The sequence below is a fragment of the Suncus etruscus genome, chromosome 13 (assembly GCF_024139225.1).
Source record: "Suncus etruscus isolate mSunEtr1 chromosome 13, mSunEtr1.pri.cur, whole genome shotgun sequence".
NCBI lineage: Eukaryota > Metazoa > Chordata > Mammalia > Eulipotyphla > Soricidae > Suncus > Suncus etruscus.
This window is the reverse complement of record NC_064860.1, coordinates 1197674-1341852: the sequence shown is the minus strand read 5'-3', so window position 1 is coordinate 1341852 and position 144179 is coordinate 1197674. Positions and strand designations below refer to the sequence as shown.

Sequence of the window (144179 nt, the reverse complement as noted above, 5' to 3'; positions counted from 1 at the left end):
GACCACTGTGTGTGGGTGAAAATGTGCTCTGGATTGTATCCCCACCCCAGACTATCTCAAAAGACTTAAAAGGGGATATCTGTATTTCCTTTATGTTTCTGTAGACATATTTCCTTAATAGTTATAATTCTTAGTGTTTATTTCCATATATAGAGGTAACTTTCTCCATCCTTTTTTTGGATCTGCTTAGAAAAGTCTTGCTTGGGATCTGAGCTCAGGTTAAAACCAGGTCAGCTTGTTATTTTTACCCCCAAATGCACCAGTAATATCACATGGCATTTTTTTTTGCATAGGCACACTAAAATGAGGAAATCGTACATATAGAAAGTTCTTATCTAATAACTCATAAATTTTATAGTGTAGGGGCACCATTCACCCTGAATATTTGTCATGGTGACTTGACATAGGCCTCAGTTGATTGGACTTCAACCATCCAGCTCTGTACCTCAGATCCCATCCTTGGAACTGGCCTGGTTTTCTGCACCAGCACCAGGAACCAAATTCCTCCAGGGGAGGCTTTAATAATGCCCTGGCAACAATTTGCTCTAGGATAGGTTCTTATGACACTGATAAGAAAACAGCAACAACTTGCTCTAAGGGCAGGTTTCCCTACATCACCACCTCATGGCAGAAGATACCCTGGTTTCGACCTAGGATTTATGCAAAAACAAAGACCTCTAATTACAGAAGACTGACTATGACAACACTACTGAGAACTCTTCCTGGGACCAGTAAGAACTTGGGGTTGGACAATTAACATGCCTAGAGCTTGTAGTTGGTCCTATGACATTGTGCTTCATGGGCAGACACCTGCTTCTTTTAGGCCAAGGTATTTCCTAATTTCCCCAACATTTACTGTGCCTATACAAAACAAACAAACAAACCAATAACCAAAAAACCCCATCACACCTGCCCTGCTTTCAATTTTATTTTTATTTCTAGATAAGGGCTCCCACCTTTTACATTGAACCCTGAAACATGAATCACTTAGTTTTACCTCATATTTCTATACCTTTCTACAAACTAAGAAAAGAATAAAGAAGTGGGACTAGGGCCAAGTGGCCCCAGGTGTATTGGGTGAAAAAAAAAATAATAAGGTCAGACCTAAATACCCAAGCAAAAGCCAACAATCGGATCAAGAGACCCAAACTATAACAAGCTAAATGCAAAATGGACCTGTTACATTGATAGACAGGGTGTAAAGGTGGAGGATGCATGCTGGGAACTCTGGTGGAGGGAATGGCCCTAAATCACTGTCTATACGCCTGAAATACAACTATGAAAGACTTGTAATTCACAATGGTTCCAATAAAAAATAAAAGTGTTTTCAGTGGAGCACTGCTGGTCTACACCAGGGTGAGGCGTGCCAAACATTTCATGAAAACAATATGAACTATGAAGAACCACACAGCAAGAAGGATAATGGACTCAGCATTGTGGAGACAGACCCTCACCTCACCCATGGCACTGTGAAGACGGACCCTCACCTCACAGCACTATTGAAATGGCCTGAGCTCCATCATGTGCAGACACACATTGGCAAAGGTAGGGTCAGAGCAGACAGGAACCCTATTCCCCCAGGAATGTAGCCAAAAGACAAAAATGCTTCACCTCAACTTTAGTAAAGGGTTTTTTAATGTGTCTTCCACAAAGGACAAACAATACAAAATATACAATCAAGAGTGGACATCATCAAAATGAAGAGCTTCTCTTTGAAAGTTACCATTTAAATAAGTAAGGCAAGTCATATACTGGATGTGATCTGAGAGGATCAGCCAGGGTACGAAAGAGCCCAGCAAACAGTCACTGTCCCAGACCACTAAGGTCAAGGGTTGGGGAGATGTGGGTGGTCACTGCCAGGAACGGGTACAGTACTCTACAAGTCTGTGGAGATACTTGAACCTATTCTACAGCAATTTGCTGCAAGAAGCACCTGCACAGGCACCCTCACCTGACCACCTCCTCACCCACTCTAGTTTCCAGTGACTGTGGGTGGACGTGTGTTTTCACACCCACCTGAGGGCGCAGAGACCGTATCAGGAAAACCAAAGGCACTGCTTGTTCTTCGGCCACCCATGCCCAGTTACTTTTCCATGATATCTCTCCACTTTGAGTCTTTGAGGTCGGAAAAAGAATGTCTTCAATATGTGGGTGTAAAATGATTTACCAGATGGACTCAGGCCTGTGGAACTGGTGCCACAAGGCTTGCCCAGTGCTCAGGTCTTCCCACCGCACCTGGTGCCAAAGTGCTGCTGGTTGCAAATGCGAACAAAGCACGAGTCTGGGAGCAAAAGAGAGCCTGTGGAGTAGACTATAATGTTCATCTGTAGGTCTGTCGGGTCAGTTCTGGATTTGGGGCTCAAACTTGGTTCTGCGGTTCTCCCAGATATGCTGAAGGCTGAGCTGGTATTGGTAGATGGGATGTAGCTCAGAGAGGCCCACATGAAGGCCTGGTCTCCCCTCTGCAGTCATTGCACAAATGCTACTGTTGACAGTGCCTACAACACTCCTGTTCCCACCTCACTGCAGGCCATGCAGAATAGGCGCAGAGAGGACAGAAACTCATCCCGTTAAAGAGGAACAAGCAAGAACCCAACAAGCTCTCCTCCCTATCACCCACGAGTGTCAGATAACATTTCCTAACAAACATGGAGAATGATCAGGAACACTTTTTCTAGTACTAATTTCATGTACCAATATTAAATTCAATCAAATGAGCTTGTCACATGACCAAATTTGGCTGAAATCATCAGAAACATCTTCCTGCCAAGTTTCCCCCTGAGCTCTTCAGCACAGGAAGGAGCCCATTTCTGTGCTGTCTTAGGGAAGCGCTGTCAAGTGGCTCTGGGGTCTCCATGAGGAGTTGAGGATAGAATGTCCATGAGGCAGTGGGCAGAGTTCCTCTGAAGCTGTAAGGTGGACTAGCCACCAAGGAGGCCCTGAAGAGGTTCTGAAAACAGTGCTTCCTGTGGCCTGCGCAGACAGCGAGGAACCTGAGGCCAGCCCCTGACAACGTTGCATTGTTCCTTGTTTGCAGGTCACACCACACACATAAGTCATACTTCCAAGAGGCAAGTCATTCAAAAGCGTCTTTCTTAGAACACTGAATTTCTTGATCGAATTTGGTTGATTCACCCCTCCATGGCTTAGGGCTCACTCCTGGCAGAGCTTTAGGATCCACATGGGGTTCTGGATATCAGGAGTTGGTCGCAAACAAGGCAAGTGTTTAAGCTCTGTACAATCACCTGCTTTGTCCAACACCTGAAGTTTTTTTTTTTTTTTTTTTTGGTTTTTGGGTCCTACCCAGCAACGCTCAAGGGTTACTCCTGGCTCTATGCTCAGAAATCACTCCTGGCAGGCTCGGGGGACCGTATGGATTGCCAGGATTCAAACCACTGTCCTTCTGCATGCAAGGCAAATGCATTACCTCCATGTTACTTCTCCGGCCCCACACTTGAAGTTCCTGACATTAAATATCTCACTTATATACACACTCAGCAAAAAGCCTTCCACTCACACCCCATCTCTATTACAAATTATTTTTAAAAGTACAAAAATACATGTTCATTTCATTTGTCTCTTCCTAACTAATCAAAAATTTTATCTTGACTAAGAATTCAAGAATTCTCTCAAAGTTCTTGATGACTGTTGGTAGAGAAACCTGAAACACAAAGAAAGTATCAGCTAGAACACTAAGAACAAGTGACTGGGTTACCAAAACATCCATTTTCACCAATAAATGTGGAGAGCTCTAGAGCAGATACACGCACAAGCTCAAAGTCCCAGGCTCATGCCCCGGGAACCGAGACATGGGGCAGGATGCTGAGGGGTAAGGTCACCAGCAAATGCAATGTAGAATCCCCAGAGCCATTTTGCTTTGGCAGCACATACACTAGAATCCTGGAAGCCACTGCTCCCCAGAGGAGAAAGTATCTAACTGGGAAGATGATAATACATGCTCCCAAAGCAATCCTTTCCTCGTGATTGATACCCAAAAGAGGGGACCACATGGCACACCTGAGAAGGGAACCACCACACTTGGGAGAAACCTTGCCACTCACCTCTCCAGGCTGTCCTCCTCCAGTGTGATCTCCATGAAAGTCTTCAGTTTCCTGTGAACTGTAGCTGCCGTGTCCAGTACTTTGGAGCTCTTGTGTCTACCTGCAGGGGCACAGTGGGACACAGAGGAGAGGCTTGGGTGGGACAGACCGCAGCTCTGAGTGCTGCCTGCTCTAGCACTCCCATCCCAGATGGGAAAGCAAGAGAAGCATGGGACATACTTTTCCAAAATACTGGCAGATGCACCCCCACAGGGAGCTATTTCCTGGCCCAACCCGAGTCTAAGCAGTCAGATGTTGAGAGCAGATTCACTCAGGCCCTGCCACTGGACAGGCCTCCTGGGAGAACACAAGACCAAAGACAGAAACAGAAGAGCTGTCCTAGTACAACCTCAGTGTTTCTCCCACTCATGCTAACTGGACTTTTGAACTTAGTCAAGTGAGGCAAAGTGAAGGCTTAGGAGAAAGGGTAGACCAAGCCCATATATAAGAACATTAGAACCTATTGTGTTTTTACATCTAATGAAACAACAGAGGAATAGGGCCCAGTGGAAAGTGGGGTGTATAGGGCTTCATGAGGGGGTGCCAGCAGCCTAGATGTCAGGCAGTCTAAGGGGGTCAAGGGGCGTGACAGCATGAAAGCTGGACAGCAGACGCCAAGCCCCCAAACACCCCACAAGTTCTATGTGACCCCGGGATACATGGAACACCAAAGCCCAACCAACCTTCTTTATTAAGAACTAGAATAATATGCAGAACTGCTGTGAGACAAACAATGCCTTCAATATCATCAGAAGTAACACATGCCTTCAATTCATCTAAAAATGACCTGCAAAGAGAAACAAATTGCTGAGTGACTTTACAGCATTAACTCGAGTACTTCAGAGAAACCCAAGGCTCGTCGCCCACCTGCATTATCCTTCCTGTACTTTCCACAGGGAACAGCAGCCCAGAGCACACAGGAATACTTTAAATTCTGCGCTTTCTATTGGAGGGGAAAAGCTACTCTGCAGCATAAGCAATGTGTATACACAAAAGCCCCTGTCATGAGAAATGACTTGGAGCTGCCAAAGGTTGAGCTTTCTTAAGCTGTCACTGAGATTTCCTGCTAGCAAAACCCACAGGGTGGACTTACAACCCCCACTCCACACTCTGTGCACCTGGGCCCTACAAGGTCAGTGAGGGGCCTCTGGGATGAAGAAACCATGCGCAAAGGAAGCCATGTGCAAAGAACCACTCTAGGGTTTTGTTACAAAGGTTCTATCTGCTCCCATCAGAGCTTCCAATGCACCCTTTCACCTGAAGTTTAGTTATCATCATCCTCAGCAGAAATTATTCAGATAGATATTGACAAAAATTTGAATTTACATTGGTACAAATAAATATACTCCCATTTTTGGGTGAGGAGTATTACTACCCAGCAGTACTCAGGGTCACACTTGGTAGTATGCAGAGGACCATATATGTACTGCCGGGATTCAATCATTATCATGGCCTGCAGCTACATATAAGGCAAGTGCTTTAAATCCTTTATCATCTCTCTGACCAAAAAAAAAAAAAGTGATCTTTTCACTGGAGGGCAAAGGGCAGACAGAGGGTGCTCAGGGCTTACTCCTGGCTCTGCACCGGGATCACCCCTGGTGGTATTTGGGGGACAATATGGGGATGAAATCAGGGTTGGCAGTGTATGAAACAAGCACCTTGACTCATGTACTCTTCTCTCAGCTCAAAGTAAATTTGTGCATTGCTGATAAAAATGAGGGAAAAAAGTATATTCCTCAAAATTTCTGAGTGAGAGGAATGAGGCAGAGGCTCACAAAAAGGGAATGTGAGGACAATGAGGAAGAAGTGGTTACCTGACCACATTTGGAGATTTTAGGATGATTTCTACTAAACACTTTGAAAATGGTGGCAGGTCTGTCAGACACTCCGGGGTCGTCAGCTCCTCCAGATCGGAAATCTAGAAACAAGGTTCCAGTCAGTCACTCACACATAAAAGCCCAGGCAGCCATGTCTAATGTGGCCTGGTATTCTTCCAACACTAGATGAGGATGGTCCCTGTGAGCTGCTGACCCTGCAGTAATCACAGACCCTGGGCTCTGTGTTGGGGTCTTGTCTATGCTGCTGCTGCCAGGGCCTCTTTTTGGACCCCACAGAGAGTACTCTCCTATTTCCCCAGCCACCATCACTGGCTATGGCGCTGAAACTCTTTCTCTGGAGCTCAGAGGGTTCACGAGGGTATCAGACAACTCCCAGGATACCCTCGGCAAACTATAAGGGCTCCCAAGCAGGCGAGCCTATCTCTGCCCATAATGGTCACATCAGGGAAATAGCCTGCTACCCTCTGCTGATCCTTGGGCATCTCAGGGAACTTCTCTGCCAACTTCTAATAAGTCCTCGCACATTTCCTTCACTGGGACTCAGCACTCGGCATCAAAATCAACCGCCGAATGATTGAAATAGCTGTTTCTCCTGAAAGAATTACCATCTGAGATGCTTAATAAAACATTTTTGAAATAACATCTGGAGTTTCAATCATACGCAGAAATAAAGTCTGTGGCAAGGAGCAGAGCAGGAGGGAGATATTGGTTCAGATTCACTGCATGTGTAGGACCTGGACAGGGAGGTCCCGAGGGATAACATGAAAGCTGAAGTCCCTGATAGCCATGAAGATGACAGAAAACACACATTTGAGTCATCAAACATGCAGGATAAGCCAGAGAATGGCCAAGCTGGGCACCCAGGACTATTGGCTTCTGGTTGATGTACTCACCTTCCGTAGCTGGTGACTAATCTCCACCACTGATACGGCAATCAAGGTGGATAGCACACCCCGGTGCACGGGCATGTCCAAGTGACAGGACTGAACTGTGGTGATGAATTCATGCAGAGGAGTCTGCACAGAGTAAAGGAGCTGCAAGAGAGCATGGCAGCTGCCATCAGCATTAAGCTTTCCCATGGTACCAGAGCAGCCCATTCCTCTGTCTGTGGCTCACTCAAAGCCCTTAAGTACTAGACTTAGTTGCGACCCACTGGAGATTCTCCTCATGACACTCTTCCCTCAAAGCAAAAAAAAAAAAAAAAAAAATCCTAATCATTGCAGTATCAGATACTTGGAAAGCAAAAAAGGAAGAAAAGAGAACGGAGAGTCATCACTGACACTGAAAGGCATCTTGCCATTGAGGTCAGGTGTTCTGGAGAAGGTATGTGGTTACTTCAGGACTGAGATGAGAAATGGTCAAAATAAAAATTATTAATAAAAAAAAAAAAAAGAGAGGGCCCGGAGAGATAGCACAGCGGCATTTGCCTTGCAAGCAGCCGATCCAGGACCAAAGGAGGTTGGTTTGAATCCCGGTGTCCCATATGGTCCCCCGTGCCTGCCAGGAGCTATTTCTGAGTAGACAGCCAGGAGTAACACCTGAGCACCGCTGGGTGTGGCCCAAAAACAAAACAAAACAAAACAAAACAAAAACAAAAAAAAAAGAGATGTTGATACGAACCACAGACAGACCAGAGTCAACGAAATGGTTACCAAGAGCAGAAGTGTTTCTAGTGAACTGGGTCAAAAAAAAAAAAAAAAAAAAAAAAACCAACTTCTTATGACCTCAGGAAGTGACCAACAGAAAAAAGCAAAGTTGTTAATAACCCAAAGAATATCCATGTTGGCACAACCATGCTTTCCCACTCAGCAGCTCATTCCCTAAGAAAGAGGCCCCTGCCCATCAGTGAGCCCATCCATCCATCACCACAACTCAGGCACACGGCCCACCCGGCTGCCCAGACCCGCCTAATGACAGCTCTGTGGAGAGGATGTACCCGCAGGCCTTCTTCCGGTTGCTTCCTGAAGCTGCGGGCCATGCATTCAAGCATCTTCTGGAACACTTTTTGGACCATGTCAAACAGTGTTGTCACTTCTTCATCAGATTTTATTTTCTGAATCCAGGACTGTCTAGTCACCTCTTTTAGAATGCCCAGAAGTAATGTGACATAAAAGAATCCCTTCACTGGAAGAAAAAAAATCAAGAGATGATTTAATCACAAAATTGGGCATTACACATTGCCACACAACACACGTTTTATTAGGGTAACTCAAAAGAGATGAGTACCGGAAGCCAATACACATTTGATGAGAGTCATCAACGTTTCAACATAAATAAACCCTAAACTGTGGTCTCTCCTAAACAGAAAAGCAGCCTTCAGAGACAGCAATGGGGAGTGACTTGGTACTGCACTCTGGAGACCCAGTCACAGACCCGCCTGCTCCCCGGCCCAGTCCCACAGATAAAAAGCCGAGTGGTTTGGTCAGAATGCAGGCTCGCACACAGGCAGGGCAGACCCAGCAACGCAGGGATCTTCTCACAGTGGAATGCTTTCGTCTGAGAGTCTAGTGCTGCACATGGGAACCCAGGTCCTTGGATTCCCTTCACACTTCCATCCAGTCTAGATTGAAGCTATGCAAACAGCTATGCAAAACAGAAGTGCCCTTCTGAGTGGGGCACTGAAGGAACAGGAGGGAAGAACAGAGGGAAATGTTTCCCGTGGAAATGCTCCTCCTTCCCTGGCATTATCTGGGTGACAGTGAGTTGCCCGCTTTGATTGCACATGGGTATCCCATGACTTGCTACAAGAAATGTGCCCAGAGCCCAAAATAGATGCAGGATAGTCCTGCAGGGTTGCACACAAGAGCAAAGGAATCATTAGCTGCCATGAGATTGTCCCAGCTTCAAGCCTTATTACTCCAGCTGACACCTCAGCACTGTCGCCTGTCAATGCAATGATCTGTTTCTGTATAAAACAGTTCGCACTGCATATGTGCCACTTCAAAACCAGTCCCAGGGAGATAGTACAGCAAGGAGGATGCTTTTCTTTCACGCAGTAATCCTGGTTCTGTCCCTGGTATCCACAAATGCTACCAGGAGTGAACCCAGATCATGGAGCCAGGTCTAAGTCCCACACCAAAAAAAGTCCTGGGCCATGCGAGCAGCCCAGGTTTGAGCCCTGGCATCACACAGTCCCCTGATTATACATAGGTTCGACTCCAAAACAAGAAACAGAACATGAAAATCAAGTCCTGGTCTACTACATGAGAGAGGTGGCTAGCATGGAAAGAGTACAGCAGAAAGTCTACCTGCTTGCATGATCCCCAGGCTCCGCTGTAAAAGTTGTGTCTGAAACTTGCAGTCCCCAAGGCCAACCATTACCACGTCTTTACACACTGCCAGATAGGTCTGTAAGACATGAGAAGGTGTCACCAGAAACCATAAATGTGCTTGCTATGTCGCGTTCTCCCCAGCAGATGCAGACAAAGACGCCTAAAGAAATTCCCAGAAAGGGGCCGGCGAGGTGGCGCTAGAAGTAAGGTGTCTGCCTTGCAAGTGCTAACCAAGGAAGGACAGCGGTTCAATCCCACAGTGTCCCATATGGTCCCCCCCAAGCCAGGGCAATTTTTGAGCGCTTAGCCAGGAGTAACCCTAGAGCATCAAATGAGTGTGACCCGAAAAACAAAAAAAAAAAAAGAAATTCCCAGAAGGACATGGATTTTCACTTGTTCCCATGAGCCATCTCAAAGCACGCCTCTCAACACTAGCACTGAAGAAGAGCAATAGTGATGTCTAAATTACAACTTGAGGATGAAAGAAAAGCTGTATCAGACGCTGGTGACAAGAAAGGTATCTAACCTGAATGATCTGCTGATAAACAACCCTGTGCAGCTTCAGATATTCTTCCTCTTGGTCTTGAATATAAGAGAAGACTTTACTTTCGAGCCAAAATCCCGTGTCTTCCAAAGTGGACAAGCACACTTTGCCTTCAGAGCAGAACTGCCCAAGGACAAGAGGGGAATCAGTTTGGGGCCCAGAGTTCAGGCCTGCCCGGGCCCAAGCCAGCCAGCCCGCAGCCCTCCATTACCTTGTGCTGGATGTGGATACTCAGCCGGCAGTGCAGGTTGAAAGCGCGCAGAGCAGTGGCCTCGCTGAAGTGTGGAGGCCTCCCCACAGGCAACTGCAGGATGGATTCCAGATCTGCCTGTGAAGAGTAAGCTGAGCTGTTCCCACAGCCACTCCAGCTGAGTTGGCAAAGTCCTATCTCCCCCATAATGCTCCTTCTGAGGAGTGTCTGAGTAGAGGGGCCAGGGCAGTTGCTCTCAGTGACTGGCCTGTGGCAGCAGGAAGCCACATGGATCCCTTCCCAGTAGACACATGGGAGGAGGGATTTGGCTGGGGGGGGGGGCACACTGGTGGAGGAGGGGGGGGGGGGTCCCGTCTTCAGCAGATCCTGCAGAATCACAGTCCCGGTTCTCAACACAGCTAGATCAGCTGTGTCCCCTCTGCTCCACAGACAGGGTAGGATTGGGTGGTTTGGCCCTTGGAAACACATTCGCACCTCTCACTTCTCATCCCTACCCTCAGTACCCCATGGGTTCTGTATGCCAGCACATCCTTACAGAGCAACTCCCCAACCATCCCCGACCATGATGAGGTCAGGTGGCCACATCACCACTACGAAGGTACCTTCGAGGTGTCAAGAGCCTTCAGGAGCTGGCTGAGCTTCTTCTGAGGAGCAGAGAGCAGACACTCCCGGTTCTTGGGGTGGGTGAGCAGGTACTCGAGGTACACCAAGGCCAGTCCTGGCTTTGCTGGGCGTGGGTCATGCATTTTCTGTTTAAGAGCTGAGCTGCTCTGAAGGAGCAACAGGGACAAGCAGGTATGAGGGGCCTGTGAGGACAGAACCCCTCTCCAGAACCTGAGGCACATGGCCTACCTTGCTGGGGGGCTGTCCTTGGGGCAGCCAGTCCAACAGCAGCTCCAGCACATGCCCGATGTGCCCCCAGGAGCAAAGGCAGTCCAGGAGCATGCAGTAGGTCTGACTGGTTGAGCCTTCCTCCTGGGTCCTCAGCATGGAGGTCACGTCACAACTGAGAGAGGCAGAGACAAGCTGTTTAAGGACCCCCAAGTGCCAGAGGACGAAGGTGTCAGAGATGGCTATCAAAGGGCCCTGAGAACCCCACATTCCAGAGAGCAAGGGAGTCAAGAGTCAGAGATGAGCCCGCAGGATCCCCATGTTTCAGCAGGTGAGGAAATCAGAGACAAGCTCACAACGACCAACCGCATGGAATGGGTAGTACCTGAACGTGGGCACGGCAGTGGCAGGCAGGAAGGCCATGAGCATGAACAGAGGGATCTGGCAGCGGTGGTCCTAGGGCACCAGAGAGAGAATAAGCCTGAGCCCTTCCAGGCTCCCAATGGCAAGCCCCGCCTGACATAGAGCCAATGGCGTTCTGCTGGCTCTGAGCAAGCTCAGTCACTGAGGGAAGCTGTGCTCCTCTGTACTTGGTCAGCATCGGCATTAGTTGGTGGCATCCCTGCCTCCAGGTCCCCAGTCAGCCCTGAGCTCGGTGACCCTGCGAGTGTCTGCCACTGAGTGTCACCCTCAGCCTGAAACAGTGGCCTGACAATCACCCACTCACCTACACACCACCACGCCTGTGTTGCAGAACCTAATGTTCGAGAACCCTTGTCCAGTGACCAAAAGTCGGGTTTAGAGAGAAAAGGGCATTCCTGTCTTCAGATTGAGAGACAGTACAGGGTCACGGTGCTTGCTCCGCTGCAGCCAACCCCAGTGCAATCCCTGGCACCCCTGGATCTGAGCACTATCAGGAGCAAAATGACCCAGGAGCACAACTGGGTCCCTGGGTCCAAGTCTGTTGTGTTAAATAAATAACGATGGGGCTGGATGGTGGAGGATGCCATCCAGCCCACATGGCTCTGCAACCTCCATGCAGCCGGCGAGTTCCAGGCCCGGGTGAAATTACTCACTCACACGCAGCCATCAGGAAGAATCATCTTTATTCATGCCCTAGCCACCACAGGTGTGTGGCCTATGTCAACCTTTCAAGCATTCAGCAATATTTTGCTAGCCCTGCATCTTATCTCCTGTTAGCCATCTTCCCTTTGGGCTCCATGCGGCCCAAAGATCCAAAAGCCAGGAAGCCAAGCCGGGCCAAGAGAGAAACGGCAAAAGGGCCGAATCCCCTGGCTCAGAGGTTTATCTATCCTTTTCCAGACCCCTCCCAGAAATGGGAGGTCTTGCAGGTAGTTACACCTATTATCCGGTTCCCAAAACTCCTCCCAGATATGGGTGGGTCTTGGGGTACACCACACAAGTCCAAATAACACCCTGCAAAAATCATGTGCTCTAGGTCTGATTTTTGTTTGCTTCTGAAATGAAGCATCTTGCAGGAGCAAGTCACAGAGAAACCCCAAGGCAAAGGCACATAGCCTTGCTCATATGGGTGAGAAGCACAAGAATATGCTGACAACAAGGCTCCTAGACCCTCACTCCTGGGTTACAATAAAGCTTGTAACAGATCAGGAGATGCGATTCGACAAGCCACTGGCCGATGGGGTCAGGCACTCACCTTGAACACGTTGAGGTACTTGGGGAGCACAGATGCAAACTTATTAATGGTGTAGACTTTGGCCTCTTTATTGTTTTCCAGACTACAGTGAATACTTTTCCAAAGGATCACAATGACTTCTAATAAACCCGCCATGACTGCAGTATCGTTGACTGACAGAGTTTTGTCCAGAACCTAAAATACAAGTCGCACCACTGTGAAGGAAATCAACCACCACTATGGTAACAGTCACCTGCCCTGCCTTTAAAGCACATCTCAGGGCAGAGTGTAGAGTCCTGGGTTCCACTCACAGCACCACAGTGTCCCCAAGCACACCAGGAATAACCCTCAGCCCCATCGGTGTGCCCCACAAAACAAAAACAAAAGGCAAAAAAAGGGAAGTGTCTGGGGCAACCAGACAGACACACCCTCAGACACTGGACAGTGACTGAGGAGGGAGAACACACTTTGCGTTCCCAGTAAATATACAGTATCTTCTCTTTCCAAGGGGGCTGAGAGTTTTCAAGTGCTGTTTTTTCTAATGGCATGAAAACTAAGTTACCTTGGTCTCATTATTCTTTGGCAGTAGCACGGATCAAACCCTAGGCTAATATATACATTCTGGGGGGCAGGGGGCCATCCCTGGTGATGCTCCTGGCTATGAGCTCAGAAATGGCTCCTGGCTTGGATGCTGGGGATCAAACCGAGGTCAGTTCTGGATCAGACAGCCACGTGCAAGGCAAACGTCCTACTGCTGTGCTATCACTCCAGCCTCTTTTTTTCTGGTCTTCCCCACCAGGCTAATATTGATGCTATAAGCCTGGCCCGTAATGGCACAAAAACTGATCTAGAATGCCATAAAATGCAACTTTCTGAATGCTGTTTCATCATGGGGTAAATAAACAAACAGAGATGATGCTCCTGGGCCAGAGGGAGAGTGGTTAGAATGCATGTTCTGTATGCACCCGGCCAGGGCTCAATTCTGGGCACCAACCCTCATGGCCCCTGGGCACTACTAGGTTTGGTGCCTAAACAACAGCAATAATGTTAATATTCTGGTCTCTTCAACAAATGATCTCAGAAAGCTACAGTCATATGCAAAAGAATGAAGCTTGGGCTTCTCTCTAACCCCGCATACAAAAATGAATTCAAACTGAATCATCACCTCCAAATGTGCTAACGTAGTCAGAATGGGCCCACTAGATGTGCTGGTGTGAGAGTGAACCCACTGCATTATCACTTCCAGATGTGCTGATGTGGTCAGTGAGCTCACTATTCTTCATCTCCTGGTGACCAGTTTAGCTCATTTCCCCTGATGGCTCTGTCCCTATCCATCACCCAAAAGGAGGAACTCAAATTTACGAAACGAAAAGCAGAAGTAAGTTCATCAGCTCTCCTGTGAGCCAGCCAGCTGCCTACAACAGAGAACTACTCACTGCTCTGCTCTTGCCTCTCTCTCTTCTGCATCTCACCCTTTCTGGGCCGAGAAAAGGCAGTGCTCACACAGAGGGTGATTCCGCCAGGCCGTGCGGGGCACAAGAGACCCAGGCCTGCATGAGGCTGGCGTGTGGGCATGAATTGCCTTCTCTGAACCCACACTGGAGGTGCAGACATGGGCCAGCCCATGGTCCTCACCTTATCTCAGCAGAAGCCTCATGTTGCTCACTTTCTTTAAAAAGGAAAATAAGTTTCCTGATCTTGCTGTCTACAATAGTCCTACTCCAGGTTGGACGTAAATAGGCAAGTGGCTTTAGAAGACAGGAGATGGTATCCAAGTATTTCTGGCTTAAACATTCTGTTCTCACAACATATATATTTAGTAGCTTCCCAATCTCCTGGGTAAAAGCTTTGATAAACAACTCTCTAAAACATGATTTGATGTCAAGTTCTTTCCTAGAAACGCCACTGCAGTGGTTTCAGGAGACCATACAGCCATGGTTAGGAATAAACGCCACAGATCAACAGGCAGCCCATGATATCAACAGGCAGCCCAGTCCATGATAGCTGTCAGCTCACACAACACTGAGGCCAAATCCAAACTGAAGAAAGCATATTGAAGGCAATCTGAGAGAGCTATTCAATTATAATCTCTCCTCTGTATTAAATCTTACCCAACTGCAAAATGAACCCAGGCAGTATTCTGTAATTCCTTCCCAAAATATGCACGACCTTCCAAAATACTAATACTAATATTTATAAAATATTTATAAAATATTAGTATTTTAAAAAAATCAATAAGAAATCAATAAGAAAGTATATTTCGGAGCTGGAGAGATAGCATGGAGGTAGGGCATTTGCCTTGCATGCAGAAGGACGGTGGTTCAAATCCCGGCATCCCATATGATCCCCCGAGCCTGCCAGGAACAATTTCTGAGCGTAGAGCCTGGAGTTAACCCTGAGCACTGCTGCATGTGACCAAAAAAAAAAAGTATATTTCAGTGGCAAGGGCTGGTGAGAGTCAGCTTAAGTAAACTCTAATCTAAAAGGCATTCATTTTGCTTGGTTAATCTCCACTGGGTCCCCCAGTACCATCAAGACACTCGAGCAGAGGCAAGAAGAGCCTCCACTATCCCAAGAACTAGAAGAGAAGGCGGAAGCGCCCTGTCTCTCCTTTAGGTGGTCAGCATGAGTACCCTGTCTTTCTCCTCAAGGGTGTCAATGTGACTTACGCTCATATTCTCCTCCTGTTCCTCGTCCTCCTGGCCCTCCTTTCGCAGAGCCCTCTGGATGCAGGCATTCAAGCAGTGGCGGATCGCATGCATCAGCTTCGCTACAATACCGAATACAATCATGATGCTTTATGTTTCTTCAACAAGAGACCCTGACGGTAAATTATGAGTCTAAACAATCGCAAGCATCATTTTAAGGAAGGTCATTAGAAATGTAGAGAAACTGAAAATGTTGTGAAAGGGCGCAGACTAAAGACAGCTGACAGTGAGGACTTGGGACCAGCAGGTACCTATGTTGGAGCAGGTTGTGTGCTTGTGGGCATATTGGTAGAACCTCCTGGCAGCTGCGTGGTTCATCTGTAGCAGTGTGACACAGCGCTCACACCAGACCTCCGTGGGTTGGTTCACAGGCAGGAATGAGGTAAAGATGAGGCTCACCAGACGCTGACACACAGGCCTGGAGTCCAGCCCCAGACGAGCCAAGATATGTTCCATGGGGCATATCATCCAAAACTGCACAAGAAACATGCAAGTTGTCAATGTTCTGAACTCCTGCAAACACTTAGAGACTTATTAGAGTAACTAGAGGAGCCAAGTTGGCAGTCCCAGAAAGGAAACACTACAAGGTGAAGTGAGACTGGTGGAGAGGAGTGAATCTAGTAGACCTAAAAACAGCAGTCTCCTGTCAGCTACCAGGATGCCTGACGAGGTTAACACAATGAGCATAGTCAGGACCATGCCCGAACCCAAATCAACTCAAGTGACACTATGACAATCATCTGGTCACTTACAAATTCCCAACTTTGGGCCCATCCAACTGGGAAATGAACCAAGTGTGTTCGGGAAGTCTCGGTGTTCACCCTAACAGGTTGGTGGAAATACCAACTCCCACCTCAGCCAAGCTGCATAGGTCAGTCACTCGGGGCACACACCACCTGATGCCAAACTTCAAAGAACAAAGTTCAAGACTCGAAGAAAATGCCACAAGAACAATTAAAGAATCTGCTTGGTGCCACATCTCACAGGCAGCTCTTGGGGACAACACAGGGAAGCGAAGAGGAGAACCCCATGCAGACGAAGCCAGCCCACAACTCCTGGGCTCAGGCTGCTGCTAAGCACAGGTTCTGGAGAAAAGTTAGTCTTGTGGGTGATTCACTGTTCTCTTGGACCAGGTGAGCACTGCTGGAAACACCCTGAATCCACGTGGTAGACTATGAACAGAATTTTGGTAATTGCATTTTCAGGAAACCAGGTTTCCTCCATGTTTCCCACAATGCCCAACAGCTTTAACATGTACTACTATTAGATCAGACATACCACAAAGTAAGCCACCATTTTCCAGGTCAAACTTAAGTACTTCCTATATGGCAAGCATTTGAATATTTCAACAAAGACTTTCAGGAATAGCATGAGGGCAAAAAATTAAGTCAGGCCTGCTTAACATTAGGGACTTTCAAAGGCACCTTTCTAAAATTTCCATAAAACAAACAGAAAATAAAATTCTGACACAGTAAGAAACCAGCAGAGCATGGTCATACTGCTAGTTGATCCTTAGAATGGGATCAAGCAGTCTGGCCATCTGGCTGAAGAACACAGGCTGAAACAGCCTAGCGTCCCTACCTTTGCAGCCCTCTCAGCTTTGATTTTCAGCAGCATGTCAACAAAAGCCACTCTTACTTTCTCAGAATTGTCATGGAGACTGTACTTCAGGGCCAGAAGAAGCTGCTCTAATAACGGATGGCTTAATTGGTTATCCAAAACTATGGTCAGGCACTATGAGAGAGAATAAAGAGAAACAGTTCATGATTAGAGCAGAAGCAATGAAAACTCCCTTAAGATTACTTCCAGCTTTTCTAGAAATGCTAAGAACATACATGTGAGAAATAACATGGTTCCAGATGTCTCATGTCAAAAGTTCAATTGCAAGGGGTCAATAGCGTTTCATGAGTAGTGGCCCCTCCTGGCTGGGCTGTCCTTATGACCAGGTGGTGGAGAGTGGACAATCTTACAGGCAGACAAGGCCCAGAGAGACACCAGCAGGCTAAATGGCTGAATCGGTATCTAGCTGTGGCCCTACCTGCTGATTCCAGAGCAGCAGCCTCCCCTCACCTTGAACACTGCACAGCGCACATCAGCAGAGCTCGTGTCCAAAGTCAGCTCCCCAGTCAGCTTTTTGAGGAGGTCAATGACAATGGTGGGGGGTATCATTTCCCAGTACTGAGCGGTGACTTTACACACACCCAAGACACCTCTGGAACGAACCATCGGAGAAGGGTCATCTAGAAGGCTCTGCAACGCGGAAGGAAAAAGAGACAGAGTCCACTCAGCCCATCTGTTGGCTGTTCACTGGAGGGCACCCTGCTACTTCTCATAGGTCTAAGAGGAGCGGAGACACCAACTGGTGCCCATAGCAGCTTCTCCCCTTTCTTGGGCCACAGTCCTTTTCTGACCTTGTTTCCCTCCAGTGGATCCCATTGATCTTATTTCACCTGTGGTCCCCTGGAACACTGTGGGGCTCTAAGAAATGCTGATCTATGATGGGACAGTCCCCAGTTTTGTTTTGACATTTTTGTGTGTGATGCTGTGGGCCACGCCTGATGATGACTATCAGGCGTGGCCCACGGGATCACACACAAAAATGTCAAAACAAAACTTCCCACCAGTGCTGGGTCCTCTGAGATAGAGAAGGTAGCATTCCCACTTCTCCACCTGCAGAGATGCAGAAGCTCAGGGAGGGGACTGCCAGCAAGGCCCTTCAGCTCCTGCTACCCTGTCTCTGCCTGAGCTGATGAGAGAAGGCAACCAAGGACCAGGTGTGCTGGAGTAGATCAAGAGGGGATAAGAACATGCAGCTGCTTTTGTAAAGGGACAGACTATACAGCAGCCATGTTGGGGACACATACGTAGAGCTCTTCAAACTGCTTCTGGATCTCGCACTCCATCTCAACAGCACTGAAGTTCGGGTCATGAATGGGAAAGGCTTCAATGAACAACAGGGCGGCATTTGACCGGACTTCAGAGTTTCTGGCCTGGAGGGACACACACACACACACAGGCAGACTCTTGAGCTTGCCATCAACAATGCTGACAAATCACTTGATCTACAGTGACCCCTCGGAAGACCCTGCTTGGAACTGAGCCCAACTCTCAGGCCGGTGTCCAGGACTCTAGGACCTGTTCCCAACAATCTAGCCCCTCTGGTGTTACTCAGGGACAGTCCACTCCCAACACAAGGTATCGCCACCTAGAGAGCTCAGGTGAGAGCTCCCCAGAGCAGTGGTAGCCTAATACCTGGCTCTTGCTGCTCCATAGACCCACCAGTTTCCTGCAGGACCCTGCATGCCACACACGCTCTTTCACTGTGTGGCAGCATCAAATGAATTCCAGTTCCTGGCTAGAGGAGCCAAGAAGGGCTTGACTGCAGAGAACTGACCCTCAAAGGTCAGTTCAGCTGTGGTCATCTCGTGGTTCTGAAGGAGAGCATGCTGATACTGAGGCATCCCCACTCCCCCACACGGGCACAGCACGAACACGTGAGGTACCTTCAGTCCTCTCCAGAGGATGGGCTTGTAGAGCCTATGAAGCATCTCATCCACGCCTTTCCGAACCTTCTTCTGACAGTGAAAATAACTCAGCACCTAAGAGGCAGGGGGAAAAGAAAAGCAGAATGACAAGACATTTTTTTCAAGATGCATTTGTGGGGCCGGAGTGGTGGTGCAAGTGGTAAAGAGTCTGCCTTGCATGTGCTAACCTAGGAAGGACCATGGTTCAATCCCCCGGCATCCCATATGGTCCCCCAAGCCAGGAGCGATTTCTGAGCGCATAGCCAGGAGTAACCCTTGAGTATCACTGGGTATGGCCCAAAAACCAAAAAATTGAAAATAAAATAAAATGCATTTGTTCTCCTACTGTGGAAAAAAATCCACAGAGAGGGTAGGCTGTCACTGGCACTTAAACAGGCCCCACTGTCTCAAGTCTGGACAATTCTTCCCTCAGAGCAGGGATATGCATAAGACAGCAGAGCCTAGCTCAATGCCAGGAAGGACTCATCGACGGGGACAGAGCCCAGATACCCGGCTCTTTTCTCCACCTGCATTCTGGCAGCCTGTGAGCTGCCACACAGCATGGTCACTGCGAGCTAGGCCTTGGGCACAGTAGGGAATGGAGGCCATGTGTTGCCTGGTGCTGTGACATGCAAGCAATACTTTCGTCTTGCCAAGAAGGCAAATATCCCAAAAGAGGTGTCAAGGCTTCGAGGACACCCCTCCTACATCTACACGCACGAGAGATTTTCTGGGAGTCCAGGATATGCCGGCCAAACAAGCACATGTGAGGTCCTGCAGTCGATCTCAGTAACACCCACATGGCACCCTCCACTACCATAACAAAGTCCATGACGTTCCCCCACAAACCACTAGTGACTTCTCAAGAATTTCAACACCACTGTAAACTATGATACATCCGTAAAACAACTTTTTGAAAAGGACTTCTGAAGCATTTCCTGAAAGACAACTCTGAACATATGTATAGAGTTATTTATCATTATTTATCTAAAAAGGACTTACAGAAGAAACATTGCACTAGAAGCAGTGGCAACAAGTAGCTCAAATTCATTTCACAGTTCATCTGATGCAGAACCCATCGAATTGCTTTTACGGGTTTTGGTCACAACTGGCTGTGCGGAGGGGCCCAGCAGCAGTCCTGGGCACATATGCCCCAGAAGCTGAGGGCAACCCTGCCCCCATTCACTTTTCCGAACAGAGAAGCCATGGCTGTTACCATATGTCAAGCAATCCATCTTTTTTTTTTTTTTTTTTTTACTATTTCATACACATCTCCATAGATTCGCCAGGGACCATTTAGGGTGCAGAGAATTACAGGGAGATGGTTGGAGGTCTGAGCTCATGCTCCACATGTGGCAGACTCTGTCCAACCCCAGCATGGCAGGGGGCAGTCTTGAGTGCCATGAACTATGCCCTGAACAAAAAAGACTGGGTTTCAGCTCCCTTTTTGGAGAAGCCTTGTTCTCTCCCAAGCATGCACCTTTATCCCGACCTCAGCTCTAAGTGAATTTCTTTCAATAACATGTTTTTCTTCATCAATAAAAAGAAGTTGTTTTCAGAAATAATTTATAACAGGGGGCTTGGTTGATAGCATAGCAGGAAGGGCATTTGCCTTTCACACAGCTATCTTGGATTTATGCCTGGCATTCCATACGATCCCCTAAGCCTGCCAGCAATGATCCGTAAACACAGAGTGAGAGTAAACCCTGAGCACCACCAGGTATGGTCCAAAAACAAATTAAAAAAAGAACTGGCAGTAGAATGAAGCTTCTCTGACCCAAAATGCCAGGCCTTACTACTCAAAAGAAGCTGCGAGAATCAATTACTTGTGACAATGCCCCACACTTCCCAAAGCTCTAGAATTCTTCAGGGGAGGTAGTGATTCATCTCTGCCATCTTCATCCCCGAATGATGCTGCGGGCTAGCTTTTGGGTCCCTCGAGATACCTCAAACTAAGTCATTAATAATAGGCTGGAGAGCAGGGGCAGTGGGTAGGACTTGCATGAGGGTAGCCCAGTTCAATCCCTGGCATCCCAAACATATGTTCCCCTGAGCCCACCAGAGCCAGGAGAAAACCCTGAGCACTGCTGGGTAAGCCTCCCACCCCTCAAAAATAAAATGCATGCACACTTAATACAATCTATACCATTACTGTCTACAAAGCACAAACTTGTCTATCCAAGAGTGAAGTGAGCTGAAGAGGGTGAGGAAGTGATGGGATAAGAGAGGCTGGATACCTGAGCCCCTATGTGGGAACCCTGGAGACAACTGACAGCTGAATGGTGCTGCCACTTAGACCCTTTGAGTAAAGGGACAGAAATCACATCTAAATTGGAATTACTTTCTAGAAACAAAATCTTACCATGCAAACTATCCAACATTTATGGTACTTGATTTATGAATACCAAAATATAAATTTAATGTAGGAAAATAAAATTAATCTTGACTATACCCTTAAGAGATTTTCTTTTGTGAATTGCCACTGAAATTGGGGTGGAGCTTTAGTCAGACCTGGTCACGCTGAGGGGCCTAGCAGCAGTCATGGGCACAGTGTCACAGCAACTGAGGGCTCCTTTGGCCCCGTTCGCTTTTCTAAACAGAGAGGCCATGGCCATTACCATTTGTCAAGCAATCTGGTGAATCACATCCCAATGGCCATAACAGTAGTCTTTGCTGTCCTTTTCCTGAAAGCTTGGGTGGCAGGAGGAGCCCTGAACACCAATACCGTGCTGAGAATCTGTGCCCAGTGAATGCACCCGCTCACCTCCCGCACTCTGGTGTGCACCGGAGATGTCCGTGGTAGGTGGATCCCGTGATACATGAAGTCCTGGATGCATGTGTTCTCGATCACCTGCAGTAACAAATGGAAAAAAGCTCCCACTAACACTGGTCGATCAGAGAGGTATCTGTAGTGCAAAAAGAGAGTCATCTCCTTCATAACAACATCAGTTAACTTTGCCCATTTGTGCCAATGCCACTGACGTCATGAAACTGAGCTGCTTCCGTCTAAATGGATAGGACATTCCCCATCAAAAGGCAGGTGGACCAAGAGGTCCTCAGACAGAGAAAGGGAAAGTCGCAAACCCTCAGGGACGACCGAGTTACCCCTGTGCCAGGACCCTGGAACTTCCATGAGTCAAGTTCAACCTCTTCTCTGTGATCTTTGAAAATGTGTCCACACAGCCTGGGGAAAGCAATACTGCCTTGGCATGAACTTGAGGTGCATGTCCCTGAAAGATTTCTTTCCAATTCCATAAAAGCATAAACATGGGGCCCGAAGAGATAGCACAGCGGCATTTGCCTTGCAAGCAGCCGATCCAGGACCAAAGGTGGTTGGTTCGAATCCCGGTGTCCCATATGGTCCCCCGTGCCTGCCAGGAGCTATTTCTGAGCAGACAGCCAGGAGTAACCCCTGAGCAATACCGGGTGTGGCCCAAAAAACAAAAACAAAAAACCATAAACATGAAATCCAAACAGACACATTTGAACATAGCCTGGTGTGATTTAAAATACCCAGGTCCACTATCTAGGGCAGGGGTCTCAAACTCGCAGCCTGAGGGCTGTTTGCGACCCTCTGTACAACATTTTGTGGCCCTGCCCTAGAGGAATCTTTTTTTGTTTTGTTTTGTTTTAGTTGTTTGGGTCACACACCCCCCCCCCAGTGTTCAAGGCTTACTACTGATTTTGCACTCAAGGATCACCCCGACTTTGCCTCCTGCGGCTCCCAGGCAAATTGAGCTTGAGACTCCTGGTCTAGGGGGAGACTAAGGTACTTTCTTAGCATTCTTCCTTTCCTTCAAATATTTCATTTCGATCAGATTATTTGTGGACATACCTTCAGGTTGTAAAATATGTCCAATGACTAGACCTTCATGTTCCAAGCCAATGTTGCAGTTCAAAGGCTGAGCACACGTTCTGCAGGCAAGCAGCCTGATTCAATTCCTGGCACTCCCAAGAGTAGCCCGAGTACTAAATAAGGAGAGGCTCTCAGCACCGCCAGCTGTAGACTTCCCTGTCTCTCAAAAAATCAGCACAGCTGGATGATAGCCTGAGGTCCCCAAGGATCCTTGTCCAATGAGAGGACACAAGCCACCTTTCTATTTCTTTATATAAATCAAGGTAACTAATAGTACTACCATTTCAACATGATTGTGTCTATTATTTAAAAACTGTTGCTGGAAAATTTATTCTGGGGATGTAGGATGGAATTCTGAATCACACCCGCAGTACTCGAGGCTATCTCCTTGAGCTCAGGGATCATTTCTGGTGGGCTCGGAAGACGATATGGGATGCCAAGGATTGAACCCAGGTTAGCCATGTGCAAGACATGCTGTACTATTGTTTCAACCCTGTGCCTGTGATGTTTTCCACCTCCTCATTCTGTGTTTGTCTGGCTTTTTGTTTTTGGTTTTTTGGGCCACATCCGTTTGATGCTCAGGGGTTACTCCTGGCTAAGCGCTCAGAAATTGCCCCTGGCTTGGGGGGACCATATGGGATGCTGGGGATCGAACTGCTGTCCTTCCTTGGCTAGTGCTTGCAAGGCAGACACCTTACATCTAGCGCCACCTCGCCGGCCCCCACCTCCTCATTCTAAGTCTTCAACACCAATGTCTTCCCTCCATCTTTTGAACATCTCAAATTTGGGACACGTCTGTCCACCTCTTCTGCGCAGTCCAGTTTGGGCAACCAGAATAAGGGAAAACCCGATTTTACTCCCGAGGCACAGAGCCACAAGGAAGATAAGTGTGTGTGTCCCTGTGTCTTTACACTGGTAGGTGTCACTTCTCCACACTATACTAAGTGTCATATACTCCTAAAATGAAAATACCTCTAGCATTTCTCCTGATGCCTTTTTCCAAGCTCTGAAGTAAATTTCTGCAATGTGCACCATCAAAGATCTGTGGAGAAGAAAGTACAAGTTCAAAGACTACACTGTCACAACTGTCATTTCTGGGCCCAACGTTCTGGGAGAAGCAGCTGTCACGTGACTGGAGCCCCAGCATCCTGCCTGGGCAGAAAGCAAGAAACACAAGGTCTGCAAAGGGCCTCCATGCTCTCCTCCTCAGCCTAGGTTTCCGCTGAACTTCAATGTGTCCTGAGAGACCGTAAGAACAGAGCCAAGAATCAAATTTTGGTGTTGCTGCTATTGTTGAGGCCATACCCAGTGGTGCTTGGGTGCTACATGCTCAGGGGTCCTTCCTGGTAATGCTCAGGACACCAAATAGAGCTGGAATCAAACTTGGGCCTCCTGCAAAGCACAACCTGTGTTCCATGCTCTAAGGCACATCCTCAGCCACAAAAGCCCAAATATAAAGTTTTCAGTCATTTTCTTCTCACACTACTAATTCAGTAGCTCAGAAAAAGGTCTCCCCAAGATGCTTGAGCTGACCTCAGAATCAAGTTACAAAATGTGCCAGGACCAAACAAAACAAAACAAAAAACAAGTAAAAAGGGGCCAGAGAGATAGCATGGAGGTAAGGTGTTTGCCTTTCATGCAGAAGGACGGTGGTTCGAATCCTGGCATCCCATATGGTCCCCTGTGCCTGCCAGGGGCAATTTCTGAGCATAGGAGCCAGGAGAAACCCGAGTGCTGCCAGGTGTGACCCAAAAAAAAAGACAAACAAACAAAAAAATCAACAACAACAACAAAAAAAAAAAACACAAAAAAAAAGTGCCAGGACCACAGCTGGCATCGCTCAGCAATTACTCCTGGCAGTGTTTGGGGGACTATATATGGGATGTCAGGGATCAAATCTGGGTTGGCCGCATGCAAGGCAAAGGCCCTACTCATGTGCTTTTGCTCTGGCCCTGAAATGTATCATTTTAATCCCAAACATTCTACACAAGGAAAAAAGTACACAGTTGAGGTTTTGCTTTGAGAGGGAGAGAGCACTGCCCTTAGTGCCTCATGGCTCATGGCTACCTGTGGGAAACGCAGCAGTCCTGTGCTTGGCTGGGAAGGTCCAAGACTCCTACTGTGCTGAGACTCGCCTGACAGAGGGGACTGACTCAGTTTGGTTGATCCTTGGGCAATAGAGCTAAGGAGAGCTTGACCCTGCCCCTCCAAATCCCTCAGTCCCAGAGTCCCCATTTTCCCACAGCATCAGAAGGGCCATCACTTGGCACAGCTGTGTGGGACTCTGTCATTTAATGGGAAGTAAAGGGATAGTCTGAAGAAAGCAACAATCAAACTCCTGGTTTCTATGGTTGCTACTGAAACAGAATGATTTCCAATAGAAGGAAATAAAGAGTGGCGGCATGACTCCATATGGGGTGAGTCCCTGGCTTCAGTGCCAGCCCTGCAAAAATGCTTAAACAGAAAAATGATGAGTATACAGCCATGCCAAGCAACCTGAGATCAATTCAAAAGCTTTGACTACATCAACATGGAACTTCAAAATCCCATGATCTTCAGTAAGAGTTTCCAGAGCTAAACATACTGTGTACGGGTTTTGAGAGTTAGAATCGGGGGTCGGAGAGATAGCATGGAGGTAAGCCTTTCGCCTTGCATGCAGAAGGACAGTGGTTCAAATCCTGGCATCCCATATGGTCCCCCGTGCCTGCCAGGAACGATATTTGAGCATAGAGCCAGGAGTAACCCCTGAGTGCTGCCGGGTGTGACCCAACCCCCCCTCAAAAGATTAAAGTATTCAAAATATTAATTACTTTTAATACTTACCTTTGCAATCCCTGTAACTGATTTTTAATGGTCTCATGAATCATTTTAATAAAATTTATATTCCAGCTGAAGAGAGAACTAAGAAATCTTCTTCCCTGTCAATTATAAGAGTTAAATTTAAATGTTAAATTTAACCAATTCAAACAGTCCCAATACCTAAAAAATGAACAATTCTTGGGAGGTTTCATCATGTTGAAATTTACCTAACACTGCATCAATACAATCTATTCAAGACATCACACTTTATTATTTTTTTTCAAGTATTTTGTCTGTTTATTTGTTTATTAGTTTTTGGATCACACCCGGCGGTGCTCAGGGGTTACTCCTGGCTCTGCGCTCAGAAATCGCTCCTGGCAGGTTTAGGGGACTGTATGGAATACTGGGAATCAAACGGGTTCATCTGGGGTTGGCCACATGCAAGGCAAACGCCCTATTGCTGTGCTATTGCTCTGGCCCCTAGACATCACACTTTAAATGTGTGTTACAAGACTGACACCTCTCTCACTCCACATCTCTAACAGACCCTGCTGCCTCTGCTCAGAAACACTGGGACAATGGCAAGAAGGGCAACAGTCATGAGTATGTGAGCTGTACAGAGAAGAAAGATGGACCAACCGTGCACAGTGTGAGGAACCACCAGTCACCTTGCGAAGTGACACTTGCACAGGCTGGCCAGGCCTTCCAGAGCTTCGCTTCCAATACGCTGTCAGAAAAGCAAGCCGGGCTCCCTGACACATTCTTAAACTCACAGCCTCCTGTTTCCTGTGACTTACGGATGAAGTAAGGATGATTTGGAAGCAATCTGCTTCCACAGCCCTACACTCATGTCACACATTGCAGGGGACCCATAAAAGATGAGAAAAGCACAAACTGCCTCTCAACAACTTCGAGAAAGTTGTTAAAAGGTAGTTAACAGCACACTGAATAGAAAAATAGATCATTTACCTCTTCTTTCTTGATCCAGTTCACATTTATGAAACACTCAAGAAGCATGTCTTCAATTTCCCTGCTTTCCTCCAAGTCATAATCAAAACAATACAAAGCTTGGTGGATACGCCAAAGCCGGTATATGTCTGCACCCTAGGAAAAGCACAAGAGAAATGTCAAAGGCTTTCTAGAAATAGCAGGCTCTCATGTTAATTCAAGACCTCTTTCTGCCAGAGATTGGGGAGACAGGATGACCCTGTTTGGAGTGGACCCCAGAACCAAGCCAGGTACAGATCCTGAGTACCAGGGTCTGTGCGCCCCCAGAAGACGACTAGGTAATCCAAGACAACAACTTGATTCATCAGAAGGAGAAAATAGTTTTGTTTTAGTTTGGTTTTGGGGGCCACAACTGGTGGTACACAGGTTTAGCTGTGGCTCTACATCAGGGATTACTCCTGGAGGGGCTCAGGGTCAGCCGCATGTCAGACAAGTGAGCACTTTCTGCCTTATACTATCTTTCCAGCCCATCATTTCCCTAACTTTATATAGGACCTAAGTTTGTATACTCCTATGTGGCCAGTGGCTTCTCTACTCCAGAACATTTGTGAGACACATGGAAAAAGGAATGCAAGGGATATAGGGTTTGAGGCCAAGTCCCTGGTGGAACACGAGAAACCACGCACATGAGGGCTTGCACTGATCCTGTACTGAAAAGAAAGGCCCCCAGCGGGGGTCAGTGAAAAGGGTTTTTGTGCCATGAAAAGACATTCCCGGGAAACCTTCCTAAAGAGTGTCAAAATGTGGCTACAGGTTAGAAACAAGAGCTTTCAAATGCAGCCTATTTCAAAGGTAAGACAGTTGTGGACTTTAAGAAAATTAAAAAGTATAAAAACTAAAAAAAAAATTTACACATACAGATAACCCAGGGGTCAAAGCAGGTAGGGCATTGACTTGCATATGGCCAACTAGGTTTGATCTCCAGCACTACATATGGGCCCCTGAGTACCACCAGGAATGATTTCTGAGTGCAGACAAGGAGTAAACTCTGAGCACCTCCTAGTATGACCTTAAATCAAAAACAACCTGAAGTTGCTAAGTGGACAAGATGTCTATTGTAGGTAGTTGTGAGTGACTTCGTTTTCCTTGGTGTCCCTTGTCTTTCCTAGCCATCTTTAGCTTTCCTTCTGCTTTGGGGCCACAGCTGGCAGTGCTCAAGACTACTCTCAGTTCAGTGTTCAGAGGTCGTAGTGGGCAATATTGAGGGACTGGGTGGGACACTGTCCTGAGCCATCTCCCAGTGCTCTATACTGAACAGCATCTGGATGAGGAAAGATGGTCCTTCCTTACTTAGAAGCAAGCATTAGAAACAGCAGGTCCAATTTCCCAACACTGACCTAGGGCTGCCAGTGGAGGGTCCCTCTGTTCTGGTCTCTGAGCACCCCTCAGAACTCTTTGCACTGTGTGCCTGGTCCTGGACTGTCTGGGCTCCTGTCCTCTTCCCATGTCTTAGGTCTACCCCAAGTATCACGCAACTTAGTCAACTCCAACTTCCCTGGTCTCGTGGCTCATCCTTTCATGCCTCTGAATAGATCCACTAGCTGCGAGGTTAAGTCCAAACTTCAAGGGGCCGGCGAGGTGGCGCTAGAGGTAAGGTGTCTGCCTTGCAAGCGCTAGCCAAGGATCAGGACCTCGATTCGATCCCCCGCGTCCCATATGGTCCCCCCAAGTCAGGGGCAATTTCTGAGCGCTTAGCCAGGAGTAACCCCTGAGCATCAAATGGGTATGGCCCGAAAAACAAACAAACAAAAAAAACAAACAAAAAAGAAAGAAAGAAAGAAAGAAAGAAAGAAAGAAAGAAAGAAAGAAAGAAAGAAAGAAAGAAAGAAAGAAAGAAAGAAAGAAAGAAAGAAAGAAAGAAAGAAAGAAAGTCCAGACTTTGATTACATGGAGACAAGGCCTGCTCACAGCTGGTGTCCACTGGTCCTTGATGCAGACAGTGGCACAGTCTGGTACAAACTCCCTACGTACCCCACTCAGTACTCTGCCTCTTTCTGATTGTGATCCTTCCAACCATGTTGCCTTCCTGTGATCTCCTGTCCTACCCGTCAGCCCCTTGGTCTAGTGTTGTGTCCTTTAAATCTTGGGCACAGCATTAGAGGAGGTTACCTTTGTGTGTTTTTGGAATATTTGCTTCCTGGTGAAAAAAATACTACTCCAGTGACTGGACACCAGCTGATCAGTCCAGAGAAGTGAGTCTGTCCTGTCTGGACTCACAATGAAAGTGAAGCAGCAATCACAAAACAACAAGAAGAACAAGGGTCATAAGAAGGAGACAGGGAAAGCCTGGATCTACCACAGTCTCTGACACTCCAAGTTAGTCACAGCCTCTATATGGTTAAAACAGGAGTGAGGGGAACAGATGCACTAGTTAAGAGAATATTTTGGGATTTTCTGTTTTGGGGCCTTTCAGTATTGCTCAGGGTTTACCCAGGGATCATCCTGGTGGGACTCAGGGGACTATACAAAGTGATAGACCCGGGTTTGCTGTGTGCAAGGCAAGAGCTGTTGCCACGGTGCTACTGCTGTGGCCCCAAGAATGTCTGAAGGAACACGTACAGTTTTTGTCTCCAGACTCCTCCTTAAGAGCATGACAAACGCCGTCTTCCCCATGTCCTCTTTGGCAAGTAGGCCCTTCTGCCACCACATGACGCACAGGTCCTGAATTGAGTTCCTGAGTGCCTGCATAGAGTCTGGTAATGCGTACAAGATACCTGCAGAGACACAGGAATCAGGAATGACCAACTAGTAAATGGCACCAGCCTTAGTGCATTGGCAGGATTTCATGCATGAAAGGCTTGTTAAGAAAATATGAGTTTGTGTTTATACAAGAAGACCTGACAAGAGTGATCACTAAGTGAATCCAGAACCCACTTCCTCTCCAAAGAAAGTCACAAAGATAAAGAAGTTTTCATCTTGCAAACAAAGATCCAATATCCCAAATGCCCACTAATTAGGTGGCAGAGATTACCAGTTTTGACTTGGTGCTGAGCCTGGGCCCCTCCCAAGAAGGCAGCCAACAGCAGCCCTTTGATACACACTGTTCTTATCTGAACTATTCCTCTGTGGTGGCTTCAGCTTGACTACTACTCAGGAAAGCCCAAGAGGGCAATCCCTTCACACCTCCTCACTCAGCTGCAGTTCAGAACTGACTGCCAAGTGCTGCTTCCGCCCATCTTCACTTTGAGCTGCTTTGCTCATTTCTGAGTGTCCTCAAGCCTGGGGTTTTCTCCCTCCCACAACTGTAGGTAGGTTCAGGCCTGCAGGTAGGGCTGAGACATGCTGGCTTTGATACAACCCTTCCAAGAGAGATGGGTCTCACCAACTCACCATTGAGTATGACAGCACACTCCAGCAAAGACTCATAGTTGTCATTTCCATTTATCACAGACAGCGAAGCAAGAACCACAGATGTGATTGCCTGAATTATTTCTACATTATGTTTCTATTAAGAAAAAGTACAAGTGATTGTAAACAACTCAAGTTTCTATTTACAAAAAGTTTAAAATGGATCAAGTTCATTTTTCAAATCAAACCTACACTTCTAACACCCGAACACTCTCAAAAGTCGATTAAAGTTGATTACAAGCCAATTGTTTATAAATAAAATCAACTCTGAATACTAAAGTAATACGGTAAATTAGAATTATGTAATATAAGACTGTAATAGGGGCCAGAGCGAGAGCACAGCAGGGAGGGTGCTTGCTTTGCAAATGGCTGACCCAGGTTCAATCCCTGGCATCCCAGATCCCAAGAACAGTCAGGAATGATTCCTGAGCGCAAAGCCAGGAGTAACCCCTGTGTGCTGCAGGATGTTGGCAAAACAAACAAAAAAACAAACAAAAACACTGTGATAAATACTTCTAATATAATTGCTAAGCCTCAAACATTTTCCTAACTTGCCGTTCTGTTACACACAATACATATAAGAGCTTTTAGCAGAGAAAAGGAACTGCAGTCCCAGAGACTGATACTAATACTACCATTTTTGAGTCATGCTTCGTGTCCACAGAATCTTCATCCTTGGGCTCCACATTCTGCCAGCTATGCACTGGGCTTTCCAACAGCACGTCTGTCAGCAGGCTCCGCAGTTGCTGCCAGAGCTCCTCCTTCTGCTTCCTGGATAATTCGTCTATTAACTCACTCAGGTTGAAGGGGTCTGAAGAGTCTCTCTGGAAAACAATGCCAAACATGACAACGACATCATAGGAAAAGTTAAGTACTGACTTTTTACCCTTTGGGACCGCTGTCCCAAGCAGGCTCATCAACAGCAAAAATCCAGAGGGAAGTGCAGGCTGCGGGTGGCTTTCTCCCTCCAACAAATGGGAAAGCAGGTTCAAGGAGGAGAAATCCACCCAATGGAGCCACTGACTAGGCAACTGCCCAGAAGGGGCCCAGGCCACACACTCTGTGGGTTCCTGCAGGATGCAATGAGGGCCAAGGATATTTGTGGCTGCAGCTGCCTGGAGATTCAGGGAATAGAGGAGTGAGGGAGCCAGTGGGGGCAGGAGGTGCAGCTACAATGGTGCCTCCATGTTCCCTCAATTAGACCCTGCAATGTGCTGCAGAGGCAAGTGAGGGATGGCAGTTAGCAAGGCTGCAGTATCTTGTTCTTCCCCTGCATACTTGGATGCTCTGTTTGTTGGGGAGAGGGCCACAGTTTCCAAGTTTCCATATCATCCCGTCCCTTGGTTTCTTTTTCTTTGGTTGAGGTCCTGCAGATTCAAGGCAAGCGTTTTACTCTGAGCCACCTCTCGGGTCCACTGTGTACTGCCTATAAAGTTGATCTGACACTGACAAGGCAGTGACTCTGGGTGGGAAGCAGCCATCTCTGAGGCTGTGTCTACCCTGCTCCCCCAACCTCTGTTCTTTGTAACCCCAAGTGTATCGTCCCTCCAAAACATAAGTGGCTGTACTGCACCAGCCAGAGGAACCAGATACACAATGCTGCAGATGTTGTGCTCATACCTACAACTGAAGGACTAATGAGTGTCCATGCGACATGCTAGGCATAAGCTACCATAGTGCTCGCTGAACCTGGACCAGCGAACTGTGTCCCAGTGGTCCTGGGCTCTGATGCCAGGACGCTGCCCTGACTCAATGTCACTGCAACACCAGCGTCACTCCATGCTTCAGGGTACCCTTCACTTTTGACTTTAAACTCACAGGACCTCAGCTGTTGCTTCCTGTAGGCTGCTGTGATCTGCCCAGCCCTCTCAGACTCACACAAGCCATCTACACTCTCGTCAGTAAAGCAGTGGATGTTCTCCTGAACGGTCCCGGATGAGAACCTACGGGTCTGGGCAAGACGGTTCTATTCATTCATACACCAGTAGGACTCAGGTCTTCGGGTTCTGCACTCAGAGGTCACTCTGGTCACCTTGGGGAACCACACGTAATGCCAGGGATTGAACCCAGGTGGCTGCATGCAAGGCAAGCACCTGACTATTGTGATGGCCCCTGGGGAAGGAATGTTTAAAGTTTGCAAGACACTAACCCACAGCATGAAGTCCTGCTAGATGCTCATCTCTCTCATTAGCAAAAAATAAACATTTCGGCCCAGACAGAAACATTTCAAGCTGATTCATCCCTTTAGCCCCCAGTCTTCGGTCCAGTTTGGATCTAACACACTGGGACAATCAGTAAGTGTTAAGTCAAGAGAAGCACACTGTGTTACATCACTCTGCATCTCCCAGCAGGGGCCTGAGAGAAAGGAAGGTGATTAAGGCATCAATCAGCCTTTCACATGGTCAAACCCTGGCTTGATCCTCAGCACCAAGGAATGACCCTTGAGCTCAGCAGGAGAAAGATTTGAACAATATAAAGTATGGTCCAAAAGGAAAAAGAGGAGATCTACACGCACAACAGAGAGACTAAGGTTATGGAACTTCCCTTGCATCCCCAAAACCCAGGGGTCTCAAACTCGCGGCCCTCCGTACAAGATTTTGTGGCCCTGCCCTAGGAATCTTTTTTTGTTTTGTTTTGTTTTAGTTGTTTGGGTCACAGCCCCCAATGTTCAAGGCTTACTACTGATTTTGCACTCAAGGGTCACCCCGACTTTGCCTCCTGTGGCCTGGCCTGCAGGTAAATTGAGTTTGAGACCCCTGCATCTGTCAACATATGTGATCCCCTAACCCAAGTAATACCAAAGGTCACTCCTGAGCAGAGACAGAAACAGCCTCTAGACAATACTGGGTGTGCCTTCTCCTAATGTAAGGGAAAAGAAAAAAAGAGAAAAAGAGACCACAGAGCCAGAGAGAGCTCACAGGGATTAATGAGTGCTGTGCAGGGAGATCAGGCTTTGACGCCCAGCATTGCATGATCTCCCCCACTGCCAGCACTGAGACAGAAGTTATCCCTAAGGTGTGGATAATTTCAAAACGATGTTTTTCTTTCTGCTGTGACTCCAGACAGATCCCAAGAGGAATCCCTGTTTTTTTCCTGGAACCCTCCCCTTCTGTGTCAGCCTCCTAAAACACTAAATCAACCCTCAAAAATGCACAGTAAAGGAAATACAACAATGTTTTTGGTTATTTTGGTTTTGTGTTCGGGGCCTCCTCTTAAGTCTTCACTCAGGTAAGACTTGAGGGATTGTAAGTGGTTCTGGTTGTGGAATCCTGGGTCAGCCACAAGCAAGCCAAGGACCTTACTAATACTGTACTACTGCTCCCACAGTGTTTTAAGTAAACAAACAAAGTCATAACTAAGCTAGGGGTGAAGCGCTTGCCTGGCACACAGCTATTTCCCACATGCCATAGGGCCCTCTGGGGCTAGAGAGATAGCATGGAGGTGGGGCGTTTGCCTTTCATGCAGAAGGACGGTGGTTCGAATCCTGGCATCCCATATGGTCTACTAAGTCTGCGAGGAGCGATTTCTGAGTGTAGAGCCAGGTGTGACCCCAACACCCCCCCCCAAAAAAAAAGCCATATATGATGACCCTCTTAACAAGGATGGGATAACGGCTGAGTGAAGAGCCAGGAGTGGCACAAAACCAAACACAGAGACAACTAAGTGAAACGCACAACTCACATCGAGTTGAATGAATTTCAGGAACTGTCCGATCAGCTCCTTGGACACGGACTGCACGAAGGTCTGGCGCTTGTCCATGGCAGAGGAGGCCATTCTTCACGCCGCATTCCTTCTCACGTCCCGGCGGGAGAGAGAGTCGCGAGGAGACGCGGCGCCTTCAAGGCAGCTGTGCTCCAAGTGTCAACTCGGTCGGCAGCAGGTGCCTCTGCAGCCCGGGCGACGCGGAGTCTCCCAGGACCTGTGGATGGAGGGACAGCGACTCAGCCAGGGCGGCTCCCCCAGGGGCAGCCGGGCGCCGGGCTCCTCGGCAGCCGATCGCCCGGGGACGCCGGGGGCCTGCGGGGAGCTGATCAGGGCGGCCCAGGAGGAGGCTGACGCGGGGAGCAGGAGGGGAGCGGCGGCGGAGGCTCTCTCGGGGTGCCAGGGCTCCACGCTGCAGCGGGGCCGCGCACAGCCGAGTCACCGGGCTGGACAACGGGTGGGACGAGCCGCGCGCCGCTCCCCGCATCCCCTGCAGCCCGCCGCGCGCCTCACCTCGGCTCCCCCGAGCCGCCGTTTCCCGCGCCCGCAGCACATTCGAACGCGCCGCCCGCGCCCAGAAGCGTCACCAAGGCAGTCTCGCGAGAGCCGGCTTCCGGGAGGGCGGGGCTTACTGCGGACACGCCCCCTTTCGGCTCCGTGCGCACGCGCACAGCGGTCACGCCCCGCGACGTAGCCACGCCCGGCGTGTCTCGCCCCGGGCGACGGCGACGGCGACGCCTCTTCCGGCTTCCGGTCCCGCCCCGGCTCCCTGGGGCTCTGACGACGTTGAGGACGGACGGAGGAGGGAAGCGCAAAACCTGTGTGGAGCTCGCGGGCCCGGGCGGGCTTTCCCTAGAAAATGGTCTCGTCTCCTCAGGGAGGAAATTCCCCCTGGACTGCGGACGTGGGCGCGTCCACGCGTCTCCCCGGCTGAGCGCTTCAAGCTCCCAACTTCAAACCTGCTGGGCACACTAGGGGCAGCAGGGCTGAGAAATGCAGAGGCCCACCCTCACTCCACACTCTTTTCTTTCATTCTATGGAAACCACTGTGATTGACAAAGTCCTTCCTACTTGGGGTTCTGATAGACAAGGAACCAGGCCCACCCCACCCCTGCCCAGTGTTGCCCTCCCTCCACCATGTTCCCACAGGGTACCAGCCACCATCCTTTGCCCCCAGCCTGCCAGTAGCGCAGGCCCATGCACAGTTCAGATCCGTAGAGTTTGGGTCTCTTGGTGCCATGCTTAGGATATGTCATCTTTATGTCTATACCTGATTAGGTATTTTTATTCCCAATCTTGGTTTTTACACCAATGTATCTGAGACGACTTGGCTCCCAGCAGGTCCCCATTCTTTCATAGTCGCCATCGCCACTCAGTTTCTTCCCTTCCCTTTCTACTCTGGAGCCACCAGAATGTTTGAAACCATCCCATTTGAGCCACTGCATTTCTTCAGGCAGTTATTCTTTTTTTATTATTATTATTTAAACACCTTGATTACATACATGATTGTGTTTGGATTTCAGTCATGTAAAGAACACCACCCTTGGGGCCGGTTGGCTTGGTGGCGCTAGAGGTAAGGTGCCTGCCTTGCTTGCACTAGCCTATGACGGACCACGGTTCAATCCCCCGGCGTCCCATATGGTCCCCCAAGCCAGGAGCGACTTCTGAGCGTATAGCCAGGAGTAACCCCTGAGCGTCACCGGGTGTGGCCCAAAAACCAAAAAAAACACCACCCATCACCAGTGCAACATTCCCATCACCAATGTCCCAAATCTCCCTCCTCCCCACCCAACCCCCACCTGTACTCTAGACAGGCTTTCCATTTCCCTCATGCATTCTCATTATTAGGACAGTTCAAAAGGTAGTTATTTCTCTAACTAAACTCATCACTCTTTGTGATGAGCTAGGCAGTTATTCTAAACACCACATATAAGTGCTATCATCCTGTATTTATCTTCTTATTCCGGCTTACTTCATTGAACATAGTATCTTCTAATTCCATCCCGGTTGCTGCAAATTGCACAGTGGCATCATTCCTTACAGCTATTCCATGATATGTCTCTTCATGATCCACTCACCTGTTCTTGGATCTCTAGGTTGATTTCAAGTCTTAGCTATTGTACAGGATGCTGCAATGAACAGCAAGCAGTATGCATACATTCTTCTTGAGGAATGTTTTTCTGTGCTGGGGAGAGATACCGAAAAGGGATTGCTGAGTCGTATGGCAGCTCAATTTTGACTTTACTAATGACCCTCCATACTGTTTTCCAAAGGGGTTGGAACAGGCAGCATTCCCTCCAGCAGTGGATGAGAGTTCCTAATTTATGACTACATCCCTACCAACAGAGATTGTTCCCATTATTTTTGATATGTGCCATCCTCACCAGTGTAAGATAACATCTCATTGTCTTGATTTGGATTTCCCTAATTATAAATGATAATGGATCTTTTTCTTATGTTTCTATTGGCCTTCCTCAGAGACATGTCTTCATTCCTCTCCCTGGTTTTTGTTTTGTTTTGTTTGTTTGTTTTTGGGTCACACCCGGTGACACTCAGGGATTACTCCTGGCTATGCACTCAGAAATCGCACCTGCCTTGGGGGACCATATAGGACGCCAGGGGATCGAACAGCAGTGTGTCCTAGGCTAGCGCGCACAAGGCAGACACCTTACCGCTTGCACCACCACTCTGTCCCCTCTCTCCCCAGTTTTTGATGAGGTTTTAGGTTTTGTAGAGTTGACAATTCTGAGTACTTTGTGAGTATATAACCTTTGTGATTATAACTGAAACCCAACTACGAACATGTTTGTAATGATGCTTAAATAAAGGTATTAATTTAAAAAAACCTTTGTGAGTATATCCCAGATATCAAACCTTTATCTGGTGTGTTAAGTTCAAAGATTTTCTTTCATTCAGTTAGCTGCTTCTAATTTTAGCCCATGTTTCTTTTGCTTTACAACATCTTTTTAGTTTAATATAGTCTCATTTATTGAGATTTGATGCTCTCGCTCTTGACATTGGCATCTCATCATCGAAGATTTCTTTGAGATCTAAGTCTTGGAGTGTTCTATGTTTTCCTCAGTGAACTTTATGGATTTCGGTCTAATCTCAGGGTGTTTAAGGTGTGAGATATGGATTGATCTTTAATTCCTTACACATGGTTATCCAATTGTTCCAACACCATTTGTTGAAGAGACTGTCTTTATTCCATTTTGAGTTCTTGGCTCAAAATGGCGAGTACCATATACCATGTCACTGGATATTTTATTTTATTCTTTTTGTTTTGTTTTGTTTTTGGGCCACACCTGGCAGCGTGCTCAGAAATAGCTTCTGGCAGGCTCGGGGTACCATGTGGGATGCCAGGATTCGAACCACCATCCTTCTGCATGCAAGGCAAACATCCTACCTCTGGCCCCATTTTATTCCTTTTCGGGGGGGGGGAGTCACACCCGGTGGCGCTCAGGGGTTACTCCTAGCTCTGAGCTCAGAAGTCACTTCTGGCAGGCACGGAAGACCATATGGGATGCTTGGATTTGAACCACCGTTCTTCCTGGATAGGCTGCATGCAAAGCAAATGCCCTATTGCTGTGCTAGCTCTCCGGCCCCTGGACATTTTATTCTGATCCATTGGTTTGAAAGTCTGTCTTTGCTCCAATACTATGCTGTTTTGATCTTTATGGTTCTGTAGTAGAGCTTCAGGTTAGGTAATAAGATAGCTCCCAGTTTCTTGTTTTCAATATCGATTTGTCTATCCTAGGTATTTTATGGCTGCACACAAACTTTATTATTAATTGTTCTAAGTCCATGAAGAATATTGTCTGAATTTGAATAGGGATTACACTGAATCTATATATCAGTTTAGGTAAGATGATCACTTTGATAATATTGATTCTTTCAATCCATGAGCGTGGAATGCTTTTCCATTTCCTTAGGTCCTCTTCAATTTCTTTTTCAAGTGTTTTGAAGTTTTAATGGTATAGTGCAAAGGCCCATGGTACTGCAAGGCTCAAAGGGGCCTGTGGGGCCCAGCTACTGGTTGGGGTCTTGTGCCCATCCAGGGATTTCAAGTTGTAGCATCTGCCTATCTGAGAGAGGGGGGGGGAAGAGGGGAGGGAGGGAGGGAGGGAGGGAGGGAGGGAGGGAGGGAGGAAGGAGTAGAAACCAAGTATACTTTTATTTCTCCTGGAGTATAAGGCCTGTTTTCGCTGCCAGGGTGTTTTTGAGAGAGAGGGAGAGATAGATGGAAATTCACCAGCCATATGTGGCCTAGGAGGCTATATTACAAAAATGAAAGAGAAAGGAATATACAAAGCAGGCAGCATCTCTCTGACGCTATATATCTGGCTCCCTGTGGACCAGCAGGCACTGCTCTGGTCACTATCCTAGACCCCCTGCAAAGGTCCTAGTTTTTTCTTTTATACCCATCATGAAAAAGGGGCATGTCCAAGTTCAATTGTCATTACTTTGGGGGTATCCAAGGGGTGTGTCCAAATTCATCTGCCAAGTGGGGGTATCTAAGGGATATCAAATCCAACTGCCATTACATCCACAGTATAGGTCTCTCATCTCTCTTATTAAGTTGATTTCTTGGTACTTGATTGTTTTGGACACTATTTTAAATGGGATAGACTCTGATCTCTTTCTCCTCTGAATCGTTTTTTGTCTAAAGTAATGCAACGGTCTTTTGTGTATTGACTTTGTAGCCAGCCACTTTACTGTATTGGTTCATTGTTTCTAGGAGCTTTTCTGTGAACTCTTTAGGGTCTTCAATGTAGATCTGCAAATAGAGATCGTTTGATTTCCTCTTTTCCTGTTTTTCAATTTGGATTTCTTTGATTTCCTTCTCGTTTCTTGTGTGATTGCTATTGCTAGGACATTTTTTTTGGTTTTGGGTCATACCCGGCAGCACTCAGGGGTTACTCCTGGCTCCATGCTCAGAAATCGCTCCTGGCAGGCTCAGGGGACCTTATGGGATGCCAGGATTTGAACCAATGACCTTCTGCATGAAAGGCAGACGCCTTACCTCCATGCTAATACTATGTTGAGTAAGAGTGGAGACAGTGGAATTCCTTGCCTATTGCCAGACCTTAATGGAAACACTTTCAGGTTTTCACCATTAAGAATCATGTTGGCTATGGGTTTTTTATACATAGCTGTTACTATCTTAAGGAAGATTCCTTTCACACCTATTGGCTGAGGGCTTTCATCATGAATGGGTGTTGGAATTTGTCAAATGCTTTCTCTGCATCGATTAATATCATGTGATTTTTATACTTCCTTTTACTTATATGGTGTATGAAGTTGACTGATTTGCATATATTGAACTATCTTTGTATCCTTGGGATGAAACTCACTTGCTCATGATGTATCATCTTTTTTTTTTTTTTTTTGGGTGGGGGGCCAACCCGGCAGTGCTCAGTTACTCCTGGCTATCTGCTCAGAAATCGCTCCTGGCAGGCACGGGGGACCATATGGGATGCCAGGATTCGAACCAACCACCTTAGGTGATCGGCAGCTTGTAAGGCAAATGCCGCTGTGCTATCTCTCCGGCCCCATGTATCATCTTTTTAATGAGTTGTTGGATTCGGTTCACTAAGATTTTGTTAAGGATTTTGCATCAGTGTTTATCAGTGAGACTGTTCTGTAGTGTTCTTTCATGGTATTTATGTCAGCGTTTGGAATGAGCTTTCAGAATGATGTTAGGGAGGATTCCCATCTTTTCAATATTTTGGAGGATTCTGAAGATCAATGGCAGCAATTCTCTGAATGTTTGATAAAACTCACATTTAAACCCATCTGGTCCTGGACTTTTATTCTTGGGGAGTTTCTTAATTACTGTTTCAATGTCTTTATTTGTGATTGGCTTGTTTAGATTTTCTACTTCCTCCTCATTAAGTTTTGGGAGATTATATATTTTCAGAAATCAGTTCATTTCTTCTAGGTTCTCTAGATTAATTGAGTCTAGATTAATTGAGTAAGATATTCATTGTAAGCTTTCATGATGTCTTAAATTTCTTGGTTTTTTTTTTTTTTTTTTTTTGTAAATGCTCCTGTTTTACTTCTGATCTGATTTATTCAAGCATTTTTCCTTTTCTCTGTGAGTCTTTCTGTGAGGCTCATCTAGCTTTTTTATTCTTTCAAAATACCAGTGCCTGGATTCATCAATTCTTTTCCCTGTTTTTATATTGTTGATTTATGCTCTGGTTATTATTATTTCCTTTATTCTGTTTGTGTTTGGGTTCCTTTGTTGTTAGTTTTTCATTAATTAAGATGTGCCTTTAGGTTGTTGATTTTTTGTATTTTTCTTCTTTCCTTATGTAGGCCTGTATTGCTATGAGTTTTCCCCTAACTACTGTTTTTGCTGTGTCCATAGATTTTGGTAATTAGTTTCTTCATTAACATTACTCTCAAGGAATCTCTTTATTTCTTCCTTGATTTCCTCATTGCTGTTGTTGAGTAGTAGTCTCCAAGAGTTATATTTTCTCCACATCTTCTTTTTACAATCAATCTTTACTTCTGTAGCATTGTGGTCTGATAGGGTGCTTGATATAAATTTTAATTTGTGAATTTTTGTAATTTAGATGTGTGTTCTAAAATGTGGTCTATTCCAGAGAATATGTTGTGTGCACTTCAGCTTTTTGAGGATCAAAGGTCCTATATAATTCATTAGTCCCAGCTCTTCTAGTTTCTCATTTAAGGCTCTTATGTCTTTGTTCTGTCTAGTGGATCTGCCCAGTGCTGTTAATAGCATATTGAAATCTCCCACTACGATCACATTTCTATCCATATATTTATTTAGGTAAATGAACAAAAGCTTTATATGCTTTGCTGACTCTACATTTGGTACATTTATATTGATCAGAGTAGTACTTCTTGGTTTACTGTTCCCCTGATCAATAAGTAGAGTCCATACTTGTCTCTAAGTGCTTTCTTGAGAATGAATGCCATTTGGTCTGATAAAAGTATGGCTATCCCAGCTTTTCCCCCCAGTAACTTGTATAATTGTTTTCCATCCTTTTTCTCTGAGCCAATGTCTATCCTGAGACTATAATTGTGTTTCCTGCAGGCTGCAGATATGTGTTTTTTTTGTTTTTGTTTGTTTGTTTGTGGGTCACACTTAGTACCGCTCAGGGTTTACTTCTGGCTCTGTACTTAGAAATCACTCTTGGAAGGCATGGGGGACCATTTGGGATGCTGAGATTTGAACCACCATTCGACTTGGATCAGTTGGGTGCAAGGCAAATGCCATTACTGCTGTGCGATTTCTCCAGTCTCAGATGCTTGGGTTTTGTTTCCTGATCCGACTCTGTGCCTTTTGATGTTAGTTTATTGTCCATTGACATTTATTGAAATGTTGACATTATGGAACTATTGACAGAAATGGCTGTCGTGTCATTAGGGTTGTTGTTACAATTGGACATTTGGTTTATATAATTGATCTTTGAGTTTAGAGTTGGGTTGGTTATCACAAATGTTGCAAGTACTTTTTTGTCTGAGAAATATTTTTATCCCTTCCTACCATATAAATGAGAGGTTTGTTGGGTAGTGGACTCTAGATTGGAAGTTTCTTTCATTCAATATTTTGAATATGTGATTCTATTATTTTCTTGCCTGAATTGTTACAAATGGGAGATCTGGTTTGATTCTTATATTTGTTTCTTTATACTTAAGTTTTTTCTTCTTACTACTTTAAAGAGTCCATCGCTCTCTTTTTTGCCATTTGGACTACTATATATGTTGGTGTTATTATGTTTAGTATCTTTATTGTTTTGATTCTTGGGCCACACCCAGTGATACTCAGGGTTTACTTGTGGCTATGCACTCAGAAATTGCTCCTGGCTTGGGGGACCATATAGGATGCTGGGGGACTGAACTGTGGTCCATCCTGAGTCAGCCATGTGCAAAGCAAATGCCCTACCACTGCATCATTGCTCTGGCCTCTGTTTAGCATATTTTTGCCTCTTGGATTTGTACAGCAGCCTCTTTCCAGAGAGTGGGAAAGTTCTTTACTATTTTTTCCCTCACTACTTTTTACTCCTATTTCCCTTTTCCCTCTCATTCTGTATTCTTATAATCTAAAGATTATTTCTATTGTCTTTGTTCATTAAGTACCTTACATTTTCTTCCATTATTTTGTCTTTCTTTTCTTTTCTGGCTTTATCGATGATGGCTTGCAATTTGTTTTCAGGTTCATCTATGCAGTTCTCCACCTGTGTAATTCTGCTACTATGGCTTGCTAAAATGTTTTTTTATTCTTTCAATTCAATTTGTATAAATTCTTTAATTTCCTGAAATAGTTTTTTTAAGTTGGTTGACTTGTTCATCTATTGATTGTTTAATTTCAAAGGCTAGCGACTCCTTGATTTCTAAATCAACTTGCTAAAACTTTAAATATTGATTACAGGTCCTCATATGGAAGGCTCAGGCATTCTGATGGGCTTGGAAGTTTGCCTGGGTTTCTTTCTATATCTCATTTGTAGTTGTCTTCCTTAGTGTACACATTGTTTTTTGTATTTAGTGGGTTGAAATGATGGTGTTTCAGGTTATTTAAGAAAGTAATCTATTGAATTGATTGTATAAAAGGTGGGAAGATGTATATTTGCACTAGAGGTTATTTTCCTAAGTATATGAGTTTATCTAAGTATGATATGAAATATCTAAATATGATCAAAATTGATCATTGGTTTGTTCGGCTGAGTTTTGATGCTGTATAAAAATATTTTTTTGGGGGGGAGTCACACCCAGCAGCGCTCAGTGGTTACTCCTGGCTCTATGCTCAGAAATCGCTCCTGGCAGGCACAGGGGCCATACGGGATACCGGGATTCGAACCACCGTCCTGCATGCAAGGCAAATGCCTTACCTCCATGTTATCTCTCTGGCCCCAAGGTTGCATATTTTCTTTTCTTTTCTTTTTATTTTTTAATTTTTTTTATTTTGAATTATGAGAGCAAAGATGCAAAGAAAGAGAACAAGGTAAAGTTACAGTGGAAGGACAATCACCCTTAACATAATTCTCGTAAGTCCCCTTGCTGATAACTTTGAACTTTCAGCCAAAGAACATTAAGATAAATAAAACAGAATCCATGTACAATTACTTTGTCCCTCAAGTCCCCAGATGATTGTAACACATTGTAATATTTCTTAACAGTACACAAGGCAATCTAAAGCCATAAAACTTATGTAACTCCTTAAACATTAGAGGCATAGTATTTTTTACATTTCCATGTACATGCATATTAGCTTAAATTAACCTCAAAATTTTTTTTTTTTTTTTGTTTTTGGGTCACACCCGGCGGTGCTCAGGGGTTACTCCTGGCTGTCTGCTCAGAAATAGCTCCTGGCAGGCACGGGAGACCATATGGGACACCGGGATTTGAACCAACCACCTTTGGTCCTGGATCGGCTGCTTGCAAGGCAAACACCGCTGTGCTATCTCTCCGGGCCCTAACCTTAAATTAAGTGATTTTTTTTTAAGGATTAGAGTCAAAGGAACACAGTAAAAACGGTGTTAGAGTGGCAATTGTTGTTTGCATAGGCCCACCAAAATATGAGAGGCATGGAAAGGAATAACCTTGGCCTAAATACAAAGAGATCCTACCCCTGAAGTTTCCTGGCATAAGACCAACTCTAGGCTCCAGGCAAGTTATCATCCAATCCAAGACATTGTCCGTAGTGCCAACACACTTTTCACACAGTCTCTGTTGTTGGTATCATGTTTCTGTATTAATGATCCTGGAATCTGCATATCCTACATTGAAGTCAGGATGTGAGCGTCCTCTCATTTCACCTCACCATTGAAGGACAATGCAGGAAGCCCTGTCCTGTAAGCAGGTCGTTGTTAAGTCTTCTCAGTGTTAAGGGAAGTCTCTTTTGAGCAGGTCGATGTCTGAGCAGTGTAGGGTCTTCCGTGGTAGAGGATTGCTTCCAGTGATGTTATAGACAAACCTGGATGTTTCATGGATGGCTTCCCTGGTTCAGGGGTGAATGGAAAATGCCCTTTCTTCTGAGGCCTGTGCCAGGTCATTATGTCAATGTTCAGGGTGTAAGGTCCCTTTGCACTACAAGATTTGTGTATTCGAATCTCTATTAGATAGGATCTTATTTGTATGTATAGTATTTTCTCATAAGAAATGCTAGCTCCAGTCTGCCTGGAAATATCTGATATATAAATATTAAAATGTCTTTATGTGGATGTATTAATGTCCACATGGTTTGGAAAGAGGAGGGTTGATATGAAGGACAAAAAAGTCACTCTCTTGGCAGACCTGAGATGGGGTGCGGACAGAATCAAGGTCAGGACAGGTGGCGGGATGTAGAAGCAATATCCCTTGATGTTCATCCCTTGGGGGAAGACTTTGGTGGCATCACTGACTGCTCTGGGGTTCCCTTTTTGCTCTGGGATGGAGTGGGAGAAAGAAGTGAGGTCACGACAGGTCCCAATCGATATTTTTATGGATCAACTGACAGGATCTGGGAACAGGGCAGATTAACAGGTTGAATATAATATATTAATATAATAATCAAGTTATTTCCTTAGTTCGCTACTGCTGTCTGAAAGCCTAGGGAATATTGCCCTTTAAGGATCCAGAGTTCAATACTTTGTTAATATTAGCAAGGGTCTAATGAGCCTTATGTGGAATTTACTGATAGATTAAAAGCCTGACTAAGATGAGACCCACTCCTGGAGTCTGAGACATGCTGCCATATATCACAGGTAAGCTAATGCAGATTTTCAGAGCTCTGAGAGTAGTGAAATCAGCAGGAGGAAAGTTGGAAGATTACAGTAAAGTTTGTACTAACATAGGGCCAGAGTCCTATAAAATGCAGATTTTGGGACTGAAGAGATAGCAGGGAGGTAAGGCATTTGCCTTGCATGGTTCAAACCCCGGCATCCCATATGGTCCCCCGATACTGCCAGGAGCAATTTCTGAGCATAGAGCCAGGAGTAACCACTGAGCGCTGCCAGGTGTGACCCCCCCAAAAACCAAAAACCAAAACAAAACAAAACAAAAAAACCCAAAAAATGCAGATGTTATCATTAAAATGGCAATACTCCTCAAAGCACTGTACAGACTTAATGCAATTTCTCTAAAGATACCCATGACATTCTTCAAAGAAGTGGATCAAACACTTCTGAATTTAATTTGGAATAATAAATACCCACGAATAGCTAGGCAACCCTTGGAAAAAGGAATATGGGAGGCATAAATTTCCCCAACTTTAAATTGTATTACAAAGCAATAGTCATTAAAACAACATGGTGTTGGAATAGAGACAGATCTTCAGATCAGTGGAATAGAGTTGAGTATTCAGAGAATGTTTCCCAGACATACATTCAATTAATCTTTGATAAAGGCGCAAGAAATGCAAAATGGAGCAAGGAAAGCCTCTTCAACAAGTGGTGTTGGAGCACCACATGTGGTCAGTGATATGCCCCAAAGCAAACTCAGACCTCCAGTTAATACCATGAATAAAGGTCAAATCCAAATGGATTAAAGACCTTGATATCAGACCCAGAACCATTAGGTATATAGAACAATATACTTTTTGACAATGAGACTAAAGGCATCTTTTTTTTGGGGGGGGGTTTTGGGCCACACCCGTTTGACGCTCAGGGGTTACTCCTGGCTATGTGCTCAGAAATCGCCTCTGGCTTGGGGGGACCATATGGACGCCGGGGGATCAAACCACTGTTCGTCCTATGCTAGCGCTTGCAAGGCAGACAACTTACCTCTAGCGCTACCTTCCCGGCCCCTAGACTAAAGGCATCTTAAAGGAGGAAATATCACTGTCCAATCAAGTGGAAGTGTAGATAAACAAATGGGAGCATATTAAGATGAGAAGCTTCTGCACCTCAAAGGAAATAGTTCCTAGGATACAAAAGCCACCCACAGAATGGGAGAAACTATCCCCACAATACTCATCAGATAAGGGGCTAATATCTATGATATACAAGGTACTGACTGAACTTACCAAGAAAAAAAAATCTAACCCCATAATAAAATGGGGATAAGAAATGAACAATTTCTCAAAGAAGAAATACAAATGGCCAAAGGGCACATGAAAAAATGTTCCACATCATTAATCATCTATAGACTTCTGTGATAAAAAACATTAGGATATTAAAAAAGAAGAGGTTTGGGGCTGGCGAGGTGGTGCTAGAAGTAAGGTGTCTGCCTTGCAAGTGCTAGCCAAGGAAGAACCGCGACCACGACTCGATCCCCTGGCATCCCATATGGTACCCCCAAGCCAGGGGCAATTTCTGAGCACTTAGCCAGGAGTAACCCCTGAGCATCAAACAGGTGTGGCCCGAAAAAAAAAAAAAGAAGAGGTTCTTTCCTCATTCTGAATTGAGGCACTAAGGGGCTTCAAGACAAGATTACTATTATTTAGGGGTGACAGAGGTGCAGGTGGTTCTGATAGCAGCTTCTCCTCTTTGGGTTAGTTCCCGCATATGACTTCATGTTGAAAGAGCTAGAGGCCTTTCTGTGCCTTAAAGAATTCTACTTTTTTTTTTTTTTTGGTGGGGGGGATCACACCTGGCAGCACTCAAGGGTTCCTCCTGGCTCTATGCTCAGAAATCGCTCCTGGCAGGCTCGAGGGATATATGGGATGCCGGGATTTGAACCACCGTCCTGCATGCAAGGCAAATGCCTTACCTCCATGCTATCTCTCCAACCCCAAGAATTCTACTTCTCATGACAAATAATGGGACCCAAACTTTCTTGGTGGGGCTTCCATCTTTAGAAGTATAAGTGTAGCTAATCACCTTAATCAAAATCCTGTTTTAACATCCAGAGCAGACACCCTGCATTCCTTAGTCCCCTTAATTGTCTTCCCTAAAAACAGAAACACACCCTGTTATAATCCCCTCACATCCTACCCAATTGACTGACACAGAGTCCATGCCTTATTCTCCCCTAATATAAATATCAATTTCCCACCTACAATAAACCGAGTTAATCTCTGACATGGCTGGTGGGTACTTTGTGAGTGCTCCACTCACCTGAGATCTGACCTCATCAGCGACTTCTACATCCAGCGACTCTGAACTCACCAGAAACTCTGGTCTCACTAGTGACTCCTACATCTTGGGATCTGACCTTACCAGCTTCATTTACAATAAGCATATCATAAATGAGGAGGTTATGCACTACCCTTTTATTTTTGGTCAATTTTCACCCAGATAAGTGAATTAACTTTTTTTTAAATTATCTTTATTTAAACACCGTGATTACAAATACAATTGTACTTGTATGATTACAGTCATGTAAAGAACACCCCCCTTCACCAGTGCAGGATTCCCACCACCAATTTCCCAGATCTACCTACTCCCAACCCCACCCACACCTGTACTTGAGACAGGCTTTCTTTTTCCCTCATTCATTCACATTGTTATGATAGTTTTCAGTGTAGTTATTTCTCTAACTGCACTTACATTCTATGTGGTGAGCTTCATGTCATTAGCTGCACCTACATGGGAGGATGGGGGGAAGTAAGGTAGGGCAGTATCAAGGTCCCAATACATGATGGATATTATGGATATATAGAATATATGCACACAATAATATCAATATGAAAAAAAAGAAAAAATTTCCACTGACTGTCCCAATATAAACCAGTGCTAGAACAGCCTGCCCTCCTCCCAGAGTGCATTCCCATTAGTGTAGGGAGAGATAGGGGGAAAGCCTGTTGGCCCCTATAGAGTCCACCTAGACCGGTGTCCAGGGAAAGACTGAAGTCCAGGGGAAAAAAACCCTAAACCTGGCAAGGGCTGGCTGGTCTCCAGAATCAAGGATGAAATCGGAAGCCAGATGTCTGCCCGCCCTCCTCCCCATGCACCTCCCCCCTGGAGTACGGAGGGAGGGGGGGGACCTGAGGACCACTAAGAGTCCACCTGAACCCACTTCTGGCCATCTGAGCTGGCACCCAGGGAAGGCCTGGAGTCAGGGGAAAAAGACAAGGACGGCTGGGGGCCTGCCAAGCCTCCCAGCACTCCCCAGGCTAGGGAGAAAGGTTCTTATATGGGGCCTCCCCAAACCCCATACCTGGCAAGGGCTGGTCTCCAGAATCAAAGAGGAAACTGGAACCCAGATGTCTGCCTGCCCTCCTCCCCATGCACCTCCCCCCTGGAGTACGGAGGGAGGGGAGACCTGAGGACCACTAAGAGTCCACCTGAACCCACTTCTGGCCATCTGGGCTGGCACCCAGGGAAGGCCTGGAGTCAGGGGAAAAAGACAAGGACGGCTGGGGGCCTGCCAAGCTTCCCAGCACTCCCCAGGCTAGGGAGAAAGGTTCTGGTATGGGGTCTCCCCAAACCCCATACCTGGCAAGGGCTGGTCTCCAGAATCAAAGAGGAAACTGGAACCCAGATGTCTGCCTGCCCTCCTCCCCATGCACCTCCCCCCTGGAGTACGGAGGGAGGGGGGGACCCTGAGGACCACTAAGAGTCCACCTGAACCCACTTCTGGCCATCTGAGCTGGCACCCAGGGAAGGCCTAGAGTCAGGGGAAGAAGACAAGGATGGCTGGGGGCCTGCCAAGCCTCCCAGCACTCCTCAGGCTGGGGAGAAAGGCTCTGGTATGGGGCAAATTAATGGTTTTTTGAACTTGCACATTTTCTTGAAAGTGTCATTCAGCAGCTATGTGGGGTTCTCCATGGTAAGTTCAAGAAATTTAATGAAAATAATTAGGAATAAGAAGTCAAACGGAGGGGCCGGGAAGGTGGCGCTAAAGGTAAGGTGTCTGCCTTGCAAGTGCTAGCTAGCCAAGGATGGACCGTGGTTCGATCCCCTGGCATCCCATATGGTCCCCCCATGCCAGGGGCGTTTTCTGAGCACATAGCCAGGAGTAATCCCTGAGCGTCAAACGGGTGTGGCCCCAAAACCAACCAACCAACCAAACAAACAAACAAAAAAAGAAGTCAAACGGAGGGCCCGGGGAGATAGCACAGCGGCGTTTGCCTTGCAAGCAGCCGATCCAGCACCAAAGGTGGTTGGTTCGAGCTATTTCTGAGCAGACAGCCAGGAGTAACCCCTGAGCACTGCCGGGTGTGGCCCAAAAACCAAAAAAAAAAAAAAAAAAAAAGTCAAACGGAGATGTACCCCCTTTTCTGATTTTAATAATTGATTTTTTGGTGGTTTTTGGGTCACACCCAGCAGTGCTCAGGGGTTATTCCTGGCTCCAGGCTCAGAAATTGCTCCTGGCAGGCACGGGGGACCATATGGGACGCTGGGATTCAAACCGATGACCTCCTGCATGAAAGGCAAACGCCTTACCTCCATGCTATCTCTCCGGCCCCTTAATAATTGATTTTGATGGTCCTATGGTCACGTTCAGTAATGCCTTGTTCCCAGGGATTATAGGAGATACCAGTGACATGTTTGGTTTGCCATTTGTTAGAGAATGATTGAAAGGTTTTAATATATAGGCTGGGTCATTATCAGTTTTGATGGTATGGGGAACTTTCCTGACAGAACAACATTGTAACAAAAAGGAACAAACAGCTTTAGCTCTTTTAGAAGTCATAAAGACAATCCATATAAAACCAGAATAATGGTCAACAACTACATAAAGAAAAGGTTTGTTTGGATAAAGGTTAACATGTAATATCCATTTGCCATATTTCATTTGTCTGCAGCTCTGGCCACATGGGGAGTATAATGTGAAGGAGCTCAGATAAGACATGTGTGAACAATTTGCCTGGCTTGTCTTAATGGGATGCAATAATGTACATGAAGACAGTGGGTGTTTGTATGTAGGTATGGTACTCCTCTACAGGTGATGTCAAAACAGAGACCACCCGGTGATCAGGAGTTTTATTTCCTTAAGCCAGGGGTGGCAAACACGCAGCTCTTGAGCTGCATGAAGCTCTCGAGCTGCATGTGGCTCCTGGACAAAATGAATGTGGTCTTTGCCTCTTATCATTATTTTGTATACTGTGGCTCTTTGCCAAGTTTGGATTGTGTTATGCTGCTCCTGAGGAGAGGTACCTCTGAGGAGAGATCTCTGAGTGTGTAGTCCTGCCCCAGGCTGCGTCATCCCATCTCCCATCCCTTGGAAACAACTGCACGGGCCAGCAAGCATGTTGTGTCACATCTTGCCGTTAGTTCTTAGTGTAGGGGACACAGCACACCCTCACCATCACTGCAGGATTTTTACCCTCACTCAAAATGGCAAAATGCAATATGTGTTTAACATATTATTGTTAAAATGAGATGCTTTTGTGTGAGTGTTTGCCTGTTTTGGCAGGTCACTGCATGGTGTGGCTCTCTGACTCTCACAGTTTAAAATTTTGGCTGTTTATCCGAGTCACGACACCAAAAAAAAAAAAAAAAGTAAATAAAATAAAATAAAATTTTGGCTCTTTGTGTCGAACTTGTTCGCCACCCCTGCCTTAAGCCACCAGCCCAGGGAGGCCAGAATGAGATCTTATGTGAATAATGAAAATGGATTTGAAGCACTTTCATAAAAGGGCTTGTAGTTGTTGAAGCAACACCTGAACCACATGGTTATGGACATTTAGGGAAGAAGTGGCAATGCCAGGGAAAAGGCCGGCCACATATACTGAGTCTCTCACTACATTATATATGGGCATGAAACATGAGAAAGTAAATAAATTAATGTGGCAAGTTTCATTTGTTGGGCAGACTTGTAATTTATAAACACTGTTGTGGTCACTGACGGTCCTTTGATACCACCATTTCCTGTTGAAGAGCCATCAGCATAATATCCAAGAGCATTAGAAATGAGAGAAGAATGAATCATGAAAGAAATTACAGGTGCTGGAGTGATAGCACAGCAGTAAGGTGTTTGCCTTGCATGTGGCCAACACAGAATGGACCCCGGTTTGAATCCCTGCATCCCATATGGTCCCCGAGCCTGCCAGGAGTGACTTCTGAGTGCAGAACCAGAAGTAACTCCCGAGTGCTGCCGAAAAAGAAAGAGAAAAAAAGGAAGGAAAAAAGAAAGAAAAATAAAGAATGAATGAAAGAAAAATAATGAAAGAAAGAAATGACAAAAGGTGTTCTTCTGAAGTCCTCCTAGGCTTTTCCAGCCAAATAATGGAAGGAAATTTCTCCTGAAAAATCAAATAAAAACTCTTTGGAGAGCATCCTAAGGGGCAAAATGGATTCAATTTCCTTTTTTGGACTAGGCAAGACAATGACATGAGGACCATAACCGAGTAAAGATGTGCTCACAGACTCCCTTTAATTATAAGGGCAGCTTAATTAACTCCAAACAGGTCACAAAGGTGCAAGGCTGTTTACTGTGTAAATAAAGCCATTCAAATGGTCTGATAACTGTGATATTGCCATGTTTAGTGATTGAGGTGTAGCAAATAACAATAACTATACTTTTCTCCAGGAGTAAACCTGGAAAGGTAGAAATTTTGGAGCTGGTCCATAAAACATTAACGTCATTTTGAGCTTCAGAGATTAATTCCTTTGGGCTATCCAGGGTGAAGTCCCCTTAAAAGGTAAGGAACAAGTTATTAAGTTATGAATTGGAAATTCCAATGGAAGGGTGGATTCAATTTATGTCTCCCAGAAGTTTTAAAAATCACTTAGGGCTTTGAGATCTTTCTGGTTGTTGTATCAAATAATTAACGATGGGGCTGGATGGCGGTGGATGGCGATGGATTTCTCTCTGCCATCCCAGGCCACGTGGCTCCGCAACCCCATCCAGCCGGCGAGTCCCAGACCCAGGTGAAAGGCGAAATCACCCACTCACAGGCAGGCTTCAGGAACCATCATCTTTATTCATGCCCTATTCACCACGTGTGTTGGCCTACCTCATAACCTTTCAAGCATTCAGCCATTCTAGGCTAGCCCTGCCTCTTAACCCTTTCAGCCATCTTCCCTTTGGCCTCCATCCTGGTCCAAGACCTAAAGAGGCAGAGACCCAAAAGCCAGAGGGACTAACAGGACAGAGAGAGCTCAGCAGGGCCGAAAAACCCTAGTCCCCTGGCTCAAAGGCTTATATACCTATTTCAAGACCCCTCCCAGGAATGGGCCGGGTCTAGCAGGTAAGGTCACACCTAATATTCAGTTCCCAAGACCCCTCCCAGAAATGGGTGGGTCTTAGGTAGCTACACCTAGATCCAGGGTCTAGCCTTTAGCCAAAGGTGGGTTAATATTTTCATACAACAACGTAATAAAGTGAAAATTAATATACCAGCCCTTTTCAAAAACATAACATTTTTGCAAAATATACTATACACCTGTAACTTAAAATTCTGTTAATGCTTTTTTACCAAGCACTATTTCGGAACTTTCATGTTCCTATACTTTTAAACTATATTGGGGGAACTTTCTGTTCCTATTAACCTTCCCTACACACAAGTACTACAGCATAAATACATAACATACATTTTAAAAACAGGCTAAGTACATTAAAATACACACAGTAAAACATTTTGCAGTTGAAAATATTAACTATGAAAGACAACAAAACACATTTAAATTATAAAGAAAATGACAAGACAAAGATGCAGGTGGTTAGAAATTAGATCTTTAAATGGGCTAAATGCTAATACTCCTATTTTTTTTTAAACCACTAACTAAAACTTATCCCATCACCAACTATGAGTAAAATATGACTATCCGCTTAGTCCCTACACCTAAATTCCAGTTGCTGGTTTGTCCCACACTGATCTCACCACGTGGCTTCCTTAAACTTTTTGCAGGCCGGTTCGCTCGCGCCATTTCACCTTTGTGATCTGGAGGGTGGATTCCAGGTTTGCCGCTTTTCCAGAGCAGAGCTGAGCCGAGCTGAGCTGAGGGCGTTGCCGCTTAGGCTGATTTTTTCGCTGCTTTTTTGCTACAGCAGCCTTTTTTCCCCTCTGGCGCACTCTGGAAGCAGCTTTTCGGCCACAGCTTCACAGGGAGCTTTTGGATGTTCAGAGTTGTAAAAGTCCAGTTCGAAATTTTTAAAGTTGAAATCCAAATTCAAGCCAAAGGTCATTTTCAGAAAATCAGTCCACTTTAAATACAGTCTTTTTTCTCCTCCGTTTCCAATTTAGACTTTTAATCAGTTTATGAGGAGGCCGAGGTTTTTGTTTCTTGTAACAAAGTTTCAGTCCTGGGCCTCGGCCTGGGATGGAGGTGATGCAAGCTTCCACCTCCCTTGTTTCAGTTGCCCTTATGCCCCCATAAGGGGTGTTGGCCATCTTTGAAAATGGCTTAATGTGGTAGCCCAAGGTTTTGGGCTCACTGCAACTGAAAAAAGCCAAAATGAAACTGAAAAGCAGAAATCTCACCATCATTGCTGTTTTCTTGGGTCCAGGATTCAAATCACAGTTCAAGCGCCATTATGTTGAATGAGTGGGTCTTAGGTAGCTACACCTAGATCCAGGGTCTCAAATAGGTACACTACACTGGTAAATGGAAATTTTAGGGAACACACTGTAGTGTACTCAAGAATATAACCCAAATATTCATATGGTAACAGTACCTAAATTTTCTCTGTAGCAGCTTATAAATCAGCCACTGGAATGCATGTCATCAAATCCTCACATAATCTCTGAAGTTCATTGTCATTAGAACATGCAGGTATGATATTATCCATATAGTAAATAATATAAGCATGGGGAAATCTTGCATAAGCAGGGCATAAAACCACATCAACAAAATATTAACACCTGGTACGTGAGCTAGTCATTTTCTGAGGCAAAAAAGTCACTGAAATATTTGCATGGGTGCCCTGTTGTTAAGAGAGGGAATGGGAAATGCAAAGTGTTTAGGTCATCTGGGTATGTAGGTATATTATAAAAGTCTTTTAAGTTTATAAGTCCATTACAACCAGCAGACAGTCTTTAGGAATTGCCATTGGGGTGAGGAGAATGAGTTGAAAGGTGACCCTGGGAACCATGGTCGAATTAATATTCCTTAGGTCAATTAACACTGCCATTTGCCAAACTTCTTTTGTATAAAAAGACAGTGAATTCCACTCTGAAAATGAAGTTTCAATATGTCCTAACAGGAACTGTTCCTCTACCAAATTTACCAAATCTACCTTAATTTTATGTTGTTGAGGGGCCACTGCGGTGTCCACACAGAACTGTGGGACTTACTGAATGCTGAGGTGTGGTGGGCACTGTGCTGCAGCAGCCCCAATTAAAAAGAATAGCCTCTGAATTAGGGAAGTAGGGGCCAGAGAAGAGGCTGGCGAAGGAATTATGAGCTGAGAATGCCACTGTTCATGTAGATCTCAACCCCAAAGATTCGGAGGCGGGGGTTACATTTTGTTGGAAGGTGGCACATGTGTTAATCATACCTTTAAATTTCTTTCCATAAATCTCAAGGGTTATAAAGTGGATGCTTGTTCTGTGTAAGATCAGAAGTAAAGCCACTGGTGAATCAGCAGAGGCTAACGTCCAATCTTAGAGCAATTAGAGTGACCAGGTATTATAAAGTGGAACAATAGAAATTGGGTGATATACTCTCCCTTTCCTAAAGTTCAAAGAATTGGCACTTAAGTGACAATTATTATTTCCCTAATATGAATAGAGTCTATCACCCCAACATGAATACTGATTTCTTTAAATTCAGACTGCTTCTATCTAGGAGTAAGCCTACAGTACCTGGAAGTATAGGCTCTTTTATTCCAGATTTTAATTTGTAGGGGCATCGGGCTGGTGCTATCGTAATGGAGTATATCCAAGGTAGCCCTCCCATGGTAGTGGATTGAAGTGAATCTATTGATTGTAGCCCTGTGGGCTCAGGATGGGGAAGGGGAGTGCAGACAGGAAAGTTACCTGATTCTGGGGAGCCTGGGGTTGGCCCCTTGCCCAGTTTCCTGAGAAAGGATCATTGGGTAACTCAAGAGGTCAGGTCCAGAATGAATTCTGTAGTCTAAGTAAAAATGCCCTAATTTACCATAATTAAAACATTTACCCTGAGCTTGTGAGGCCTGTGAGGCCCTAGCCCCTGCTCCAGTTTCTCAAATCCAGATTACCAGAGGCATAGTGACAATCTCTTTCCCAATGGTTTCCTCTGCCATCTTTGGACAAGGTCCAGTTGGTGCTCTTGAAAGGGTGGGGTTGTAGGGGTTTCTGATCTATAGAAATGGCCCAATCTACCCTCAATTATCCTAGGCTTGTCTCTATACTGCATATGCTTCAATAACAATGTGTACTTATGTATAATTGAGTCAATGTCTTAACATGATTTCTCTCTCTGATAGGATGCAAGGTTGCACGACAATCTTCATTAGCATTATCAAAAGCTACTTGTATTAATAGGTGTTGCTGAGTTCCTTTACTTATAACCTGTCTCTGAATTGTGTTAATTAATTTGCCCAGAAATTCCACACAAGACTCAGAAATTCTCTGGGAAATTTTGTATAGCTTTCTTTAAATTCAGTATCTGCATCAATTTTTTCCCAAGCCCATTGTTAGGGTCCTAACCACACATTTGAAACAAAGCAAAACAAAGCTTTATTCCATTTACCAGTATGTGCAAAGCTGACCAGGTAGGGACACCTCTGCAGAAAGCAAACCCCCGTGAGCTACAAGCAAGTTTATATAGAAGTATATATATATATATACTCCATCCTGTTATCTTTTAAACTGAATGGATAATATCTAGGGGACTTTCCACAGATCCTACTATCTTAGACCTAACAATACATCTGCTATGGCCATATGTCCTTCCTGTCCTAGGTGGTGTTTATAGTTTATTTTTATTCTGGTTTTTGGGTCATACCTGGCAGCACTCAGGAGTTACTCCTGGCTCTACGCTCAGAAATTACTTCTGGCAGGCCCGGGGGACCATATGGGATGCCAGGATTCGAACCACCATCCTTCTTCATGAAAGGCAAATTCCTTACCTCCATGCTATCTCTGCAGCCCGTTTTTTTAAAAAAAAAAACTTTATTTATTTATTTATTTATTTATTTATTTATTTATTTATTTATTTATTGGTTTTTGGGCTACATTCAGCAGCACTCAGGGGCCACTCCTGGCTCTACACTCAGCAATCGTCCTTGTCAGGCTGGAAACATATAGGATACACATATAGGATGCCGGGAATCGAACCAGGTCCCTTCCGGGTTGGCCACATACAAGGCAAATGCCCTACTGCTGTGCTATCTCTCTGTCCCTGAGTGTTTATGGTTTTTAAGTGCCTGAGCACTGTGAGATACCCACGAGATTTTTGCAAATGAAACTGCTGAGAAGCAGGAAATAGAACACTTTAACACTCAGTGATAAAATAGAATCCCTTCTGCTCTAGACTACAACGTTCCTCCTCTTCTTTTGGTCAAATCTTTCACTCTTCTTGAGGATTGTACTAGGCATGTTGGGTGCTCATCATCCCCTTTACAATGTTCTTTCCCCACATTGGGACATTCATAAGAACCATAGCTGGCAACTCTTCCCAATAGGTGAAGAACCAAAATGGTATGCATTCCCCGTCCGCTTCCCCACCAGTGCCAGCAGGTACACAGTCCCACCCATTTTAGTCCACTGGCTTCAGTATTAGCTTTCGGCCTTCCTCTGAAGTGGGTTGGGTGGTCCATTTCTGGTCCTCAAGAGTTTCCTTCTCTGGTGACTTCAAGTGGGACACATGTATCCAAGTCCAGATTATGTTTACCTTTACTGCAGTAGTAGTGGTGAGGATGACTACATACAGTTCTTTCCACCAGGGTCCAACCTGGTATCTGAGGACCCACATGCAATCTCCAGGTTTGAAGTTGTGGGGAAGAACTGGCGCATTTTCCTGTAGGTCCTCCATGCCTGTCTAGACTTTTGACTCAATTACCTATAGTACCTGTAAGTTTGATCAGAGATTTAAGCTAAAACATTTTCCTGTAATAGCAGGTGGATCTACCATCAAATCTCAAAAGGAGTGAATGCCTTTAAGTAGGAAGAATACTGTGCCCTTAAAAAGGAAAAAGAGAAGGAGATCTACCCACCCACTACCAGTCTCCAAGGCCAGTTTGAATAAGGTCTCTTTTAGGGTCTGATTCAATCTTTCCACTTGCTCTGAACTCTGGGGTCAACAGGCACAGTGCAGTGTAATTTCCAATTTGTGTTAATGGCCTTAGCTAGTCAATTTCTGGTGACCCCTCTTGACCTTACTCTCCTGGCAGCTTTCCTGCTGATCTTCCTGTTTCACATTTCCCCCGAGATTTAACCACTTTGAAATCACTAAAGGGGAGTATGGGCGAAGGTCCATCTGCTGTAACTTCTTCAGGCTGGCAATGGACTGCTGACTCTACTTGCAAAAAGAGGTGAACTCTCATACTACCTTAGCTTTTGATGAGGGTCCAGTAATTCACTGGTTTGGGTTTTCAGTTATAAATATTTGAAAAAGATCGGATTAATTAGACAGAGGAATCAGGCCCTCAAGCTGTAAATGGTCCTCTCTATCTTCGGGAGGGCAAAGAATAGAAGATGCTCTCTCTGGGATGACACAGAAGTAAACAACAGAAACCAAAGCATCATAGCATTATTCCTATTTCCCTGAGCATTTAGGCATCTGTGTGAGGTCACTCTGCCGGTCTTCCTTAGGATAAGCTCTCTAGTGTTATACAGGTGTTGCCTGGAGAGGAGGCCCAGGACTCCCACTAGGTTTAGTAACAGCACATAATGCATATATCTGAGTTACTTCTCCTACTGTCCTCTCAGCATAAGTTCTCCATGGTAAAGTTATGGCTTCCACTATCATGCAGATAGTGGAACTTTTAGTTCCTTCATGACCAGTTTATTATGAGCAAGTAATAGACTGATAAGTTAAGCCCACTAGACTACATTCAATTCAGTCAGCTACAGAAAAATAGTTTTCCTCTTCACCTTCACCTTGAGCCTTGCCAGATGGCTGAATAAACTTGGCTTATTTCCTTGCATAAACCCAGCAAGACCGGAGAAATCTCCATTTGGGGAATCCCATTATTTACAGATATTTTCGGAGGCTTGGTCTAGGACACAGCAGGTGGTTTATCAGTAAAGGCATTAATACTTTACCAGTCACATCAGGATGACCCAGGCCTGGCCCATGTAAAGATGCAAAGGTCAGGCCAGAATGATGAGCCAGAGGTGTCCCGGGGCTGCTCATTCTCTGTAGGAATATCCTCCTAGGAGAGAGTTTATGCCATCCCTCTCCAGGGCTGGGAGAAATTCTGATCTCCAGAACTTTTTGGTGAGAGCAGGGCCCAGGCTGTGGCCAGTCAGTGCAGATCTGCACATTCCCAGATGACTTCTGATTTTCCTAGGCCAGTCCAACTCTATGGGCTCCCTGAGGTGATTACCTGACCTGGTCCTGCCATTTAAACTCAACCCCTTTCAACTCTGTTTGCCTGGACTGGATCCCTTAGATGACTTTTAGGGTTTCCTGTCTGCATAAGGAGCAATCCCCATTACAGAGAGGAAAACTTCCTGCCTGTGTTTATGCAAACCAACACAGTGCCATTAAGCATAAAAATACTGAAAGTGCCAAGAAAAGAGAAAAAGCAAATGGTTTCCAATATACAGAACACACAGAGCAACTATTATGTATGTAATTTTAGAGTCCATTTTGGAAAATGTGACTTGCAATATCTAAAGGTCCAATTTTTTAAGAGCACTGTAACATGAGTCTAGAGCAACTAAAGCCCCCTTTCCATAGATTTCTCTATACAAAAACATTAGGTCATTTTTTTTTTTTTTGGTTTGGTTTTTGGGCCACACCCGGCGTTGCTCAGTGGTAACTCCTGGCTGTCTGCTCAGAAATAGCTCCTGGCAGGCACGGGGGACCATATGGGACACCGGGATTCGAACCAACCACCTTTGGTCCTGGATCGGCTGCTTGCAAGGCAAACACCACTGTGCTATCTCTCCGGGCCCAGGTCATTTATAATTTAGAGACATACTAATAAAAATCCAGTTTGATCATACGGTTTCTTTCCTTAGTACACATCCTCAAATCTTCTGCACTTTCCTTTACATTAATTCTGAATCTTCACTTCATTCCAATTTGAAACCACTCATTACACTTACATAGAATTCCCTTCCTTTCCCCCCAACATTCATAACTCCATCCATTATCTTTTTGCATAAAACACATTATGCTTCTTTCTCTAACCTCCTCTCTCTTTATCCTCTGATGAAAGTTTCTGCTGCCCTGGCCACTGCTTTGCTGGCTTTATGGTCTGGTCTCTTTCTGTGCCTTTTTCTGTATTCTCCTAAACACCAGTGGTGTGGCTCTTGGACAGAAACGTGAAAAAACTGCCCTCTTTCCATTTGGAAACAAATTGCTATACATTCTTTTTTTTTTTTTTTTTTTTTTGGTTTTTGGGCCACACCCGGTTGACGCTCAGGGGTTACTCCTGGCTATGTGCTCAGAAATCGCCCCTGGCTTGGGGGGGGACCATATGGGACGCCGGGGGATCGAACCACGGTCCTTCCTTGGCTAGCGCTTGCAAGGCAGACACCTTACCTCCAGCGCCACCTACCCGGCCCCGAATTGCTATACATTCTTACACCTAGCAGGACCAAATTATCCTTTATGGTACTTAGTAAAAACCTTTAAATCAGTTTCCCATCTTTTGGATATTCACAATCAAGTACCATTTAGATAGCCTTTACTAAGATGAACACGAGCCATTGAGATTTTCACACTTGAAGATATCTTAAGACCAACATTAAGTTCGACACCTGGTGACAAAACTGACATGAAATTGAGTTTCCTGGGGCCGGGCGGTGGCGCTAAAGGTAAGGTGCCTGCCTTGCCTGCGCTAGCCTTGGACGGACCGAGGTTCGATCCCCCGGTGTCCCATATGGTCCTCGAAGCCAGGAGCAACTTCTGAGCACATAGCCAGGAGTAACCCCTGAGCATTACCGGGTGTGGCCCAAAAACCAAAAAAAAAAAAAAAAAAGAAATTGAGTTTCCTTGACAATATCATGGACTAGGCAGACTAATTAACAGCATAGTATAGGATTAACAGTATATTAATTAACAAATTAAAAGTAATCAACTAATTAACAGTATAGTATAAAAACTAATCACAGTAATTTGAAATATTTTCTGCCTAATTCTTCATTGTTAGAAACCTCTAAAGTTAGAAAAGATTCTTCTCCATTTGAAAGTTAAGAACTAGGAACTACTTTCCACTTAAATCTGAAGGTTAGAGTCATACCACACAGAGAGACAAATTGACAACAAATAAAAGGGAGGCCACCCATGCAAGTATGTTCCATTGATAGATGAATGTTCTCTGACCTCTCTACGAGGGCAAGAGGACAAGCTGAGGTTGGTCAAGAAAGGTGGAGCATTTTCAGGGCAAATTGAGCTCTGTCGGCAGATTTAGACTGCCCAGTGTTTCCTGACCATCCATTCAATGCTGCATCTGGCTTGTTTCTGGGGGAGCAAAAAAGGAGCTCTTTTGGGACAAGACAAATTAACTTACACAAAAAGACAGACAGAAGACTCAACCACAGGCACAAAAGCACACACACCTGCTCTAGTTCTGGGAAAACCCAACACATCCAGAGGTCATATGGACATCTCTGGGCACCTTGTTCCATAGAAGTCACAATTGAGTCTGGCCTCTCCAGGGGGGACCTATAGGGTTTGATGATATCAAAAGCCTTAACCAAAATGAAAACACAAAAGACAAAGAGACAGTGACAGCTCACCCCACTAGTGACAAGAACACGCAGGGTACCCAAGACAACCACAGACTCTGCTGCACTTTTCTCAAGCCTGGAGTTCTTGCTGCTTTCCCCCTAAGAAGGAATGGAGTGTCCTCACACAACCTTCAGCCCTGGGCTCCAGTTTCTTTCCGTTGGGCTTCTTACCTAAGCTCTCTTCCCTTAGGCCTTCAACTACCTTCGGGGGCTTCCAGATCACATCTACACAACCTAGACAGATGTGCTAGTGACCTGGTCAATGTCATTTGATTCCAGATGAGCCCCCAAATGTTAGAGCCGTGGGATTTTTTGCAAATAAAAATAGCCTAGAAATAGGAAATAGAAGCTTTAACACTGGGTGACAAAATGGAGTCCCTTTTGCTTTAGGCTCCACATCCACAAAATTGCTTCTCGACCTATACTAAAATGAGGCAGGACAGCTTGTTTTCTTATGTTTGCTCACTGTCTTTCACCTATCAACATGTCATAGGTCAATCAAACCCCTGAAATAGTCCTTCCAGAATGACCTAGAGTGTGAATGATTTTTGGAGACGCATCACTAAACCACAATTTCCACTGCATATATTGAGAAGGGCTTTGGCAGGTTTTAGCAACCAAACAAAAATCCTGAGGAGTCCTAAGCACACCTTCATTGCATCCTATAAGGTATTCATTACAGTGTGGGGACATTGGTTTATCTGAGGCACAAGCCTTTTTAAACTTGCTGAGCAAGCCCATTTTCAAGCCCTGATAAGATGGAGGCTGTTTATCCTCCATATAGCTGGGGAAGGAATGCCAAAGCTAATGGGGCCTAGGTGCTAATTGTGAGCTTCACCTGAAACTATGAGGGTCCACAAAGGGGGGTGCGTTTGACCTCGCAAACACTGTCATAACAAGCTAAGCCCCGTGTTTATGTCTTTGTATGTCTCTGGAGCTGACAGTTGCTGTGTCCTGCTTCAAACCCTGCTTCGAAAAGCTATGCATTGCAAAACGTGCTCATTGTAGCCATTAAACCAGACATTACCTCTGATTAAAAATCAGCTCAAATTATTTTATATAGTTTTGTTTTGCATGTTAAAGGATTTTTTAATAAAGATACTATTTACAGTCACGCGGGGGGAGGGGCACAAAAAATGTTTTCTTCTTCCTAGGAGGGCATAACAGAAAATAATTGAGAAGCACTGGCCCATGCCCAGGGAAGTCACTTAAATGGGAAAGGATGTCTGATGGTGTAAATGAAACTTTTACAGTTTACTCTAATTACACTGTACAATGGAATATGGGTGAATTATATTCTAAGTGGGCCTCAGCATTTGGAACTACGGAGGCCACTGTGGCCTTACTGTCCATGAAAGGATGATGGATAGGGTAATACAAGAATCTCAAAGTTCAACTGGCTTCACAAAAAATGAGACTCATTTTATACAAATGTGTGTAAAAATACCTTGTTACCTTGGTAAGAAAGATAACTGATAAGGAGAAATATTTATCTTACCTTTTGCAGACAATATACTTGCTTGAATTAAGCATGTAAGTTAGCACTAGAAATTCCCTTTAAAGGGGTTCTATGGATGCCACTTAAACTTCCCATGGTATGTCAAACCTCCCCCTTAGTGTATATCATGGACAATTTGTTAGAATAGATACTGAAAAGATGCTTATTTTGTCTTTCAAACCCCAGAGCTACAGGTCTCCTCTGGCTTTCAAGTCTGTAAATTCTCTCTAGCTCAACCCCCACTCGATTTCAGGCGATGTATAGCAATAAAGGCAAAGTTATTTCTTTTTCTTTTTTTTTTTAATCAGGGGAGAGCGCGAACGCAGTCCCCCACTACCACAAATTATGCAGTCGAGTTTCCCACATTTGGGGAAATCGCAGGAGTCAGCACACCCAGAGTGCAATGGGTGAGCCTCGCCCTGGGGAAACCACCTTCGTGATCATGGTATCTCCCCTGCCAGGTAAGTATGCAAAGTTATTTCTACTTTTCTTCTCATCTCTCTCACTACAAAATTGGGGACACTAGTGAAGGGTCACACTGGTTGTGGGATGGGTGTTTGGACTTTTAATGCCTGAAACGGCTGTATTATGATCAACTTGGTAAACTATGATGTTATAACTTAAAAGAAAGTGAGCAGTAAAGCTAAATGAATGTCGATTGTAGATAGAGATGGTGGAAGAGTGAGGTCAAGGTAAATGGTCTGGTGTGCTAACTGGCCACCACCGACCTAGACATGAATCTAGACAGTGTAGATGACCCTCCTCCTCAGCTTACCCTTCACTGACTCAAACCAGGTTGCTCCTTGGGTCTCAAAGCTCCTATAGCTCACACCAAACAGGCTGGGGTTGGGACTGTGAAAAGTCTCTGTGGGAATGCTCTTCCTCACGAGTAACTCAGAAGACACAGAGTTAAGACACTGCAGTTTATGTAAGAAATTTTAGATAAGAACACTATGATTTACAAACCATTTAATTTCTTAACATTTTAATAATATACTCAGGTACACAGCAATTTTCCTTAAAGCACTGTATCTGATTTCATACATCTTTCTATTTATGTAAAACATTAATATTTTAAATACTTTCATCACTCATAATGGGAAGAAGTATACCAAAAATTGAAAAATCTTTCTGCTTTTCTTTAAAGAAACACCAGAAAATAGATCATAGATAACTTTTTGCTGCAAAGATAAAACTGATTATTTGTCATAGAATTTAAACTTTTAGAAGAAAATAAATATTTCCTTAATTCATTTTCTTTTGAATTCAAACCAACATAGATTATAAAAATAGAGTTTATACACAGCATTATGTACCTCAGTGGTATACAAAACAATGTAACAGTAAAGCATATAAACATATCTGCTTTCTAGTGCGGCAGCCTCTAATAACAGTGCTTTTCTTCTTTTTGGTGTGAGGAGCCCACATCCAGAGATGCTTCTGGCTCTGTACTCAGGAACTATTCTTGGCAGGCTTGGGGGACCATATGGGATGCCGGGATCAAACCTGGATCAGCTGCATGCAAGGCAAATGTCCTCCCTGCTGTAACTATCATTCCACCCCATCCCCATAAAACAGTATTAACTAAGATCCTACTGTGTGAAGCAGTAAATGACAAGATACTGGAGGAAACAAGACACATAAAATGTAATGGTAACAGTTATGGAATCTGGCTGGAACATCCACATGTTCTAAAAAAAAATGACCCAGGGCTGTGTAGCTCAATACTTGACATATTAAAACAGAAAGAGTGCCTGTGGGGCAGTAGCATGTGGGACCCCTTACTGGCAGACCGCTATGTTGCCACGTGAAATCGTGCTCCATCTTCCGTTAGGTCATACCTGGGAGGGCAAAGGAGAGCCATGGGCAGATCATCTGTGAGAAATGCCACTAGGGAACATGGGACTCACTGGGCCACACAGAAGGGACACTTACCATTGGGTCCAGCCTTTGGCAAGTTCTTCAGAGGCCAGGCTGACCAAGACCTGTGGATTGGGATAAAAATGTCTGTCACACAAAGGGTGAAGCCTGATCCCCACTGCATGCTTTTCAACATGGCTGCCATCCAAAATTCATGGTTGCCAGTGCTGGGACCAACCCCACCTAGAAGAGCCTGCAGAAGCCATGTCAACATAGATGATCTCCATCTATTAAGGGTAGAGCCAGAGGAGTCTGGCCTCTGAGTGAAGCGAAGCACATCTAGTCAATGATCCCCAGCACAACATGTAGAAAACATCACACTACAAGTGTGACAGTGGAAAACAATGCAGGCCTATACCATGCATAGAAGATGAAGATGGCAGCTCTGATGATCTAAAAAAAGTGCCAATCACTTATTTAGTCTCTTAAATAAGAAGTTTTGAGAGGATACTCCACATCCTGACTTCAATGTAGGATATGCAGATTCCAGGATCTTTAATACAGAAACATGATACCAACAACAGATACTGTGTGAAAAATAAAAGTGTGTTGGGACTACAGGCAATGTCTTGGATTGGACGATCTAGCTTGTCTGGAGCCTAGAGTTGGTCTTGTGCCAGGAAACTTCAGGGGTATGGTCTCTTTGTATTTAGGCCAAGGTTATTCCTTTCCATGTCCCTCATATTTTGGTGGGCCTATGCAAACAATAATTGTCACTCTAACACCCTTTTTACTGTGCTCCTTTGACTCTAATCCTTAAAAAGAACCCACTTAAAATTTGAGGTTAACTTAAGCTAATATGCATGTACATGGAAATGTAGAAAAATACTATGCCTGTAATGTTTAAGGAGTTATGTAAGTTTTATGGCTTTAGATTGCCTTGTGTGCTGTTAAGAAATATTATAATGTGTTACAATCTGGGGACTTGAGGGACAAAGCAATTGTACATGGATTCTGTCTTATTTATCTTAATGTTCTTTGGCTGAAATTTCAAAGTTAAGATATCAGCAAGGGGTCTTCTGAGAATTATTTATGGGTGATTGTCCTTCCACTGTAACTTTACCTTGTCCTCTTTCTTTGCATCTTTGTTCTCATAATGAAAAATAAAAAATTATAAAAAAAAGAAGTTTAAAGAATATAGAGGATGTTTATATAACTCAAAGAAAGCATGGATTGAGCTGAATGAACCACAAATAAGAATCAAGAGGATATGAAAACAGAAATGAGAAAACTTCAAACTGAAACAACAGGACTGAAAACAGGTGAAATGAAAACCTCACTGGAAAGCCTCTCCAAAAGAATAACAGCAGTTGAAGATCGAATCAGTGAACTGGAAGATGAGAGGCATAACAACTCCATACAACAGAAGAGGTAAAAGAACCTTAAAGCAAATGAGCAAAGAATGTGAACAGAAGATAATAGAAGTCTTCAATAAACTCAACAGAAACAACATAAGAATCATTGGAGTCCCAGAGATCCAGGAAGAAAATCCTCATGAAGAATCAATAGTCCAGGACATCATTGCAGAGAAACTCCTGGAGCTCAAGAGGGCATGTGACCAAATCTTGAATGCTTGAAGATTACAGCTAAAAGAGATTTGAAAAAAAGTACCCAAAGACACATCTTAGCCAAAACGACGAATCCCACAGATAGAGATACTGAAAGGAGCATGATCAAAAAGGGAAATTACATTCAATAGAACATCCTTAAGATTTATAGCAGATACGTTACAAGAGACCAGCAAGGCCCGAAGGCAATGGTGGGATATAGTGACAAACTCAATTAAATGAATGCTTCACCTAGAATACTTCACCCAGCAGGTTTGAAGGAAGCATACATAGCTTCATAGACAAACAACAGCTCAGAAACTTTACAGACTCAAAACCAGCCCTAAAAGACAAACTGAAAGGTCTACTTTAAGATAACACAGATGAACTGACACAAAAAAACTCCTATACAAAGATGACACTAAACCCCAGAATATCTCTTTCAATGTCAATTGTAGGTGAATGTAGGTAAAAGCTGAAATAAAAGTGTTTTTTTCAACTTCCTTCTTCCCTAATCTCTTCTTTTGATATGTAAAAGCACAGAATTTGTGGGACATGGCAAAAGTGGTACTAAAAGAAGCACAAATCAGGAAGGAGCCTACATAAATAACTTAATGACCCAACTTATAAAATTAGAAATTGATCAACAAAATGAACCAAAATAGGTAGGCAGAAGTAAATATCAAAGCTTAGAGCAGAAATTACTGAAGTGGAAATCCAAAAAACAATTCAAAAAAAGCAATGGAAACAAAAGCTGTTTTAAAAAAAATCAACAAGATCAATAAACTACTAGCAAAACTCACAAAGAAAGGAAGAGAGGGGGCTGGAGGGATAGCATGAAGGAAAGGCATTTGCCTTGCATTCAGAAGGACGGTGGTTTGAATTCCGGCATCCTATATGGTCCCCAGAGCCTGCTGGGAGTGATTTCTGAGCGTAGAGCCAGAAGTGACCTGAGGGCTGCCGGGTATGATGACCCAAAACCAAAAAAAAAGAAAGAAAGAAAGAGAAACTTGGGCCCGGAGAGATAGCACAGTGGTGTTTGCCTTGCAAGCAGCCGATCCAGGACCAAAGGTGGTTGGTTCAGATCCCGGTGTGCCATATGGTCCCCCGTGCCTGCCAGGAGCTATTTCTTTTTTTTTTTTTTTTTTTTTGTTTTTGGGCCACACCCGGTAATGCTCAGGGGTTACTCCTGGCTATGTGCTCAGAAGTTGCTCCTGGCTTGGAGGACCATATGGGACACCGGGGGATCGAACCACGGTCCGTCCAAGGCTAGCGCAGGCAAGGCAGGCACCTTACCTTTAGCGCCACCGCCCGGCCCCAATCCCAGGAGCTATTTCTGAGCAGACAGCCAGGAGTAACCCCTGAGCACTGCCGGGTGTGGCCCAAAAACAAAAAACAAAAGACAAAAAAAGAGAAACTTAATAAACTGAAAGGGGGGGAAATGAAAAGAGGGAGATACTACAGAGATTCAAAGAGTAATCAGAGACTACTTTGAGAAACTCTGTGCCATAAAATAAGAGATCCTGAAAGAACTGAATAAATTCTTGGACTCTGGGGCTGGAGAGATAGCATGGTGGTATGCTTTGCATACCTTGCATGCAGAGGGTTGGTGTTTCGAATCCCGGCATCCCATATGGTTCCCTGAGCCTGCCAGGAGCAATTTCTGAGCATAGAGCCAGGAGTAACCACTGAGTACTGCTGGGTGTGACCCAAAAGCAAAAACAAAAAAATTCTTGGACTCTTACAATCTTCCACAATTGAACCAGAATAATCTAGCATATCTAAACAGAACCATAAATATTGAAAAAATTAAAATGGTAATCAAAAGTCTTCCCCAAAACAAAAGCCCAGGCCCAGATGAATTCTTTCAAACCTTTCAAGAGGACCTACTATATTCTTCAGGCTCTTCCAGGAAATTGAAGAAACAGAAACACTCCCAAATATCTTTAATGAAGCTAATATCACCCTGATACCAAAAAGCAGAGATGCTGAAACAAAAAAAGAAAAAAGAAAAAAAAAAAAAGAAAACTATAGACCAATAACACAAATGCAAAGATCCTCAACAAAATCCTAGCAAATAGAATCCAACGCCTCCTCCTCAAGAAGTTCATATATCATGACCCCGTAAGTTTCAATCCAGAGATGCAAGGATGCTTTAACATATACAAATCAATCAACATAATACCATATCAACAAAAGAAAATATAAAACCATATGATCATATCAATAGATGCAGAGAAAGCATTAGATAAGGTCCAACACCCATTCGTGATAAAAACTCTCAATAAAATGGAAATAGAAGAAACTTTTCTCAATATAGTCAAGGCCATTTATCACAAGCCAATGAAAAATATTATGCTCAATGGAGATAAACTAAAAGACTTTCTTCTAAAATCTGATACAAGACAAGACTGTCCCCTCTCACCACTCTATATAACTATGTAACTAGAAGTAGTTGCCATAGCAATTCAGGCAAGAAAAAGATATCAAGGGCATCTAGACAGGAAAGGAAGAAGTTAACTCTCAATTGTTTGCAGATGACATGCTAGTATATTTAGAAAATCCTAAAGACTCTACCGAAAGGCTTCTAGAAACAATATATTAATATAGGAAAGTGGAAGACTACAAAATTAACACATAAAATTCAATGGCCTTCTTACACATAAATAATGATAGAGAACAAATGGACATTAAAAAAAAACAATCCCATTCTATGTTAGTTTACCTCATTATCTTAATTTTGTCTCTTGAATAAATTCTTACAATAAAAAAAAACAATCTCATTCACATTAGTCCCACAAAAACTCAAATACCTTGGAGTCAACTTAACCAAAAAGGTGAAGGACCTATACAAAGAAAACTATGAAACACTGTTTCAAGAAATAAAAGAGGACACAAAGAAATGAAGACACATACCCTGTTCATGGATTGGGAAGAATAACATCATTAAAATGGCAATACTCCCCAAAGCATTGTACAGATTTAATGCAATTCCTCTAAGGCTACATGACATTCTTCAAAGAAGTGGATCAAACACTCCTGAAACTCATTTGGAACAATAAACACCCACAAATAGCTAAAGCAACCCCTAGGAAAAAGAAGATAAGAGGCATCACTTTTCCCCAACTTTAAATTGTACTACAAAGCAATAGTTTTTTAAAACAGCATGGTATTGGAATAAAGTCAGATTCAGAGAATGAGAATGTTCCCCCAGACATTCAATCAATTAATCTTTGATAAAGAGGTAAGAAATGCAAAATGGAGCAAGGAAAGCCTCTTCGACAAGTAGTGTCGAGACAACTGGTCAACTACATGCAAAAAAGTGAACATGGACCTCCGTCTAACACCATGCATAAAGGTCAAATCCAAGTGGATTAAAACCTTGATATCAGACCCAGAACCATAAGATATATAGAACAACATGTAGGTAAAACATTCCATGACATTGAGACTAAAGGCATCTTCAAAAGGAAACAGCACTGTCCAAGTAGAAGCAGAGATAAACAGATGGAACTACATTAAGCTGAGAAGCTTCTGCACGTTAAAGGAAATAGTGACTAAGATACAAAGGCCACCCACAGAATGGGAGAAACTATTCACTGAATAACCATCAGATAAGGGGCTAGTATCTAAGATATACAAGATACTGAGAGGACTTAACAAGAAAAAACCATCTAACCCCATCAAAATATGGAGAGAAGAAATGAACAGACACTTCCTCAAAGAAAAAACACAAATGACCAAAAGGCGCATGAAAAAATGCTCCACATCACTAATCATCAGGGATATACAAATCAAAACAACAACAACAACAACAACATACCATCTCACGCCACAAAAACTGGCACACATCACAAAGAACAAGAACAATCAGTGCTGGCAGGGATGTGAGGAGAAAGAGACTCTCATTCACTGCTGGTGGGAATGCCATCTAGTGCAGCCTTTATGAAAAACAAAATGGAGATTACTCAAAAAACTGGAGATTGAGCTCCCATAGGATCCAACTATACTCTTAGGGATATATCCTAGGAACACAAAAACACAATACAATACCTTCTGCACACTTACATTCATTACAGAGCTATTTACAATATCCAGAATCTGGAAGGGACCCAGATACCCAACAACAGATGAGTGGCTAAAGAAACTGTGGTACATATACACAATGGAATACTATATATCTGTCAGGAAAAATGAAATCATGAAATTTGCCTATACACGGATGAACATGGAAACTATTATGCTGAATGAAATAAGTCAGATGGAGAGAGATAGAAACAGAATAGTCTCACTCATCTTTGGGATTTAAGATAAATAAAAGACAGTATTATAGTAATACCCAGAGATGAGGGCTGGAAGGACCACCCCACAATATGAAGCTTACCAGAGTAGTGAGTACAATTAGAGAAATAATTACACTAAAAACTATCATGAGAACGGTGGTGAGTGAGAGAAATAGAATGTCGGTCTTGATACAGGCAAGAGGGTGGGGAGGAGGGAGATGGGAGGCATTGGTGGTGGGAATGTTGCACTGGTGATAGGATGTGTTCTTTTTTATGACTGAAACCCAACTACAAACATGTTTATAATCATGATGCTTAAATAAAGATATTATAAAAATAAATAAAACTTTACACTTTGAGAAAAAACGAACAAAAAATCTGTCAAGGAGGGCCTGAAGCAATGTCTTTGAGACTTTGCCCCTTCTCAGCTCTTCCATCTTCTTTTGTCTTCCTACTGGAGAACTGCATGCAGTATGAGAAATTAGTTCCAGTATCTTACAATCCTCTCTCACTGTGGGCCTCATTTCAGCCAACTCTGTGTTCATGTATTACTGACATGACACCATCATTACACATTGACCATGAAACATGCCCAGATTGTCACTCCCACCAGTTCAGCTAGCAACAGGCCTCATTCCCCAGGCAGCCTCTTTCCCCTGAAGGAAGGACAGATAGATCCTGAGCCCATGTTACGTGCTCAATATGCACACAGAGAGTGGGACCAATGCAGGGTTCCTGTCACACTGACTTTGCCGAGAAGCCCTTTGTCTTTGGACAGGAAGCCACCGCTGTTCTTTACAGCCACGTCTAGCGTCCTTTTCTGCACCTCTGGTAATGAGACGTTGAAATCGAAGCTGGAAAGAAAAGAGAACCAACCTTCCTTAAAACATGACACTATATTATATAATCAAAAAAGAAAACTTTGTGCAAGTTTTTCTTATAAAACTTAAGTTTTCCTGCTAGATAATTAAATCTGACATTTCATGAGAACTAGACAAGTCTCCTTGCTCCCTTGCAGCTGAGGCTGGCCTGCAAAATTGAGCCAGGGAAACTGACCAGCAAAACTGAGCCAGAACTTTGGTCTGTAAGGTGGGCAGCAGGGAGCCCAAGACCCACTCACTGGAAAGCCTCTGTGGTTGAGGGGACCAGGGAGCTGAACTCCAGGCATGTCCCAGAAGGGAAATGGCTGGATGGGCTTCTCTGAGGCTGAGCAAGGGCACCACACATGTCAGAAGATGAGACAGGGCCACGTTCACATGGGCCATGATATCAGAGGCCTAAGAGGCATGTGGTTGGAACGTGCCAGCTTGCCTGGCCAGCAGCTCCACACCCAAACTTCACAATCTTAGAAGCTACAGCTACTTGAGGACAACCCCCAGGACTGGAACATAGCACAGTGGACAGGACATGGGCCTTGCACACAACTGACCTGGGTTTAATCCCTGGCACTCCAAGCCCTCCAGGAACAATCCCTAATCTCAGAGCCCTGATTGTGGCCCCCTCAAGAAACAAACAAAGCAAAAGTGTCCACAGGCAGGTGGGGATGTGCCTGTCAGTTGCCACCTCAGTGTGGAAGCAGGTAAATGTAGTGTTCAAGTAAATCACACAGGACACAGCCTGCCCCGGTCACACTGGCCATCCCACACAACACTGGTACATCTGCTAGGGGGCACTGTGAGGTGAGTCCAGCTGTGCTGAGAGAGGAGCCTATCCTCAGAGGCTCCTACACTGGGCACTGGGCAGAGAGAGGATGTAGGTACTCAGAGTACAGAGCCGTGCCTGCTCTCCTCTCACAGCTTCACCAGGACAGGAGACTGTACAAGGATCATAAGCTTGTTGATCATATTTTAAAATCACTTTACAACTCCTAGCTGTAGTTCACAACATGGTCAATAGGCCTGGACAATGGAAGGCTTGACAATCTCCTGTCCTGGGAGGGACCACTCAGTGCAGTGTCCTGTGTCCATCCAGTCAAAGCACTATTTCAGTGAATTCATGACCAAGGTCTGGGGAGATTTCATCATACTTCTCAGCAGCGTGGCAATTTGAGGCAAGCACCAATCAGAGGTGGTGTTTGGCTCACTCTAACAAATACCTGTACGCAGGGATCATACCTTTGATCAAACACTGGGTTTAGTGTTTTCTTGGACACATGTGTTTTCCGCCTCCCAGACCTCCTCTTGTCTGGTAGCAAGTACAGGCGGACGTAAGGGTCAGAGCCATCTTCTGAGAAGGCGATGAGATTCCTTATACCCCAAAGAGAACAGAACAGCAGTGTCAGTCAAGGGGAGGGCCTGGTTAAACTCGCTTTTACTGTTCCATCCCTGATCTGTCAGGGTCAGAACACAAAGTTCTGATGCTCGTTCTGTTTCCTCTAGATCTATAACACCAGCTTTGCACACTTCTTAAAAGGAGCTTCTGTTTCTGGAGCCCAGATGTGGATCCCGCTGATGTCTCACTCTGCTGGAAACCCTGGAGTTTTGTCTCCCCAGGGTATCGCAAACCTTTACTAGGAGGGCAGAGTTGGCCCAGCAGCTCTGGGTCACCTGGGTCTAGCCTCTGCTGTAGGAGTGAACCTCACACTCTGTCTTTGTTGGGGTCCTTAGCCGGCAGTGCTCAGGAGATCATATAAAGAGCTGTAGCCTAAACCTGAATCAGTGCCCTAACCCGTTTCTCTAACCCTGAACTCCACTCTTTATTATTTTTAATTACTGTATTTAAACACCATGGTTACAAGGTCGTTCATAATACAGTTGCTCCCCCACCCCGTTACAAAGTTGTTCCTGAGTTTCAGCCATACAATGTCAAACACCTTCCATCAATGCACATTTCCTCCATCAATGTTCCCACTTTTCCTCCCTTGGCCCTCTCCTCCGCCTGCCTCTGTGGTAGATATTTTCCTTCTCTCTTTCCCTCTTTCTTTTGACTCTGTGATTCTCAGTATAGTTAGTGTAGGGGTATCATGCATATTACTTGATCTCCTTTTAACACCCAGTTCTTGTCCAAAGTGATCATTTCCAACTAACATGGTCATAGTGGTCCCTTCTCTGTCCTCACTGCACTCCCTGCTCTCTGTGGCAAGCTTCCTCCATAGACTGTGAACTGCACTCATGATCATGCATCTATCTACCTTGCCTTCAAGGGCAGGGCTCAGCTCCTCTGTGTGGAGCCCACAGGACAAACGAACACTTGGGAATTTGACCTCATGCAATGCATCACCTTCCCCCTATGCTGAGTGTTCTGACCTGGGGTCCAGGACAGCTGAGTGACCATGCTTTGCCTGGGTCTCTTCTGAAATAAGGGTCTTCTTATTACAGGACGGACAAAGTGCTCAGCCAGCAGTTAATGCGCTGACCTCTATGCCTACAGGCTACAGAATCATGTTTCTGGGCCACTCACTCACTTGATCTTGCTATTTTCAACGTATTTTCATTAGGCTAATGTTTGAATCACATCTTCTTCTTACTGCTATTATCATGTGAGAGAAGCGTTTTGGGTCTTCCAAGGCTGTGCTCTAGGGTCACTCCTGGATCCTATGCACTGCTAGGAACTGAGCCCAGGTCTGCTGGGTATAAAGCAAAATGCACTATCTCTCTGACCCTGAATTCTACAAGCATGCAAATTTATGGTAAGTTTATTATATCTCAGCCTAAGAAATAGGACAAAGGGTATGTGAGGTGACCTGGGGACCATCTGATACCCAGCACAAGGCAGGCCTTAGGCTGTGTAAGGTGACACGGAGACTGCCTGATGCTCAGTGCAGGGCAGGTCTATGACTGTGTGACAGAACACAGGGACTGCATGATGCCCAGAACTAGGCAGGTCCTGTAAACTACAGAGCTGCAGTCCAAAGGTACGCATCATGAAAGCTAAGCAGAGCCTGAGAGGACATGAGATGCAATGGTGTATCCCAATAGGAACCTGAGACACTGGGGCTCAGGTCAGAGGGGGGAGGCATGCCTACCTGCAGCCATGTACCACCACAACCAGCTTGTTCCTCTGGGAGCTGTGGCGGAGAGTAAGCTGGATCTGCCCCAGGGGTGACTGGCCCAGGGTGGTTCCACTAAAAGGAAAGAGAAACTTCAGATAACCCTCAGGCATGTGAGCACGTGAGCCCAAATTGATATCTCTAGAAGGAGGTGGCCATCAACTGGGAGGGGGGGGATTTGGGAGCACAGAGCGCTCATGGTTGGAAATCCCAGCCCCTTGGGTTAACCCAGAACGATCAGGTGGCAAAAACAGCCAGTTTCTCTCAGAATATCCAAAGCTCTGTGAGCTTTCTGTGGTGTCAGGGGACCCCTCGCCCACCAGGAGCCTGTGCCAGGAACAACTTGTCCCTGTGCCAGGTGTAGCAAGCAGCATGGTGCTGCCCACATACTTCTCCAGCTGCCGCAGTCTCTGCCGGAGCTCCTGGGTGGCAATGGGCAAGGAAATGTCGGAGGCAATGCTTGGGGTGGGCTCCTTCAGGGACATGTGGTTGGGTGAACAGGAGGCTTGCAGGCTAGAGGAGCTTCTGCCCATGTCCTGAAGCCCCTGGGGGCTAGCTTCTGCAGGCTGTGACCCCTCCTGCACACCAGGCTTCTCGCTGCCACCGCTGACCGGTGTGGGTGGGGTGGTGCTGTGGTTGCCAGCACTAGGGGCCATAGAGTTCTGGGACCGGACGGAGACTTTCCTGCCATCCTTGGAGACACTGGGCCGTTTTACCTGGGCCGAGTGCAGGTGGTCAGGGGCTCGTCCCCGGGTGTCCAGGTGCAATACCTCGGGTGAGAACAGCACATGGTGAGATTCACAGACTGATAATGGACAACAGCAACTTTAGTGTCACAGCTATTTTTGTCTAGCGGGCACAGGAGGCTGGTACCATCCTGTCATTCTGGAGTCCCTATCTCCGAGGGTTACTGGCCTCACACCATGTCTCATCAGCATCACATCTGGCCTCCTCCCCAGTCTCTTCTCAAGCACCTAGACTGACCTCACAGCAGCTCTGGGCAAGCTCCCTGGGGCAGAGCTTTAAAACATGAGCCCTGGACAGGGAGGGTGACATGAAGCCACACCCCTGCCCAGAGAGCAGCCCATGAGCCTATACTTGACTTGGGCATTTCAACCTTCACACGCAGACCCTGTACTCTGACATAGGAAAGCCTGACTCCAGTAACCAGGGTTTAAAACCTCCTCAGGCAGGAGCCATGGGGCAGTTAAAGGGTGATTCGAACCCCCACACCCCTTATGGTACCCAAACCCTGCCGGACTGATCCCTGAGCGCAGAGCCAGGAGGAAGCCCTGAGCATGGCCAGCTGGGGTCCAGCCACAAAACAACAACCAAGTTTCCCTCACTCTCTCTTACCAACAGTCAAGACTCCTTTCAGGAAATGCTGACCCTTACAGGAGACACTGAGCCCTTGTATGGAAAAAAGGCAGACCAGTGCAAACACCTCTGTCCGCTCTGTCTTCTCTCACCTACTGAGCACAGCATTTGTGTTTTAATTTCATGCTCAAACCACAAAGCTTTAGCATTTCCTTGTATCTTTGCCAGTTTTTTGTTTGCGTGTTTGTAATTTTTTTCCAGCCTCACCTAGTGGTGTTCCAGACTATTTCCTGGCTCTGCATTCAGAGCCAGGGAACATTCCTGGAGGGTTTGTGCCTCAGGTCAGCTGTCTACCCACTCTCCGCCATGCCTTGGGTAAGTCGGCATCTGTCCACTGTTCAGCAAGCCACCATCAATTGACACCTGCCACCACCCATCCTGCCATCCGCCCCCACCATACCCCCCAAGCCGGTACCCTGAGAGCGAGCTTCATGTTGAGGGAGCTGTTGGGGCCGGAGCTGTTGAGCTGGAATCTCTGGCTGACAGTCATGTCTTCGCAGCTGAGCAGCTGGCTGAGTGGGACCTTCAGACTCCCCAGGCAGCACTGATGCTGCTCATCTCGGACCTGTGAGGCACAAAGGGCACTCAGCCCCAAGTTCATCTGGTCTCAGCTACACAGATAACCCTGAATTAACAAGGTATCTCTAGGAAAGGGGGGGCTTCCATTAAGGAATCACTTTTTTACTTCTAATGAAGTTTCAGTGTTCCTTAAAATAAACAAGCAAAGATGCAAACAGGCCCAGAGAGTCACTCCCAGACTGAAAGGTAAGTTTCACATGCTCAAGGCACAGAGTTTGATCCCTAGCACTGATGACCTCCCCAGTAGCCCCACAGAGATAGGCAACGGAGCCCATGAGTGTTCCGGTTCCTAGAGTACTACTGGAGGAACTCAGAAGGTTAAAATAAAATACCTCAATGTCAAGGTCCTGGCGCTTGGGGTTGTGAACAAAGAAGGTGAAGTTTTCCTCCCACACGGGCTCACTGGTCTTGTACCGAATCTGAAAGTGAAGCAGAATCCTGAGTTTGGCAGCTCAGGATAATTGGAAACACATGGACTGTGTCATGTGGCCATGGAGCAGTGTCTACAACCATGTGTCACTTGGGGCCATATGGGCCCTAAGACATTCCCAGGAGGCCACCAGGGGAAATTATGTATATAAGAGGTCTATTATGAGATTAGGGGGGCCAACTGTCAGGCCAGAGGGGCCACAGGAAGAAAACAGTCAGAAATAAGGTTGAGAAACAATTATATAAGAAGCCCGAGAATCACAGACTTCCAAGGATGTGGGGTCCTCAGGGACAGACCCCCTCAACCCATGGTGAGCAGCAACTCTTGACACACACCCACAACAACTGGCTTTTGACTCTTAAATAACATTGAGCAGTCAGTCCTCTTGAAGCAAAGCATTTAGGGGACAAACCGTGCAAATTTAGACATTTAGCCAAGGAATCAAGTAACAACAGATCTAAGTATTATTTCTGACGCTATTAAATATGGATACTATCTCTTTTCAGATTAAGAAGCTCGCTACCCTGCACATGGTGGAATCAACCAAGAAGCAGGGTGGTAATGGCCCCCACTCCTCAGACAGGCTGCGGGCAGGGATGCAGGATCAGGGCTTACCTTGCTCTCTTGGGTCTTGTTTCCAACTGACATCTTCACGAGGGGACTCGGGTTGCTGCCAATTTTCTTCCCTGACTATTCAAAACCAAAAGCAAAAAAAAAAAAAAAAAAAGAGGCAAAAATAACACAAAATAGTTTTACTAGATGCTTATGTTATCACTTCTATTTCCTCTCATGCTAAGAAGGAACATCTGGGAAGAAGTTATTTTTAAAAAAATCACTAAACACATCTGAAAGTCCTAACAGTTGTTGACCACAAAGTAACATTAGAAAACTTCTTTTTCACAGTATTTTGATGGTAAGGTCCTCTTTGTGACTCTTCCCAACTCTCAAAGCTCATCATGCCAAGAAAACCAAATGAATAAATGGACTGAGAAAAGCAGAAGAAACAAATGATGCAATTCAGACTAACTCTGAGTGGAACTAACTACCACCTCTTTCACACATTCAAATCAAAGGCTATCAGAAAGCAAATCCTGCTTACCAGCTGCTAAACAATTTTGACTGAAAGAATAACTATCAGAGCCGAGATCTAGCACAGCAGGAGAGTGTTTGCCTTGCATTTGGGCTGACCTGGGAGGGACCAGGTTCGATTCCCGGCATCCCATAAGGTCCAGCCTGCCAGCAGCGATTTCTGAGTGCAGAGCCACGACTGACAATTGAGCACCACTGGGTGTGGCCCAACAACCAACCAATCAACCAATAAAGTTTTATAAAAAAGAATAACAATCAATATGCTGTATTAATTAAGCAAATTATAACAAGAAGAACTTCAAGAATGAGAGAAGAGTGCACTTTATGAGCATAAGCAACTGACCGAACAAGAATAAAATACAACATATTTGGGACATGAGGTTTATTCAAAACTTAGCCCCACGAGACGATAAATATCCGTTAGTGGAAATCAGAAAATCACAAAAATGTTGTTTTGTTTTTAGTTTAATTTTAGAGTCCATCCTCAACTCTATAGCAATGATAGAAATAGATGTCAAAGACTCAACATTACTGGAATAAATTATTCTTAGCTCAAACCTTCTGCATAATTTCTAATTGCTGATGTGAGTGAATTCAGCAAAAATGAAATAAGTATAGTTAAAAAATAGCCAGTTATAGGCTCCCATGACCCCAAATTCTTGTGCTTCGTTTTTCTTCATGTTGGAGCCCTCAAGTTCTAGCTGGCCCAGTGCTCTGTAATAGTCTATTTTCAAAGGTCCTACAATTGGGGCTGCTGGGTCCCATTTTAGCTGGGTGAGAGCAGGCTGTATCCCAGAGCTCTGCTACAGAGATTCTCTCACTTAATTTACTGCAGTGTTGAGTCTTTGCTCCAGAAGCTGAGTTTGTGTCTTTCATTAGTTTGAGGCCACACTCAGCAGTACTTAAGGATCAGTGCAAGCAGTGCTGGCAGGGGAATAACCATCTGTGGTGTCGGGATTTGAACCCGTCCACTGAGTGCAAGGAGGCACTTTACCTCCTGAAATACCTCTCTGGCCCTGAGCTGTTCTGTAAACAGACAGGGTGGGCCTCCTTGAATGGTCTGGTTTCAGATCCTGTCTGAATCCTCTAGCTCTAAGCTTACAGGTAGCAGTGATAAGGCTGATACAGCCATGACCACTGCACTACAGCAGTGTCCACCACTGGGCTGACTAGGGCTCCCTGGCCAGTTCCACTGCTGAGCTGTTCCTTCCTCAGCACAGATGGCAGCCAGGATCAAACACACCCGGTGAGGAATCACTTTTCAAAGTTAGCTCTTAAATGAGGCCAGTTAAAAACCATTCCTGGTTCTTTTGGATCTACTCTTTTAAAAGAGCAATTAAAGTTAAAATCCCTGCATCTCCCTAATATAGAAAGACCTTGGAAATCAAAGAAAACTTGTATTATATTTGCCGGCGTATAAGACGACCCCCTAATTTTGCAGTTGAAACATAGGTTTAGGCCTATATTCGTTGTATCAGACAGAACGTTCCTGTGCTGCAACTGTATGTACCACATGGAGCCAATCCCAACAAGCAAAGGTCCAAAGGTTCTACTGTCATAGACTTCCTCTCTGACTCTGGCCAATCTGAGCAGCTTTTAACAGTGTAGAATCAGGTCCAGAACATTGTCTAATTTGCATGCATGAAAAGCCTGCTTGGATTGGCCGAGTCAGAGAGGCGGTTTGAGCAGCCTGGCAGTGATTGGTGCAGGATTGAGTTGGAAAATTCGTTTTGTGGCAATATTCAGACAATTTTCGTTTAGCGGCATATTGAAACATTTTTTGAGATATACTCGGCGTATAAGACGACCCCCGATTTTCGGTTGACGTTTTTTTGTTTCAAAAGTCGTCTTATACGCCGGAAAATACGGCAATCATTTCACCAGGAAACACTTGGTTCGCATTTTGGGGATTGGAGTTTAGTTTTCAATAGATGCCATTCAATATTACTTAGAATTTCTCAAAAGATTCCGACCAACGCCTGCAGAGCCAACCAACGCCAAGAGATGCCAACTCAGGCCTGACGCTACATATTGGAAGAGGTGATGTTCAGGTCACTCACAGTGCACAAACAGACCACAAAACCAGACTAAAACTGTTCAAATTTCAAGTAAAACTTCTAGTTCATCATGGGCACATATTTGCAGTCCTTTAGATGTTGCTGCCAAAGCCGTAGGGCGGATCAAACTGATCCTAGCGGTATATATTTGATTAGTCTGGGATATTTGATCTTATTGAGATATACTTTACTAGTGCGGGAGGTGCTCTGCCAACCATCTGAGTTCAAGATCATCTCTTTCAATATATTTCAGTGTACTTCTGCACCTTAAAGGAAGTAGTTTACCTTTAAAGATTTCTGAAATGCAGCTTTCTTCAAGACATCACGGTTAAACTCTAATGGGTTACTCTTTCCAGTCAGAAGAAAATGAACATTCCAAGGGTTAATAAACATGCAATGGAGAGTTGATGTATGGTTAGTGACATGAAAATTTATGAGAACACAATAGTCTTTAAAGGAAACCACCAGTCCCACACATGTAAAATCATGTATCCAATTCTCTAAGATTTGAATTGAGCTGATCACAGATAAGATCATCATGACTTGTAAATATCAACACAGACCATCAGCACAATTCTCTGCTGTCTACCATTCCCATCTCCCACTTCCCTGATCCTCAATGTCTGGGGTCTGAAACACCCATGTGAGACTTTGGGAAGAGAACCCCAACAGCTCTGTTGATGTTCCAACACATGGAGGATGGATAGATGGGCCTACATGCCCAGTTGCTGGCTTTCCAGCTCAGCTGCTAGAGACTGCTCTTCTTCCTCTGTCGAGGCCCATGGTCCTGCAGAAGATTTTCATTCCTCGTCCCCTTTCTTTTTTTAGGGATGGACACAAGGGCTGGTCAGATTGGCCCACATGTCTCCTGGCCTTCCAGGCCTGTTGCTGGGTTGGGTGTTCTCCTTTACTGATTTCCCTTTCTATTTGTTACTTTCTGGGTTGGTCTGCAAGTGCCTTCAAGAACTAACAGTTTACAATGAAAGATGTTTATCACTTGAGGTGTGATTAACTTCAAGATGATGAATTCAACAGCGTGATTCTCTACTGAAGATGGATAAACCACCAGCCTCCCTGGTCTTGCCTGGTCATGGTTGACTGGAGCAGGTCAGAAGACCAAATGCCTGCTTAAAAAGAAGTCAGTGAGACATTGAATGGAACAGCTGACTATTCAGGAGCATCAGAAATCCTACTACACCAGACCAGAAACACTCCCTTTAGGAACTTACTTTGGAAACTCATGCAGAGCTACAGGATCTGGGCAGGGAAGCCAGGAATGCGCAGGAATGTGCCCTGCTAGAAATTGTTCTATAGATGGCCATAGGTGACCACTGCACCAGCATCACTGCCCTGGCCGAAGTGAGGTGCCCTGGAAGACGAGCCGAGCAGCTCACCTAACTCCAAGGCCCTGACTGCCAACGTTGGTAAAGGGAGACAAAATGGTCTTCTTCAAGCTTCGCTTACCCTGCCACAGTTAACATACTTATTTCTGGTGCCCAGGCTTGAACCCAGACTCAGACAAATAACCTGCTATATCACCAAGAAACATCTCCAGTCTTATATATTGATTTTGGTGTTTTTGGCTTGCTCCTGACTCGGTGCACAGGAGATCAGATGCAGTGTCAGGGATCAAATCTGTGTGTGAGTGCCTTAACCTCTGCACCTCTGGCTCCCAACCCTAATCTTTTTTAATTTTAAAACCTTTGGGGGTCTTTCCCAGTGGCACTAGGGGCCCTGGGTACCACTCTGGGGATATTCAGCCTGGGGTGGGCCTTGCAGAGCCTGGTGGTGTGATGCTGCTGTGCTCAAGGTGACAGCAGGGGGCTCAGGGGCAGTGCTGGGGAGGGACACACAGTTCAGATATACTCAGGACGGTCCTGTGCACAGCATACACTGATCCCGAGTAAGCTCTCCTCAGCAGGACAAGTCCAAAGCTGCTAGTGCTGTGCTCGGAGCCACTGTCTAAGCCTGATTCACATGCTCGGCCATACAAGCCAGCTCCCAGCGCCTTTCAAAGATATGTGTGGAAGCCGAAACAAGGATTTGTCAGGATGCCAAGTGCCACCACTCAGATGCCAGGGTCAAATGAATGCGCTGAGCCTGGAGGATGATCCTACATCCTCTACAACAATGACTGCAAGTCAGATGAGAACAATGAGAATTTCCTGAAAGTGCCAGAAGAGTGCAGGGACCAAGGCAACAGGGAGACAGAGATGACGAGAGTGAAACAGGTTTCGAGATATTAAGTCAGAAAGTGCATCATTATCGACTCCAGGAAACTGCTCCGTTCCTTAAAAGCAGCTGTGCAAGGCAGGGGAAAGCTGGCTCAGAGGGCTAAGTGTTCTGAGTACAAGCACTGCCTGGTCTTTCAAGCATGGCTGGAAGAAGCCCTGAACTGCATGCCAGGAAGAAGGGGCAGCCGCTGAACTCTGCTGCCCGTGTCTCCCATGGTATGGAGCTGGCTCCTAACAAGGAACATGGCCCTGATTTGTCTCTTCTCTCCAGCAGAAGGAGGGACGCAGGGAGGAGTTTTTAGGGACCAGTGAGGACATCGGCTGATTCCTGAAATATTCATACTGAGGCAGACCACAGGAAAATCATTTGTGGCAACTATGGCTTCTGCTTTCCTCAGTACTTTTGTTTGTTTCTGGGCCACACCCAACGGTACTCAGGGGTTATTCCAGGCTCTGTGCTCAGAAATTACTCCTGGCAGGCTTGAGAAACCATATAGGATTCTGGGGATTGAACCCAGTTCTACTGTGTGCAAGGCAAACGCCCACTCCTCTATGTTATGGCCTGAGCCCTAGAAGTTTTACGGGCTGGCCACTGTGTATGAAGCACAGGCTTGCCCAGTTCATTGGCAGCGTCATGAAAAATGGGAGACCTGGGATGAAGGAAGCCAGAAACACACAGAAAGTGCATCCACACAAGCACATCACTCCCAACAGAGTCGGGCCATCCAGTCCGGGGCTAAGGCACAGTGAAAACAGCCTCCAGGATCAGGGACAGGCAGGCAACACAGAGCAGAAGAGCCCCTGGGAAAGGAGTCCCCACAGCACTCCCTACCGGAAGGTTCCTTGCGGAATCCAGGTATAGAACCAGCAGCGCGGAGGAAAGACCGTCCTTGGTTTGGTCCTTATCTGCTCTGATGTCTGCCAGCACCTATGGAGGAAGGAGCGGAGCAGCATGAGAGTGTGTTTCCAGGACATAATGACTATGCCCACAGTTCCTTCTAAGGAGGCTCACATAAATGGGGAGGGACACTGACCACTTATTCTGAATAAGCAGCACTGAAGGAGAGCGTCACTTTCTTCTAGGTGATGAGGCGTGGTTTTGCCACGCCCAATATCACACCCAGGTGGCTCTTGGCATCATTAATAGTAGATGTGCAGGTAACTGTGAAGGGCTCCCAATGAGGAGAGAGCGCCCTGGTCCACTCTGACAGTGGCACTGGGGCCAGTGTGAGTGTGGATAGTTCCGAGCTCTTCATGAGCAGCAGCAGCAGTGAGAGCGAGGAAAGGCCTGTGTGTACCTTGTCGAGTCTGGACGCATCAGCCACCAAGGTCAACCACTCCAGCCGCAGATGTAGCTTCCCTCTGGGAACTTCATCCAGGGTGAACCACTGGAAGGGAAAGGGCCCAGTTCAGCAAACAATCTCCCAAACTCAAGTCCTCAAGTCCCCATGTCCTAAAGTCCCAGAATGAGGAGCTGGCACATACTTCCTGAGGCACACGGATCCATGACCTGGCGTCCGATGGGCAGCCCTGCCTTTGCAGAAACCCTTGAGAAGCTTTATCCCTGGGTGGGAGCTGGTGTTCCCATCCTTAATCTACACACACAGGCCTCTGAAGCCATGGGCAGAGAACCTGAGCAGAACTGAGGGGTGATGCCATTAGATATCCAACAAGCCGAGATGCTGGTTTTAACTGCGACTATAGAGCCCTTAACGAAGCAGGACTGGTGTCTCCACTGAAGACAATAAGGGCAGTACCAGGATGAGCCACACCCTTGGTGCTCTAGGAGGCCTGGGGGCATTTCTGGAACAGAGGCTGACATGCATGGAATGGTAGGCACATGACTCTGCAAGCAGGTCCAACAAGGACTTGGAAAAGGAACTTTACTAACTCAGTCTTTCAGAAGCCACAGTACTGTCCCATTCTGACAATGAACAGTACTGTCTGCAAGGATATGCTATGACAATTTGGTGCTACTGCTAGTACCTTAATGGCCTGTATAAACCCTGTTGTCAGGAGCCTCTGTCCTCACTCATAGGGCAGAACACACCTTCCTAAGGCACTGAGTCTATGTCCTTGGCAGCAGAGCCCGACACAACCAGATTCCATTCTGCGTTTGGTTTCCATTTGGCTGACTGATGGGCTAAGTTCTTAGCACTTGTGGGGCAAGTGGTACTTCCCCACATTAGTCAGGGCCCTCCATGCTGAAAACGGCGCCAACGGATCTCTGGATTTCTCTGTCAAACTCAGGAAACAACACCACACAGAGGGGACTTACTTCATCCAAAAGGCGTTCCTTTTCAACTTCAACCAGGTCAATCATAAGACTAGAGAAGAGACAACACAATGTATCACAACATTCTTGCGATATAAGTAAGTGTAAGCGTCTTCTGTAGGATGGGGTGGGGAATACCGGTCCCTTCCCCCCATTTCAGCTGCCTTGGCCAGTCTTCCAGCCCTATATGGCTCAGGAATGATGGTAAAAATATCCAAATGGTTCCAAGCAGAAAACAGTTTTCTGACCCCTCATCTATGGAAAAGTAGCCCAGGAGCACAGCGGGACTAAATGTGGGCCTCAGGGCTGTGAGCTGCACTCAGCCCAATGAGTGATCTTCTCGCCCCATCATTTTACAGTTCTTTTATTTTATGTTCTTGGACCATACTGAGAGCTATTCCCATCTGTGCAAGGTTAGGCTATGTGATGAAGACGTTCAGCCCGGCTCCCTGTATGCAAGGCCTCTGGCTCAGCTCTTTTAGATTCTCCCTAGCCAAAAGCACTGGACTATGAAGTCATTGCGTAACACTCAGATCATGGTTGATGAGCCAATCTGCTCCTATGTCAGGCCCCCTGAACTTCTTTTTCATAGTAAAATCAGTTAGATAACGAACTTAATTCTTTCCACTGTACTGGAGATGCACTCCAATCAAACAATCTGATTCACTTCTGAATGCAGAGGCATCCTATTAATGACTATATAAATTATAACCAACAAACAGGGATGCTAAACCCACATTGGAAGTGAGGAGTGAGGTTCTGGGGTGCTGGATGGGAGGATTTGCTGCATTCGATGAAGCTCAGCATGACCCAGGTATTTATTTCCAAGATGACCTCTACAAGCCAGTTCAAAATACAGACATGAGGAACCGATGCTGGTCTCTTAAAGCCACATTCACTTGAGGGGTGTCACTGCAGAGTCACCCAGTGCTAATGAAAAGTGCAGCTTACCTTCCCAGAAAGTCGTCTTTGTCTGGGTCTTCATCGAAGAGCTCAATTTCTAACTCCTGTCCTGGATGTTCATAGACTAAAGCCTGCAAAGGAAAGGCCAGCACTCACTTCCCACATTCACTGGCCTGATTGTCAGAGATCAGGAAGCTGGTTGGAAAGACCTCCCGTATTCTCCTCTGGTGGACCTGCCGTAACCTTATGTTCTGACTGCCAGATCATACATACTGAGAGGCAACCACCAATGTGCCATGTGCTTGTTTCAGGCATGCAAATGCCTTGTGATGACGTTCAGATACAAAGCTTGGGAATATCTGACTAGTCTGCTCAGATGTTATCTTTGGGATAAATACTGATCCCAGAGACTGAGAAATCTGGCAAGAGATCAAATGGGGAGGGTAAAAAAATTGGTGCTGAGAAATTGAGTTACTATTTTGAAAAGCAAGTCTGCAGCAAGTTTACACTACTCAGCTATGAGAAAAGATGAGATTTTGCTTTTTGCTGTGATGTAGATGAACTGGAAGGTACCATGGTAAGGAAGTAAGTCAGAAAGGAAAAGACAAATACCAGAGGATCTTACTCATATGCAGAGAACAGAGTAAAGGACCAGACAACAGCTTATAGAAACCAAACCTGATCCATGATCATATGACTAAGATCTGCAGATGCTAAGGGAAGAAGCGAAGTGAGGAATAGTGGACAGTGAGGACAGGTAAAGCCATGGGCTCAAATTTACCATCAACTATGGTACCTTAATAAAGACAAATTTAAAAAACGTTAGAGAAGTGGAAAAGCATGTACTTCTTGGTGTTCTGTAAAAGAAATGGTTTGGATTTTTTTCCTTTGGTTTTTGGGCCAAACCCTGCAGCTTTCAGGGATTACTCTTGGCTCTGCGCACAGCTATTACTCCTGGCAGGCTCAGGGGACATAGTGGATGCCAGGGATCGAACCCGGGTCAGCCACATGCAAGACAAGCACCCTCCCTGCTGTCCTATCACTCTGTTCCCTTACCCTCCCTTTTCTTTAAATTTAATTTTATTGAAACCATTGTGATTTACAAAGTCCTTCATAGTCTGTTGGGTTTCAGACATGCAATAAATCAGGGCCAATCCTACCACCAGTGTTAACCTCTCTCCACTGATGTTCCCCAAGTGCGTCCCATACGAGCCCCCTCCCCCCACCGGGCAGTCTGTCAGGATAACAGGCCCCTTTTAAGTTGAGATGGTTAAAGCTTGGGTCTCTTGATTCCACTGTTACTGCCTTTGGCTTGGATATTGAGTTCTGTCCTTTCTTAACACCAACAATGACCCTAGCCCCCATCCTTTCATATTTGTTTTGCTCCTCCACACAATTTCTTCCCTATCCTTTCTATATTCTGGGGCCAAGGGTGTTTGAGACAATTCCCCCAAGGGTGTTTGAGACAATTCCCATTTAAACCATTGCATTTCTTTCTTTATTTTTGGTTTTTGGGTCACACCCAGTGGCGCTCAGGGGTTACTCCTGGCTCTTCATTCAGAAATCATTGCTGGCAGGCAAGGGGGCCATATGGGATGCCGGGATTCAAACCACGGTCTGTCCTGGATCAACTGTGTGCAACGCAAATGCCCTATCGCTGTGCTATCTCTCCAGTCCCATAAACCATTGCATTTCTTTATGCACTTATTTATTTATTTATTTATTTATTTTTGGTTTTGGGGTCACACCCAGCAGCGCTCAGGGGTTACTCCTGGCTCTACGCTCAGAAATCGCCCCGGCAGGCACGGGGGACCATATGGGATGCCGGGATTCAAATCACCGTCCTTCTGCTTGGAAGGCAGAAGCCTTACCTCCAGGCTATCTCTCTGGCCCCTTTATGCAGTTATTTTAACTTCTCTTTTGTACATTAATGTATTAACAACCAAATAATTAAATAATTTCTATGTGATAAAATTCCGTCAACCACTGTGACAGTTTTATGTAAAACCACAGTGTGGATGAGAACTAGGACAAAAGGTCCAATGAGTGCTAAGAAGGGGAAATGAAACCAGTCAAGCCAGGCCTAGACCAAGGGGTCAGTTTATGCTTTGCACCTCCTGACCTGTATCTGATCACTGGCACTACATGATCCCAAAGCATCTTCAAGGTGGCTCTGGGAGCCCCAGCACTGCAGGCTCTGAACAGCACCTCACCTTTGGCTCCTAGCATTGAACTGCTGGCCTGGTTGGCTGAGTATCCACAGGAGTAACCCCCAGCCCCGAAAAACTTAGAATGACCCCAGTCCTATGAGGAGTACAGGGACTCAGCGCTGCGATTTGCTCACCTCGTACACCTCATTCCACTTGGGACACAAGCTCTCCTTGATGACTTGACTCTGAAAGATCTGGTTGCCGACGCGAAGGATTCCATAGGGGTCTGACTTCCCCTTGACAAGTCCCTTCAGGTAAGTGTCTTTCCCCTGAAGATCCTGAGCTTCCATAAAGTGTATCCTGAGAACACCCTGAAAGAAGAAGGGCGAGGCTCAGGCAACCGCCGCCTTGTTTACATGCGCACATGGAGGAGGGAGGGAGCACAGAGGTGAGCAGAAGGAAGCACTACCCCGGCAATGGTGCTTGAGCAGGGCCCTAGACCTGTGAAGCAGGAGCAGCGTCACCATCAGCCGATGAAGCAGACCCTCAGCCCAGCCCTGAAGGCACTGCAACCCATCTCCAAGTGCTCTTCCAAACACCAACGGGACCTATTTCACATGCTTGATATGGGCACTTGGGAAAATGTTCTACCACTCGGGCCTCTCCTACCAGGGTTATGGGTTGGTACCCTGCCATGCAGTTCTTTCTCCCTGAAATGTCTCACCCATACAGTGAGAAGCACTTCCAATACCCAGGGGTATGGGAGCATCACTAGGTACAGAGTAACTAGAATAACAAAGTTTAGGCCAGAGAGCTCCAAGGGGTTGAGTACATGTCTTGCTTGCTGAAGGTCCCTGCCTTGATCCCTGGCATCCCTTGGGCCCGATACCATGACTACAGTCCCAGGGATCCCCTTGTATCATACCACTGAAGTTGGGCAGTAAGAAGGTCTGCTACGGCCAAGACGAGACTGCTGGAGCAGTGCTGGGGAAGACCCTGTCCCAGTGAAATAACAAGAATGGCTCATGGGCCGAGCACATGCTTCTATAAAGGAGACCTGGGTTTGATCCCCAGCACTACAGGAATCCTTGAAGAGTAATTTCTGTACAGACAGCCAGGGGCAGTATCCAAAACCAAATCAAGTAAACTATCAGAGTCTCGAGAGATAATACAGTGGGTAAGGAGCCTGTCTTGCATGCAGTCAACCCAGGTTCAACCCCCAGCATCCTATGATGGTCCCCTAAGTACCATCAGGAGTTTTTCTGAACACAGAGCCAGGGGTAATCCCTGAGCACCCTGCTGAGTGTGGCCCTACAACAAAAACAAACAATTGCTGAAGAGACTTGAAATGCTCCAATGCTCTATGTGTGCATGTTTTGCAAACTGCAGGGCTGGGTCCGACCCCCCAGCACCTTGTGGTCCCTCTAAGTACCAGCAGGAGTGATTCTTGAGCACAGAGCAAAGAACAGCCCAGTCAGGAATGGACCCAAACCCGAAGCTAACACCGATAATATCAAGAGCATTCCCCGAGCCTACAGTTTACATACACACTGGCCAATCCCATGAGGATAGTGGTAGAACAAAAAACAAGTTGACTCAGTTGATCTGAGTTTGCTGTCAGGAGAGAAGGAAGCAGTGACAACACTTAAGAAAGGGGCCCTTTCTATGCTGTCTTCCCTGCTGGCACCAGTCGAGGGCCTCACACACAAGGCCGCACTCTGCCACTGGGTCCCACCAAGCCCCATATGAGTGAGCCCTGAGATATGCCTACCTTGGGCATGGGAAACCGCAGCCGAGCCATCTGAACTTCACTCACAAGAGGCACAGTGATGCGGTTGGGAAGCACCAAGTAGTTTGATATTATGTCCAAAATGACAGCATCTGATAAACCACTGTTAAAAAGAGCAAACCGACAAATTGACACAACAGCACTTGTTCCTGTCTATATACGCTTCACGACAAAAAGCGCCCAAATGTACCAGGGTCCGATCACAAAAGCAGCAAAGCTTAACTTTGCTTAACCAGCAAAACTCCCTGGTTCATCTTTCAGTCCAGCCTCTCGATGTTTTAGCCTATAGACTGCTGTGGTGATGACCACAGTAGGGTTTATTATTCTAAGAGATATTGTGGCAACATTTCAGGTCCAAATAACATTTCATACATTCTTACATAATTTCAGTATTGATTTAATACTGTATAAAATACATATCAACAAGTTAAATATGAAACACTTGAAGCATTTATAAATTCTATTTCGCTTGTATCACACCGCTTCCAATGGAAAAAAAGTGACAGCATTTTCTCTCTTATCAACACTGTATCCTGGTGATGAATATTGTAATGACTTTTATTTTTGTTTTTCTGGGCCATACCTGCCAATGTTCAGGGTTTACTCCTGGCTCTGTACTTAGAAATAATTCCTGGCAGTTTTTGGAGGAGGCGGGACATATGGGATGCCAGGGATAGAACCTGGGATGGTCACAGGCAAAGCAAGCACCTTAAGTTCTGAACAATCTCTCCATAAAGATTTTGAGACACCAAGTAGCACCTTACATGATGTGGCACAGAGAACTCAGTATTACAAATCAACTTGTAAGGTGAAAATCAGCTGTATTTTCTGGCTGATTGAATTGTAGGTCTCATACATGTGAGGAAACGCTCTGGCCCTTGGCCCTTTCTTCCCAGCTAACAAGCTACACACAGACTCCGAATGCACTTACTTCAGCCCAGGGATATCAAGGAGATTAGTCAGTCCTGTCCAGTTAATTTCCAACAGCTGGTTGAAAAACAAAGCAGAAATGGTAAGTGTCTACATCTTTTCCAGTGAGCCACTCTAGCACACACACCCGGGCTGTACCCTTGAACAGTCTGTCTTAGCACAGGGGGCCATGGAAAGTCCCTTGAACTATTTCTTTTAAAAAAAATATTTTTTTTTGGCCACACCTGGTGACACACAGGGCTTACTCCTGGCTCTGAGCTCAGAAATCGCTCCTTGCTCTGGGGACCATATCGGATGCTGGGGGATTGAACCTCAGTTCATTCTGGGCAGCCACATGCAAGGCAAATGCCCTACTGCTACGCCATCTCTCCAGTGCCTTTTTTTTTTTTTCAAAAGTTGTTCCAATTAATTTGAAAATAAAATGATTAAATTCTGTTTTGTAAGCAGCATGATTACAAACATGTTTGTAGGTGGGTTTCAGGCGACTCAGCAACAGTCTGCATGCAGGGCAGATCGCTCTGCATTTAATGGTATGCTGAAACTAGAGGATGCTCTACATCAGCCTGACATTGATGAAAGAAATGCACAGAATCCAGAGTCTTTAAATACAAGAATCTGATACCAACAATAGCTAAAGTGTGAAAAAGTTTCACTGGGACCTTGAGAATGACTCGAGTTGGACGGACTGGTATGCCTGGAACCCAGAGTCGGTCTTATGCCAATAAACTTCTGGGGTGAGGCCTTTTTGTAATCAGGTCAAGAATTTTTTTCCATTTCCCCATTTTTCTGGCCCTATGCAAACAACGGCGATTGCCACTACCACACCTTTACTATATATTTTTTACTCTTATCCTTTAAGGAAAAAAATTCAACTAACTGAACTTAAAAACAAATAACTGTAGTAGAATGCCTGTCTCGAATACAGGTAGGGGATGGGAAGGGGGGAGGGGGTAATGTTACACTGGTGAAGGGGGGTGTTCTGGTTATGACTGTAACCCAACTATGATCATGTTACTTAAATAAAAAATATATTAAAAAAAAGAAACACATTGAAAAAAATAAAGAATGAATGAAATATGTTTCTTTTTTTTTTTCTTCTTCCCAGTTGGGTCTCACCCAGCTGTGCTCAGGAGTCCTCCTGCAGGGTGCCCAAATCAAACCCTGGTCAGCAACCTGTCATGCAAGTGACTTACCTGTTGTAACATTGCTCTCCAACCCAGAAGATGTTTTACTTTTTGATGTTTGGGCTGTGTCTGGTTGTGCTTAGGGCTTACTCTGGTTCTGTACTCAAGGGTCACTCCTGACTGTGACTGGGGGACCATACAGGATGCCATGGACTGAATCCAGGTTGGCCATATATAAAGCAAAAACCTTTTCACATCTCTCAAACCTTGAGATGTCTCTTTATTGATGATGCTACCAAACACCTCTCAATACAAAACAAAACAAAACAAAACGATGGCAGCTTCTATCCCCAGCAAGAGTTCATCAAATATTCTTTGCTATGTTTTGGGATCGCATCAGTAAGTATTTGAGGCAGTGCTGGGGAATGAACCTGGGCCTCCTGCTGCAAAGTCCACCCACTGAGCTATCCTTCTGGTCAAAAGGTTCTTTTTGTTTTTTTCTCTAGAAGGCAGATTTATTGAGTTAGTAATAGATTAGTTGGAATTGCATCATCATTTGTGAGAAAATATAATATGAATAACCCAGGATGACTTTCTCATCTATTTCTCTTCATGTTTATATACTATTTTGTTACCTAGTTTAACTATTACCTTTACTCTTGCCATATTTTCCTATAGAAAAAGGTTCTTTATATGTTAGCCCAAACCCAATCCATGGGCCAGAGAGACAGGACAGGGAAACTTTTGGACACCTGCTGTGGACATGCTGACCCTAGTTCCATTCAGACACCATATGTGTTCGTTCCCTTAGCCCTGTTAGGAGGGATCCCTAAATAAGAGTCAGGAGTAAGCCCCTGAGTAAACAACATCTCCCTCTATTTCCCCACACACAAAAAGTCAATTCACATGATAATCAAACTGTACTTTCAGCCAATCCATCTGACAGTCATAGATATACTACCTCTATCAATCCACCTGACAGGCACAGTGGTACTATCCGTTAGTCCACCCAACAGTCACAGTGGTACTTTCAATCTACCTGATGGTCACAGTGGTATTTTCAAAGGTTTCATTCAAATCATGGTTCCAATACTTCTATTTTCCAGTTAGTGGAACATCTTCAGTCCAGTCCAGTCTTTTAACATGTGGCTTTTCTGCCCAACTTTATGTTGTTTTTGTTATTGCTCTGGGGATACACCCAGTGATGCATAGGGCTTACTCCTGGCTCTGTAGTCAAGAATTACTTGTGGTGGGGCTGGAGCAATGGTGGAGCAGTAGGGTTGCCTTGCACGCGGCTGACCCAGGATGGACCGTGTTTCGATCTTCCAGCATCCCATATGGTCCCACCAAGCCAGGAGCAATTTCTGAGCACAGAGCCAGGAGTAACACTTGAGAGTCACCTGGTCCTATAGCCTCATGTCTGAGCTACCTGCTACCCACGAAGGTCTTTTCTTGCCGCTCTCAGCAGACTTCATGGGATTTTCTCATGCTTGACCATTAGCAGCAAGGAGAGCCTATGTAGAAATGTCTCAGTCCCCAGGAGGCCTTCACCTGCTCCAGGCTCTGACCTGCTCAGCTCTCTACCAACTGCCTGCAAGAATTGGTTCTTCTGGCTGCCGCCACCTGTCACCTCCACTTTTCCTCAAGGGTAGCTGAGATCTGGCTCATGTTCCCTCATCATCCTCCCTCACACCTGTCTGCCAACCTGCACATGTTCAGTGATTCATGTTTCTTCTCTCTTTTTCCCTTACAATCAATCATTTGCCCACCTGCACAAACTCATACTAACTGATGCTCCCTCATCTCCTCTTTCACACTCATCTGTTCACTCATTCTCCGTCATGCCTGCTCTTTCTCATCTGGTCCACACAGGCCCACTGCTTTACCCTTACACAGGCCCACTGCTTCACCCTTACACACGCGCTTCTTTGCGTTCGCATTCCGTTCTCCCTCTGTCCCTCCTGCCCTGTGAACTCAGCGTGTCTACCGCTCAGGGACAAGCCCTGTGTGTGGCTTCCTTGGGTGGAACCTCCTCTGTTGCACGCAGTCTCCTCCCTCCCTCCCTCCCTCCTTCCTTCCCTCCCTCTTCTTCTTTCCTCCCTCTCTCCCTCCTTCCTTCTTTTCTTTCGTTTTTTTTTTAAGGGGGCCACACCCAGTGACACTCAGGGGTTACTCCTGGCTATGTGCTCAGAAATCGCTCCTGGCTTGGGGGACCATATGGGATGCTGGAGGATCGAACTATGATCCATCCTAGGCTAGCGCTGGCAAGGCAGATGCTTTACCGTTTTGCGCCACCGCTCTGGCCCCTGCACTCAGTTTCTTGGCAAACTCCTATCAGGGTCAGTCTCTCCTTAGTCCACCTACTTCCTTGTCCCCCCAGAACTTGCCCTGAAATGTGAGGGTGTCACCAAATGCTCCCTTGCCATGTTGCAGCTTCGGTTTCTGCTGGTCAGTCACACTCAGTAGTGCTCAGGAACCACTTCTGGCCCCCATGCTCCAGGTCCATTCCAGGGGTGCCAGGGGCTCAGACCAGGCCTGTGAGATGCTCTAAGACATCTCTTTGCAGAATCTTCTTTGGGAGCCTTTTGGCTCTTGCTAAGTTTTCAGCACTGATGCCTCATCGGGCGAGGCAGGTTCTGCTCTCACAAACAAGGAAGTGCAGGCACAGAAGCAAAGAGGTGGATGCAGAGGACAAATATACTCACAGAGGTGTGTGAGAGCCCCCACACACTGCCTTCTGCTCCTTACTCCTAATTCAGCTGTTTTCTTAAATAATTAGAGGATCAGGGCCAGACAGGTGGGACACTAGGGAGGGTGCTTGCCTTGTATGAAGCTGACCCAGGATGGATGCTTGGTATCCCATATTGTCTCCTAAGCTCCACAGAAGTCATCCCTGAACACAGAGCCAGCAGAAAACCTGCGGCACTCACGCTGGGCTTGGTCCAAAATCCAAAAAAAGTAAAAAAGACTGAGATGATCAGAACTAATCTAAATATATGCATCCACAGCAGAAAAATGTCTAAGAGTTTCCTCTCCAGAAAGTACAGTGGGGAGGGCCTAACTTGCCCATGTCAATCTGGGTTTGATCCCCAGCATCCCATACGGCACACCAGCAGTGATTCCTATGAGTTACCCCTAAGCACAAGCTGGATGGGCTCCCCACCAAAACTTAGTTTGCTGAGGGTTTCTGGTATGCTGCCTCTAATCATCTGGACAATGGTAAAAAAAAAACTTCATATTCCTAATTTTAGTACATCCTGCTGTGGGGAAGAGAATTACTTGGCAGTGAGCAGGGAATTCTGTTCTCATAGTTTCCAGTTGAAAGTACTGGCAATTAAAATTCCCTTCTCCCTCCATATATGTTTGGTGACCTTACCCACCATAAAAGGACATAAATGATCCTGAGCATTTTTTGGCTGTTTTGTTTGGTGAGGAATCAGTGCCACAACCTCTGGGTACTTGGGGTTACTCTTAGCTATTGAGTAGGAGGAGAGCTACTTATATGAACTTTAAATATTTTCTAAATCTCCTCATTTTTCACATTTAAATAAAGTTATACTTAACAAAGAGGCTTCTTAATAGCTTTGGGATTTTATCATATTTGTACAGTAAAAAGACATTCAAAGAAAATCCTATGTTTATACAATAAAAACCAAGCAAGAAAAACAAGTTTAGAGGTCACAGAAAAGTGATGACATCTACCAAGCAGTGTCCACGAGGCCTAGGGCCCTTCCAAGTGAGTCTCAGACAACCCAACTGGTGGTTCTACACAAGGGCAGAAGGCGGCAGGGCTGGAGGGAGTGCAGGGAACTCTAGCAGTACCCATGGAACCTGGGTGCTAAAGTGACACTGGGGAATGGGGAGGTTCTGGGGATCAAACAGGAGTTAGCAGTGAGCAAGGCAAGCACTTTACCCTTGTACCCTCTCTGCTACCTTCCTAGGTTTGTTTTGTTTTGTTTTGCCAGGTTTGGCAATGCTTCAGGCTTACCCCTGGCTCTAAGTTCAAGGAAAAGTTCTGGCATGCTTGGGGAACATGTGGGGTGCCAGAGAAAAATTTTTCTGATGTTTAGAAACAGTGCGAGAAAGTATGGCTCACTCATCATAATCAGGACAGCAAAGAGGGCAGGGCAGTGACTCAAAGACCTCTGCACAGGAGAGTCTGAATTCAACCCCCACACAGAGTGGTCCTAGCCAGGAGCAGAACCTAAACACCAATAGGTATGACTCCTCTAAAAAATTACAAATGATAAATACTGAAAAATAAGGCAGCACCTAGGTAGAGGGTAATTCCTAGGCGTTTCGATGGTCAGAGCTGCTGGATCAGAGTGGAGCCAGTGGCACTATGTGGGGTAAATGAAGTTACTTGGACCCTTAGAACAAGAAAGCACGAGTGTGTAATCTGAGCCTGAGGATAAGATAAGCCAGTGCCTCTGCTAGAACTAGTGTCTTGTTTTGTTTTCAGATGTTCTGAAACAAACACATTACTTTTATAATCAGGAAAACAAGTTGTGCATCAAGAGATGAAGCTTGGGCGGACAGTTCAGAGGGTAAGTAAGGCACTTGGCTTGCACGCTGCCCATGTTGGCTTGATCCCAACACCACTTATGATCCCCTTCCACCCCCAGGAGGAAGCCCTAAGCACCATGGGACATGGGTCAGAATGGGGATGCGAGACTGGGAAGATGAGAGAGAGAAACAGAGACAGAAATGAAGAAAGAGAAAGAGGAAGAGGAGAGAGGGATGGAGAGGGAGGAGGGAAAGAGGGAGAAGAGAGAGTAGGAGTAAGAGGAAGAGAGATGGAGGAAGAGAAAGGGGAGAGGGATGAAGAGAAAGAGGGGAAATGGGAAGGGAGAGGAGAGATATGGAGGTAGAGGGAAGGAGACAGGAAGAGAGAAGGAGAGAGATGGAAAGAGAAGGAGGAAGAGGAAGATAAGGGAGAGGGAGAGAGAGATGAGCACTGTGGCATTTGTATCTTCCCAGTGTGGGAAAGGGAGAGCAGAATTGTGCCTATCATGTGCACTTTGACCCTACATCTTTATTCTTTATTGGGAGAAGGGGGCACCCACCCTGTGTTGTGTCCCTTTGGGGCTGCTCCTTATGTGCTGCACGGTGGTCGGGAATCAAACACAGGCCTCTGCACCCTTCCTCTCATCCTGAGCCTGCGCCTGAAGCTACTAGAACCACGAGGACCAAGCCAAGAGACTCACCGGCTTTCTGAGGAAGAAGATGGACAAAGCCCCCACAAGAGGCATGTCTCCGATCAAAGGCTCCATGATCACCCGCATTGTGCCATGAATCTGACATGTGGACAGAAACAGGCAGGTGAGTAAACAGTCAGTCCAACAGTCCCACTGGCATTCCCAATACAAAGGGCCGTGTGGGTTTGGGCTGCTTTCCATGATCTCTGATCCCAGGTGTCATCTATGTGGAAGCTACCACAGAACAACATTAAGGCTTTTGGATTCAACCAAAGTTCAAGCTGAAATCCTTCAAATCTTACCTGTATGCTTTGCACACCAGCTCTACAAAAATACCGCTTGATCTCTAAATCAATCTCACAGTTCCCCACGAAACTAGAAAAGAAGAAAGAGTTGCGTTCATTTTCTCCAAAGCATCTGATTTGTAAACCAATGCCGAGCAGGCGGGACTATGGACTTCAGCAGGGGTCAGATTCCATACAGCCCCTGGACCAGGGAGGTGAGTCCTGCCAGGAACATTTCCTCCCATCAAGGGGAGAGGTAACCTCTGGAGGGAACCTCTGTTGTACAAAGAACTCATGTTGAAATCGTGAAATGGAAATTCCTATTGCACAGCCCATTCTCCCTTCCAGGGCTCGTCCCTCAAAGGTCAGGAAGGTCTCAGGCATCAATTTTGTTCATTGACTACTGACCTGGTGTGATGCTGAACTGACAGAAGACTGTCTATAAACATGAAGGCTCAGCAATATAATGTCAGAACACTATGATCTGAGCCATTCTCAGCTCCATGAAAGCCCCGGGAAACCTGTTGCAAGACCATCTGGAAGCTCTTCACATCCTAACACCAGACTACTTTATTTCCTATGACCTTACATTTTGTTTCTCTCTTTCTTTCTCTATTTTAGAGTCAGAAAACCAACAAGGGGCCTCACACATGTCAAGTCCTGGCTCTACCAGCTAAGGCCCTGCTCCACCCTGACACTCTGTGACACACAGAATTGTGTTGGAACTTCATGATATCGTCGCGCTGAGAGTGCACAGAATTGCAAATGGGTCCGCATGCATAATAACATGTTCTGCTCCTCTGGACTCTTTATAGAGTTTTCTGCAGATGAGATCAGATTGTCTCTGAAACAGTTTTCTTTATTTTCAGATGGGAAACTTTTTCTTTCCCTTTTTTTGCCTCACTGCAATGGCAATAACTCCACATGCCACATGAACAGATGTTTCGTGCAGGGACCTTGCTCTGCTACTGATCTTGAAGGAGAAGCTTTGGACCCTTTTCACCTTTGGACCAACGATGATGGTGGCCATGATGGTTTCATGCTTGCCTTTTATTAAGAGCAGTTGCTTCTGCTCCCTGATCAGTGAGGGCTATGAGGAGTGTTACGTTTTGCCCAATGTTTTTCTGATGTGCATGAAGATGACCATGGGCTGATTTCTTCATTCTGCTGTGTTGAACACGTTTTTTCATCCTTCAATTTGCAAGTACCTGTGTATTAGTCCAAGGGTTCAGGAAGAGAGAACAAGGAAAAGGCATAACAAGACAGAAAACAGGACCTTGAAGGCTGAAGGCTGACTCTGATGTGGCCCCACTGAGGCAGGCTCTTCTGAGGTTCCTCTGTTCTACCCAGGAGATAATCCTTCCAGACAAGCCCAGAAGAAGCTGGTCCCAGTGCCCGTGGACCCTTTGACTGACATGTCTGAGGGTGAGACAGCCCTGTGAGATGAACCTGACCACATGATCCAAGGACGTCCTTCTCCCCATGTTGGTTCTGGAGTCTGAGCAGTAACTAGTGAACTGATCAACAGTTGGCATTCTCATTCTATGAGGCTTTTAGACCCCGGGCTCCACACTTCATTCTGTCTTCTTCTTCTTTTTTTTTTTTTTTTGGCTTTTGGGCCACATCCGGTGATGCTCAAGGATACTACTGGCTATGAGCTCAGAAATTGCTCCTGGCTTGGGGGACCATATGGGACCCCGGGGGATCGAACTGCAGTTAGGCTAGTGCACACAAGGCAGACACCTTACACCACCGCTCCAGCCCCATGTCTTACTTTCTTTTTTTTTTTTTTTTCTTTTGGTTTTTGGGCCACACCCGGCATTGCTCAGGGGTTACTCCATGCTCTATGCTCAGAAATCGCTCCTGGCTGGCTCAGGGGACCGTATGGGATGCCCGGATTTGACCCACTGAACTTCTGATTGCAAGGCAAAAGCCTTACCACCATGCTATCTCTCCGGCCCCAAACAATTATAATTTTTAAGTCTAGAAATTAAGTGATTATGGTAATGATCATGGTAAGAGGAGTCCACACCATAAAATATTGCTTAGTGGGTCTTAAAGCATCCAGGTTCCTTTCCTAAAAGCAATCTAAAATCATGAGCATTATGGAGTAATAGTAAACTATCTATAACTGAAAACAGATTACATTAGAATATTCAATGAATGAGTTCTGTAACAGTTCATGGCATGCAGCTGCATATTTTATTACTACCTATGGATATAAACATTAGATTATGTTAGCAAGCATAATCAAGTAGAAATGAACAGATTAGAATTTTTGTTGTGACATTATCATAATAAGCCCTGTCTTCTGAGTCTAATATAGTACAGCATTGCGATGTGGAATTGGGGTGACCAACCTATATCTCCAAGCACTACTGTGGGCAAAAAGATCAAGGAGTTATTATAGACATAGTAAAATTAAGACATTTTAACTACTTATAGCAAGCACTATATGGGAGTCCCTGGCTTCTAAATGCATTCTGTACCCATTTTTGTGGATAAAAGCATTAGAACATTATTATAGACATATGTAAAGAGCAGTTGATTGGACACCTGCTCAATCAAACAGCTGAATCGGTTCTTGACGGGAGAGTTTAATCCATTTACATTTAAGGAAACTATTGGCAGAAAGGGCTGTTGTGCCATTATATTGTGTAGGGTGGTTGTTACAATTGAGGATTTGGTTTGTGTGATTGCTCTGAGTAGCTCATTTAGGGTCAGTTTGGTTAGCACAAATATCGTGAGTTCTTTTTTTGTCTGAAAATGTTTTTAACCCACCCTCCCATGTAAATGAGAGTTTTGCTGGATAGTGAACTCTAGGTTAAAAGTTTCTTTCATTCAGTAGTTTGAATATGTCAGTCCACTCTTTTCTTGCCTGGATTGTTTCAAATGGAAGATCTTGTTTGATTCTTATGTTGTTTCTTTTATACGTGAGGTTTTTATTCTCCTTTACTGCTTTAAATAGTTCATCTCGCTCTGTTTTTTGCTACTTGGATTACTAAATGTCTTGGTGTTATGGTCTGTTTTGTTTGGCACTCTTTTTGCCTCTTGAATTTGTAGAGAAACCTCTTTCCCAGGGTGGGGAAGTTCTCTGCTATTATCTCCCTCATAACTTGTTCTTCCCCTTTCCTGTTTTCTTCCCCTTCTGGAATTCCTATAATTTGGAGATTTTTTTTGTTGTTGTTGTTCAATAAGTACCTTACATTTTATTCCAGGGTTTTGTCTTTCCTTTCTTATTTGACTCCTTTATCACTGCTAGCTTGTGATTTGTCTTTAAGTTCGTCTATGCGTTCCACCTGTGTAATTCTGCTATTATGACCTGCTAACATGTTTTTTAGTTCCTTCAGTTCCATTTATATGGAATATCTCATCTTTTTAGAGTTCTTCTTTGAGTTGGTTGAATTGTTCATCCATAGATTTCTTAATTTTCAGGTTAGTGACTCTTTGATTTACATTAAGTCTTGATTTTAGGTCCTCATCTATAAGGTTCAGACATGTAGGTGGACTTGGAGATTTGGCAGGGTTTCTCTCCAAATCCCACACAGTAGATGTCTTTTTTAGTGGTTTGGAGTGCTGAAGTATCAGGGTGTTGAAAGAAGTGCCAGATCCAATCTGCCAGAAATGAAATGATGCTAGTGTATCCATGTGGTTTGGGAAAGGAAGGACTGATGGGAAGGAAGGGGGCTTCAGTAATGGCACTGGAACCCAGAAGGAGACAGAGGGAAGGAGAGGAGGCCCTGTTGTTTGAGCGTGGTAGAGGGGATTAGGACTAGCGTCTCCCTGTTCCTGCCCAGACACAGGCCTCACTGACCCCAGGAAACAAAGATTCAACAATGGCACTGGGACCCTGAAGGATGCTGAGAGAGACCCAAAAAGAGAGCCCTTTTGCGTTTGGTGGAAGGGATTAAGGTATGGGATTCTCTATTCCCTCCCCAACACAAACCTGGCTGGCCCCAAAGGGCAGATGAATAGTGACGGCACTGGAACCCAAAAGGAGACTGAGGGAAGGCTGGAGAGGAGGTCCCATTTGAGCTTGGTAGAGGGGATTAGGAGTAGAGCTTCCCTGTTCCCGCCCTGACACAGGCCTCACTGTCCCCAGGGAACAAAAATTCAGCAATCAATCAAACTTTGTAGTTTTCTTAGAGGGTCTTTCTCTTTTTTTTTTTTTTGGCATGCCTTGTGAATGGCAATTAATTGAATTTTAGGAACTATAGACATTTGTCAGGGGTCTCAAACTCAATTTACCTGGGGGCCGCAGGAGGCAAACTCGGGTGATCCTTGAGTGCAAAGTCAATAGTAAGCCTTGAACGTTGGGGTGTGTGTCCCAAACAACTAAAACAAAACAAAACAAAACAAAAGATTCCTCTAGGGCAGGGCCACAAAATGTTGTACACAGGGCTGTTTGCAGCCCGTGGGCCGTGAGTTTGAGACCCCTGGTTTAGATCATTACAATTTGGCTGTATCAGAAGAATTTAGTCTAAGTTCAGTAACAGGTAAGAAGTTTGCTCATTATGTCCCTCACTGTACAGGCATAGCTAGGTGGCATGTTGTTTACCATGAAATAAATGCTTACCTAACCTGAAGATCCAAAATAATTTGTCTCTTGTCCACATTTTCAGTATACACCTTAACACCGTTGATCCTCAGGGGCTGAAACAAGACGCAGTTTATTTGTAAATGCAGAGAGGATGTGAATACAAGGGGCAAGAGTAGAAAAACATGCCTCAAAGACTTCACAGGGGTGTAAAATTCCAAAGCACTTCCTTTGGGCCTTCATAGGAAGCGAGGTGCTGCCCAGATCTGCCCAGCACTCTCTGCTGTCATGGATTTCCCACCTGTCATTTCAATCACCTGAGGTATGGTTTTGGCATTGGCCAGCCCGCAGCATAGAATACAGAGCTGGGCCCCAGTACCTGATGTCTCGGGAAGCCTCATTTGGTGCATGAAGGGTAAGGGCCTGTGAGGCCAGGACTGTCTGGACCCTGAAAGTCTGGCAGAGTTTCTTCTACAAGCAGATAAAGGCCTCTGTGTGGGGGTCAGCTCTGAGAAGCTGAGTAGAGAAGGATAAAGCAACTGAGCACTGACAAGGGGCTTGGAACAGACAAGGGGCACAGATTCACCGCCAAATCGGTGGGAGTTCCAAAGGGACAAGCCCCAGTGTCCAGCGAGGCCTATGTGTAAAGTATGTGTAAAGCATGTGTAAAGTGAGAAGGCTTGTGTTTCAGAGCAGCAAGGAGAAAGTTCAGAGGAAAGGGGCCTGTTTCCATGCAGGATGCCTGGGCTAGAACCTAGGCTGGAACAGCCTGGCTCCAGAGTGTCACCAGGAATAATCCTAGACCACTTCACTGAAATTAACTCCTGAGCATTGCTCGATGTACCCCCTAACAGAAGCAACCCCCCTAAAAGAGACACAACTGTTAGGTGACACCTTACTTTACCCAAAATAAAGATAATCCCTGGCTTCTTTTTATCTGTTTGTTTACAACTTGGTTTCACCAAGTTTTATAAATAAATGTGGGCTGCACAGGTTCAGGATAGCCTGAGCTATCTGTCCAAGGATACCCACCTAGGGCTGGTCTCTGTATTCAATAAAAACATTTCTGGCAGGCAGCTTGAGGGAGATATGAGGTAGAAGACTGCCAGACTACATGTGTTTCACTTTCAGCCTGGTTTGGATTATTTCCTATGCGACCCTAATTCAGACTGGTCCACCTGGGATTGGAGATACGGTGCATGAGGGGATTTTACACACAGCCTTCGATTATTGCTAATTACTGTAAAGAATACGTTTTTTTCCTTTGGTTTTTGGGCCACACCCGGCGGTGCTCAGGGGTTACTCCTGGCTGTCTGCTCAGAAATAGCTCCTGGCAGGTATGGGAGACCCTATGGGACACTGGGATTCGAACCAACCACCTTTGGTCCTGGATTTGCTGCTTGCAAGGCAAACGCCGCTGTGCTATCTCTCTGGGCCCTGTAAAGACTATCTTTGAGAGCGCCAAAGTCATAGAACAGCAGGTAAGATGCTTGCTTCGTATGTTGCCGAACTGAGGTTTGATCCCCAGTACCCCTTTTTGGTCTCCTGAGCCCACCAGGAGTAATCTTTGAGTACAGCTAAATGTGCCCCAAAACAAAAAAGAAAAACAAAATAAAAACCAAAACAATAAATACTGTTTAAAAAAAGACAAAAATTAGCCATAATCAATGATGAACAATCTAAAATTTAGATTCTAAATGAAGTCTTGAGGGTTCTACCAGATTGGGAATTAGCAGCTTTCCTATAGACATAATATACTTCTTTATAATTAATAACAATCAATATGTATAACAATTAAATGATAATACTACTAAATATAACGAATAAATATAACGAATACTGAAACTTCTTTCCCAACACTATGTAGTTAACAGGACACATAGATGCCTGATGCTATAACAATTCCTGCAGTATTTTGATTTCCTTTTCATTTTGTTTTTGGATTTGGGGGCCACACTCCATGGTGCTCAGGATCTATTTTGGGCTCTGTGCTCAAGAGTAAACCCTCGTGGCGGCAGGGTGTGCTATTCCCCAAAAGGCCAGCCCCTGAAGGACTGTTTTTCAGGGCATCCATGCGGCACAGCTCAGGAGTTGTCTATCACAGAGACGGCTCTCTCAGAAGCTCTGAGCCTGTTTGCTGCGTTTCCCAAGCAAGCCACTGCTGGCTCAGTAGGACACTGACCTGCTGGCCCATGTGGATCCTTGTGAAGCTGAAGGTGTTCAAATGGGTGCTGGCACCCCGCACGGCCGGTTCTATGGCTTCTCGGAACAGCTTCTCCACAAATTGGCAGATAAATGGCCACATGTGCTTCACGGACTAGAGAGGAGATATGCGTTTGAGATGCGGAGAGACATACCACATAGGCACCACCAGGAGAAATTATGCCTCACGGCTTGCTCAGGAGTTACTCCTGGCTCTATACTCAGAAATCACTCCTGGCAAGCTTGGGGACCATATGGGATGCCAGGATTCAAACCACGGTCCTTCTGCATGCAAGGCAAATGCCCTACCTCCATGCTATCTCTCCAGTGCCTTGTTTTATTTTTTTGGTCACACCCAGTGGCGCTCAGGGGTTACTCCTGACTCTGCTCTCTGAGATCACCTTTGGCAGGCTCGGGGGAACATGTGGGATGCCGGGATTCAAACCACCGTCCGTCCTGGTTCGGCTGCATGCAAAGCAAATGCCCTACTGCTGTGCTATATTATATCTCTTCGGCCCCGTCTCTCTTTTTACTGTTACAGGTTTGCTTTCATACTCGAAGCTCCCAGTACCACATGCAACACCCATTCCCCACCCCACCCCCATTAATACAATTTTAACATGTTCAAGTTACCATGAAATCGGGATTTATTGGGATGATATGGGCAGCAGTTTTCTGGTTAAATATTCTGTTTAAGTGTATCAGCACATTTAAGTCATAAACTCTAGCTAAGAAAATGAAGAGTCCTGCGGTTTGAATTCATCACTGAAAACTTTAAAATCACATTGACCCTAATAGCCAGGAATGATCCCCCCTTAAGACAATGGGGATTGGGGCCGGCGAGGTGGCGCTAGAGGTAAGGTGTCTGCCTTGTAAGCGCTAGCCAAGGAAGGACCCCGGTTCTATCCCCCGGCGTCCCATAGGGTCCCCCCAAGCCAGGGGCAATTTCTGAGCGCTTAGCCAGGAGTAACCCCTGAGCATCAAACGGGTGTGGCCCGAAAAAATAAACAAAACAACAACAAAAAAAGGCAACAAGGGGATCACTGTCTGTGAACTTTACCATCCAATTCTCATGAGAAATAAGAATAATGATGAAAGAGATCTAAATCAAGTCTACTGGCCAGAAATAACTTCCTTAAAAATATTATTAAGGGGGGCCAGTGAGAGAGCATGGAGGTAACAGGGCGTTTGCCTTGCATGCAGAAGGACGGTGGTTCAAATCCCGGCATCCCACATGGTCCCCCGAGCCTGCCAGGAGCGATTTCTGAGCGTAGAGCTTGGAGTAACCCCTGAGCGCTGCTAGGTGTGACCCAAAAACCAATATGTGTATATATATATATATATTATTATTATTATTATGGGCCGTAGAGATAGTACAGTGAGTGAGTCACTTCCTTGCATGTGGCCAACCTGGATTTGATTCCCAGCATCACATATTTCAGGAGTAATTCTTGAGCACAGACGTAATGTATTAATAGTATATACTACCTATAGTCATATATAAATATTAGACAATATAAATTATAGGATATACACATGCATGTATAATATAATGTATCATGTATGTAGTATATTATATATAATGTAATAGAGCATATATCATATACATTAATATGTCAATATAGACCTATGTATTCCATTATTATGACTGGTCACTTCCTTGAGATTTCTCTACTGGCTCATAACAGTGCTTTTAACATTTTGCTTCAGATGATTACCATGTTGATCTAAATCACGAGGCTGATCTAAACTGAGACAGACTTAAAGCCAAAGACACGTAAGTTGGTTTCGTCAAAAGGAAGTCACTCTTAGCTACTTCTACTTCAGAAGTAGAAGTCACTCCACAAAGTTCAAATGGGAGCTGTAAACATTCCAATCCCCAAACATGGAAAGATGGGATCTCATCTTTCTGTCCTGCTGAATCTCTGCTCATACCTTATTTAGCCATTCTGCTCTCTCCGTGTCTGGAAAATGAACCTAGGGAAGAAACACAAGGACACGCCTTAGGAACGCCCAAGAATTTAAACAGTCATCGGCAATTCTCTGTTTCCCTAAGCCTGTCTGTTTACCAAGGCTGTATTCCCCAAGCCCAGTTGGAAGCTCCGCAGGGAGCTTTCAGGGAAAGCACACTGGCCAGCTGCCCGCTCACTTGCGAGCTCTGAACATGGTTCAGTGGCAAGCACACGCCCTCACCGAATCCCGGTGCCCAGATGCAGCTGCGGGGAAGCCTCAGTATCTGCCTGAAATCTGGACAGAGTGGGGGCAGAAATGTCCCGGCTCTGCCTTGGAAAGTCATTCTTCTGGTTGTCAGAACTAGTATTGTACACTACAGAAACGGAATCTGTACACCCAAAAGCATGCCATTCCCTTCTCCTCTCTTCTGGCTCAGACTACCAGCTGCCTCCTGCCTGCCCCACCCATCTCTCTTCTTGATCATCACAGTGTTCCTGGAGCCAAGGAGGCAGTTGGGGGAAAGAACATGAATGGAGCACAGGTAGGAAGAAAACTGCTCAGAAAATAAAAGATTCTTTTTCGTTTAGAAAATGGAAGATTCTTTTCTACGACCCTGGCAGGGAAGGCCAGAAGTGGACTCTTCCTCTGGGTACTGTCCCAGTAACCATGACCCTGAGAAAATAGGAAAGCAGAACTTTCTGAGGAACCTCACATGGCAACTTCCCTTCCAGAAATGAGGTCAAGCATTTCCAGTGTTCAGAATCTTCTTCTCCCCAAATGCTAGGAGTGACTGGGATGCCTGTTTATACCTGTCGCACTAAGACATGAGGCACCATCGTGGAAACCACCCTGCCAAGCACAGCCCATCTCCATGGCACTGAGTGTGGCCCTGAGACCACAGTGCCACCGCAGGCCCCTTAGCACAAAGCGCAGGGCCAGGGGCAGGGGCAGACTCTAGCAGTGGTCCTCAAACTATGGCCCACAGGCCACATATTGTATTTGTATCTGTTTTGTTTCTTCATTGCAAAATAAGATATATGCAGTGTGCATAAGAATTTGTTCCTAAGTTTTTTGTTTTTTTTTTTGTTTTTTGTGGTTTTTGGGTCACACCCGGCAGTGCTCAGGGGTTATTCCTGGCTCCATGCTCAGAAATTGCTCCTGGCAGGCACAGGGGACCATACGGGATGTTGGGATTCGAACCGATGACCTTCTGCATGAAAGGCAAACGCCTTACCTCCATGCTATCTCTCCAGCCCCTGTTCCTAAGTTTTGTTTTTACTATAGTTAGACCCTCCAATGGTCTGAGGGACAGTGAACTAGCCCCCTGTTTAAAAAGTTGGAGGACCCCTGCCAGGCTGAGTGGTGAGTTCACGGTCTGAGAAGCCCAGTTCCTAGTTCACACCAGTGCAGAAAACCCGCCTGACCACTAAGGTGGGTGAAAAGTGTCTGCAAGGTTGCACTAGCACCCTCCATGGTCTCTGGTGTCTAAGCTCTGAAAGTCCACCCGCAAGTGCCCAGTAGAATAACATCACTCAGGGAACTGTTTGGGTGCTGAAGGGAGCCCACAGAGACAACTCTGAGCATCTGCCAAACAAAGTGGGTGCCCACCAGGTCATGGATTCTAAGGAGGAAGATCAGGACGGTGGCCCAGGCCAAGCAGATTCTCAGAGTAGGAGGGAGGTGACCCTTACCTCTTTCCCTAGGACCTTTCCCTCCCACAGCTGTGCTAGTGGGCTTGGAGGCACACATTCAGACACACACCTCATTTAAAGAAGTGTATCTAAAGGTCTTTTCTGTCTCCTATCTCCTCTCTCTCTCTCTCTCTCTCTCTCTCTCTTTCTTTCTCTCTCTCTCTCTCTCTCTCTCTCTCTCTCTCTCTGTCTCTCTCTGTCTCTGTCTCTCCCTCCCACCCCACCCTCCCTCCACTTCCACTTCTACTGAGTTCAATACCGCCCCTTTCTCTGGGTCGGGGTGGGTCACAGCTGGCAGTCCTTGGAAGCTGCTGCCCCATGCAGGGGTCAGACCCAGGCTTCCTGTTCCAAAGTCTGTGTTTCAACCCTTTAAACACCTCTCCCCAGTGTCCATCCACACACTGTCCCCTCTGCCACTCTAGCCACACCTGCCTCCAGGTGGTTACAAAATTGTTCATGATTGAGTTATACAATGTCCACCACCCTTCACCAGTGCATATTGAGTGACTGCTTCTGTATGAGGCCTCAGGTTCAAACTCATAGTTCTTAGGGGCCGGAGTGATAGCACAGCAGGTAGGGCATTTGCCTTGCGTGTGGCCAACCTAGGATAGACCCGGGTTTGATCCCTGGCATCCTATATTGTCCCCCAGGCCTGCTAGGAGTGATTTATGAGCACAGAGCAAGCAGTAACCTCTGAGCACCACCGAGTGTGGCCAAAAACAAAAACAAACTCATCGTTCTGATATAACAGACCTAAAGTAGTAAATAGCCCAATTTGGTTTAAATTACATATTTGGGGCCAAGGATCTTGCTCAGTGGTAGAGGTCCTCCCTTGGATATGTGAAGCTCTGGGTTCAAACTCTGGTACCAGCAGGGTAAAAAAGAAAAGAAAAACGAAATAAACTGTTTAGGGTCACAAAGAGATTAAGAGGCTGTGCTCATGCTTTCTGTGAAGGAGGCCTGCATTCCACAGTCCTCCTGAGCACTGAGTCAGGAACACCAGTACCATCAGATGTAACCCCCCAAATTAGTCGTTTAGGTTTTTTTTTTTTGGGGGGGGGAGGGCTATACAGACTCAAGGCTTACTCCTGGATCTGCATTCAGGAATTACTCGTGGTAGGCTTGGAAGGACCATATGAGATGCTGGGGGTTAAACCAGGGTTGGCTGCATGTGAGTGAGGCAAGCACCCTCTCTTCTGTAGCTTTCTTGGTCCCTAGTTTTCTGTTTTGTTTTAGGGCCATACCTGTAAATTCTAGGGCAACACTTAGTGTAGTTCTGTTTTTTTTGTTTTTTGTTTTTTGGTTTTGGGGTCACACCTGGCAGTGCTCAGGGGTTCCTCCTGGCTCTACACTCAGAAATCACTCCTGGCAGGCTTGAGGAACCACATAGGATGCTGGGCTTCGAACCACCATCCTTCTGCATGCAAGGCAAACACCCTACCTCCATGCTACCTCTCTGGCCCCGTAGTTCTTAATCTTGGCAGAGCTGGGGACCTTGACTGGGGACTGGGGACTGGAGCGCTAAGTCTCCTGTGTACAGATAATTCACAGTGGCCCTTTGAGCTACCTTTGGGCTTCAGAGTAGATGCTTTGTTCATTAGTTCTCATCTCCCAAAGTGGGCATTACTGTCCCTCTGGGGTTTGGCCTTTTGGTTGGGGGCAACAGCAACTTCTGGTGTAATTGGGGGATGTGTTTTCAGTTTGTTTACTTGTAGATTCAGGGAGGGTGCTGATCAATTATTTTCTGAAAGGAGGTGAAAGGTCATATATGTTTGTTTATTATCCTCCAATTTAATTCTTAACTTACATAAATGATACATTTTGGTTTGCATTACACCAGGGCAGGGCCACAAAACGTTGTATGGAGGGCCACGAGTTTGAGACCCCTGTATTACACCCTCCCGAGCTTCTTAAAAACTCTGAGAAGAGGGGCCGGAGAGACATCAAAGGAGGTAGAACGTTTGTCTTGCATGCAGAAGGACCGTGGTTCGAACCCCAGCATCCCATATGGTCCCCGAGCCTGCCAGGAGCGATTTCTGAGCATAGAGCCAGGAGTAAACCCTGAGCGCTGCTGGGTGTGATCCAAAAACAAACAAAACAAACAAACAAAAAAACCTCTGAGAAGACATTTTTTCACCACAGAAAATGACTCAGGGGTTGGACAACCTAGTATCCTGGAGCCCAGAGTCGGTTTTATGCCAGAGAACTTCAGGGATAAGGTCTCTTTGTATTTTAGGCAAGGCTTCTTTTCAATTTTACCCATATTTTGCTGGGCCTATGCAAAAACAACACTTGCCACTCTTACACTGCTATTGCTGTATTTTTTTAACTCATCCTTTAAAAAAAAAAACAACTTACTAAACTCTCTGCTGGTGTTTCATTGAATTCAATGTGAGTCAATAGTTTTCAAAAAATACTCTCCTTTCTTTTCCATCTCTTTAGTTTTTCTTTCAACTTTCTATTTAAAAAATGTTGCTTTTGTTTGGTCTTCCTAAAACTGTCTTATTATCAGATATGTCAACCATGTAATGCATTTTCTTCAAATAAATTAAAAAAAAACTCAGAAGAAAAAAATTCCCTCAAGGAAAATCTTGTACACAATAGCAAAGAACAGTAACTTTTCAACCCTTTCATACTTGCAGACAGGTGAAAAGAGAAGAAATATTTCAGAGTGCTTTGTGTGAAGGCAGAAATAAAGAAACATCATATTGAGCTGAAGCAATAGTAACAGCAGGTAGGGCACTTGCCTGGCATCTGACTAAACCCAGGCTCAATCCCTGGCATTCCATACTTGATTCCCAGGCTTCAACAGGAGTGATCTCTGAGCACCACTGGGTAAGACAGAAGTAAGCCTTGAGCACCACTGGGTGAGACCCAAAAACCAAAAGGAAAGAAAAGAAAGAAAAGAAGCATCATGTCTAAGAAGAATGTTTCTATGCTAAGATTCATATAGCACTACTTATTTTATAGTGCCAGTGTATGATTCAGGTCTACCATGCATAGCAGCAATACCTTGCACACTAGCAGGGAATCTCAGAGGACGGTGCTGCTCTGATGACTGGCTGTTGAAATCTACCAGTGCAGAACAGTCAAATAAGGGGCTTTACTATGCTTCATTTCTCCATCATCACAGAGAAAGAGCATAAAGGACCAACTGTCAAAAGAGTTGAGTAACACTGGCTGACAGTTTGGGGCTTTGCTTATTTTCAGCCAAATATAGCTCAGTATGCATTGTCAACATGAAAAGGATCATGCACCTTGGCAATATTAAAAAGGATTTTTTTCAGCTTGCTCTTTTAAGTCTGTGTTCTCCTTTGATCATGGATCTCACATGTTTGTTTCTATATCTTTGTACCCACCTGTGTTCTCTCTTGAACACATATTTCCTCTTTCCCTTCACATCTTTCTAAGTAAGTTTCCTTTAATAAAAACTATCTTCTTTTACAAAAGAAGTAAGTAAAAGCAAAAATTTGAAGGAAAAAGTAGTGGAGGGTGGGGCCAGAGAGATAGCATGGAGGTAAGGCGTTTGCCTTTCATGAAGAAGGTCATTGGTTCGAATCCTGGCATCCCATATGGTCCCCCGAGCCTGCCAGGAGCGATTTCTGAGCATGGAGCTAGGAGTAACCCCTGAGCACTGCCAGGTGTGACCCCAAAACAAAAAACAAACAAACAAAAAGTAGTGGAGGGGCCAGAGTGATAGATAGTACAGTGGGGAGAATGCTAGCCTTGCACATGACCCACCTGGGTGCGATCCCTGGTATCCCATATGGTCCACCAAGCATAAAGGAAGAAATTCCTGAGCTCAGAGATAGAAGAAAGTCCTGAGCACCCCACCGCAAGAAAAGAAAACTAAAGTAGAGGAACATTTCTTTTTCATATCTGTATCTGTATAGTTTTTCAAGATTATTTGAGCCTAGGCAGAGATAGTATACATGTTAAGGAGTTGCCTTGCAAGCTACCATTCACAGTTCCCTTAGCACTGCTCAAGTGACCCTAAGCACAGACATGGGATTCAGTCCTGAGCACTGCTGGGGGTGGGGGGATGTGGAAACTGCATCCCCAAAGATTACTCTTCAAAGTCTGATTTGATCCCTCCCAAGTGATACAGGGTAGAGATGTTCAGCAAAACAGGAATCTGGCTTCAATGCCTTGCACTGAATAACAACAATAACAAAAAACTAGCAAAAGAACAACTAAAAACCACCAGTCCATCAATCGATTCAAACCAGCCAGGACCTTCTTTCTTTTATGAGGAAAAACAGTGAAAAATGAGAAACACAGTCTTTTAAAAATATTCTTATCTATGTTTTTCCTCAAAGTGTCCCATTGTATCTCATTGTCCATATCTCGCATAAAGTTTCAGTTGACTATGTGTCAACTTTGGATAGATAAGACAGGAGGGGAGGCACTTGCCTTGCATGCAGCTGTGAAGCAGACCCTTGTAAGGACTCATTCCTGAAGACAGAGCCAGGAACAGCCCCCAGCACTGCAGAGTGTTGTCCCAAACAAAACAAAAGCAATCTATTGGTGTTAGGAGTGAGGATCATATCTATTTATTATTTCCTCATCTGTACCACCTATGAATCACACTCAAATAATGTGTATCATGAACTACTTTGTAACTATGTATCTCACCGTGATTCAATTAAAAACATTTTTTTTTTAATGTATACAGGGGCTGGAGGGCCACTAGTACATTTACCTCACAGGCATCAGATCCAGATTCGATTCCTGGGACCACCAGGAGTATTTCCTTAGTGCAGAGCCAGGAGTAAACTCTGAACATCGCTGATGTGAACCAAATAAATAAATAAGGGCCCGGAGAGATAGCACAGCGGCGTTTGCCTTGCAAGCAGCCGATCCAGGGCCAAAGGTGGTTGGTTCGAATCCCGGTGTCCCATAGGGTCCCCCGTGCCTGCCAGGAGCTATTTCTGAGCAGATAGCCAGGAGTAAGCACTGCTGGGTGTGGCCCAAAACCAAAATAAATAAATAAATAAGTAAATACATAAATAATCAAAGTATACAAATATATCACCTTCGAAGACACTATATGTGGCAGAGCAATAATATAGTAGGGGAGTGTTTGCCTTGCATGCAGCAGACCTGGGTTCAATTCCTGGCATCCCTTGCACACGGAAGGAAGTAATTCCTGAGCACAGAGCCAGGAGTCACCCTGAGCGTCACTGGGTCTGGCCCCCCAAAAATCAAAAAATAAATTAAAACCCAAACCAAGACATTAAGTGTGTAAGTACAGTTTTTTTTTTATTTTTGTTTTGGGCCGCATCTGACAGTGCTCAGGGCTTCTGCTGGCCCTGTGACCAGGGGTCATTCCTGATGGGGCTCAGAGGGCCACATGGATCCCCTGGATAGAAACCGGTGGCCTCATGCAAGACAAGCATCTGACCTACTGTACCACCTCCAGTCCAGAATCCTTAGTTTTCTCTCATTTGCTCCCTAAGCACAGCAAATTGGTGGGAACCCTTCCTGACAGTGTAATTATATTTATTTATTGGCTATTACAAAAATAACTCACAACTCTGCATACATATATATATTTTTTTGCAAAAAAAAAGGGGGTGTCTTCTGGGGACCAGGGAGATGATGGAGAGGACTGAATACATGCTCTGCACGTGGGAGATCTAGGTTTGATCTTCAGCCCTGGAGCACTGAGCCAGGAGAGCCTGAGTACCACAGAGGAATAAAAGAAGTTTCAAAAAAAATCTTCCTTAAAACCCACACCCTTAGAGCTTTTCTTGGATCTAATAATCAGGTTTCACAAGAAACCTCCCACAAGTTTCCTAAACAACACAGGCTTGTTTGGAAATGTGCTTTGTGGGCCGGAGCAATAGCACAGCGGTAGGGCGCTACACGGCCAACCCAGGAAGGACCTTGGGAAGGACCTTGGTTGGATTCCCAGCATCCCTTATGGTCTCCTGAGCTTGCAGGAGCAATTTATGAGCACAGAGCCAGGAGTAACCTGAGCACTGCCAGGTGTGACACAAACACCAAAAACCAAAAAAAAAAAAAAAAAAAAAAGGAAAAAAGAAAAGGAAAGGAAATGTGCTTTGAAATGCACACATAAAACCTTAAACAAGAATTCTGAAGGGGGCCGGAGAGATAGCATGGAGGTAGGGCATTTGCCTTTCATGCAGAAGGGACAGTGGTTCGAATTGTGGGATCCCATATGGTCCTCCGAGCCTGCCAAGGAGCAATTTCTGAGGGTAGAGCCAGGAGTAACCCATGAGTGCTGCTGGGTGTGAATTCCCCCTCCCAATTTTTTTTTTTTTTTGAAGAAAGCGTAAGTTCCTTATTCTATAGATTAAAAACTATGGTTCATCAGCTTAAGTTAAAGAATCCAAAAAAAAGGATCTTTGGCTCATTCTATGAGGTAGCAGCAGTCTGTCCCTTTGGATATCACCTGGGTTGGCCAGCAAATTTGGTGCAAATCACGTCTGTATGGAAGTCCCACCAATTCCTGAGAATGCCAATACTGATTCTGCCTGCTGTTTGGGCCACATGTCTACTTTGATTTTAGCTACTAGAATCATCTAACTTCAGGTTACACAGATACAATGGCCTTCTACGTTTCCTAAGTGCAGTTTTACCACCTGAGCACTTTGACTTCCTCTCCACACCTGGGTTTCCTATTTCTGGCTACAAGCTATAGCTTGCTAGTTATTTTCATGCTCAGAAAAACACAAAGGTTAAAATGTCCATAATAGCTGACAGATTCTTTATTTTGAGGGGGGGTTTCGGCGGTGCTCAGGGGTTACTCCTGGCTCTGTGCTCAGTCTGTCCTGACATGCACATTCTATGGGATGCTGGGATTCTAACCAGCATCCATCCGGGATCACAAATGGCCTACCGCTGTGCTATCTCTCCAGCTAAGCTTCTTACTGTAATTGCTATTTGCCATCACAGGGTAACATCTATGCACCCCATCGTCTTTAGGACCACAACTAATGGTGCTGGGGGTTGGGCAGACGGCACGGGGATTCAAACCCATGCCTCCTCATGGAAATTCCATCAGCTCTCTGGCCCTTTCCCACTCCTCTTTGCCTTTTGTACCAGATACCCCACACCTTAGGGCACAAGTGTCTGATGCCAGGACACAGGGCCCATTACTCTGTGAAGACTAACTGGCCCTTTCACATACTTGACTTACCAACCCCTCTATGTAGACACCTTTGTCTGACAGAAGATAAGCGCCACTTCCTGTGCTCTAGAAAGTGACACCGGACTTACTGAGGGCAGAACAAGATGAAGTCAACTGCATAAATACATTACAACAGAGATGCATCCAAGACAAAAACGAACAAACGGGCTGGAGCAACGGGTAAGTAAGGTGCTGGCTTTGCAGCGGGCCTCCATGGACTCAATGCCCAGCACCCCGTTGAACATAGTCCTAAAGTGTCAGCAAAGCCCAGAGCACCCCTGAGTGTGAATTTCAAAACAAAAACCCCAACACCACCATGACCCCTTAAGTGTAACACATTCAACACTTGCTGGTCCTTTGGCCCCCAGTTCACACCAGATCCAAGTTTCCCGTCTTGTCTAACAACGTGGTCTGTGTAAAAAATGCTCCTGCAAAGAATTAGAAATCTTCCCCTGCAATGATTTCTTATCAACAAACTTGGGGGATGCTTATAGCTCTGCCCTGGGCCGACATCCATAACGACTGAGTTTTGGGGGGCCGGGGAACGAGCAAACCCCTCCAGTCCTTAGTAGCTGCCAGAAAAAGAAAAAAACACAAAAACTGGCCGGTCAGTGAAGGGAAGCCCAAGGCACAAGGGAGGGAAGTGACGCTTCCAGGAGAAAACAGTCTGGCCGGGGCACATACCAAAGGCAGGAGTCACAGGGCCAGCGGGAAGGGAAAGCTGGGGCTGGCAGCGTGGCGGACATGACAGTCGCAGTCCACCTGGCCAGGAGTTGGGAGCTGGGAAGGGCAGCAGGGGCGACCAGAGCCGCGGGCCTGGGGCTGTCAAGGGAGGCCCTGGGGTGGGCAGCGGCGCGCTGCGGGGTGAGGCGTGTCCCGGTCGCAGCCACCGGGATGGGCGGGTGGGTCCTGGCGGGCAGGTCCCTGGGGGAGATCCCTGGGCAGCCGGGGTCCGGGGAGTCCCGGGACTGGGCTGGAGGGCCCCGGTGCGAACCCGGCCAGCAGCCCCGGCCGCCCGCCGAGCCGCACTCACCCAGGCCGGCAGGTCGCAGGCGCGCAGGGCCAGGCGCGCGGCGCGCTCGTCGTCGTCCAGCAGCGCCAGGGCGCGGCCCAGGCGGCTGGCCTTGAGGCCGCGGCCGCGGCGGCACCACCAGAGCAGCCCGAGCCCCAGCACCACCCAGCTGAAGCTCAGGCCCAGGTAGCCCAGCGCGTACACGGGCAGCAGCAGCGCGAAGCCGCGCGCCAGCTGCGCCAGCTGCGCCAGCAGCCCCGGCACGTCGGCCGCGGGCGCGGGCCCCGGGCGCTCGGCCTCGGGGGCGCTCATGGTGCCCCGCGATGGGCCCCGCCGCGGCCAGCCGGGCGCCGGGCCTGTGGGTGGGCCGAGCGGGCGCGGCCGAGGCGGCGCTTTCCGGCGGCGGGCGTGCCCGGGGCGGAAGGGGGGACCCGACCCGACCCGCGCCACGCCCGCTGCCGCGCGGCCACCGGCCACCGGCTCTCGCAAGATCGGCTCCGGGAACCGGCCCGCGGAGGTGGCCCGAGAGGCGGAGGACGGCCGGACGCCCGAGGGCGTGGGTCTGCCCGGCCTGGGCACCCGCAGGGCCCGCGGGGCACTCCGAACCTGGCCCCTCTTGCGCGCTGGCGATGTGCAGGGATTGGGACCGGCCCAAAAGCCCCGAGCGGAACCACACCCTGCCCACTGACCACTCCCCACGCCACTAACTCTGACAGTGGCTCGCCCACACCCTGGGACCCTTTATGTGTCAATGTTTAAAACAGCGAGTGCCCCGTGAAATGGACAAGGCCTTCTTGTGTCTCATAAAAACGGTTTGATGCGACTGAGGGTTAGGGTCAGCCACCAAAATACATTGCTCCCATTTTCCACCACCTGTCTCACCTGTGTGAGATGAGCTTTTCAAGCCTGATGGCTATAAAAACTAAACACACAGAGACGCTGAGAGCTGTTGACAAAGAGCTGCGTGTGTCTTTCTTCGATTCGTACCAAGATATCAGCTTTGTGTTCAGCTAAACTGGCCCAGGTTTCGCCCCGAGTAAGTGAACAGAAATATGAACATTTGGGCCCGGAGAGATAGCGCAGCGGCGTTTGCCTTGCAAGCAGCCGGTCCAGGACCAAAGGTGGTTGGTTCGAATCCCAGTGTCCCATAGGGTCCCCCGTGCCTGCCAGGAGCTATTTCTGAGCAGACAGCCAGGAGTGACCCCCGAGCACCGCCGGGTGTGGCCCAAAATCCAAAAAAAAAAGAAATATGAACATTTATAAAATACTTCATTATTTCATAATAAAGTAACTACAAAATAATTTTTGTGTTCATTGGATTTCTATTCAAGATAATGACTATATAGTCAATACAGGCACACAGTTAAATGCTTTTTAACATTTTCTAATCATGGTGTGCCTTGTGTTTTGTTTTGTTTTGTTCTCATGAAAAAAGTGTGCTTTGCACAAAAAAGGTTGAAAAACACTGCTGTAGGTTGAGACACTCAGTTTCGTGAAATGCTCTAACCTCAGACGGGAGAAGGAAGTGGTTTTACCGTTCATGCTCTCCACCAAGTGACACTGAGGATGTTGTAAAGTCCCCATCTTATTCTCTGGCACTATCCTTGTGCTCCGATACCACCTTCCACTTGAGTGCCAAGGCCTCAAAATAAGCGATTGACGTAAACAGGAAGAAACATGGTCCTCTCCTTCTGCAGCCTTTCTATAGTGAAGACTTGAAGAAGTCCATAACAGAAAAGGCATGTAAAAAACAAAAAACAAAAAACAAACTCTGGATATCTGTTGGCTGCTGTCCCTGACATCCTCCTCTGCTCTGAGTCTCCAATGAACTTCATTTCAGACTCTAGGTTTCTGCTAGTCTGTTACTACTTGTACTTCTTCTCCATCTCCCGTGTCGTTTTCAGTGACCTATGTGCTTCTATGCAGTTTCCATGATAGACATGCTTCTTGGGAAAGTAGTTGTGTAGAAAATTGTACAAAACCTCTTGCACAGAAACGTCCAGATCAGCCTTTTTTTTTCTTTATACAAAGACATTTCTTGTGTGTTTAGTCATGAGGAAAAGATGCCAAAGATGAAATGTTAAGCTTAAGCAGGTAAATTTAATGACCAGAACAAAATGGGATCATTTGGAAATATGTACATGAGACACTTCAGTAATAGAACCTTTCATGTTGTCAGTTTTCCAGTTTAATATCTGTGATTATTCTTCAGTCTTCTCAGTTAAAACTTGTTTAGGTGGCCATAAGATCTTGAAACAAAACAACTGTATGTTTACTAATATTCTATTATTATTGAATGTATTATTCCTCATAAGCTCAAGTGCAACTTGCAAAATTACAATCAACAATGTATATTAAAGGAGTCTCATTATTCTTTGTATATCTATTTATGATGTACTACCTCAGTTGATTCAGTTTTGCAATTTTCATAACCCTGTGCCTCTGGCACACTGAGTAGTAATAAAGGGAACTCAATCATTAAAAAATATATATGCTTCCAGACTTGTGGTCACCTGTATGTATTTCTTTTCCATAAGCTTCCCCTACCATAAAGGCATAGATAATTTTGCCATTTATCTCATTCCAAGAAAGAATATTAAAAATAGTAATGGGAAATCAACAACAACAACAACAAAAAACCAGACTTCTTTTGCTTCCAAATAATTCCATATCAAATCATTTTGATAAAAAAATAATGTGATTTTTGGAGAGATAGCACAGCGGCGTTTGCCTTGCAGGCAGCCGATCCAGGACCAAAGGTGGTTGGTTCGAGTCCCGGTGTCCCATGTGGTCCCCTGTGCCTGCCAGGAGCTATTTCTGAGCAGACAGCCAGGAGTAACCCCTGAGCAACGCCGGGTGTGGCCCAAAACCCAAAAACCAAAAAAAAAAAAAAAAAAAAATGATTTTTAATCAATAAATAAAAGATTTTCTAAATGTTACTCAGGATACATTGCAAATGTCATTTTAACATAGACTGATTCAAAATAGGTCTTACAATGATTTCAATAAACCGAGCTCTCCAGAACTCAGTGTGGAGGTGCAGTAAGTAGGAATTACTTCTTAATAATTCAAAGGAATAATGATCTTTTCTCATAGTTGGAAAGAAATTGAGTCTTTCTACGGTTATCAACTCCAAGGAGCTATTCTCCTTTATAGACTACAATATTATTGTCAGTTTCATAGATTTTTACTTTATAAAGAACTCCCACAGGAAGAAGTTTCTGGAGGTTTTCCCAGATAGATACAGCCACATTTTCTGTCGTGCTTACAATATCTGCAAAGTATGGCACATCCAGATCCAGATTCTTAAGATCAAGAGGTTTCATAATTGCCTCCTCCATGTACTCTTTGAGATCAGTCAAATTCATAACCATTCCTGTAACAGGATCAATCTCTCCATGTACTGTTACCACAACTTTATAATTGTGAACGTGGCCATTTGGATTGTTGCATTTCCCAAAAAGTTTCAAATTTTCTTCATTACTCAGACATTTGCTGTGGAACCGGTGAGTCGCGCTGAACGAGACGACGCGGAGACCTGGGCCCAGCGGCGCCCACCTGGGCCGGCCGCGCACATATTCCCGCCACGCACACCTGGGCGGCGGCCCCCAGATCAGCCTTCTTATAAACATGCTTGCATTCCAGAGAAGATATAAGCCTTCTGCTTAACTTCACTCCTTTCTAATCTCTTCTCTTGGTTTGTTTTGAAGCCACAGCAGCAGTATACAGTGAAGCAGAAGCCTCATGCCTGCTTCTTGAGGCTAGGAAAATGGATGTATGGTTCAGGCAACAAATGCCAACACAGGAAATAATTCACACAAAGTTGAAGTGGATGAAGTCCAGGAAAATTCCACCACCCACTTTCTGTTCCTAACACAAAGGCCAGCAGGCATACAGCACAGGGGTGGAAAAGTGAAACTGCAAGCAGTTTCTCCCTGAGACCTGGGTCTTTACTGAGAAGCAAAAGACCACACCCAAGGTGGAGAACAGGTAGGATAAGGGATTAATCCAAAAGGTCCTTCAATTCACAGGTGCTCCAATCCAATTGATAAGCACCAGCAAAGAAGGCTTTTTCTGAATAGAATGCCAGTTATTCCAACATCTCCCCTTCTTAACTTTATAGAATCATGCAGGCATCTAAGGTAAATCAAAGTAATTTCTGTGCCAAGGTTCTAAGAATAAGGTGGAAGCCTCTATCTAAAAGATAAAAAGGGTGGCAGTTTTTGTGATAGGCACAGCACCATTTCCTGAAAAAGAAGGAAAATAAAACTTTTAGCCTAAAAACAAGGTGTTCTTTTTTACCCATGAAACATCCTATCATAAGACCAGCTCCAGGATCCAGACATACTAATTTTTTTCACTTCTTTAGTAAAATTTTTTCTATTTTTTTAAATGTAAATATTTGTTTAAGAACTGTTGTGTATTTGTTGTAATATTGTTTTTGCCTGTCATCCCACCTGGATCTTCCAGGTGGGGGTGATTAAGGAAAGAAATAAATAGCTTGTGGGGGAGGCATAGGGAGCTCTTTTGCTAGAACTGACGGCTTTTCGGAGCTGGCTGCAACTGACAAAAGACTCTTTTGCTGAGCCTTTGGTCCCCTAATCTTTTGCATTTGTTGATTATTTACTCCGGATATTATTATCAAGGTCTCCCCGAAAAGGGGGGATGGAAGAATGGGATTCAGTTTATCTTTCTGGGAGTTATTCTTAGACTTGCAGACCATCAGCAAGGGGTTTGACCTCCCCCCACAAAGAACCACGATTACAAGCATGTTTGTAGTTGGGTTTCAGTCATAAACAGAATACTCCCTTTCACCAGTGCAACATTTCCACCACCAATGGCCCCCTCTTCTCCCACCCCTGCCTATATTTGAGTCAGATAGTCTACTCTTCTTATTCTTTAACATTGTCATGCTAGTTGTGTAGTTATTTCCCTAACAGCGTTCACCACTCTTTGTAGTGAGCTTCAAATTATGAGCCGGTCCTTCTGGCCCTTCCCGCCCTTAACTCTATTGTCTCAGGGCTTTATTACAGTCTTTAATTTTTCTTAAAACCCATGAATGAGACTATTCTGTATCTATCTCTCTCCCTCTGACTTATTTCACTCAACATAATAGATTCCATGTATATCCACGTATAGGAAAACTTTATTACTTCACCTCTCTTGACGGCTGCATAATATTCCATTGTGTATTCCACAGTTTCTTTAGCTATTCATCTGTTGAAAAGTGCATTGAATATAGGTGTGAGGAAGGGATTTTTATTGTATTTTTGTGTTCTTAGGGTATTTCCCTAGGAGTGAAATAGCTGGATCATATGGGAGTTCAATTTCCAGAGTTTTGAGGAATTTTCATATTGTTTTCCGTAAAGGCTGGACTAGACGGCATTCCCACTGTCACCCCCTCCCAGGGCAAAATGCTAATATTACCTGTTGGTCAGACCAGCCCACTTCTGGGAGGGGTCTATGAAGGTAACTAAAGGGTTGCCTCAGGGGCAGAATGGGGAATTGAGAAAGGATTCAGCAGGAGGAGGGGGGGAGGGAGGGAGGGAGGGGGGGGAGAGAGAGAGAGAGAGAGAGAGAGAGAGAGAGAGAGAGAGAGAGAGAGAGAGAGAGAGAGAAAGAGAGAGAGAGAGAGAGAGAGAGAGAAGAAACAGGTTTAGGTGCAGGACTGCTTATGAAGCCCGCTTAAAAGGTTAGCTTAGAAGTCACACATGGCCGGGCGGTGGCGCTGGAGGTAAGGTGCCTGCCTTACCTGCGCTAGCCTAGGAGACGGACCGCGGTTCGATCCCCCGGCGTCCCATATGGTCCCCCAAGCCAGGAGTGACTTCTGAGCGCATAGCCAGGAGTAACCCCTGAGCGTTACCGGGTGTGGCCCAAAAACCAAAAAAAAAAAAAAAAAAAAAGAAGTCACACATGGCGGCTAAGGCCTATTAATAATAAAGCTTCGTGTCTCCTAAAATCTGACTGTTGTGGATCATTTCCTCATCGCTAACCCTGAACCCACAGACCTTCCGGCTGGAAGGGGATGCAGTCGCCTGGCCTGGCCCAGCCGAGAATCCACCATCATCTAGCACCATCAAGGACTCATTAATTTAATTATTTCTACACCCACCAGCAGTGAATAAACAGTTCCTTTCTCTCCACATACCCACCAGCACTGATTGTTCTTGTTTTTGTGATGGGTGCTAGTCTCTGTGGCATGAGATGGAACCTCATTTTTGTTTTGATTTGCATCTCCCTGATGATTAGTGACGTGGAGCATTTTTCATGCTTTCTTTTGGCCATTTGTATTTCTTCTTTGAGGAAGTGTCTGTTAATTTTTTCTCCCCATTTTTTGATGCTGTTATATGTTTTTTTCTTATTAAGTTCTGTCAGTACCTTGTATACTTTGGAGATTAGTCCCTTATCTAATGGGTATTGGGTGAATAGTTTCTCCCATTCTGTGGTGGCTTTTGTATCCTAGGCTCTATTTCCTTCTATTTAACTCTACTTCCACTTGTTTGGAGAGTACTGTTTCCTCCTTGAAGATTCCTTTAGGCTCAATGTCATATAGTGTTTGACCTACATGTTGTCCTATATACCTTATGGTTTGAGGCCTGATATCAAGGTCTTCAATCCATTTGGATTTGACATTTGTGTGTGGTGCTAGATGGGGGTCTGAGTTAGTTTTTTTTGGAAGTGGCTAACGATTTGTGCCAACACCACTTGAAGAGGCTTTCCTTGCTCCATTTTGGATGTCTTGCCCCTTTATCAAAGATTAGTTGATTATATGCCTGGGGAACATTCTCTGAATACTCAAGTCTATTCCACTTATCAGTGGTCTGTCTTTATTCCAATACCATGCTGTTTTGCTAACTATTGTTTTGTGGTACATTTTAAACTTGGGAAAGTAATGCCTCCCATATACTTTTTTCCAAGGATTGCTTTAGCTATTCGTGGGTGTTTATTGTTCCAAATGACTTTCAGGAGTGTTTGAGCCACTTCTTTGAAAAAATGTCATGGGTATCTGTTGTCTATAATTTTCTTTTTTTTTTTTAATTTTCATTTATTTTAATTATGACAACAAAGATACAAAGAAAGAGGACAGGGTAAAGTTACAGTGGAAGCCCAATCACCCATAAACAGAATTCTCTAAATGATATTTTTGTCTGTTCTCAGGGTTTTTTTGCGTGGGTGCATCATAGGCTAAAATACTAGGTTTAAAAGGAGGTTCTATCCATTTTGGATGGACCCTCAAGTTGTTTATTTATACAGGGAGGTTCTCTGCCTTAAAAATTTTGTTCTGGTTTGTGACTTAAGCTCCCATCTATAAATAATTGGCTGTACTTGGTACATCAATTTCGGACCTCATATGGACTTCTTCCTGGACTAAGAACTTGGATTAAGTTCAGATGCCTATTTATCATCATTGCAGTGCCCCCCCCCCATTGTGCAGGGGATATGATATGTGTTTCTTTTTTTTTTTTTTTTGGTTTTTGGGCCACACCCGTTTGACGCTCAGGGGTTACTCCTGGCTATGTGCTCAGAAATCGCCCCTGGCTTGGGGGGACCATATGGGACGCCGGGGGATCGAACCGCGGTCCTTCCTTGGCTAGCGCTTTCAAGGCAGACACCTTACCTCCAGCGCCACCTACCCGGCCCCTTGATATGTGTTTCTTCCTCCAAAATAAGGGCCTAATTCACTGCCCTCAAAGATGGCCTTTCTGGTCTACCTGGACTTGAATGGAAAATGTGCTTCGGGGCTGGAGAGATAGCATGGAGGTAAGGCATTTGCCTTTCTTGCAGGAGGTTGGTGGTTCGCATTTCATATGGTCCCCTGAGGCTGCCAGGAGCGATTTCTGAGCATAGAGCCAGGAGTAACCCCTGAGCACTGCCGGGTGTGACCCAAAAAACAAAAAACAACAACAACAACAAAAAAGAAGAAGAAAAAGAAAATGTGCTTCATCTCGCCTGCTACTCAACCTTTCTAGCATCTCATCGAAGGATCTCTGTCTATGGATTACATATGGGCTTTCTGATTGCCCTGGGAGCTCCCCATCACCTACTAGATCCTTGATCATTGAATTTCAGATTCTCCATCTGCTTTTCCAAGGAAGATATTACTTGGAATTCTTCATCTTATACGTCGTAGATCTGTCATCTCTGGAGCTTGTAGTTGATTCCTTGACACATGTTTCTGGTTTTAGACACCCTGTGCTTAGATTAGAACTTTTTCTTTACATTTTCCTGTGATGCGCTTATGCAAACAGCTGCTCTTTTATTATTGCATAGTTTTTCCTTTAATAATTATAGACAATATTACTTATTTGTGTATATTTTTAATGTTTGTTAACTAAAAACAGGGAAATTGTTATGTATGTAAACATTTCCATGGGATTATTATGTTACTGATCCTACCCTGATCATGATTGTGCCCTCCCCTAGGGTGTGACCTGGCATTCTGCTTCCACCATAGGGTGATACCTGATTCTGCTCCCACCCTAGGGTGGTACCTGATTATGATGTATAAAAGCAAGGGTCTTGTGGAAGGCTGGGGCTTTTTTCTGGGGCTGATAAGGCTTTTGGCTTCAGCCTTATCCACGGAATAAAGCTGATATCTTCAGAAGCCTGACTGCCTTTTAGCTTTATACCCACTGCATTCACCTCAGAACCGCCGGCTGAACAGGGTTGCATACACGTGGTCCGAGCTGGAGGAGAAAGACCTCATCCTCCATCCTTCCATCAGTCAATCCCATCAAGGGCTGTATTGCAACAGATATCTTTAGAGGGATTGCATTAAATCTGTACAGTACAGGGTCGGTGAGGTGGCGCTAGAGGTAAGGTGTCTGCCTTGCAAGCTCTAGCCAAGGAAGGACCACGATTCGATCCCCCGGCATCCCATATGGTCCCCCAAGCCAGGGGCAATTTATGAGCATTTAGCCAGGAGTAACCCCTGAGCATCAAATGTGTGTGGCTCCAAAAACCAAAAATCTCTGTACAATGCTTTGGAGAGTATTGCCATTTTAATGATATTAATCCTGTCAATCCATGAGCAGGGTATGTGACTCCATTTCCTTGTGTCCTCTCTTATTTCTTGAAGAAGACTTTGGTAGTTTTATTTGTATAGGTCATTCAACTTTTTAGTTAAGTTGACCCCAAGATCAAGAGTTTGTGGATCACTAATGTGAATAGGATTGTTTTTATAATGTCCATTTCTTCTCTATCATTATTTAGTATATCAGAAAGCCATTGACTTTTGCGTGTTAATAGTGTAACCTGCCTGTTTGCTATATGAATCTATTTCTAGAAGCTTTTTGGTAGAATCTTTAGCGTTTTCTAAATATATTATCGTATCATCTGCAAACAGTGAGAACTTGACTTCTTCTTTACCTATCTGTATGCCCTTGGTATCTTTTTCTTGCCTAATCACTATAACAAGTACTACCAGTATGATGTTGAATAGGAGTGGAGAGAGAGGGAAGCCTTGTCTTGTACCATATTTTAGAGGAAAGGCTTTCAGTTGATCTTCATTGAGAATAATATTTACTATTGGCTTGTGGTAGATGTCCTTCACTATATTGAAAAACGTTCGTTCATTTTCATCTTGATGATTTTTTTTATCAATAATTGGTGTTGGACCTTATCGAATTCTTTCTCTGCATCTATTGATATGATAACATGATTTTTTTATTTTCTTTCTTTTTTTTTTTTGTTTTTGTTTTTGGGCCACACCCGGCGTTGCTTAGGGGTTACTCCTGGCTGTCTGCTCAGAAATGGCTCCTGGCAGGCACAGGGGACCATATGGGACACCGGGATTCGAACCAACCACCTTTGGTCCTGGATCGGCTGCTTGCAAGGCAAACGCCACTGTGCTATCCATCCGGGCCCTGTTTTTCTTTTTGTTGATATGGTGTATTATGTTGACTGATTTATGGATGTTAAACCATCTTTGCATTCCTGGAATGAAATCTACTTGGTCGTGGTGAATGGTCTTTTGATGAAGCATTAAAATCTATTTGCCAGAATTTTGTTGAGTATCTTTGCATCTGTGTTCATCAGGAATGTTGGTCTGTAATTTTCTTTTTTGGCATAATGTCCATCTGGTTTTGGTATCAAGGTGATGTTAGCTTCATCGAAACTCTTTGGAAGTGTTCCTGTTTCTTCAGTTTTATGAAGAGCCTGGAAAGGATTGGTACAAGTTCCTCTTGAAAGGTTTGAAAGAATTCATTACAGAACCCATCTGGGCCTGAGCTTTTACTTTTGGGAAGATTTTTGATCATCCTTTTAATTTCTTCAATAGTAATGGGGCTGTTTAGATATGGTACATCATCCTTATTTAACTGTGGAAGGTTATAAGAGTCCAAGAATTTGTCCATTTCTCTCAGGTTCATATGTTGCATAGCATAGAGTTTCTCAAAGTAGTCTCTGATTACTATCTGTAGTGATATCCCCCTTTTCATTTTTAATCCAGTTTATCAAATTTCTCTCTCCCTTTCTTTGTGAGTTTTGCCAGTGGTTTATCAATCTTGTTTATTTTTTTCAAAGAACCAACTTTTGCTTTTGTTGATCTTTTGATTGTTTTCTGGATTTTCATTTCATTGATTTCTGCTCTAAGCTTTGTCATTTCCTTCTGCCTACCTATTTTTGGTTCTATTTGTTAATAATTTTCTAATTTTATAAGTTGTATCATTAAGCTATTCATGTAGGCCTCTTCTTCCTTTGTGATGTATGCTTGCAAAGCTATAAATTTTCCTCTCATTACCGCTTTTCCTGTGTCCCATAAATTCTGATAATTTGTGTCTTTATTGTCATTTGTTTCCAGGAATGTTTTCATTTCCTCTATGATTTCATCTCTGACCCACTGGTTGTTCAGAAGTAAACTGTTTAATTTTCAGGTGTTAAAGTTTTTCTTCTGAGTCCCTTTGTAGTTCATGTCTAATTTCAGTGCCTTGTGATCAGTGAAGGTAGTCTGAACAATTTTCATCTTCTTGATTTTATGGTGATATTTTTTATGGGCCAGCATGTGGTCTATCCTGCAGAATGACTCATGTGCATTGGAGAAGAATGTGTATCCGTGTTTCTGGGGATGGAATTATATATGTATATGGAGAGAGAGAGAGAGAGAGAGGGAGAGAGAGAGAGAGAGAGAGAGAGAGAGAGAGAGAGAGAGAGAGAGAGAGAGACTAGTTCACTTTCTTCCATTTCTCTTTTCAGAGCTAGTGTATATATATTGGTTTTTGGGTCACACCCATAGTACTCAGGGGTTACTCCTGGCTCTAAGCACAGAAATTGCTCCTGGAAGACTTAAGGGACCATATGGATGCCAGATTCGAATCACCATCCTTCTTCATGCAAGGCAAATATGCCCTACCTCCATGCTATCTCTCCGGCCCTCAGAGCTAGTATATTTTTGTTGTGTTTCAGTCTGGCTGACCTATCAAGGGGTGACAGGGCAGTGTTGAGGTCTCCCAGAATTATTGTGTTGTTATTGATTGTAGGTTAAATAATTAATGATGGATCTGGATGGTGAAGGATGGAGATGGATGGAGGCCTTTGTCCTTAGGCCCCGGCCAAGTGGCTTCATCCCCCATCAACCGGCGGGTCTGGGGTCCAGAAAAGCGATGGGTATTGAACTCACTCACAGGCAGGCATCAGGAAGCATCAGCTTTATTCATACCCTATCCACCACATGTGTGTGGTCTACATCATAACCTTTCAAGCACTAGTTGTTCTTGGCCCTGCATCTTAACTCCTTTCAGCCATCTTCCTTTGACCTCCATGCTGGTCAAAGACCAAAAGAGGCAAAGACCCAAAAGCCAGAGAGCCCAGCAGGGCAGAAGCCCCTAATCCCCTGGCTCAAAGGCTTATCTACTTTTTCCAAGACCACTCCCCGGAATGGAAGGGGTCTTGCAGGTAAGGTTACACCTAATATCCAGTTCCCAAGACCCCTCCCAGAAAAAGGTGGGTCTCAGGTATGTACACCTAAATCCAGGGTGGAGTTACAATTGATATCTTTTTTGAACAATTGTCCACAATTTTCAACAATTGTATTAGATACTTTGCTGGTCCCTCATTTGGTGCATATATGTTTAGGAGTGTGATTTATTCCTGTTGTACATATCCCTTGATTAGTAGAAAATGTTCATCTTTGTCCGTTACAACTTTTCTGAGTCTAAATTTTGTGTTGTTTGATATTACTATAGTCACTCCAGCTTTTTTAAGGATATTGTTTGCTTGGATGATTTTCCTTCAGCGTTTGATTTTGAGTCTATCTTTGTTCTGACTATTCAGGTGTGGTTTTGTAGGTAGCAAAAGGTTGGATTCAGGTTTTTTTTTTTTTTTTTATCCATTTAGCCACTCTGTGTCTCTTAACTGGTGCATTTAGTCCATTGAGAGAGATAATTGTTATGGGATTTAGTGCCATCTTTGTGTTTACTTTTAGTGTATCTGTTAGTTTATCTGGTCTTAAAGTAGACCTTTCAGTTTTTCTTTAAGGCTAGTTTTGAGACTGCCAAGTTTCTGAGCTGTTGTTTATCTGTGAAGCTATGTACACAACTTTCAAACCTGAAAGCGAGTCTGGCTGGGTGCAGTATTCTAGGTAAAGCATTTATTTCATTGAGTTTTGTTACTATGTTCCAGTACTGCCTTCTGGCCTTGAGGGTTTCTTGTGACAGGTCTGCTGTAAATCTTAAGGATGCTCCCATGAATGTAATTTCCCTTTTTTGTGTGTGTGTGTGGTTTTTGGGTCACACCCGGCAGTGCTCAGGGGTTATTCCTGGCTCCAGGCTCAGAAATTGCTCCTGGCAGGCACGGGGGACCATATGGGGCACCGGGATTCGAACGGATGACCTCCTGCAAGAAAGGCAAATGCCTTAACTCCATGCTATCTCTCTTGCCCCGTAATTTCCCTTTCTGAGCTTGCTGATTTTAGTATTCTATATCTCTCTGTGGGATTCATTATAGTGACTAGGATGTGTCTTGGGATGGTTTTCCTTGGGTCTCTTTTAGCTGGTACTCTTTGAGTGTGCAGGATTTGGTTGCATGTAGTCTTTAGCTCTGGTAGTTTCTCTGTAATGATGCCCTTGACTGTTTATTCTTCCTGGGGATTTTATTCCTGGGTCTCTGGAACCTCAATGATTCTTAAGTTTTTCTGTTGAGCTTATTAAATACTTCTATTTTAATCTGTTCACATTTTTTGAGTGATTGTCTTATCATTTGCTTTAAGGCTTTTTTCCCCAATCTCTTCTGTTGTATGGAATGTTATGCATCTCATCTTCCAGCTCACTGATTCTATCCTCAGCTACTGTTACACTGTTGGAGAGGCTTTTCATTGAGGTTTTTAATTCATCTAATGAGTTTTTGAGTCCTGTTATTTCAGTTTGGAGATTTCTGATTTCTTTCTTCATATCCTCTTGATTCTTATTAGTGTTCCATTCAACTCAATCTATGCTTTCTTTGAGTTCTAGAACATCCTCAATATTTATTCTCTAAACTCCATATCTGAGAGACTAACTAGGTGGTTGGCCATTTTTGGTTTATCAGTTGCCATCTTCATTCTCTATGCCTGGTGTTGGCCTGTATTGTTTCCCCCATTGTCATGCTAGTATTGTGAATTTTTCTATGTGTTGTGTTGTTATTCTTTGGTTAGATGATGCATGCAGCTGTGAAGTGAAGCAGAGTGGCTGTGTTCCACTGGCTCCACCCTTTGTGGGTGGAACTGCTCACCTCTGAAGAAGACGAGCCCTCATGGAAGAATTCTGAAAACAGCAAATCAACACGCCAGGCCAAAGCAGAGCAGAGAAAAGGCCCAAGATGTCTGCCATGCTTCTGACACACAGCAGAAATCAGCTAGTTCCACTGTATGTGGGTGGGGTGACTCACCTCCAGAGAAGACAAGCCCTCAGGGAAGAATGCTGAAGAGGATCAACATGCCAGGTTGAAGCAGAGCAGAGAAAAGGCCCAAGATGTCTGCCATGCTTCTGATGCACAACAGAAATCCCAGGCATATTATTTTGTCTAACCCCAAAATCTTTCTTCATGGTCCTAGGAAAGGTTCTCCTCAATTGCAGTTATTGCAGTCAGGCATCAATAATTAGAGATATTGGTGATAGCACAGATCATATGTTGAAGTCAGGATGTCACAAAGTGTCTCCTGGATTATATACCATTAGATGGTGAGGCAGGGAAATCTGCCTTAAAAGCAAGTCATTGCTGATTTCCAAGTTTCATGAGGGTGGCATATGAGCCCACCCTGGGGCAAGTAGATGCCAAAGCAGTTCCAGGTCTTGTCCTGGTAGAAGGTGGATTCCTGGTGTTGGTGCAGAAATCAGTCCAGTTCCAAAGATGGGACCCACGGTTCAGGAGGATCAGCCGATATATGAGCGATTGAAGCTGAAGTCAAATCAGTATGACAAATGTTCAGGGTGAGAGGCCCCCATGCAACAAAAATTTTGGAGTTCCTATTCATTTTTTTATTAATTACTTTATTTAAACACTATGTCTATAAGATTGTTCATAATACATTTGTTGTTTTTATCCACAGTTAAAGTCATACAATATACAATACCCTTTACCAGTGCACATTTCCCACCACTGATGCCTCCAATTTCCCTCCCATCCTTCTTTATGCCTTCTCCCCTGCCTGTCTCTGGGACATACATTTTTTCTTTTCTCTCCTCTCCTCTACTTTCCTATTCTCTCCTCTCCTCTTCTCCCTCTTCTTCCTCCCTCTCCCCCTCCATCCAGAATGTCTGGACTAACTTTAACTAAATTGAATCATCCAGAGGAAATAAACATAGTTTTAGAATCTCACAGTCATTCAAGACTTAATGGAACAAATAGCAAAAAACACCAACAGACATATTCAAGAATGGAAATTGAAACTAAACAAAAAAAGTGCAGTTCCAGATGGTTTTACAAGTGGTTTCTTAAAGGTTTAGAGTCAAAGGAGCACTGTAAAAACAGTGTTAGAGTGGCAATTATCGTTTGGATAGGCCCACAAAAGTATGGGAGACATGGAAAGGAAAAACATGGCCTAAATACAAGGAGACCTTACCCCTGAAGTTTCCTGACATAAGTCCAGTTCTAGGCTCCAATAAAACTAGTTTGCCCAATCCAGATCATTGTCTGTAGTGCCAATACAGTTTTATTTTTCACACTGTCTGTTGTTGGTATCATTTTTTCTGTATTGAGCATCCTGGAATCTGTATATCCTACATTGAATTCAGGATGGTGCATAGCATCATCTAATTTCAACTCACAATTAAAGGGCAATGCAGAAAGCCCTGTCCAGTACGCAGGTTGCTGTTGTTATTTAAATCTTCTGAATGTTTAGGGAAGACTCTTGAGTAAATCAATGTCATAGCAGCAGTAGGGTCTTCCCTGGTAGAGGATTGCTTTCAGGTGATGTCATAGACGACTTTGGATGTTTCATAGATGGCTTCCCTGGTTCAGGGGTGAATGGAGAGTGCCCAAACCTCTGAGGCCTGTGCCAGGTCATCATGTCAATGTTCAGGGTGTAAGGTCCCATTGCACCACAGGATTTGTGTGTTCCTATCTCTAAGATAATAATAAGATAAGCACTTATTTGTATGTATAGTATTTTCCATTTTAATGTGCCTATGCAAACAAGGAATAATACCACCTGGCGTTATCAGTGCCTAAGGGGGCCGCAAGAACAAGTACAACAATCCCTGTGACCTGGATCAAACATAAGCATTAAACTGAGGGACTTTTTCACCAAAATTCCTTATTGAACAGTTCACAAAGAGAAAAAAAGATAAAATGTGGGGAAAATAAACAATCTAACTTAAGACAGTGGGCACAATTGTCACCGTTTAAGGGAATATTCAATAACAGTTATAGCGGTTGAGGGAATATATCTACAATATTCAAATATGGTACCCCCACCTGAACTGGTCTCTTCCCAGCCTGAGAGTCCATCCTCCCATTTTTATTTTAAATATATATGGTACGCCCCCGTGCAATTTTTGAAATGGAGACCAATGAGAAAAAAATACCAGTGAATGTCACGACATAATGTCCTGACATACACCAGTGCTGCATCAGCCCGCCATCCACCCCATGTGCCCCCCCCCTTAGTGTAGGGAGAGAAAGGGGGAAAGCCTGAGGACCACTACAGAGTCCACCCGGGCCGGCAACCAGGGAAGTTCTGGAGTAGGGAGAAATAGGAGAACAGCTGGGGGCCTGCCAAGTCTCCCAGCACCCCCCAAGCTAGGGAGTAAGCCTCTGGAATGGGGTGTCCTAACCCCATACTTGGGAAGAGCTGGCCTCCAGGATCAAGGCACCAAAAGCCAGCTATCTGCCCAGACCCTCCCTCTGCTCCTCCTTCCTAGAATAGGGAGGGGGAAAAGCCTGGGGACCCCTAATAGAGCCCACCTGGAACCCACAGCAGGCCACCCGAGGTGGCACTCAGGCCAGGCCTAGAGTCCAGGGGACTATTCATAATAGATAGAAACTACTCTTCATACCTAAGATCTCCTAAGATTTTATTGTGCCTATGCAAAAATAACAATGCCACAGGATACTATTGGTGCTGATGGGGGAAATATAATAAAATCAAACAATCTAAAATACTAGAATTTCTTACTAAACAAATTCAAAAAGGAGGTGGGAAACTACATCTACATAAGAAAATATACAATTAAAGGGGCCAGTGTGGTGGCGCTAGAGGTAAGGTGTCTGCCTTGTGAGCACTAGCCTAGGATGAACTGCGGTTCAATCCCCCAGCATCCCATATGGTTCCCCAAGCCAGGAGTGACTTCTGAGCGCATAGCCAGGAGTAACCCCTGAGCATCACCGGTGTGGCCCAAAAACCAAAAAAAAAAAATGTACAATTAAAAATTATGCATTAGTGAATAAATACACTTAAGAAATACATAAAGGAGATATACATATCCCTTATAAATCTTTTGAAATAGTCTGAGGGTAGAATAAATTCTGGATCACAGCTTCAGCCAGCAATGTGGCCTTGTGAAGACTAAAAAAACGGGTTGCAGCAGTTATGGACCAAGAAATGGACCAAGAAAGGATCTCAAAAGCTGAAACCAGCTATGTTCAACAGTCCATGGTAAAGTGAGGTGAGAGAAAAAGGGCTGCTGAGAGCAAATGTGATGGCATCTTCTTCATGGGCCAATGCAGGAGGCAGGCTAGGGGATAAAAAGGATTAATTAGGGAGAAATAAAAAAATCAGGGTAAGAGAGAAAAAGAAAACAATAGAAAAGAGTTTGCAAAGTGGTAAGCAGGTGAGGGTGAGAAAGTCCAACAGAAGGAAGTACTGTATACAACATAGAACAACATTATATACAATACAGACTATGTTAAACAGACAAAGAGGTGGCCACCACATACATACTCAAACACACCCATGGACAGATAATGGAGATCTATCCAAATAGTTTGCAGTTGAAAAACTGCCCCAGGTGGAATGGGTCAAAGCGCTTCAAAATATAAAGCAGTAGGTCAGATGGAAAACTTTCAATTCTTATGAAAATCATCATTGGCGAGGGTAAACTTTTCTGAAGAAGGCTTCATGGGTTAGAATGTGACATAAAACATCTTTAAAACTCATGGGCCCGGAGAGATAGCACAGCGGCGTTTGCCTTTCAAGCAGCCGATCCAGGACCAAAGGTGGTTGGTTCGAATCCCGGTGTCCCATAGGGTCCCCCGTGCCTGCCAGGAGCTATTTCTGAGCAGACAGCCAGGAGTAACCCCTGAGCATCGCCGAGTGTGGCCCAAAAACCAAAAACAAAACAAAACCAAAAACCAAAAACAAAAACAAAAAACTCATAATTTTCAAGTCTAGAATACTAAGTAATGTAGAAATGAACACTGTAAAAGGAGCATACACTATGGAGTATAATATTACAGGTCTTGAGCATCCAGCTTCCTTTTCTGAAGAAAAACTTAGCACAAAATTCTAATATATGATAGTAGGAAACTAGCTTGAATTGAAAATAAATTGCAAAAATATACATAATGACTGAGCATTGTAGCAAGATTCTATGGTATACAGATGCCTTCTGGAGGATACCTGCGCGGGTGGGGGGGAACATTAGATCATATTATCAGGCATCATCAAATGGAAAGTGTATAATTAGAATACTTGTTAAGACATTATCATAATGAGCACTGTATTGGGAGTCTAACAGAATATAGCACTGTAAAGCAAAACTAGGGTGTCCAACATATTTCTCCAAGTATTACAATGAACAATAACATTAAAAGGTAATTATAAACAATAATTTCGAAATTAAGACAGTAAAATATTCTGTACTGGGAGTCCAGGGCTTTATGCAGCTATTTCTGTAGGTAAAAGCAGTAGAACATTGTTATAGACATTTGTAAAGAGCAGTTAATTGAACACCTGCTATTGTAAACAGCTGCAGGTCACTTATTTATTTTGTAATAAAATCTTTATTTAAACACTGTGATCACAAACATGACTGTAAATGGGTTTCAGCCACTAAAAAGAACACCCCCCCTTCACCAGTGCAATATTCCCATCACCAATGCCCCTCATTTCCCTCCTCCCACACTCCCTGCCTGTAGTAGAAACAGACATTCTACTTCTCTCACTCATTAGTATTGTCATGGTACCTTTTAGTGTATTATTTCTCTAACTGCACTCACCCCTCTTTGAGATGAGGTTCATATCGTGAGCCAGTACATCCAGCCCTCACCTCTGGGCATTACTACAATAATATCTTTAATTTTTCTTAAACCCATAGATAAGCGAGACTATTCTTTATCTCTCTATCTCCCTCTGACTTATTTCACTTAGCAAGATAGTTTCCATGTCCATCCATGTATAGGAAAATTTCATGACTTCATCTTTCCTGGCGGCTGCATAATATTCCATTGTGTATATGTACCACAGTTTCTTTAGCCATTCATCTGTTCAAGGGTATCTTGTTTTTTTCCAAAGTCTAGCTATTGTCAATAGTGCTGCAATGAATATAGGTGTGAGGAAGGGATTTTTGTGTTGCATTTTGTGTTCCTAGGGTATATCCTAGGCGTGGAATAGCTGGATCATATAGGAACTCAATTTCCAGTTTTTTGAGGGATCTCCACATTGTTTTCCATGAAGGCTGGTCTAAACAGAATTCTCATTAGTAGTGAAGAAGAGTTCCTTTCTCTCCAATTCCCCACCAGCACTGATTGTTCTTGGTCTTTGTGATGTTTTGTATTATTTTCTTTACTTTTATATTGTTGATTTCTAGTCTGGTTATTATTTCTTTTCTTCTGCTTGTTCCTTTCCTGTTTGTTGCCTTTCCAGATATTTAAGGTGTACCTTTAGTTGTTGATTTTGTATTTTTATTCTTTCTGAATGTAGGCCTGTAGTGCTATGAGTTTCCCTCTAATTACTGCTTTTTCTGTTTCCCATAGACTTTGGCAATTTGTTTCTTCATTGTCATTAGTCTCAAGGAATCTCTTTATTTATTCTTCTATTTCCTTTTATCCAGCTATTGATCCACTCATTGTTTTTTGTTTGTTTTTGTTTTGTTTTTGGGCCACACCCGGTGACACTCGGGTTACTCCTGGCTATGCACTCAGAAATCGCTCCTGGCTTGGGGAACCATATGGGACACTGGGAGATCGAACCACGGTCTGTCCTAGACTAGCACAGGGAAGGCAAATGCCCTACCACTTGTGTCACCGCTTTGGCCCCTGATCCATCTATTGTTGATCAGCATTGTTTTAGTCTTCAGGTATTATATTTTCTCCACATCTTTTTACTTGATCTCTATGGCATTGTGGTCTGATAGGGTGGTAGGTATCATTTTTATATTTGTAACTTTATGTAGTTATACTGGTGTCCCAAAATTTGGTCTATCCTAGAGAAAGTTTCATGTGCACTTGAGAAGAATATGTATTCAGCTTTTATATATATAGTCCTAATTCTTCTAGTTTCTCATTTAGCTCTCTTATGTCTTTGCTAGTGTTCTGCCTAGTGAATCTGTTTAGTGCTGATAATGGCATGTTGAAATCTCCCATTAAGATCACATTTCTGCCCATATGCTTCTCTAGGTTTGTGAGCAAAAGCCTTACAAATTTTGCTCTACATTTGTTGCATAAATGTTGATAAGAGTTATTACTTCTTGATCAATAAGTAGTGTCCATCTTTGTCTCTGAGTACTTTCTTGAGGTTGAATGCAATTTGTTCTGATATAAATATGGCTGTTCCAGCTTTTTGTTTTCCAGTGGCTTGTATAATTGTTTTCCATCATTTTACTCTGAGCTGTGTCTATCCTGACTTTTAATTGTGTTTCCTGCAGGCAGCAAATGTCTGGGTTTTGTTTCCTGATTCAATTCACTGCTTTGTGTCTTTTTGATGGGAGATTTTAAACCATTTTCATTAAAAAAAAAAAAACTATTGACAGAAAGGGATGTTGTTTGTTATATTGTGTTGGACTGTTGTTACAGTTGGGAATTTGATTTATGAATTGAGCTTTAAGTAGTTTATGTAGATTGGTTTGGTTAGAGTAAATATTGTGAGTTTTTTATATTCTTTGTCTGAGAAAGTTTTTCATCCTTCCTCCAATGAATGAATTTTTCTGGGTAGTAGATGCTAGGTTGAAAGTTTCATTTTGTAGTTTGAACATATCATTACCGTTTTTTCTTGCCTGGATTGTTTTGAATGGAAGAGTAGGCTTAATTCTTACATTCTTTCCTTTATACTTGAGTTTTTCTTCTCCCTTAGTGCTTTTTTAAAAATTATATATTTTGGTTTTGGGGCCTCAATTGGCAGTGCTCAGGGGTTACTCCTGGCTCTGTACCCAGAAATAAGCCTTTTGCAGGCTCAGACGATCAAATGGGATGCCAGGATCGACCACATGCAAGGCAGATGCCCTACTGCTATGATATCTCTTCGGCACCTCCCTTAGTGCTTTAAAGAGTCCATCTCTCTCATTGGTTTTTGCCGTTTGGATTACTAAATGTCTTGGTGTTGTTCTGTTTTGTTTTGGTACTCTTTTTGCTTCTTTCCAGAGGGTGGGAAAGTTTTCTGCTATTATCTGCTATTATCTCTCTTACTGTTTGTTCTTCCCCTTTATTTCCTTCTCTTCTGATATTCCTATAATTCGGAGATTATTTCTTTTGTCTTTGCTCATTATGTTCCTTACATTTTCTTCCAATATATGTCTCTCCCCCCTTTTTTTTTTTTGACTCTTTTATCACTGCTGGCTTGTAATTTGTCTTCAAGTTCTTTGTTGGTTGAATTTTTCATCTATATACAGATACTCCTCGCTAATGACCTACCTGTTTAGTGACCACTCGCACTTACAACCATCTTCACCATTATGACTGCCGAAACTTACGACCTCTCACCAATGGTACGTGCTAGAACGTGGTAGTGGCCCTGCGTCTCAATGTCATTCATGGCTGATGTACACTATTCTGAGGTCTGGTCCTGCTGTTTTCCTGGTCAGTATTCACATTGCAGTAGTAAATTAATTTTTTGTGATGCAAAGAAAAACATTATAAACAGCTATACTGTACTGTATATCTACCTAAAAACACAACTTCAATCCTTCAGTCAATGGACCAGGGGGCCATAGCCACATTTAAAGCATACTATTTATGCATAACTTTTTCCAAAGCTGTAGCAGCAACAGAAAATGATGAAGTAACTCTCCGTGACTTCTGAAGATCTTACAACATTTTAGACTGCATAAACAACATTGAATCTTCTTGGAAGGGAGTGACAGAAAAGTGTATGCAAGGCATATGGAAAAAAATGCCTAAAACGTTTTGTGAACAATGTTGCAGTTTTTGAGAAAGATGAGCGTGTTGATGCCATAAATAAAACAACTATGGAACTTGCTAAAGTACTTAATTTAGAAGTTGAGGTGGAAGATATTGAGGAATTAGTGTAACACAGAGAGGGAGATCTAACTACCAAAGATTTAATAGAGTTGGAAGCACAGCAGAACCTGGCGGAGGAAGAAGAAAATGAAAACATGGGAGCTGGAGAGATAGCATGGAGATAAGGCGTTTGCCTTTCATGCAGAAGGATGGTGGTTTGGTTCCCGGCAACCCATATGGTCCCCTTTGCCTGCCAGGGTGATTTCTGAGCATGGAGCCAGGAGGAACCCCTGAGCACTGCCAGATGTGACCCAAAACAAAACAAAACAAAACAAAACAAAAAAAAGAAAAGAAAAGAAAAGAAAATGAAAGCATGGAAGAAGTACCAAAGAAGTTTACTGTGAAGGGATTAGCTGGTATGTTCTCAAAGTGAATGCAGCTATGTTGGAACTAGAGAGTATGGATCCAAATGTTGAACGATTCACAAAGGTGGAAAGACAAATAAGTAAAGTTTTGCAGTGCTATCATGAAATATATGAAGAAAAAAAGAAAATGACAGAGCAGACCACTCGAAGTGGATACTTTTGGAAAGTTACACCAAGCACTACCAATGCTTCGATTTTTATCCATCGTGTCCCTTACCTGGGCCTTGAGCAGCTCCTGATAATAACTCTGATGATGACACAGATGTAGATTTTGAAGGACTCGTGGACTAAAATGATAGCCTGAATTTATTTTTTTTTGTTTATTTTAAACATACTTTTTCCATCTTGTACACTCTACAGTACAGTACTGTGGTTTTTGGTGCTTTAAAGTACCTACTTGACTATGTTCTGTAATACATTGCAGTACTGTGTGTAAATGACACAACCTATGCAAATTAAAACAAGTGGAAGTGTTCAGTTTGATCTTTTTTTGTTATTTTACTTATTCAGAATACTGTATTGTATTGTACAAATACTGTACTGTATTATTCACAATACTATATTGTACTACTGTATACAGTAGATGCAGTTCCTCACTTAATGACCAATTTGCTTAATGACCAAGTCGTTAAAATGGAACTTGGTTCTTAAACGAGGAGTATCTGTATTTCTTAAATTCTCAGGCTAGTGATTTCTTGATTTTTGTTTTTGGGTCACACCCAGCAGTGCTCAGGAACTACTCCTGACTGTACGCTCAGAAATCGCCCCTGGTAAGCTCAGGGGACCATATGGGATGTCGGGATTTGAACCACTGTACTGCATGCAAGGCAAATGCCTTATCTCCATGCTATCTGTTCGGCCCCGATTTCTTGATTTCTATTGCTAAAACATTAATTGTTAATTTTAGATCCTCATCTATATGGCTCAGGCATTTTGGTGGACTTGGAAATTTGCCAAGATTTTTCTCCATTTCTCCAACTGCAAGTGTCTTCCTTAGCTTCCCCACTGACCCATTCAGTTGTTTGGAATGCTGGAGTATCAAGGTGTTTAAGGAAGCGGTCTAATGAACTATTTGTATAAAAGATGACTAAAGGTTTAAAAGGTTTGCTTTAGAGGTTATTTTTCTAAATAAGAAAGGTTATCCAAGTATAACAAAAATATTGCAAATTAGTTTATTCATTTATTCATCGTGGAAGCTTACTATTGACATATATGTTCCATGATTTTGTGGGGCCTCTTTGGCTCTTGACCCTGTTTCTGAGATTGGTTGATTAAGTCTTAGTCTGGAGGGTTTGGGTCCTGAAGCTGGACCAAAAATGGTGGTATCCTGCAGTCTCTATGTAAATGTCACATTTTGCCACAGTTAAAGCATCTAACCTGAACTTGAAGGGGTAGGTTTGAACCTTTTCCCCAGATACTGAAGACACAATAAAAAGATTAGCAACAGTCTCTAGCTTAATGCTATCCTTTGCTTAACCTCAGGCAAAGTCCGGGTGTTCTCTTTTTGTGGAGTTCACTGTATTCTCTAGTCGCATAATGTATCCATTTTGGTTTCCCAGGGTTTGCTCTGTACTCATAGATTGCTAAAGGAGCAGTAAAATTGCATGTTCCAATATTCCTACAAGCATGTAGAAATCCCATGACATCTCTCTCCCTAATGAGACATAATATAGCCTGACAATTTTATATTGGCATTTTCCAAAGCAACATTTTTGTCAGTATCTGTTGCACTTCCTTGCTTTTAACTTGACTCTGGATAGTATCTGTCAGTTTCCCAGAAATTCTGCATAAGGTTCTGAAGTGGCCTGAAAGTGATTTTAAAGCTGCCTTTAAATTCAGCAGTTGAGGAACTGGAGGTAAGGCATTTGCCTTGCATGCAGAAGGTCAATGGTCCGAATCCTGGCATCCCATATGGTCCCCCAAGCATTCTAGGAGCAATTTCTTAGCGTAGAGCCAGGAGTAACCCCTGAGCGCTGCCTGGTGTGACCCAAAAACCAATTGTATGAACTTTTTCCCAAGCTTTCAATGAAAGCTCTCTGAGGAGTTCCAAAACAGTAAGGGGTAATTTTGCCTGCTTGTTTATATCTGAGAAAGCCCCTTCCCCTATTAACAGTTCATATGACAATGGAACTCCTACAACCACTCTTTCTGAGTGATATAGGCTATTAAACTTAGTTTTAGCTCTGTCTTCAAACCACATTTTCCAATGTAAAAGTTAGGAAACAGACAGTTATTAGCCACAGTATTAAAGTCCTGATGGGTCCACCACCCACTGTCACTCCAGATAGCAAGAAAAACATTGCAAGAATTCATTGGAGAAAGTGGACCATATTTTAAGGACACTTATTTTACTTTACTTGGGCCACATCCAGCAGCACTCTGGGTTACTCCTGGCTCTGTGCTCAGAAATTGCTCCTGACAGGCTCGGGGGACCATATGAGATGCGGGGATTTGAACCACTGTCTGTCCTGGATTGGCTGCATGCAAGGCAAGTGCCCTACCGCTGTGATATCTCCCCTTGAGCACACTTTCTTAAATTGACTGAGCTAAACCATGTTTAAACCCACATAGATTGGGGTTTGTTTCCCTATGGGAGTGAACTATTTTTGAGTCTGTGTTTGTACCACAGTCTAAGGAGTCACAGTAGGTAAAGAGTGGGCTCATACTATACTCCTTGAAGAGTTGCATCAGGGGAGTTGAGGGTCAACCTTACAGACCTGTTTTCTGAGTCAGCATCCGTGTGGGCTATTGATAGCTCATTTTTGGCATCTGTTTCATCTAACATATTAATCTTAGCTGCTGGAGACTCCTCTGCCCTAGCTCTAGTGGGGATGCTGGTGAATGACCAGACTCAGGGCTTTTAGCTTGAGCACATGTCACTACTGGGTAAATGCTTTTGTTTTCTGAAGTTGGAGCTTTTTCAGAAATAGTAAGAGGCACTTCAGAAACAGTTAAAAAAACATTTCAGAAACAGGGCGGTTTCAGAAAGCTTATCCTGAGCTTTTAGCATTTCATGGTACATATGAACTATTATACCAGTAAGACTCACTACCAGAATAACCAATATATAAATTACTACATCAGTATGATTTATTTTGACTATTGCAATAAAAAGGGTAGCAATATATGTGAGGAGAAGCCAGGGTGATCCATTGCCATAACTTTGAATCAAATAGGTCAATTCAAAACCCATAGTGGAATATTCCACTTGAACAACCATGAAACCCTCCAGAGAACATCTTAGCAGTCATAGATGGATTCCCTGTATTGGTCACCAAGTGACTAATCCCGAGGGTTTGGAAAGTGGGTGCATGGATCAAATAGCAAATGCTGACATAGGAAATCCACACACAGTTGACGGGGATCGTGCAGGTCCAGGAAATTCCACCACAAGCCCTCTGCTCCTACCATGAAGGCCATTAGGCAGAGAGTTCAGTTTTGGAAAACAAAACCACAATCAGTTTGTCCCTGAAAACCAGGGTCTTTATTGGGAAGCAGTAAACCACACCCTGTAGTGGAGAACAGGTAGAGTAAGGGACCAATCTAAAAGGTGCTTCATTTCAAAGGTGCTTCAATCCAATGAGTGATAACCAACAGTAATGAATTATCCTGAATAGAATAAAAACTGGTTATTCCAACAGTACAGAGCATACTCATGGCTCTGCACTTACAGATCACTGCTGGCAAGACTCTGGGTACTATGTGTGATGCCAAGATAGAACCAGGTAAGCTGTGTGCAAGACAATTGACTTCTGCACTGTGCACTCTCTTCACTACATTTCTGCTTTCTCTGAAGATTGGTGTCAGATGTACAGTGAGGTTGTTAGAGTCCAAGCAGATTAGCTGACCGGTGCTGAGAGTCCAAGACCACTTATGATCATGCAAAATGCAAAAGGGAGTTTATTCAGCTATAGCTGGGCCCATTATCATGGAAGACAAAAAAGCCCTGGTGAAACTAACAGGCAACTTATTTTGGGTCAACAAGGCTTAGCAGACTAAGCATTTTATTGGTTAATACAAACAGTTTAACTTTCACAGTATGCATGATTGGTTTTCAAGTCTCACAGTCCTAACTTCTGCCTCCCCCACCTCCCTTATCTGGTCTGATATCATTTGGGCCAAAAAATGGAACAGCCTTTATGACAAGGAGGCCTTGACCACTCTGATAAAACTGACATCTCATTTTCTTGGAATCTGGCCTGGGAATGTGAGGGGGAGCAGTATCTGGAAAGGGTGGGGGGAAAGGGTGAGCAAACTGCTACAGGCTTGTTGCTCATAGCTTCAGGGTCGGGGGTCCAACAAGGTTATCCCGTTTTATAGTATTTATAAATGCTGTGAAATTGTTAGATTAAACCTTGTTTTACCCAAAACAAAGATCATCCTTGGTTTGTTTCTGTTTCATATCTGTTTGTTTACAACTTGGTTTTACCCCCAAACAGAGATTGTCTTATATATAAACCTGGGTGAGACAGGCTCAGGATAGCCTAAACTATCTGCCCTTACTCATTAACCCCACCTGGGGTGGTCTTTGTACTCAATAAAAACAACAATTCTGGCAGGCAGCTGTCTATATGAGGTAGAATATTGCCAAACTATATGTGTTTTACCCTCAGCTTGGTTTGAATTATTTTGTTAAGTGACCCTAAACTCCACCTGCGGTTGGAAATATAATGTGTGGGGAGATTTTACAACTATGCTCGAACAGCAAATCAAAAGCCCAAGAAGACCAAAATGATGGTGAGTAACTTGAACTCTAGTGGACTGAATATGCCTGCCTTTTACTGGAACATTGGCCTCCATGGCAAATGGAGGAACATGGCCTCCATTCTGAATGCCTTCATGTTACTCTGGTCCATCTACCTGCCTTTCTTGATCTGGACTGTAAGAGCCAGGCTCCCTAGAAAGTTTCCTGCACACATGCCCCAAGATGGGAGGAGGAATGCCTTTCCAGAGGTGTTGAATTCACGATCTAAAGACCTTCCCAAGGCCAATAATTTATCATTTACTACTGACACTAAACCAGAGAGAACCCTATCTCCCACCAAAGATGATGAGTTGGCTATTGTCTCTGCAGACTCAGAGTCTGAAAATAGTTCAACTAGAGATCCCCCCATACTCCAAGCACTGAATCATGTAGACAAGCCGGTGCTAGCAATCCAAATCCTGGGTACTGTCAAATGGTTCAATATCTGGAATGGTTACAAATTTATCAACAGAAATGACATCAAAGATACCTTTGTTCACTGGACAGCTATTAAGAGAAACAATCCCAGGAAGCTTCTGTGTAGCACTGGAGATGGGGAGACTGTTTGATATCATGAAAGGAGAAAGGGGACCAAAAGCTGCTAATATATCCAGACCTGGCAGAATGCCAGTGGAAGGTAGCTGATATGTTCCCAATTGACACAGATTCTGTCAATTTATCCCCCAGCCTCACTCAGCTGCTCCACCACATATGGTTAATAGGCCCCTCAGGCAGGACAGAAGCAGGCAGTGAAGGGGAGAGCGCTGAAGTCTCTGGGCAGCATCTCAGACACAGACGTCTTCCATACTTATTCTACCAGAGGCACCTTTTATGGGCACCTCAGGTGCCCAAACCTGCAGCAGCTTATTGAGGAGACCCCAGAAGCCACCATTGAAGGTGAAGATGGAGAATCCAAGCCCAGTGAAAGACCAAGTGAGAAGCTGCTTTCAGAACCTCTTGCACCGGGTTACCTCCAAAATAATTAACTTTCTTTATTCAAGGTTAATTTTTGACCCTATATTTCTGGTTAAACTGTATTTTATCTGTATAGACCTAATAGCTACTGTTTTTTTCTATGCCCCACTGTAAACAGAAAATTTTGTATCCAGCTTTAGTGATTTAATTCGCACAATTCTGGGGAAATGCATAATGTTTTTGCTAGTGGAACCCAGGATTCCAAAATGAGGATCTGGTGAGATGCAGGTCTGGAAGCAAATGTTGACACAGGAAGTAATCCACACAGTGGAAAGGTACAAGAATGTGTTCAGGAAATCCAGCATTCAAGCAAGAAATCCAACTACTCAACCTTTCTGCTCCTAAGAAGAAATGCAGCTAGTGGAAAAAAACTGAAGAATGAGCACCTACCTTTTTCAGACACCTGCTTTTTTTTTTTAAATAAGTTTTATTGTGACCAAAGTGAATTACGAATCTCTCACAGTCATAATATTTAAGGTACATAGTGACAATGAATCAGGGCCATTCCCACCACCAGCACTGTCCTCCCTCCACCCTTGTTCCTAGCATGCATCCCATATCTCACCCCCAGGACTGCCAGTGTAACTGGTCCCCCATTTGTATAGCTTGTTGTATATTGGGTATCAATTCTGCTGTCTTTGACTTTGGATTTGGTGTTTGAGTCTGATCATTTTTTTATTTCCACTCAGTGTTCATACCACTGTTTGGTCCTGGTACCCTCCATGTTTTCCCTCCTCAGTTCTTGAGGCATAACAAGATGGTCAAGTTATGTGGTTCTGTTGGGGAAAAAAAAGAAAAAAAGAAAACAAACAACAAAAAACCCACCATAACTTGGAGGATTCCATCTAGAGGTTATAAATATCAATTTAAAAGAAGAAAAGGAAAAAAGAAAACAAAACAAAACACAAAAAAGCACCCAGCTATTAAAAACAACCACCATCATATAATAACCATGAAAGCGAAAGAAAATAAAAAGAAAAAATATAAAAAATAAAAAAAGAATAAAAAAGGAAAGAAAAATAGAAAAGAGAAGAAAAAGAAAAAACGAAGGAAGGAGGGCTGGTGTGGCAAGGTTTTGTGTTTTTTTTGTTGTTGTTGTTGTTTTGTTTTTGTTTTTGCATAGGCACAGTAAGTATTGGGGAAATTAAAAAGAAAATTCTCTTGGCTTAAGAGATACAGGGTTTCTCCGCCCTTGAAGCATACAGCCATGGGAATAATTACAGGTTCCATGCACACTCATTTTCACACCCCAAGGTCTTTTTATGGTGCCAGGAAACTTTCCACTCAGTTGTGGATAACATCATGCCTCTGTAGTTAGGGATCTTGGTATTTGCGCCAGTTATAAGATGAAGGCTAGGATAGAATCTTTATGGTTCTAGAAGTTCTGTTTCATCACTGTTGTTGTAATCAGTCTTATGTAACTAGTAGTTTTGTTTTTTGTTCAGATCCTAGGACAAAGCCTAGGATGGAGTGTTTCATTATGGTTCTAGAATTTCTTCTCAGTCGCAGTTTTCAAAGTCAGATCTCTGAAATTAGAGAAATTGGTTTTTATCCAAATCCTAGGCCGAAGCCTAGGCTAGGATCTTTCTTATTGGTCTCATGATAGGTTCTGCCCAGTCATGCTTGTCAAAGTCAGTGTTCTGCAGTTATCTATCTTGGTTTTTGCACAGAGCAAAGGATTATGTGTTCAGACACCTGCTTTTGTTGACAAAAATCAGGCTACACCCTAGGGTGGGAGAGAAATACTAAGCAGAGAATAATTCAATAATCCCATCAACAGATTAAACCGTAGGGTGGAGTATGAATATTGATTAGGGTAGGACCAATAATCAAACAGTCCATTAGAGTTTTAAAAGTTTTCAACTATCCTGGGGCCCGAGAGATAGCATGGAGTTAAGGCATTTACCTTGCTTGAAGAAGCTCGGTAGGGCCAGGCGGTGGCGCTAAAGGTAAGGTGTCTGCCTTGCCAGCGCTAGCCTAGGACGGACCACGGTTCGATCCCCCGGTGTCCCATATGGT

The 144179-nt window shown here is 44.7% G+C and overlaps 2 protein-coding genes, 1 non-coding gene and 1 pseudogene across 3 annotated transcripts; all 4 read right to left on the bottom strand.

Moving 5' to 3' along the window:
• Positions 1–3377: 3377 nt before the first annotated feature.
• NCAPG2 (non-SMC condensin II complex subunit G2) lies at positions 3378–33470 on the bottom strand. Its single transcript, XM_049785968.1, has 29 exons — positions 33378–33470; positions 31490–31617; positions 30754–30811; positions 30332–30520; positions 29679–29793; positions 28908–29062; positions 26310–26444; positions 25365–25459; positions 23514–23583; positions 21450–21536; positions 18665–18760; positions 18026–18151; positions 17232–17411; positions 16743–16895; positions 15413–15635; positions 15123–15223; positions 12475–12648; positions 11182–11252; positions 10818–10971; positions 10568–10735; positions 9966–10082; positions 9737–9877; positions 9187–9286; positions 7875–8062; positions 6832–6972; positions 5915–6018; positions 4784–4887; positions 4062–4161; positions 3378–3661 (listed from the first exon to the last, which is right to left on the bottom strand). The coding sequence occupies exons 1-29, from the start codon at positions 33468–33470 to the stop codon at positions 3610–3612; spliced, it is 3618 nt and encodes a 1205-aa protein (XP_049641925.1). The 3' UTR covers positions 3378–3609.
• Positions 33471–61809: 28339 nt separating this feature from the next.
• LOC126026577 (U1 spliceosomal RNA) lies at positions 61810–61973 on the bottom strand. Its single transcript, XR_007501801.1, has one exon. It is a non-coding gene; the product is annotated as a U1 spliceosomal RNA (small nuclear RNA).
• A 440-nt stretch (positions 61974–62413) lies between these two features.
• Positions 62414–114524, bottom strand: ESYT2 (extended synaptotagmin 2). The gene is made up of 22 exons (XM_049785967.1): positions 114234–114524; positions 104336–104377; positions 102381–102515; positions 100238–100314; positions 95680–95752; positions 95387–95476; positions 89057–89112; positions 88108–88228; positions 86531–86707; positions 84235–84317; positions 83287–83335; positions 82307–82396; positions 81841–81936; positions 76244–76318; positions 75531–75617; positions 75035–75184; positions 73633–74012; positions 73219–73317; positions 71369–71500; positions 70003–70108; positions 63440–63489; positions 62414–63345 (listed from the first exon to the last, which is right to left on the bottom strand). The coding sequence occupies exons 1-22, from the start codon at positions 114522–114524 to the stop codon at positions 63300–63302; spliced, it is 2505 nt and encodes an 834-aa protein (XP_049641924.1). The 3' UTR covers positions 62414–63299.
• A 2623-nt stretch (positions 114525–117147) lies between these two features.
• On the bottom strand, positions 117148–117813 carry LOC126025516 (6-pyruvoyl tetrahydrobiopterin synthase-like; annotated as a pseudogene).
• Positions 117814–144179: the final 26366 nt, after the last annotated feature.

Excerpts from the sequence above, each read along its gene's own strand:
- ESYT2 (XM_049785967.1), bottom strand. The coding sequence starts at position 114,524 with ATGAGCGCCCCCGAGGCCGAGCGCCCGGGGCCCGCGCCCGCGGCCGAC. Across the intron at positions 83,336-84,234 it reads AAAGACGACTTTCTGGGAAG|TCTTATGATTGACCTGGTTG; the intron begins GTAAGCTGCACT and ends TCTCTTCTCTAG. Across the intron at positions 76,319-81,840 it reads ATTCCGCAAGGAACCTTCCG|TCAGGGAAGAAAATTGGCAG; the intron begins GTAGGGAGTGCT and ends GGTTTTGAATAG.
- NCAPG2 (XM_049785968.1), bottom strand. The coding sequence starts at position 33,470 with ATGGCCTCCTCTGCCATGGACAAGCGCCAGACCTTCGTGCAGTCCGTG. Across the intron at positions 31,618-33,377 it reads TGAAATTCATTCAACTCGAT|GAGAACATCCACTGCTTTAC; the intron begins GTGAGTTGTGCG and ends GGGACCGTTCAG. Across the intron at positions 4,162-4,783 it reads TCTAGTTCTTAATAAAGAAG|GTAGACACAAGAGCTCCAAA; the intron begins GTTGGTTGGGCT and ends GTGCCCCTGCAG.